This window comes from Ornithodoros turicata, chromosome 2, assembly GCF_037126465.1.
Source record: "Ornithodoros turicata isolate Travis chromosome 2, ASM3712646v1, whole genome shotgun sequence".
Classification (NCBI taxonomy): Eukaryota; Metazoa; Arthropoda; class Arachnida; order Ixodida; family Argasidae; genus Ornithodoros; species Ornithodoros turicata.
The window spans coordinates 50388393-50532571 of record NC_088202.1 but is presented as its reverse complement, the minus strand read 5'-3'; the positions used below and the strand labels follow the sequence as shown (position 1 = coordinate 50532571).

Below are 144179 nucleotides of genomic sequence, written 5' to 3'. Positions count from 1 at the left end.
AAGTCAGCCTAAGAGTTCCTCTCTATCCCCGAACGAAGACACATTGGTATCATCACGCGCCTATATCATGGATTTCAGAAATTTTCACCTAGCAGTCAGACGACGACGTACGAGTAAGTATACTTTCAGCATCTTTTTAACGTGTTGAAGCGCAGTTGTCGTCGTGAGCGCCGCGGCTAGCGCCCCACGCACGCGGTGCGGCATCTATACTCTTCAGAGACGAGGTGCCACGCGGACGAATGAAACAGGAATGGAGTAGGCCAGTTATGTAGCTCTACAGGACGAATATGTGATCAAATAAGCGCCCAAGATTTCCCTTTACACGTGAGCAGTGAAAATTAAACAAGTGAGAAACATGAGAAGTGGAGAAGGAGCGTACGCAGAACGGTGCCTGTTTGATTGGTCGTGGTTTGAAAAGTAAATCTGGTCCTGCTTATTGGTAGTGCAGTTGTGTCGTGACACATTGCCTTTGTGTTGTGGACTAACTAGCACACTGCTGTGAGCTCGGACAGAGTAAGGCTGGCAGGCTTATTTTTGACATGCTTCAGTATATGGTTTCAGATCGATCCACGCTGCGAAGGCAGTGTGCCGGCAAGTACTGTCGTCTATGTTACGCTGTCCATCTTATTAGGCTTCCTTTAAGTGTATCTTGCTGGCACTGTGCGGAACAGAAAGTAGCAGGACTTCACCGCTTCATCAGCGTGGACTCTATTTGCAATAAGTGTTCATCCATTTCTCATTTCTCTCGCTAAAGGGCTACCTCATTGCTAATGCAAACAATGTGTCAATGCAGACAACAGCAGTAAGCTATTAGCCACGCATTTCCTGATAAAAGCAGTTTTATGGAACATATAAAACGGAAGCGTTGAACCGGTTCGCGAACCGGTTCAATTTTTGGCGTGGCCGAACCGGAACTGAACCGGATCGAAATCAAAGCAACGCGAACCCGAACCGAACCCGTATTTTTTGCGGTTCGACACCCTGCTCCTAAGGGCAAGGGCCACAGCTAAGAACTCGCTGTGAAAGGGTGGGGTAAAGTCAGGGAGGCGAACCGGAAATTGGAAATCAAGTTGTGGGAAGAACAAGCCAGCTCCAGCGCGCTCCGCAGAAACCGACGCGTCCGTTGCAACGATCAAGTACTGCGCGTAGCGATTTATGTGGTCCGTTAATGTCCTCTGTAGAGTGATGAGTGGAAGACGCTTGGCATCCGCATGAAATATCTCGGAGACCTGAATCAAGGGGGCATCCCGGTGAGGACCAAGTACACACACATCCTCCAAAGAGATCCTCAGTGGCGCGAGGAGCTGTTCAGCGAAAAGCAGCTGTGGTGTGTTCCTATACCGTGCCAACGACGTGTTAGCCAAAGCCGACAGTCTCTCATCGACTCATTATTCCACAACGCAACTCGGGTGTTGCCTTTGCGAGAGGTAGCAACAGATAGCTCGCAAAACTCTGACGCTCTTGCCGTTACTCTCATAACTCTCTCTACTATATATATATATATATATATATATATATATTAGAAGCTTAGGAGGGCGGTTGACCACGAGAATGAAATAAGCAGGAAAAATCAGAAGACGACAAAGAGCTTACAGGAAAACACAAAGGGGAGTTTATTAACACATATAGGGATAGGGGTCGACGTTTCGGCAGTCAGCGCTGCCTTCGACGGGACTGGGGTTTGGTGACAAGAACAAGCTTTATATATGGGAGAGGGTTATGTACAAGGGAAAGAGAGCAGCGCATGCGCTTTTGTCATGACTAACATAGGTTGGTGACTAAGTGAAAGGGGAATGACCGGGTCTGTGCAGCAGGACCTTGAGGAAATACCCGTGAGCCTGAAAAAGAGACAAAAGAGTGTATGTATTGTGCTGGATTAGGAATGCAGGTTGCGAATAGTAGAAAGGATTCCTGGATCTTCGTTTATCTGACACTGGAATTTATGAATGAGATAAGACTCGCGCTGTTCCCTGCACACCGCTTCTGTTCCCGCACACCTGAGCCGCTGGGAAAGAAAGCCTGACTGCAGGATGAAAATAGATATATTGGTGATTGAGTGTCCTGGTTTACTGAAATGGCGCGACACTGGCAGATTAGGTTTCTTCGCGACGTCAGATTTGTGGTTATTGAATCGCGTTCTAAATGAAGTAGCTGTCTGTCCGATATATTGGGCGTTGCATTCATTACATTGAAGAAGATAGACAACATTGGAAGAATTACAGTTAAATTCGCCATTAATGTTGACCCGATAATTAGAATTGGTACTATCTGCAGAGTTAGCGGCTTGCATTGATTTACAAATTTGGCATCTAGTTGCATTACAAGGGTGGCAACCAATGTTATTTTCTGGAAGTTTGTTAATTTTGGCATTTACTAGTCTGTCTTGGATGTTCCGCGCCCGGCGATAACTTACGCGCGGTGGCTGTGAGAATATTTCCTTCATCCGATCAGATTGTGAAAGAATTGTGTAGTGGCGGTTGAGTATACTCAACCGCCACTACACAATTCTTCATTTAGAACGCGATTCAATAACCACAAATCTGACGTCGCGAAGAAACCTAATCTGCCAGTGTCGCGCCATTTCAGTAAACCAGGACACTCAATCACCAATATATCTATTTTCATCCTGCAGTCAGGCTTTCTTTCCCAGCGGCTCAGGGAACAGCGCGAGTCTTATCTCATTCATAAATTCCAGTGTCAGATAAACGAAGATCCAGGAATCCTTTCTACTATTCGCAACCTGCATTCCTAATCCAGCACAATACATACACTCTTTTGTCTCTTTTTCAGGCTCACGGGTATTTCCTCAAGGTCCTGCTGCACAGACCCGGTCATTCCCCTTTCACTTAGTCACCAACCTATGTTAGTCATGACAAAAGCGCATGCGCTGCTCTCTTTCCCTTGTACATAACCCTCTCCCATATATAAAGCTTGTTCTTGTCACCAAACCCCAGTCCCGTCGAAGGCAGCGCTGACTGCCGAAACGTCGACCCCTATCCCTATATGTGTTAATAAACTCCCCTTTGTGTTTTCCTGTAAGCTCTTTGTCGTCTTCTGATTTTTCCTGCTTATATATATATATATATATATATAGAAAATACATGATTATAATAGTAATAATAAAAAAAAAAACTAAGCAGATCGCGGATCGAACCACGGTCCTCGAAAGCTATAACCAAAATCGCCACCAGTGGGCCAACACCGCCCGTTGCTGTCACCTTCAGGAATGAACATACAGACGCTTCGCAGGCCACACTGAGCTTGTCAACACTTCTATTGTCGTGGGAACAACATTGGAGCGGCCCACAGTTGCGCACAAAGTTGCAAAGCGTAAGAGACAGCTTCACCTTTCATGTCCGACATGGGCATTTTCTGCAGAACCCATTGTTTTGGCCAAGTACGAGAAAAATAGCACACCAATGCATTCTGCCACGAAGCCAACACGGCGAAAATAAGTCCTCCAGGAACAAAACTGTGACGTTCTTGCGCTTCCATTCCACTTGTAGGCCATCGAAGGGCCTCTCACAACAACACCCATGTGTGGGCATTTCTTTCTAAAGCTCAGGGTCAACAGATATTCTAACAAAACCAGATGGGATGCATTGCTTCAATGGAGGGCAGCGAGTACGCCGGTCAAGCCAACTTTAAGAAGCTGTGTCCAGCACTTCTGGGAATGCTTTGGGAAGTTATTATCAGTGTGTGCAATATAATTACGTGAACATGCACTGTTGTGTTGTCAGATGTTCTTAAAAGCGAACGGCAATTGGCGATAAAGAAAAAGTATACTGCTAAAATTTTCTCATATACGTTAACACAAACAAATTCATCGAACAGCGACATCTTAATAATTAATATAACAGGAGATAACGCTTTAAAATTCGTGTCCCACCCGCGGGCGCATAATGTACCAACCATGCTCTCAAAATTATGTCTAACTCAAGAAATGAGGTCAAAAGCAGTTACTAAATCTAAATAAGCAGAGAAAAGTTTAACTGATGCGTAAAGGTAACTTCCCTGCTACACACCGCTGCAACGCGAAGAAGCCACTTTGACTGTTTCCGAATTTTGGCATCCGGGCCAAGTTTGCCGTGCAAGGGAAGCGCAGACGATTGAGTGACTCTGACACTTCTTCTAAATGTTGAATCTAGAGGAACCCTACAACGCATATCCACGGGAATATTACAGTGTATCATACATTACCAGAGAAATCGTTTCCTGCGTGAAAATCCCCATACCTCCCATGTATTCATGGTCCGAAAAGCGGGATGTCTGGGGAACCAAAGGTATTTCATGTATAACGATATTTTTCGTTTGTATAAGCTTAGAATAGATGTCTGAACGTGTGTCCTCGGGAATATTACGATACCTTGGATAGAACAGCTGCTACAGCACTTTTCTATTGTCTTGGCGGCAAGTTTCACTCAATGGCCGCGAGAGGGCGCGAGGCGTCGCTGTCCACGAAAGCTGGGAATGTTCTTTTTTAATAATTAGGGCTCACTCTCTCGTGTAACACCCTGTATATAAATGCATATGCGGCATATCAAAACGGCGTACACATTTGTGATTGGGAAAACACTTGTTTTATGCCCCAGTTCATTAAAATGATTGCTGCCATAGCGTCAAACAGGACTGTCCATCGTGTAACTCGTGTAGCGCGAGTTACGTGGACACTATCACGGTTGAATGAGGGCGATTTACAGTACATATTGTCATCTGAAAGGAGGCCAGTTGCTGACAAAGTAAACATTGTGAGCATACGCACGTTCAGAGACAATAAGGCATTCATCTCGTGTTGGCATGGAAGTGGAATGTTTCTGTGCTATGAATTGTAAAGTGCCAACGAGGAAGACGAGAGGGCGGGGCCACGAGCAAGAAAGAAGATGGGACAGTCTTAGTGTTGGGTACCTTCGGGAAGGAACATTGCATGAATCATACATGAGACTTAGTCTGAGGGCATAATTTTTTAATCGGAAGCAAGTTGTGGTGTCCCCATAAATGTCCCCTTCATAACTCATCAACCAACTATTTTGTATCTGTTGTCTCCTTCCTTGCTGCTTGAACCCAAAATGTGAAAGGATAAGATGCTGGTTAGAGGTTCCTTCCGCACTTTGTCTCTTAAGAAGGGGAAGGAAGTGTAAAACGCAGACTTGCTTTGCTTACAGACGTTACTGAGAAATTGGACAAAAAAAGCCAATTTGCTGCAGCTTTGTTTTTCGTAAGCTATTCTTGCAGGACGCGCGCTGAAATCTCAGGATACTGAGTCCGTATTTTACATCCCTCGTGGCCCGCCCTGATTCCTGAATAATCCGTATACTCCCTCGCCCCCAAATTGGCGGCATATTTGACTGGGTTTGAAACCGAAGCGGCGGGGCCAGCCCACTTCCAACAAACAGAAAATCCTGTTATTCCTCGAAGTGTGTATTATAGGAACATTAAAGTACAAAGATGTCTCCTCGCGGAATGAAAAATGTCGTTACCTTGGCACAAACGTGTAGCACAAAACGTGTGGCACACGTTTTGTGCCACACACAACAACAACAACAACAAATAAGTTAATGACAATGAATGGGGAAATTCGCCACTTGAGGTGCGGCCCACTACCCCAAGGCACAATGGGGCAGGATGTGATGTGTCCTGATGATGAGGTGATGAACGATGCTAAATAGGGATAGTCACTGGAGTCAGTATGACATCAGAACGGTAGGCAAAACCACAACACACAAAAATACTGCACACACAGCACACAGGTACGCAGGCAGATCATAGGGTAGACAGGAGACCAGTGTCCCGCAGAAAAATCTTGAAATACTCAAGAACTTGACGATGGTCAGTCTGGTTAGACCCAGGGCCGAGAATGGTTGCCAATGTGAGTGGTGCGGCCGTGATCGACTGCAGGCGACACTGTAGAGCTGCTCTTTGGGAGGTGTATAGATGGCAGTCGAGGAGCACATGCTTGGTGTCCGCCAAAACAGCACAACGAGAGCAGAGCATCGAGTCAGAGCGGCCGATCAGATGCTTGAAATGGGGGGTGAATGCAACCCCAAGACGAAGCCTGTGTATCAGCGACGCAAAATGGCGAGGCACACGAGAAGGCATGGTGAAGCCAAAGTCAGGGTCCACTTCACGCATCAGAACTCTTGATGGAGAAACAAGATGCATCGGTTGTGTTGTTCGTTATATATCAGCGCAATTTTACGCAAAGCTCTGCTTCCCACGAAGTGCAACAATGCGGAGAGACCTCGAATTGGTTCTGCACAGACGATCTCCCTCGATGACTAGATAAATCCATTGAGGAGACCAATGAAAGCCAGGTCCACATGCCAGGTTGGCCTTCTCGAGGAGGAGAGGAAGAGGGAGAGCGTTGACTGCGGTTTCGCCCTTTTCTTTCCTTCCTTCGTTTTGCGTGCATGGCAGCATAACTGCGTCTCTCAGCCCACGAGGAGAAATTTTTGCACTTTCATGTCCCTTGAAGGTCAGAGTTTTTGCCCAGCATGGAACATTACATTCTTAGAAAGGGGAGTTATTACGTCATTTTCAGGTGTAACTAAGTTGCTGCGCCTCGTGACGTGCACAACACCTTCTGGGGTCGCACGGTTACAGTATTCGTAGCCGTGGCCTTACCCCACCCAACACGGCTTGGGCATCTCTTAGTAGCCTCTATTGGCATACTGGATGGAACATATACTAAAATACCAATAGTTTCGGGATGTTTGTTAAGGGTTATGGGGGGGGGGGATATGTTTATTAAGAAAAAAAGAAAGGAAAGGTTAGCCAGGCAAAGAGCCGGCTTGCTATTCTGAAAAGAAAAGGGGGAAGGGGCAAACGAAAAAGAAAAGGAAGGAAAAAGAAAAAGGGGGATCGAAACAGAGGAAAGAAAGAAAAACAAAAAGCAACAGAAAGAAAGGAAAGGGAAAGAAAACAAGAAACAGAACGAAAGGGAAGGAAAAGAAAAGAAACAAAAAGAAAGGAAAGGGAAAGAAAACAAGAAACAAAAAGAAAGGAAAGGAAAAGAAAGGAAGGAAAGGAAAGGAAGGTTATGGGGGCCGGAAACGTATGTAACGGTGACGAAGATGTGTTTCTGCAATTAACATGTACGTCTGCAATGAATCAAACTGCCTGCTAACATTACTGATATTCTTTCCTGACAAATATTGCGTTTGTAATTCAGGCTACTGTCTATGATGAGGTTACTTACTGAGTGGAGCTGTCAAACTGACATGTTTCCTGTGTTGGTGGAAGAGTGCTACGTAGATACTTTGCAGAGAGCAGCACGCGAGCAAATAGAAAAACTTGCTTTACTTAAACAACGAGATTTCGCCGAGGCAGACCACACTTAGGGACGACACAGACTGACTTGTGGGCCTACCGATGCGCGTGTGGACTCACTACGAAGGCGGCTGTGGGATGTGCCAAGCAACTGCGACGGTGAGGGGCTAGCACATGAGGTCCTCGTGGGTTTAAGTGGTGGCCATCCAAGGCGAGAAATTGTCAAGGAGATGCCTCGATGCGCCTTTGACGAACGAAAGCAAGGCCTTTGCACATCATGGACAGATACCACAAGTGATGGTTCAGCAGTTTTATCGCAGTGTTAGTGCGTTGTAGAAAGTTCCACTGGTCACAAGTACTGTATCGAACCCTTAGAGGAACACTTGAAAAAATGACGAGTGCATTTGCCCGAGCGAGCGGAGAGCATACAAGAATAGTGCAATTCTTTCAACACAGGTACTTATCGGCGATTCCGTCACATCGATGGATCCGACCTGTACAATTCTCACAGACACATCTTTGGGCAGGTCGTCGACAATTTCGATCAAGTCCAAAATACGGGGTTCAATGCCGGGTAAAGCTGTCACGTTAGAGGAATTCAGGAACCTGGGTACTCACTTGATTAATGCGTCTCCAGTGATCACGGTGCGGTGCTCCAGATTAACGCAGCTGGACATGGTGGAAGCTGAGATGAAGAGGGTACACAGTCCAGCTTTGTTGAAATATCGTCAAGAAAAATAATAACGAGAGAATGAAGCACGAAGTCAGAGTAACTATTTAATCGGTGAGCTTTCGGGCAGAGCCTGCCCTTCTTGAGACAAACGTAGTAGTCGAAACGTTGCTTATATAAGGAGTGGGATCGGTGAGAGAAGGGACCAAAGCATAAGAGTGGTGCAACGCAAGGATGAAATCATAAAGAACAAAACAGAAGGCTGATCATTGTGCAGATATCTGACGCCAATACCGTTGGAAGAAACGTACACCTCTTTTGCCCTTTGAATTTCTGCCGGCCGCGCTTGTCCGTTGAAAAAAAAAAAGAAAAATGTTAAATATAGGTTGCTTACAGCTAATGTGAATGGCGTAAAGAGATTACTTGTGCATTCAAATGTTTGACAGTGACATGTTATGAAACATTGCAGGCGATGGCGGTAGGGATTGGACAGCTTTTTTTTTTTTTCACTTATACAATGCTAAGGTATAGGGGAAGCATACTGCATTATTGTGCATCAATCAGTCACCTAATCAAATTAAATAACCAAATGACAAACATTACCACAGCATTATTGACTGTTGGAACAGGTGGCCCTCATGGAAACTCCTCTCCAACGAGTCGATCAACGCAAGTTCGACTTAGCCAAAATTCTCGGGCCATCGACGGACCCCTCATATCTGATGCAAGGGCCACGAGCTGTTGCTGAGTTCGTCTCCAGCACTGGAGTAATGAACGGACTCTAATAGGACACCCATCATGATCCTCACTTTCTCATTCTTTCCACAAGCACAATGAATGGGGCAGTGTACCGCCATAACGCCGGAGAATGACCCACCATACCACCATCCCATTTTTGTGTGTGTGTGTATGTATGCAACAGGTGACGAAATGTTCATGTTCCCTTTCATCAGATGCTAAAGCGGGTCGCTATGTATGTTTATACAATGGGGAACAGTGCTGTGAAACTTCGCAATTGAAAAAGATTCTCTATTCTTACACTTATAATCGTTAGTGAAGCCGGATTCTAAAATTACAATCTTTAAATATGTCTACAAGGAGGAGACACAGAACGATAAAGATGTGGATTTTAGTGATTAAACGGGACAGTGCCCTCCAGAAATAACAAGTCCCACAATGTTTGACGTCGTCTGGCAGTCTCTTTGGCCAATTTTCTCTCCCAAAAACGTTTCAAGAGTAAAAGAAACCAGTTTGTTTTTAAATCAGGTTGTCTGCTTCGCCTACAAGGCTGTATGCAGTACGCTCACCGACCAAGCGATCAAGGTTGCGAAGATTGTTCCCTCATTGGTTCATTTTGGTGTGTTCTCATCTTTCCAGGGAGACTTCCACCATGCTCTCAACACCCGGCGTCTGCTCTTGCAGTGCATTATATCCAATTGCACAAAGGCTATGCCATTAATTCGTGTGGAATTTTCAGTATTATCGTCAGCGATTAAGCAAGGAATAAAAGGTTGCTTCTGTTTTGGAATCTATGGTTATGCACGGTTATGAACGTGACCGTCCCTTTAGGAACTTGCACCATAGAGTGGTCTGACTCAGCGTGCAGACCACAGAACGCACAATGTTATCGGTCCTGGAAGTAGGAAGGCAGAGATGTAGGTACAACTCCTGTAGTGAAATCGTCAGTAGCCGCTGGAGATATTCCCTCTGGAACAATGGCTCCCTTCTTAAAAGTAAATTGACCCTTTCAACCCTGAAAACTGGGCGAACATGTCCGAGTACGACAGGGACCACATATGGCGAGGCGATGATTTTTCATGAACGACGTGCTTTGGAATAGGGACTGGAGGGTTGGTGTAGTATCTTGACGTCTTCACTCCAGACAGACCAGTGATATCCAAAAGGTTAACGTAGCTTTATTTCTGCCCAAGTCGAAACATGCGGCTACAGCAAAACAGGGCTGCTGCCCAGAACGAAGATAGATGACGAAGTGTTCACGCGATGCACGCGCAACTGACCAGCTCGGCGAAGCGCCAACAAAACAAACACCACATTTCCTTCCCCTTAACAACGAAGTACAACCCGTACATAATAGGAGAAAATACTATAAGTGGGCACCTCGCACTTTCAGTCTAAATATTGTTATGACATGCACAAAAAATGAGTTATTTCTAAACCACCAAAACACTAAAGCTTTCACTGGTAGCACACTTCTCTTTTTTTTTCTCTTTTTTCTTTTACCACACAACACTTCTATGTACTTTGGAAACGTTCTGGTGGATGTCGCACACGTGTAGGGTACCTTCGAACCTGAGCCCCATTGATGACTGCAGGTGACCCAACAGGCTCCTCTGTCAGTGCCGCTGCTGCCCTGGCAGGTGATGTGCTGACCAGTGGCTGATGCGACGAAGTACATTCCTGTGCGTCATTCTCCGATGTCAAAAGCTCCGGGACTGATGACACTGACACACCCCCGCTGACCGTCAAAGTTCTGCGTCGCAGGTGATCCTGGTGTCTCTTCCAGACGAATGGTCCCCTATCTGTACTGATGTGTACGCGGTATGTAACAGGTCCTGTCTTCTCCAGCACAGTTGCTGGTAACCAACGTGGTCCATTTCGGAAATTCCTTACATACACATGCTCTCCAGTTGCAAAGAAACGTTCCTGTGAACGTCTTCCCAGCATTTGCGTGAATTGCTTTCGTCGGACGACGTCTTCAGTTGACGGTTTGAGGCAATCTAGCCGCGTTCGAAGATTTCTGTTCAACAAAAGCTGCGCAGGTGACTGCTGCGTCGTGGCGTGTGCGGTGTTCCTGTAGCTTAGTAGGAAACTAGCCAGTCGAATGTCGGCCGGTCGATGCATGTCTTTGCGCAACACTTCCTTTACAGTGCGCACAAACCTCTCCGCCAAACCGTTGCTCGACGGATGATAAGGAGCACACCTGACGTGCTTCACCCCATTCATTTTGAGGAATGCCTCAAACTCTCGGGAGCAAAACTGGGGGCCATTATCCGTGACTATCGTTTCTGGCATCCCGAATCTTGCGAACAGTTCACGCACGTTTCGTATTGTCGCCTCTGAAGTTGTGGACTTCATCTCCAACACTTCGGGCCACTTCGAATGGGCATCTACCGCAACCAGGTAGTTAGTTCTTTGAAATGGCCCCAGAAAATCTAGGTGGATGCGTTGCCACGGCTTCGTCGGCCAAGCCCAGGGGTGCAGTGGCGCGACGGTGCTGACGCTCCGTTGTTGTTGGCAGTCTTCACAAGAAGATACCAAGTCTTCGATATCGCAGTCTACCGATGGCCACCATACATAACTTCGTGCTGTCTCTTTCATTCGAACTACGCCAGGATGCCCTTCGTGTTTTTCCTGGAGTACTTCCTTCTTCAGTTTGTGACGAACCACTACTCGTATCCCCCACATAAGACAACCCCTGAAGTATGTCAGCTCCAGCTTCCTCACGTAGTATGGTTTGAGGTCATCATCAGTGGCCTTGCGTGGCCAACCTTTCAGGACGTGGTGTGTAACCCGTGCTAACACGTCGTCACGAGCTGTCTCTCGAGCTATATCTGAGCTCTGTACGGGAAAAGTATCCAAGCGAATGGAATAAAATTCGCTCACAACATCCGTCACCTTGCTTCCATCATTCTTCACTGGAAGGCGGGACAGACAGTCTGCTTCGTAGTTCTGCTCTCCTGCTCGGTAGCTGAGCGTGTAAGTGTAGGCAGATAACGTTATTGCCCACCTCTGTAGACGCGCCGCTGCAATGGGCGGAATCCCTGTCTTTGGACCAAAGATCGTCACTAGTGGTTTATGGTCCGTGACCAGATAAAAGCTTCTCCCGTAAATGTAGCAGTGAAAACGCTTCACTGCAAAGACTAAAGCCAACGCTTCGCGCTCAATTTGGCTATAGTTCTTCTCGCTTTCTGTCAGAGTTCTTGAAGCATACGCTATTGGCTTCGCAGTCCCATCACTATCCACGTGCGCTAATACTGCTCCAACGCCGTACGGTGAGGCGTCAGCAGACACTTGAAGCGGCAAACTAGGATCGTAGTGCTGAAGCACCGGCGCAGATGCCATAGCCTTCTTGAGGGCCTCGAATGCGCGTTGAGATTCTGATGACCACGTCCACTTTACTTTCTCGCTGAGAAGTCGATTTAATGGGTACGCAATCGAAGATAGCTTAGACAGGAACTTGGCATAGTAGGTGACCATGCCCAAAAATGAGCGAAGTTGCTTCCTGTCACTGGGAGCTGGCGCTTCAAGAATCGCTTGCACCTTCTCTGGTGCCGTGGAAATGCCATTCATCCCGATTACATGTCCTAGGAACTGCAGTTCTGACTTCAAAAATTCGCACTTCTCTTTCTTGACCCGCACTCCTCTTGAGCTCAAACATTTCAACACGCTTTCTAAATTCGCCATGTGTTCGGCTTCTGTCCGTCCGGTTACCAGAATATCATCTAGGTAGCAAACCACTCCATCTAAGCCTTTCAACATGGTGTCCATGATGCGTTGAAATAACGCCGGGGCCGAAGCAACTCCGAACGGCAGGCGATTGACTTCAAACAGTCCTTTGTGCGTATTCACGGTTAAATACTTCCTGGACGCAGCGCTCATGAGTACCTGTAGGTACGCTCGGCTTAAGTCAATCTTAGAAAACAGTTTTCCTCCAGCCAGAGCACTGAGCATTTCGTCTACCTTTGGTAACGGGTAGTTTTCCACACTCAGGTATGGATTCAACGTGACTTTGTAGTCGCCACACAGGCGTACTGATCCGTCTTTTTTTACAACAGGAACAATGGGAGTGGCGTACTCACTATTGGTAACTGGTGTCCATACACCCATTTCTACCAGCTTGCCAATTTCTTGTTCAACTGCTGGCCTTAATGCCAACGGAAGGCTACGTGCTTTGACGAAACGTGGGGTTGCTCCCTCCTTGAGGACCAGTGTAGCCTCTACGTCCGAAATTTGGCCCAGTGCCTCCGAAAAAACGTCTTCAAACTTGTCCAGTAAATGAACGACGCTTTCTTTCCCACCAACACGGACGGTGTTCAAACTTTGCCAGTCCAGCAGAATAGCTGAATACTCAGCTGACTTCAGTCCAGCTGAATACTTCGCAACCATTCTCTTCCGATGACAGGAGTACCATTTTGTTTCAATACGTACAAAGAAAGGTCTTCACAACCATTGTGACTAACTTTAACTTTCACGACTCCGCAAGGCTTTACCGCTTCTCCTGTGTACGTCCTTAAGAGTCAGTGACGTAGGCAGTAATGCCTTACTTGAAAATAATGACCTATAGTCAGTCAACGAGATTACCGACACGGCTGCTCCCGTATCTAGTTCCATGCGTAATGGAATGTTTTCGACTACCATAGTGAAAATGATGGGACGTTCACCAACTCGAGTACCGAGCGTTTTCAACACCTCACTCGAGTGTTGTTCTGACGCCATGCGTTGCAACGTACGCCTCGCTCGCCCTTTCAGTCTCGAGTTCATGTCCGACTTCCTGCCCGACTGGCAAACCGAAGCTATGTGCCCTGTCCTTTTGCACTTGAAGCAAGTCGCGCTCTGGAAAGGACATTTCTTGGAGGGGTGCTTATCGGACCCGCACCGATGACATTTCGCTTCAAAAACTTTCTTCTCAACACTGATGTTCTGAAGGGTGCTATCAGGTTGATACTTCACATCACATTTCTTTGAGTGACATTCTGCCGCATTCCTTGTAGCTCTTTCCAACGACATCGCCTTCTCAACCGCCTTTTTAAACGAAATCGTTTCAGGTTCCGTGAACAACGACTTCTGAATGTCGAGTCGTAAAAGGCCTGTTACAAATCTGTCTCTCAGCATCTCATCGAGAACAGTTCCGAAATTACATGTCTCTGCCAATCTCTTGAGTTCGGCTACGAAGTCCGCAATGGGCTCGCTGTCATGCTGAGCTCTGCTGTGAAACTTTGCACGTTCTGCAATTACGGATGGTGTCGGCGAAAGATGATCGCGAAGCAACCTTAACAGGTCGTCTAGCGACTTTGTTGCAGGCAATTCAGGAGACGCCAAATTTTTCAAAAGCTTGAATGTCTTGCCTCCTAGTATGCTCAGAAAAGCATCGACGCGATCGCTCTCTGGGATGCGATTAACGCGCAAAAACGACTTCAGTCGCTCTTCATAGGAAGGCCAATCTGACGCAGACTCATCAAAGGGTTCTACTTGCCCAATTAGAGCCATGCTTCTTTGCTGGACGCTGCTGTCTGTCGCCTCCGTAGATGTCGCCGCTGCCCTCTCGTCGCCGGCACTCATCCCGTCCTCGTCGCCAACATGTAGTATCTTGACGTCTTCACTCCAGACAGACCAGCGATATCCAAAAGGTTAACGTAGCTTTATTTCTGCCCAAGTCGAAACATGCGGCTACAGCAAAACAGGGCTGCTGCCCAGAACGAAGATAGATGACGAAGTGTTCACGCGATGCACGCGCAACTGACCAGCTCGGCGAAGCGCCAACAAAACAAACACCACAGTTGGTCTTGCTTATCTTACGTTTCATTCAACATGAACACCTTGTCCAAGCTTGTGATACTTATACTGGATGTTCAATTTTGCTGTTAATCTTTGTACGCCATCTGCACGTGAATAAAAGCAAATCACACTATTGATACCAGCAGTTTAAGTCATGCACTTTATTGAATCGGGCGATTAAACGGTATCGTAGATGAAGACCCAGGAGCTAAATAGTAGCTGGGTGGCTGCATTATCTTCAAACTAGCAAGTTTCAGCCGCTAGAAAAAAACATCTGCAATCCCTTTACTGAAAGAGCTAATTGTGTACCAGCTATGCGTTATGTCACTTACGGCATCTTGTAAGCCTGTGAAGGAGGCCATCCTTCACGTCTGGGGCCTGTTTGAAGAGCAGTCCTGAGCCACCTGCCAGTAGTCTGTAAACCTCGCTGTAAACTTGACAGAGAAGGGCGTTGACGGCATCCCCAGGTTGCTGTGCTGGCAAGTTCTTCACGACACACTATTAAATCGCATCAGTTATTAGTTTTGGTTGTACCTCTTTTCTACTAGAAATAGTATACATGGTCTTATGGAAGAAGTGCTTTTGCGCGGTCTCGTAGCACTGTGGTTTATGGGCGTATGGCTATGCTTATCAGTATTGTGAACTACATATAACGTGTGAGTTGCGATGTATACGTACTGTCAGTCCATCCACAACTCCGCTCAGGAGTTTACGCTGAAAAAGTGTGAAATAATGAAACCTGGAACACTCTTAAAGGAGGGAGCTGATACAGTGAGAGGACTATTAAGGAACAGTACCTGATTATAGCAAAGATCGTGTGTCGTCCCCAGGCACTTTGTGGTAGAGAAAAGCATGTCATTAAACCACTTTAAGTGAATGCACTTCTTTAAATAAACTTGTAGTGAGCAACAAACAATCGCGAAATTTGTTACGCATGACAACATTGTATTCTGAGGTCTCATGCGTAAAAGTGGAGGCATCATCGGCAGAGTACAGTTTTTTTCTGGGTAGCAGTCACATGCGATTAAGGGTCCTACATAAGCAGCCGCAGTAAATGAAACACGCGCACAATTACCTCTATCTCGTACAGGGATTGCGTTCAGCACTGCTCGTTCAGAGACATTCTATAGCCACACGCGATCAGTTACATTTCGATCCTAACACCGGACTAAGGTTACGAGGGATCACCAGCACTGAACGACGGTTTGGACTGTGCACTTTACTTCACAGCGAAAAAGAAGTTAAGGTGGTGGTGGTGGTGATGGTGAAAGGGCTTGCCGTTGTCGGCCTCACGTATGTGGGCAACGTCACGACTGACGCCCTGGGAGAATGTGCGTCCTGGGCCGACTTCTAAGGGAGAAGCGAAAAGAAGTTAAAAGCGGCGACGTCCTGAGCTCACGGGCAGTTGTGTGGCATTCTTAGTTTGAATGTGGTAACAGGCACTTTGAAATATAAGAGAAGTACTGGTACATAACACGATGGACAACGATTTATTTTGGTGTTGATAATTTCATCTGTTGACTTGACGTGGAGAACAGCCATTCACTGACTGTTTTACGAACTGCGTGCACATGCATGGGAAGGAGTGTGTGATAGAGTGGAAAATTGGTCTAGTTGGTAACTTGACATGACTAATGGACAGTGAGACACAAACACAAACACCGAGTCGGTTCGGGTCGTAGTTGTGTGTGTTTCTTCGTGTCTCGCTTTACCTTTGTCATTTCGCTTTATCTTTGTCATGTCATGTGTAGGATGTGTATGATGTAGCATTCAGCATGTGTTTTAGCTCATTTTTGTGGGCGCTGATACAAAATACGCACTCACCTCAACAGCCTTGAGGGCACTTGGGAGACTTATGTATACACCGGGCTCCAGACACGTGATTTTGAAGGGAGTACGAAGACCCCTGCAAAAGTCAGGGTGGAGGGGCAGCTCCTCCCTGTCTGCGCGGCCAATCAAGCCATTGAACAAGTTTCCAATCAAACCACCATCAGGGCGACGGAGCGCATTGTTGACGACTCCCGTGAGCAAGTTTCCAATCAAACCACCATTAGGGCGACGAGGCGCATTGTTGACGACTCCCGTGCCTTCACAGAGACCGCTCAGCGCCTCCGAGAGAAGGTCGTCAACTGCAACGGGAATGAATACCGTGTTTTTAACCACATCCGAAATATGGGCTTTGGGGAACTAGGTGTTGTGTCATTACGTGGTACATTCTGTCGTGACCACCTGGCAGCCTGACATGTTTTACAATTACCGCAGTTCTTAATGTGAGCTCCATGCGCTCCGATCGTTATTATAGCACAGAATGGAGCGCAGGGAATATAATCAAGACAATGTGTAAACAAGACAACTACACGAAAAAAAGAAAGAAAGAAAAGAAACACAAGCGCGACGAGCAAGGGAGCTGTAGTTGCGCTGGAGATCAACAGGTAGAAGGACATGTTTATGAAAAGAAAGAGGGAGAGACATGAAGAGGAGATGGGACAGATCAAAAGGGATCGTAGGATTCCGGTTGTTGAAAAAGTAGGAAAAGATGGGATTTTGCATTTGGAATGGGAACTCAAACCTTACTTCGCAGGCGCTGAAATCGTTTTTTTAAATACTCATTTTGCCATGAATTTTAGAGGTATGACATGAATGCCTTCGTTAGCTGGCATGGTTTTTCTTAATTTATAATACAGTGTGATAAAAATTATTAATCTTACTCTTGAAGAAGTCGAAATACCTGTGCTGTTTCTTATGTCGAATGAATCTTTTCAGTCAATAAGCATGAGACTAAAGACGTTCTGGTGCATACCTCCCAATTTTTGAAGCAGTGCTCTAACGAGCTTGAATACCGAGGATGCGACGTCAGCGACGGATAGTTCCCCGATCTCCAACTGGTAGAGTAGCCCTTGTAGCACGCACTGAAGAAGCACGCAAGAACAAGTAACGAACAATTTACTCGTGTCCTATACTGCCTTGGTATAGTTTCATTAGCTTCTGTTCCTTACGTACAGGGTGTCCGGTGAGAAAGTATCATTAAAAAAAATACGCTTGGTAAAAATTTGAGACTTGTTGTATGACACTCCTGAAAGTTTTTGCTACCTAAACAGCGGTTTGCATGAGTGTACTTCACTAATTAATATAATTATGTTAATTGAACTCAACATTTTGCAAAGGAAAAGTAACTTTTTTGCGTTAATTAAAAGGTCAGTGGTCATAACATGATATCCCAATCGTAATTTAAAGTTCTTCAACTATTCCCCAAACATTTGACACCAGAAATCTTGCCATCTCTGCAAGCCCGTTTGCGGATTTCATTAGTGGCTGCACTATCGGCAAGGCCCGAAGACACTCCCACTGCACATGAAAACAGCATGATAAGAACACGGAAAAAATGAGGGTGGGGACAGGGTGCAATCTCGCATTTTGCCTGCTCACGCTTCTCTGTTCGCAGCCATCAGTTACTGATACTCACTGACATCGGATGTTCTGTGCTGCTTTCTGTGTTTTCCTTTCGTCCTCCCCATACTTTAGGCGGGGGATCTTGACCGAGAGCGCGCCGTGAAGAGTGATGGTTTTTCTGGCAGTTGTTACGTCATCGGGTGTCATCTGGCGTCATCGGGTGTCATCGGGTGTCAAATTTTTGTGGAAACATTGCGAGTGATCCTGTATTTATGACTGAAATGGTCTGTTGTGGCCATGTGCTTTCTAACTTACGCAAAAACGTTACCTGTCCTTGTCAAAGTTTTGAGGTCAGTTAAGCTAATTAGACTAATTAATGAGGTACACTCAGAAAACACCCGTTTGGGTGGCAAAATTACAAGTGTCGTGCAAAAGACTTCCAGTTTTTATCTCACGTAAATTTTTGTAATAATTAGGTGTCACTCACTCGTGAAACACCTATATACTCGTCAGCTTCATGCGCAGTAATAATGTGTGGAGATTACCTACCTTCACGAGCAGAAGAACTTGGTTGAGAATGGTATCCTGCAATAAGTGTCAGTTCAACATTAGTTCAACAGAAACACGCCACTTTCTCAATAGGCGATTTCAACCGACCAATCAATAAACGCCTGGGTGAAAGCAACCACGTCAAGCGTATATACACGAGGTATATCCGCTCAAGTGGAACTCTAGTATGAACTCTCATCTCCTAGCCGTCTGCTACTCTACATCGCTGACAGCAACAGCCATCAGTTTCACATCGCGGCGAACTCAACCGTTAAGACAACAACAATAGCGAATTGTCTCTCTTAGTCCGGATCAGAGGCGTGATCTAATTTAAAGATAGTCCCTGTCCTGGCTAGTGACATCGCGAACTCGTCAAAGTTGTAGTTCTAAAACCTTCGCGTGATTCGAATTCGTATTCGGAAAATTCCGAAAAGTTTGCCCGGGTTCGACTTTATTGCGCATGTGCGTTCGTCTCATTTCAGGAAACCGATGCGTGTGCTTTGCGACATGAGATGCCGTCACGTATTGGTATTTGTATCATGATGTTGTGAGCCTCTCTGTTTGTTGCATGTGCATTAGAGCTGTCATGCAGCTGGGAACCTTAGAGAATGCTAAAGTTGCATTAGAAAACACCTATCATGGAGGTCACGTAGCGAGCTCTTCTGTTGCGCTGGAATGACTAGGTTGCACAACAAGACATCGCCTTTAATTTATTCGTGTATATGAATAGAATTTAACTCGCTACTTTAAATTATGAAAACTATATAAAGAACAGTATTTTGCACACTGAAGCACGCTGAGGCTTGTGTTTGTGTTCCTCTGTCTGTGTGTTTCAGCCTCAGAACGCTTGTTTTCCATAATACTTTGAACTTTTCGTTAAAAATGTCAATTTGGGAATCTTTGCGAACGTGGGCGAATATGACAGCAAATTCGAAAGTTCCTCGAACTAACAGTTTGAGGTTGTGAATAGTTTGCGACATCACTAGTGATTGCGATTGCTTTGATGAACCAGAAAATAGTGTTCATGAAAGCGAGCATACCGTCAAACATTAATGTCATGTGGGGCTCGGTTTCTGCTGTTTGTCGCCATAAAATATATGTGAAAACAAGCCGCTTCTACGACCGGTGCCCGCCTTCGTTGTGGCGTTGAAGCTGTGCTGTACCCATTTACTCGCTGCAGGTCTTGGTGTCCACCATCCATAGATATCGAAATGCGTTCGTAAAGCAGATATTGATGCTCTTTTTGTGACCGCGAGAGGAAGACTACGCACACATCACATTGCACAGCATAACGACATTAGTCTTATCTATTGATGTTCACTAGCAGAGATCCGTGCAAAAACTGAGCTGCAAATGTTGAAGCGCTCTCGGCTTTTGGTGCAGGCGACATCGCCTCCTGCTCAAGTTTTGGAATTGAAATTTGAAAGTGTGGATGCAATGGCGCCATACCTTCTTCGGTTCACAAGTTTGCGCGTTGCAAAGGACAAACATCACAACTGGCATGTTTGAGACGTAAACATTGTGTGTGGAACAATTATGGCGAAAACTGGCCTTCCATAGCAAGGGACGAACTATGTTGTCGTTCCAATGCATCTCTGTTAAGCCTTGGCTCCTGCGTAAGTCGCAGACTTCTTGGCACCGTGGCGTCAGAGGATGCAATTCACGTTCCACCACCACACGACCCTTGCAGCCACTGAATAGTTTAGGTATGGTTGGGTTGAATACTTTTGGACGACTGCATAGGTATCAGGCACTGACTTACCGGAGCGCTGACGCACGTCTTGAGCTTGCCAGCAAGGCACTGCAGAAAGAGGTGACATATTGCAACATCTTCGAATGGAGTTATGGCGCAAAGAAGACAAAACTGCTGAACTGTGAAAACTGGGTGTGTAAAAGAAGTAAAAAAAGAAAGAAAAAACGATCGTAAATGAGAAGGGCCTCTCGCGAGCGCTATTAGATTTGGCTGTGGCGCTCAACTCAAGACACGTCAAGTCTGTTGCGAAACGTCAGGACGGTGAGGGTACATCGTAATTATAGGGTTATTTGTGTCATTGCTAAGCATCATTGCCGACAAATGACATTCGTGCTGGTTGAGCCCGGGCTCTGAGGGTGCCTCTCTGACTGCTCATATTACTGTGGAATATTTCGCGCCTTCCCAAACGAGGACCACTGAGAAGGCCATTGATGTTGCGCGTGCATAAGGCAGGTCAGTTTTTGCCAGCATTTCTTTATGTGCAGGTTTTCAGCTTTCCAGCGTCTTCACAAAACGTCCTCATTCAAACCTTTATCACTCATACCTTTTTTTCACTGTTTAGCATCAGAGTCGTGAAGCTAGCTCTAAACTACGTTTTGAAAGTAGAGGGGGAGAAACGTGTGGTGCAGCGGAGAACCATGCCTTCTTTATTAACAAAGAATGGTGCTTGGTGAAAGTATTGTAGTATTGACTCATCATCATAAAATGAAGTTGTTGTTGATTCAATCGAAGTATGCGACAGGATGTGTGAGGCTTGAAGGAACGTTCGCTCTTGACGAATCAAATCGTATACTTCTCTTGGAAACGGTGGTGCATTTGCTGTTTCACCGAGTTTCTGCTTTTGCTTTACGTGAAGTTTACAGTATAATTTACTATCGGCATCGCAAAGCAGTGGAATCCACGCGATTTCGAATTCCCCGAAATACTCCGTCATGGGATGACAATGCTACACCGCAAGGGCGTTCCCACACGACACCCACGGTATACGCCATGCAACGTCACGCGAGCAAGATCAATTGCTCTCCAGTTTCCTCCTCTCTGTTGACCTGTCCACGTTGCGGACAATCGCGGGAATGTACAAATAATTTTGAAAATAGAAGTGTTTCCAAGCGAGAGGTCTCGCAGGAGAGTTGTTTAGAGCCGAAAACTCCCGCAAAAGGGCATTTATTTCAATTACATTAGAAGGTTGAAATATCCCTTTAACTACTGTTCGTAGTTGTGTTTCATTGCTCCAGCTAATAATAAGCCACTCTGATTGAACTGCGTCGTTTAATTGTATATGTAAGCAAAGGAGTGGTTCCCAAAGATTTTTGTCGTTTGTCGCAGCGTTAGGCGTATGTCGATCGCCTTTTCCCATCAATCATACAATTGTACAGCGCATCGGTGGAGAGCTGTCGTGGTACAGTGTTAGTTGACAGGTGTGCGCACATACTGGGTGTTTCACAAAGTTCCCCCGGCTGATTCGTAAACATGTGGCACTATCGAACAGCTTTCTTTTGAGTGAGCATCCCTGTGACATCGGTCAAGAAGTGAGCAGTGAGCGGCTGATTTGCTCATTAATTCAGTCAAGCTTGTAACCTTTACATGTTACCTACTGCGCTTTCGGAACCTCTGTTTCTCCAGCAGGAGGCTTTAGCTAAAACTGTTTAAGAAGAAGCAAAAAAAGAAAGAGGAAGAAGAAAAACGAGTCACAATTAGTGATTTACAGAGGAAATAACTGATTTCGGTTTACATATCTGTTGCGCCCGAGAAGCGTACCAATGCGCCCTCTCGATGAGCTATCCAGCTGCCAACTACCTATTCATCCGCTTGGTGCGCACACGGGGATGGCTGTAAGAATCACAGGGGGTCGACGCCTTCCTTCTTAGTTTTCTTTTATTTTATGTGTTGTTGTTGTTTTTTTTTACGGAAACGTTTTCCGGAGCAGGTTCCGGTCGGAAACGCCCTTGGTTTCCAGAGCGTCCCGGAGTAAAATTTAAAGGTTAGGAGTTTTATTTAGGTAATGAGCGTTTGCAGAGAGCCGCACACTGCTCAGTTCCTGGTCAATGTCTCATGGATGCTTGCTGTGAAAACTACGAATTATCATATACCATATTTCGAACGAACGCACAAATAACGGCGGAATGCTTTAAATGCTGGTTTCGATCAGCGTTCATACTTATTTTATAACAGCATTCAGTCGTTTCGCTAAGCCATCAAACTTATCATTCCGTGCAATTCACATTAGAGACTTCCACTCAAACGCTTAAAAAAAAAAGAAAAAAGAACATAGAGAAGAAGTGCAAGTAATAGTATACAACTTACCGATCCTAGTTCTAAAACGTTTGGAAGCGTAACAGGAATACAGGTCGCTGTAATGAAAACGTGCACTCGTAAATCTCTATGGTCACTGAATACTGAAATAAATAAATTAATCAATAGACGGAAGAAGACCATGGGCGTGCCGAGAGAAAGCAAGGGGGGGGGGGGGGGCGTGGCCCCCTTCGGATCTCTAAGGACGCTTGTGAAAATAGTGCGCTCCTTAGTTATAGCTCGTAATGATTATTCTCAGATGTTACCAGATCTTTACGAAGCGCTTCGTTTCTTCTCACTGCTTTGTCAGTATGTTCGTCGGACTGGGGCTCCTCGTCAACGGCGTACAGGCAACTCATGTACTCTCCCACAGTTTGGATGAGCCTGACGGAACTGGGAGACCATTGGGTAAACGTAAAGTGATGCTCTGCGGACACTGTGTGTTCGAGTCCTACAGCTGGCTAACATTTTCAGTGACTTTCATCGTTCATCGTTAACTACAACAAGCTCACGCAGTGTGGTCATTGATTTCTCCGTCAGCAGGAGACCTGTAGCAAAGAAGAGGGTGAAGGTCGCGTGCTCGTGGATGGGGCGCGCAAGACCGCAGCCTCGTGGACCCTGCCTGACAAAAAAAAATCGTTGCGCGTCTCTCAGGTAAAAATAAAAGATTGTGTCACTTGGCGTCTAAAGTAGGGACATGACGCCACCTTTTCAAAAATAATCAAGGAAATCGAAGATGGCATTTTTGAGAAAATTGAGATGCAACATTGCAATTTTCGCCTATCATGTGCGATTCTCAAGCTAATAACACAGAAACCACTGGGCTGAGAAAAATGAACTCTATACAGTACGAAAGTTCTTTCAACGTCCTATCGAATGGCACTAAGCTCGATGTCCTCAGAGGTTCTGTCATGAAGCAAATTGGTAACAAAGTTTGGCCTTTTTGAACGTTTACGCCAAGTTTGGCATTCTTTAACAGAAAATCTGTGGCCTTCAGAGTTCTGTGGGTGGCTGTCGACAGTGTCTATGGCGCAGCCTATAATCACAAAAAACCTCCAGTTTCTAGGCATAAAATCAGCGGTACTAGATCCCGTCAAAGTCGGTCCAGAAGAAAGCGCGCTCAAGCAGCCTCAGACTTTCCTCCTCTCCCACGCGGAAACTACTCCACGCACGAGCATCGCACGTGGTGCGATTTATATTTGCGAACATATATTTTTTCTGGCCGAATTAAAAAATACGACTTTCACCCGTTGTTCGATTTAAAATGAAACTACCCAACCTCGATGTCTCTGACGGGATCGTGAACGGAGCCACCGCGATCGAAAAGCACAGCGACTTTGACGAAAAGGGTTTCGATGACACCGAAATAAAAATAAATCGTTGAAAATAAATCATGTAAAAATCCACTTTTCAAAATAACCTCTCAAAAATAAGCTCTGTTAATATTTACGGTGGCCAATTCCGCTCGTAGATAAACACTTGACGAAATGCACTGTTTAAGATATATCTTTCAAAGGGTTGCAATCTTTGAAATACAAAAAGGGGTAGAGTATCACCCCTGGCGACGAAACACCCCATTCATCATCTCAAAGTAAAGTTGTTGTTTCAAAACAAATCCTATCTGAGTGGTGGTCGGCCGAAGTTCCCTACGTCCGACTCGGAAAATAGTAGGCTGTCGCTCTTGGTGTGGGCCTTGTGGGAATTCGCCTAAGAATGAGACTATTTTGCTGTACCGATTGTGGTCGCCCATTACCTTGCATGAGAAGCCACCGGAAGTACGTCTTCTGGTTTAGCCTCGTTCACGGCTCAACACGGCTCAAAGGTGCATGTATACCGTGGATCACAGGGGTGACACAAACCCGCCATTTTTGTAACTACCCTCAAGGGGGTGCTTTTGGCAAAACTGTTATATTGTCCTTGTCGCACGTCATAGAAAACGTCATTTTGAGGTCATGTGACTTTGTTTACATGTTGTTTTGCCGCTTACCGACATATACGACCGTCATAACGAGAAGAAAGTATTTTGCCAGCGTAAGCTATGCGGTACCTTCTACCGCCAACATGGTAGCCCATTTCCCGTAAGTTTAAGTACATCGCATCGGGCCGCAGTGAGTCTTAACGCGCGGTCGTCATCACATCTTTGGAAGTCGTCAACAGTACAAGATCTTATGTGCAAAACTGCGCGTTTTACTGCGAGATTATCGGATAAAAATAATTGCCGTGACCGAAAAACATCCAAAACGTCGCGCAGAAACAACAACCGCATTGCTTTCAAACGGTTTGACTGCGGATCACGGGCGCCGCCATCTTTAATGTCACTGTGCCTCGACGGTTGCTGTGACGTGCGACCAGGACCTGTCCAGGGTGCATTGGGTTCGCCCAGCACGCTTTCGTTTACAGAGCAATACATTGGATGCCACTCCTGTGCCGTGGATGCTTGTTAGTCCTGTATACATACGCGAATCGTCTTCTGCACTTTTAAACTGGATATTTCCACTCTTCCAGGTCTTATCAGAAGACACAGAATTAATAATGGTAGAAATATTCATTAAAAAAAGTTCGGAATGTGTGTTGCGGTTAGAATAACATTGTGTTGCCCTTAAATTAACGAACGGCACATTCCTTCTCTAAGCCTTGCTAAGATTTATTTTAACAGTGTTTATCTTGAGAGCGTGGATTTTTCAGCTGGTCATTTCCGAAAGTGTGTTTTCACGGGCGTATTATTCAGGGTGGACTTTTCGACGTTTTATTTTTAATAATTTATTTCGGCGTACGCCCACGGAGTTTGCCGATGCGCGTGTGGCTTCACGTCGAAGGAGGCGACGAGCACTTCAAAACAGCTCTGTCGCTGTCGTTAAATTGATGCTACTGTAAGTTGCATCATATCTGCCAATTTTATTCAATTACGTTTACTCACTGATTTCTCTCGAGCAAAAACTCGGTCAAACTTGAACGACACCAGCACATTTCAAAATTGCAATACTGCTTATCGCACTAGAACACCGCTCCTGTATAGCTGGATGCGTCAATAGACCTAGCAGCTAGGTATGTAAGAAAGGAAGCTGTGTATTCGTGGATAAAAATATATAAAACTGCTTCTACTTGGTTTAGACATTTAGTTTGCGTCATATCAGTGGAGTTTGCGTTGTATCTTCAGTGACTATTCTCCGCACAGCCGTGTTTCCCTCATGAAAAAAAAGGCTGAGCTTGCTTTGCTGTCTGAGCGTCGCAAGATCGCGTCTATTTTTTACAAGATTTTCCACAACAAGGCATTACACACAGATATGCTACAGTGTGCATATTACAGTTCTTCGCGCCTTGACCATCCTAATAAAATACTGAGGCCATTTTCCAAGCACGACTTTTGCCAGGAATCTTTCTTGCCTCGTTCAATACGACACTGGAATGATCTTGACCATGATATTGCAACCATTACTAATCCTGTTTCATTCAAAAAGAGAATTGTTGATTTAATGGGTGATTTGAGCGTTTAGTGTCCACAACGCTTTTTAAGTTATACTGTATAATGTCCATTGTTTGTTTGTTTGTTACTGTTAATATAAGTGTGTTTGCCTATAACTTATGTTTTGTACGTTGCTACTATGCAACTCATGACTCCGTCATGTTATGCCTACGTGCCTTTGAGCGTATAATAAATAAATAAATAAATAAATATATCTTACGTCGTAACAGAAAAGTTACTTACTGTCATTCGCCACACGAGGATCGCAGCATTCGCTGTACGGCAATGCGTACAGCGCTGCGATGAGGCTCAGTACGAAGCAGGTAGGACTCATAGCGAGTTGAATGGCTCGAACTTGGACGACTTCTTCGCTCTGCTTCAGTATAGGTGTTTGACCACATAAGATTTCACCCTTAGATATACAGATACCAGACGGGAAAAGGTAAGGGCAATCGCATGTACATCCGTTCAGGTGCGACGGTGACTTATTGGAGCAATATTTCTTGCAACACCAAGGAATAGCTGCGTGTGACAACTTAGTAGATTAAATACGCGTGAATTATCTTCTTCTATGGCATTACGTGCTAACTTGATTCCAGCGGACAGCGGCCTCAGTGAAGATACGCAGCCTTCTCCTGTACAACGTGAGATTCATCTTCATTAATTGTATTGTTGCTGGAAATAATGTGTCCGGAATGGAACGCATTGTGTCTGCACTCGGTGCTGCATTGTTGTTTTAAATTAATATCCCTCTGGGGAGGAGATGTCAGAGAACCATGCAGGCAATTCACCTCAATTCAATTTACCTGCGTGCCCATGATGGTCTGTCACGTAGCAGGCGTGTTACTTCCGTAATCTTTTTTTCACTTGCGTGCTCTTAAATTGTTCAATGGCTACATGTTCAAGTGCCTTGACGGCGATCATCAACCAAAAAGACCACGTCAGTCTTAACACAAAGGTAGCTTCCGGCGTGATGAGACACCTTACACGGGAGTGTATTTCATAACGTAATAGGAACAGGATTATACGATTACTAGGCATCATGAGATTTCTGGCCATAATGAAATGCTCGTTTTGTTTCTCCTAATGGCGTCGCTAGTGTTCAACATGAAGGACAGGGTTGCCGACAAAAAGTTGAAAACACTTTTATGCGGAACTGTCAACGGTATCGCTACCACATCATCGTTATTGCGTGCCGTTGCGACAAGTTACCAATGGGCATAAAATGATTATGCAAGGGATCTAGTGAAAATTTGACGTGGGCAACACATCCCTGAGTTTGAGGTAACCGCAACAGGACGAGGAAAACAAGCGTACAACACAGGACAAGATTACGAATGAATGAATGATATTTTATTTTCACTTCAATTTGTGGTGGGAGCCGTGAAAAAAAGTCGCAGTAGCGACTGCTGAAGCCAATTTCGCAATGAAGCTCATTTCGAATGAAGCGTCCGAAACAGTTGCTATTCCCTTGTGTCATAAGAACCTAAGAAGGAAGATGTTTTGTTCAAACACGAGTTGGTACAAGGCCTAGCGGAGTTGGTTTTTCTTGTTACGATGGTCACAATCGTCACCAGGGCGTATTAGAAGCTCGCACACCAATATGTTGAGCAATGACCATATGCTTTCTCTATCACACTTAGAAATGGATCTTCTATCGCGTCTTCTAGAGACACCAGAAAAACGGTAATTTTGGGGTTTCTACGTAGAGACCACGCGAAAGCGCGGTGAATGACGTCGCATCACGTGGTTTCCCTCGTAGAAGCCACAAAAGTGGCGTCTGTTTTATGCTTCGCAGTTTCCTCCTTTCCCGGTCGTTTCCCCCTCCCCGCATGCTCCTGCTTCCCCTCTCGCCCGTCGCAGGCTTGGAAGGGAGGCTTGCAGCCAACAGAATTTGTTTCAAAGGGGATTGAAGACTTTATTTCGGCAATGTTGTAAAACTGTGGCAGTGATACAGTGAATAATGACTAGACTTGCAAACTATGCAAAATACCCTGTTCAGAGACTCAGACAAAATAGAAATGCATAAGAACCACACATAGTCAAAATATCACAGATTGCACAAAACGGCGCGGCTCGACGCCGCTGCTGCGAACCTATTTGCAAGCTTGAAACTCGCTACGAAACAAGTTTCGCTGGGATGCAGACCTGTTTGTTGCTCGGGGCATATGATCACCACATTTCAGCGGCTCTACATCCCTTTGTGGGGGCTGTTGATATGGCAGTTGTCACTCGTTGTGCAGAGTTTCCTCCATGCTTCCCATCCTGGCCTCGATTCGGAATTCTGTTTCAAGGCATAACTGTGACAAAGTAAACGACGACAAAGACGCATTATAAAGTGGATAGGAACAACATTAAGTGTAATAAAAGTCGCTATCGACAACAGTGAAAGGGTACGAACTATAGCTTATACTAAAATGATGATAGGTGAGGCAGCGAGGAGAGAAAAATGGTACATTGGTACCACAGCAGTACCAAGTATGTAGGAGGAGAGGTCAAAGAGGTATCTTACTGAATGCGCTGAGACCAACATGCCAGTCAGGCCGAGCTTTCCATGACGAACGAATAACTGAAATCAACTCGTCTCGCATCGCATGCAAGGCGAACAACGCGGCCACTTGTATTACAAGCTTGCACATGTTTGACAGGTGAGTGTCAGCATTGGACGCATGTTCCTGGTAACACTTGTGCCGTGCACCGGCTAATATCTGTCAGTCTTCGGTATGAATCGCACGGACATTTCCTCCAGGCGGCACGCTGAACACCAGTGAAGTCTTCGTTGGTGACGTCCACACCCACTGCGGCCAGCTGAGACAGATAATGGCTACTCAAACCACGGTCGAAACGAGCCCCCGAAAGACAAAAACATCCTGTGCCATACACAAACGTTAGCGCTCGTAAGGTTTACGCTTAGAGGCAATTCTAACAGAGCTCTCACACTTCCATTCTCTCTCCTGATCACATTTTTTTCCCTTTTCTCCAGGATCAAGGAACTCCAAGAGAGCAAAAATGGTTAGAACTCGGAAGGCCTGCGTAGAACTGAACGTCCTCATCATATCCTTTGAATTTTTCGATTCCACATGGGGTTAACTGCTCAAGGTCCTGTACATTTCGCTGTGCTTATGCGCCGCAGAAACATACTACACCGCTAAGATTACAACATCGACAGAGTGTAGTAAAAATGACAGCGGGACTGCTCGGCTCCCACGTATAATCACGAATAAACCAGTTCGTACAGCAACCTTAGAGTCACTGAACACTCTCCTTCTCTTCATTCTTCAGTTTTGTATACTGTTCTGTACCTTATCCGACGGCCTAGCCTATTTGTTTCTTCTATACATGGTGTATCGATGAGCTGTAGGCTTCCTTCCACACCTTCGTTTTGTGCTCTGGATTCCATCCCTGCAGCAGTCACATAATGACAGCACCATACATGCATACAAAACAGTAAAAAAGAAAGAAAGAGTGAGACAATGCGTTATGAAAACATGTTAGTTGAGGCATTTCTGAAATTCTTGAGCAGATTCAGTGGAGATGTTTTCTTTTGGGGGAGGTATTTCAGTCTTGCAGAACAGAGGAGTTGAGCTACAAACCGGGTACAGCTGATAACACATTAGCGTCTCTCAAATACCTTCACTACTCAGCTTCTCAAGCATCACCACATAACTTTCGTTGACGTTCTGTCACGACCGCCATGACACTTCCATTCGCTCCTGCACCTTCCAAATGCTCGTTAGAAGCGTGGGGAAGTAACAGGTAGCCACTACAATAGTAGTGCTGCTAGCATAGTTATAGCAATAAAATTTGGTAAACGGAGGTGTCTTACCTGTCAAAGAATCCCAGAATCAGCAAAGCGGGGAAACGCTGGCGGCAAGGCATCGAAGAAGAGGTGTGACCAGTGTCGCGCCACCAACATATCTGGCCCCGTCGCATAGTTCACGTGACTCCGGTCCTCGACGCCGGTCAGGTGATCACTCCGAGCGCATAGAAACCACGGCAAAAATTTAGACAACACGAAATAGACGTTACGACGTCCGATTCCTGGTCACGTGATAAACGTGTCTTCTACACGGCGTACGCGCCAAAAAAATATTTAATAATAAATAAATATTTTTATTTTAAATATAAATGAATAAATATTTATTTATTTTAGATATAAATGAATAAATATTTATTTATTTTAAAAAAAGCAAGACAATTTTTTATGATATTTTCTTTTCTCCCGGGTCACGTGGGCATCTGTCGTCTAAAACTTCGGCCTTGAGCGTGAATCTAGAAGACACGGCAGCTCTTGACGGCACGATAGAAGACCTATTTCTAAGAGTGACATGCGCGTTGGTAAAATGAGGTATCAAACAATTTCACACAAACTGTGCTGTTGTGACTGTTGTGTGATGTTCTTCAGAGCTGCGCTTCTCCCTCATATGTGTGAGAAAGTAAGCGACGAAGGTAAGCATAAAGTTTTTAATGAAAAAGTTTTAAGTTTTAAGGAAAAATATACTGTAGATTTCTTCATGAAGAGACAGCCCGCATATAGGGATCATCTGATACCCTCGGAACACAAAGCTTATAACGATCGCAACTCGTGTCCCTCGCGCGGTTCTGGCCTTTGTTTATTCAACAATATTTGAAACATATTTGCTCTCAAGTTGTGTTCCAGATAAGCTTGCACAATTTCCACGCTCAAGGAGTAGTTTGAGTGTCACGCCGAGACGCATACTGATGTTGTTGAATGTATTCCACTGTATGTGGTTTTTCAGGGTTCACTCACTGCTTTGTAATGTACTTTGCCTGTACTACGTAACCTAAATAAAACAGTGCCTTTTCAAAATTGTCTTATTATTCTTCTTTTGTTTATTATTCTAAAGATTAGTTTCTCAAATGCGGCTTTCGTCGCACAATCGATTAATGTTGTAGGAAATCGAGCGAACAGGTAAGGAAGTATGAAGGCAAGTGCCTCAGGACGAGAGCCTCGGACATTGCGAACAGAGACTGTTCTTCTTCTGGGAACCGTCCTCGTTATTGGCCTGACATTTATAGGGTTAAGGATGACGTGCTAAAGGTTCCGTCGTCAAAGGTCATCCCTGCATGAACCTTGTCATGCCTAACCCTTTAAATCAGGGTGTCGAACCGAACCCGAACCGAAAACCGTACTCGAACCGTTATTTTTGCCGGAACCGAACCCGAACCCGAACCGAAATTTCCATGACACCGTTGAACCGGAACCGGAGCAGAACCGTAAAAAATAATACCGGTAAGCGGTTCGCACCAAAACAGTTAGGACATAAAAGAAGTCAGCATAAGAGTTCCTCTCTATCCACGAACGAAGTCACATTGGTATCATCATCACGCGCCTATATCATGGATTTCAGAAATTTTCACCTAGCAGTCAGACGACGACGTGTAGTAAGTATACTTTCAGCGTCTTTTTACCATGTTGAAGCGCAGTAGTCCTTGTGAGCGCCGCGGCTAGCGCCCCACGCACTCGGTGCGGCGTCTACTCTTCAGAGACGGGGTGCCACGCGGACGAATGAAACAGGAATATAGTAGGCCAGTTACGTAGCTCTACAGGACGAATATGTGATCAAATAAGCGCCCAAGATTTCCCTGTACACGTGAGCAGTACAAATTAAACAAGTCAGAAACATGAGAAGTGGAGAAGGAGCGTACGCAGAACGGTGCCTGTTTGATTGGTCGTGGTTTGAAAAGTAAATGTGGTTCTGCTTATTGGTAGTGCAGTTGTGTCATGAGACATTGCCTTTGTGTTTTGGCTTAACTAGTACACTGCTGTGAGCTGGGACAGAGTAAGGCTGGCAGGCTTATTTTCGACATGCTTCAGTACGGTTTCAGATCGATTCACGCTGCGAAGGCAGTGTGCCGGCAAGTACTGTCGCCTACGTTACGCTGTCCATCTTATTAGGCTTCCTTTAAGTGTATCTTGTTCGCACTGTGCGTGTGAAAAAAGAGATTTGGGGAACAAAAAGTAGCAGGACTACACCGCTTGTACAGCGTGGACTCTATTTGCAATAAGTGTTCATCCATTTCTCATTTCTCTCGCTAGAGGGCTATCTCACCGCTAGAGACGTCAATGCAGACAACAGCAGTAAGCTATTAGCCACGCATTTCCTGATAAAAGCAGTTTTATGGAACGTATAAAACGGAAGCGTTGAACCGGTCCGTGAACCGGTTGGGGCTGCGAACCGGTTAGCGAACCGGTTCGATTTTCGGCGTGGCCAAACCGGAACTGAACCGGAACGAAATCAAAAGACAACGCGAACCCGAACCGAACCCGTATTTTTTGCGGTTTGACACCCTGCTTTAAATACCATGTCAATTACGAGGGCTGTGCCCAGAAGAACACTGTATGTTCGAAATATCCGCGACACTCATCCTGAGGCACTTCCCTTCATATAACCAATTAGTTTAGCGCTTAACGCGAACTCTAAGCTATATATTCAAACTGGGTACGCTCACCCGGGAAGCCAAGCCGTGAATAGTGATAGCCAAGTTCACAATGCATTGTACCTGCCGATATTTATGCAGGATTGGCGGCAACCTCTTATTTTGCCGCAGGTGATGGAGAAAGAATATACTGTCATGAGAACGGCATGCAGTCTCGGGGTTTAAAAAAAAATATGTGGTTACGTATAGCTCGCCATTCAGGAGAGATGTGTTTTCCATCTGGAACGGAAACGAGAAGAGATGCATTCTTGTTTCGCTTCTGTGAAGATTCACGTTGTGAATGGAGTGTAGTGCGGTGGAAATTAAAGAAATCGTGAGTGCAGGAAATATAGTGCAAGTAGAATCTCGCTCAAAAACGAAGCGTATTACTACTCCACAATACTAGACACGGTATCCCGTCATCGCGTTAATATAATGACGAGTAGCTGACTTACGTCAACAGCGTCTCGTACGTGACATTGTAATATCGCTTTGTAACACAGCGACGAACGAGCACGTGTGAGCCGGTCAGTTTGCCTCTGGAGACACGAAGCACGAGAAAAGAAGTATCAACACACCTCGCAAATACCGGCAGTGGCCTTGCAGCGAATGAAGAGAAAGGAAGGAAATCATCAAGAAAGGCTGCAAGCGCGCCAGCTGCAACAGCAGGTAGAAGCGTCATTTGAGTTCGTTGCCAAGGGTTCCATTCGATGGCTCTACAGAGAACTCAAGCGCCTGAATACACGTAATGGACTTTGGATTTGTCTCAAGAGACCGCAGGGATATAAATTACGAGCTTTCTGTGATGCATGGCACTAGTACTCGTCTTGAAAATACACAAACAAGCAAGGAAAGAAGTAAATTCAGGTTGCTTGAACTAGTGGGCTCGTGAGACGATTGGAGTTACGTCATTAAAAAAATTCACGGGCGGGCTATCAGTATAAGTAGAGCTCCGAGCTTTCGTATTTAGCCGAAAAAAAAAAAACGAAAAGCGTACGCCAGTAAAACTTTGAAGCCATATATGCTTTTGTCCTCTTCAAAGTCGGCAAAGCAGCATGGATGAAATTCAAATCATCTGCTTGAAAGTACAGTGTGACAGTAAAGGCTGGTTCACACTGACATGTTTACGCTTGCGGTTACGGGTTACGGGCGCTTACGGTGGGGGTTGCCATGACGACGAAGAGACGGCGCCCGCAAGATCGTTTCCGCAAGGAGTTGAGGCAACTTCAACTTTTCTCCCGCAAGCTCCGTAACCGTAAGCGCGCTGGCCAATAGGATAGCAGAAAAGTTCGGATGCCGCGCAAGCGTTTTGTCTCGCGCGTCTCCTTGCAAAGATGGCGGAAACATTGGATGTCTTAGAAGCTCTTATTCTCCAAATTGAGAAGTTTCCACGAAAAAAGAAAACTCACGGATGACAATTTGCATAGCAGTTGGTCTGTCAGGTGATATCTTCACTCAATGAATCTGTCCGAAGTAGCGAGTTGTACGTTGCACTGTCGACGATGGCGTTAAGTTAAGAACATAAACAGTTAACAGTTAAGAACATCGTCAAGGAATGTCTGTTTGTCTTCCAAAGCAGCCGGCACCGGAGTGCTTGACGCTCGACGCCATGCTACTCTGTGGCTCTATTTCACTTTTCTTCGGAAGGATGGCGCTCTAGGAGGCCGCTCCTCATTGGAGGAACGGAGCGCCGAAACGTAGTAATATGAACGATGGAGGAACGCAGCCGGCAACGAGATGGGTATTACGTAAGCGCAACCCGTAGCCCGTAAGCGTGAACGTGGCAGTGTGAACCAGCCTAAAGACCGCAAGCGATCGCTGCCCTGCGGCCGTATCAAGGGATATTCAGATAGCGAGATATTCACGTCGCCAGGTTATCTTGATACAGATGCCGTTTCCTGAAAAGTACGTCACGTAAGTGTAACGTTGCAGTGCAGTTCCTCATTATTTGTGTGAGTTTCGTTTTAAGGACATCGCTTCATCGCCGAAATCACTGAGCATAGCATCTAATTCTTGAGAAACAATAAAACCTCAACTGAAACACACTCCAAATATATGCCGTAAAATAAACTCCACAAACCTAGCCATAATGTACAGAAACAGGCGGGAAATAGTGATGATTCCTGGACTAGCGTTATAACTAGCGCAGACTCAGCGGTCGAAGTGTGGAATACCTGCGGTTGTTTAACGTGCGCAGAAATTTCAGCACACCGACGTACCGTATTTAACGCCCCGGCAGGGACCGTACCCGCAACCTTTGCGGTCACGCTAACAATCAACTGACCCACAGAAGCCGCTCAGGCGGGAAATAGTTCAGAACATGAAATAAAAGAAAATCCTACGTAGAATAGGTCACTAAAAACACCATATATATATATATATATATATATATATATATATAAGTGAAGAAAATTAGCAGAGGCTCTTTGGCTGCACGTTGAACATATGTTTATAAGTCCCAAACGTCGCCACACCAGCACTGGACAGCTGTTTCGGCCTTATTGGGCCTTCATCAGCAATGCGTAGGTGGGCGACGTTTCAGCGAGTGGCGTCGGAAGGTCACGTGGAACGTGATGTCCTGCCGTCAGGGGGAGAAACTCATCTCTCAAAGCCCAGGTAGGACATGACGTTCCACGTGACCTTCCGACGCCACTCGCTTAAACGTCGCCCACCTACGCATTGTTGATGAAGGCCCAATAAGGCCGAAACAGCTGCCCAGTGCTGGTGTGGTGACGTTTGGGACTTATAAACATATGTTCAACGTGCAGCAAAAGAGCCTCTGCTAATTTTCTTCACTTAATACTTTACTGGCTTCGCACTGGGCTTTCAGAGGGGTGAGTTTCTCACCCTGACGGCAGGACATCATGTTCCACGTGACCTTCCGACGCCACTCGCTCAAACGTCGCCCACCTACGCATTGCGGATGAAGGCCCAATAAGGCCGAAACAGCTGTCCAGTGCTGGTGTGGCGACGTTTGGGACTTATAAACATATGTTCAACGTGCAGCCAAAGAGCATCTGCTAATTTTCTTCACTTAATACTTTACTGGCTTCGCACTGCGCTTTCAGAGGTGAGTTTCTCCCCCTGACGGCAGGACATCACGTTCCACGTGACCTTCCGACGCCACTCGCTCAAACGTCGCCCACCTACGCATTGCTGATGAAGGCCCAATAAGGCCGAAACAGCTGTGCAGTACTGGTGTGGCGACGTTTGGGACTTATAAACATATGTTCAACGTGCAGCCAAAGAGCCTCTGCTAATTTTCTTCACTTAATACTATACTGGCTTCGCACTGGACTTTCAGAGATGAGTTTCTCCCCCTGATGGCAGGACATCACGTTCCACGTGACCTTCCGACGCCACTCGCTCAAACGTCGCCCACCTACGCATTGCTGATGAAGGCCCAATAAGGCCGAAACAGCTGTCCAGTGCTGGTGTGGCGACGTTTGGGACTTATAAACATATGTTCAACGTGCAGCCAAAGAGCATCTGCTAATTTTCTTCACTTAATACTTTACTGGCTTCGCACAGGGCTTTCAGAGGTGAGTTTCTCCCCCTGACGGCAGGACATCACGTTCCACGTGACCTTCCGACGCCACTCGCTCAAACGTCGCCCACCTACGCATTGCTGATGAAGGCCCAATAAGGGCGAAACAGCTGTGCAGTGCTGGTGTGGCGACGTTTGGGACTTATAAACATATGTTCAACGTGCAGCCAAAGAGCCTCTGCTAATTTTCTTCACTTAATACTATACTGGCTTCGCACTGGACTTTCAGAGGTGAGTTTCTCCCCCTGATGGCAGGACATCACGTTCCACGTGACCTTCCGACGCCACTCGCTCAAACGTCGCCCACCTACGCATTGCTGATGAAGGCCCAATAAGGCCGAAACAGCTGTCCAGTGCTGGTGTGGCGACGTTTGGGACTTATAAACATATGTTCAACGTGCAGCCAAAGAGCATCTGCTAATTTTCTTCACTTAATACTTTACTGGCTTCGCACTGGGCTTTCAGAGGTGAGTTTCTCCCCCTGACGGCAGGGCATCACGTTCCACGTGACCTTCCGACGCCACTCGCTCAAACGTCGCCCACCTACGCATTGCTGATGAAGGCCCAATAAGGCCGAAACAGCTGTGCAGTGCTGGTGTGGCGACGTTTGGGACTTATCAACATATGTTCAACGTGCAGCCAAAGAGCCTCTGCTAATTTTCTTCACTTAATACTATACTGGCTTCGCACTGGACTTTCAGAGGTGAGTTTCTCCCCCTGATGGCAGGACATCACGTTCCACGTGACCTTCCGACGCCACTCGCTCAAACGTCGCCCACCTACGCATTGCTGATGAAGGCCCAATAAGGCCGAAACAGCTGTCCAGTGCTGTTGTGGTGACGTTTGGGACTTATAAACATATGTTCAACGTGCAGCCAAAGAGCCTCTGCTAATTTTCTTCACTTAATACTTTACTGGCTTCGCACTGGGCTTTCAGAGGTGATTTTATCCCCCTGACGGCAGGACATCACGTTCCACGTGACCTTCCGATGCCACTCGCCCAAACGTCGCCCACCTACGCATTGCTGATGAAGGCCCAATAAGGCCGAAACAGCTGTCCAGTGCTGGTGTGGCGACGTTTGGGACCTATAAACATATGTTCAAAGTGCAGCCAAAGAGCCTCTGGAATTTTCTTCACTTAATACTTTACTGGCTTCGCACTGGGCTTTCAGAGGTGAGTTTCTCCCCCTGACCGCAGGACATCACGTTCCACGTGACCTTCCGACGCCACTCGCTCAAACGTCGCCCACCTACGCATTGCTGATGAAGGCCCAATAAGGCCGAAACAGCTGTCCAGTGCTGGTGTGGCGACGTTTGGGACCTATAAACATATGTTCAAAGTGCAGCCAAAGAGCCTCTGGAATTTTCTTCACTTAATACTATACTGGCTTCGCACTGGACTTTCAGAGGTGAGTTTCTCCCCGTGATGGCAGGACATCACGTTCCACGTGACCTTCCGACGCCACTCGCTCAAACGTCGCCCACCTACGCATTGCTGATGAAGGCCCAATAAGGCCGAAACAGCTGTCCAGTGCTGGTGTGGCGACGTTTGGGACTTATAAACATATGTTCAACGTGCAGCCAAAGAGCATCTGCTAATTTTCTTCACTTAATACTATACTGGCTTCGCACTGGACTTTCAGAGGTGAGTTTCTCCCCCTGATGGCAGGACATCACGTTTCACGTGACCTTCCGATGCCACTCGCTCAAACGTCGCCCACCTACGCATTGCTGATGAAGGCCCAATAAGGCCGAAACAGCTGTCCAGTGCTGGTGTGGCGACGTTTGGGACCTATAAACATATGTTCAAAGTGCAGCCAAAGAGCCTCTGGAATTTTCTTCACTTAATACTTTACTGGCTTCGCACTGGGCTTTCAGAGGTGAGTTTCTCCCCCTGACCGCAGGACATCACGTTCCACGCGACCTTCCGAGCCACTCGCTCAAACGTCGCCCACCTTAGTTCCACTACCATCATAGTTTGGGTTTAATTTTTCGTTTCATTTCGATACAGGGTGTGTTTTTTAGGCCATATAATTTTTTCATGAAAAAAACTATAAGGGTTATAGACATGCTGTTTTCACTTCTATCATCTCTGGGTCGGTGGACGTTCTTCGCCATATGTTGCTCGACGGTCAAATGACTAATTACTTAAAAATTGTTAATTAACTTTTTAATTATAAAAGCTACGAAGTTGTTCCAATCAGCACATCTGTTCCTTCCGGTGACCTGATATCGTAGGCGTTTTCGGAACAAAAATCCGTTCGGTAGATCGTCCGCGAGAAATTCGTGAGGGAACACCTTTTTTTTTTCTTTATTTCGTTCATGGCGCATATTCGGAGACGCGTCTTTCCTTCGCCCCCAGTGCGAAATGGTGAAGGAGCCTCATGCGTCGACGATGCTGCCACGGTGCTGCCACATGCGTCGAGGATGAGCTTTAACTTGCGGAAACTGAACAAAAACACATGTATCGGGTGACGCTATCGGAACCGCCCTTACCTTGGGTTGCATTTTCTGTTTTCTTTTAATCTTTTCCCAGGACGCAAGAGGCGACAGTGTGCTCTTTCACCCCCTGATATTGGAGGTGAAGGAAAGACGGGACTCTGAAGATGCGCAATGAACAAAATAAAGAAAAAAATGGTGTTCGTTCACAAATGTTTCGGGGACAATATTTGTTCCGTAAACGGCTACGATATCAGGTCACCGAAAGGAACAGATGTTCTCATTGGGACAACTTCGTAGCTTTTATAATTAAAAAGCTAATTAACGATTTTTAGGTAATTAGTAGTTTGACGGTCGAGCAACATATGGCCAAGAAGGTCCGCCGGCCCAGAGATGATAGAAGTGAAAACAGTATGTCGCTAGCCCTTATAGTTTTTTTTTAATGAAAAATCTGTATCGAAACAAAAAAGGACCCCCTCTATATACAGGGAGCTTGCTCTAACGTATCCAGAAATTATATTTAAAAGAAAAGCAAGTGGTACTTTTCTGCTACTTGAGTAAAAAACTGCTGAGTAAGAAAACTTAAACAAGTAAACTTGAGTAAGAAAAGGTACTGCTTCACTAGTAGCAACTGTTTCTTAGTCAAGTAGCTGAAAAGTAGCGCTGTTTCTCTTCTACCGCTCACTTTAAATAAAACTTCTGGACACGTTAGAGCAAACACTCTCTATATTACCGTATGATATGTACATACTAGTATACCTTCGGGAGCTGTCACGCAAAATATTTCTGCTGTGAAGCGCGTTTTTCCCCAGAAAATCATTAGTTGGTTTACAAGGCGCGTGCTAGCGAGGGAAGCCGCTTTTCTGATCCGCAAGACTGAAAGTTCTCTTGCGCTCCTTGTGCGCTGCACTCGTACTTTTTGTAAGAATGTGTATACCAGGCATGTGTAATTCTAATCTCTGTTCCTCCTGACATATTCTTGATCGAGCCCCATCTCGCGCCAGACACAGTGTTTTTTTCCCCTTCTTTTTCTCTCTCTGTACATTCCCCCAGTATTTCGGTTTCCATTGCAAACAAGACGCGGCAAATTTGAAGTACAGGGAAGACAAATCATAAAGACAGGAGGCCGGACGACAACGGGAAAGGTGTGTGAAGGCGGACGACAGGCAGAATTGCATTTTCGTTCTTCGTTTTTTTCCTGCTGTGCATGTGTTCCCGACGACCTCCTCCTGACCATGTAGCAGATCATATTTTTGTGAGACTATACTAACCACACTTGAAGACTTTCATCTGTGTGAGTTTGCCACCTTTCTTCTCTCCCCCCCCCCTTTCCTCTCTATCCTTTCTTCTCACTCCTTCTTGTTTATATCTAATAGCGCAATGCCATTCAGTGCTGTTCTTTAAGCGGTGTGGATTGGCCAGCATCTACGTACAGGGAGCCAATTTCTCCATATTATTCTTATTTTCACTCATTTATTCATCTGTTTGAGTTCCATAATTTTTACTAATCATATTCCTGAGCAGCTCCTGTTCAGCTTGATACACGAACTGAGCGTGTTCTTCTGTACCTTGTGGACGAACATACCTTATTCTTCTTGTCTCCTCCGCCGTATGAGGATTTTCGAAGGTATGCACTTCTGAACACCTAGCATCTTCTTTCTTCAGGTGGCGTTTCGAAGCGAAAAAGAAGGTCTACGAGAATATTCTTCGCCAGTGGAGCTAACATCCAGGGACGTTCCAGAGAGACTTTCCCAGTGAATATACCGGCGGGATGTGCAAGAAATTACTTTGTTACGTATAGAGGTACGTATGGTTGCAGTTGTATTGGCGGATTCGCGCAAATATCCGCACGACATCTTGTTTTGGAGATGGAAATCGAAGGTTTTGAAATCCGCACGGATAAAATGCGGATACGACCGCACGTGGATATTGTCCACAAGTTAGCATTATTGTCTCTGCCGACGTTCAATAAATGCATCCGCAATTTAGGCTACTTAGTGAACCCAAGGTGTATCGTACGTTGCGTTGCCGCGAAATTAACCGCTATATGATTGGACAACTGTGGAATACGTGTTCCCACACAGTTTCCATGCTCAACAGTAAAAGCGTCTGTCGCGTAACGTTTTCGGCAAGCAGATTCTTTTCCTGAGAAAATGCAATGCCCTCCGGATGTGCGGACATATTCAATATCCGCGCGGATGCGGATATTGGCAATGTTATCCGCCCCCACATTCAGTTACACGTGACATACACTACTCCCATAACAAAACATTAATAAAGTGCTTGGTTGGTTGGTGGTGGATTATTGCCGAGCGCGCTGCCGACGTAAACTCTTTGCGTACGCAACGAACGAACGAAGACTTTATCACGACTGAAATCCCCATTTTTTTTCTTTTTCTGTCACATCACATCACGCAACGATATGACTGGTGCGCACTCAGCGTGCGCCGAACGTGACCTCGAGCATCAGACATCAGCAGGCTATTTCGTCGCGCACGCTACAACTGAAACTCTGAAATCAAACAACTCACAAAAATGGTGCTGACACCATGGGCTCAAACTTAGGCCGTCCTGATTTCCGGTCAGGGATGGCTACGTGTTTTTTGCGATCCATGCTTGTGACCTGCCTCGACTAGTTCCCATTGTTTACGTTAAACTGAAACTCTCCACTGTTCTACAACGCTTCGCTATGCCAGTTTTGCGAACCACTTTCAGTTTTTCTAGCACAACGAAACGTCCTAACCATCATCATCATCATTAAAGTGACCCGCTGTTGCTCTTGCGTATAACCTAGTTCCCATAGTACTGCGCGCCTCGGTGGGCTTCCTTCGCCTTTAGTTGTCCTTCATATCACGCTATAATCCATTTATCGGCGTTCAGTCGTGGCCTGACCTTGTAAACGGTAGCTCTACGAAAAACGGCTGGCTCAGCAGAGAACGTGGCTCGATATAACGCGATGATGTAACTGACAGGGCTCGTCTCCTAGGTCGGCTAAGGTAGCATACCGACTCCAGGCACTTACTGACAGAGCGGAGCTGAGGGCGTCGCCAAGTGTCGCGAGGCAGTTCTCGAAAAGATGTTTAATTTGGTAATCGCTAATAAGGGCCCGTAAATACGTAGTCTGAGACCTCGTGATGATGGCGTACGGGCTCGACCATATGCAGGACTTGCAAGCTGGCTTCATCCCGCACAGCATGCCCCTTTTTTACTGTACAAGTACAATACAGTACCTTTGCATAAAAGGCAGAAGGGCAAGGGCGCATGCGAGCTGGTACATAATCAACAGTGACACTCGAGACACGGAAGAAAAACAGGAGACGACACAACGACTGTCGTCTTTGTTTTGCTTGGTCGATTGTTTGAAGCAAAACTCGAAGCGCAGAACCACCATGCTGTCCCTTATGTACGCAAAGGCGGTAGCGTACGATGCAGTGGAAGAAAAAGCACCAGCAGTGGGATTCGAACCCACATCCTCGACAGCCTTCCACCTTTAATTGCCTCATCTTCAATAAAGAGAGAAGAAGAGACGCGCACTGAATGTGAGTGTGTTTCACTGTCTTCGTCTTTCGTCATTTTTCCAGTCCTGGCACCGGGTGCGTTGCTTTTCTCCACAGGGTGTCCCAGAAGAACGTGTCATTGAATTTTAATATAAAAAATTGCACCCCGAAGGACCATACGGTCAACGGCATTTGCCCATACAAGGCTTTTGCCACCTTCTGGTGTGAATGTCATGTAACGTAAGTTTACTTATGTAAATTTTTGCGAACTGCACTCAGAAATTTGCAAAGTAAACGTCGTTTTTTACCCCACGAGCTTGAAGGGCGAATTTACTCAAATTAATGATAATTCACAGAGATATTGAGCAGCTACCCCATCAGAAAAAATAGCCGAACATCATGCTGAACGGAGATCCCAGAGGATTGCGCGAGTCGAATTTTTTCAGGGCAATCCTTGTCAGTCCGACGAAAGGATGTTAGAAATCCAGCCCACACTTGCATCGTAGAAAGAGGCTTACCGCGTCCGGCTTCCGCTGGGATCATGATCTCCCTCTTCCTATCTCAGGAAGTCATTTTTTCTACTATCACTCCGTGGGCTGGGTTTGCCACCTCCTTTTTTCGATCTGACAGAGACTGCGGTCAAAAAGTCGCCGCGCGTTATGCTGGGGTGCTCCGAAAACAATGATGTTCGGCTATTTTTGCCGATGGGATAGCTCCTGAATATCACTTGTCAATTAAAAGGAATTCGAGTAAATTCTCTTCATATTGGTGTGGTAAAAATGTGGCTTTACTTGGTAAATTTTCGAGTTCAGTTAACAAAAGTTTACGTAATTAAACTCATATTATATGCCATTTACATCAGGAGGTGGTAAAAATCCGCTTCATTCTTTGTGGCGTAATTTTTGCTCCATAATTCAATGACACGTTTTCCAGGACACCTTGTATACAGGGTGTTTGCTCTAACGTATCCAAAAAATATATTTAAAGCGAGCGTTAAAAGAAAAGCAAGTGGTACTTTTCTGCTACTTGAGTAAGAAACAGGTACTGCTTCACTAGTAGCACCTGTTTCGTAGTCAAGTAGCTGAAAAGTAGCGCTCGTTTCTCTTTTATCGCTCGCTTTAAATAAAATTAAAAAAAGGAATTTTTATCTACACTAAATAGAACAAATCATGTTTGATAGTGGTCATTCAAAACAAACTTTATTCTTGAAGAGGTACTCCGGCAAATTGAGAAAATATAGACAGTTAACTCTTGTAACTGGGCCTAGCCCGGCCAACATGTTACAACCAGTGGGGGAGTATGATACCAATAGCATGCAACGAATTATTTGATGCAAAGTAAACTTCGAACGTGTAGCAGGGTTCCAGGCGTCGGCAGGCAGAAGAGCATAGTGGGCTAGACAAGACGTGGACGATGTCGTTCCCATTTAGCAGTACCATATTAGGAACGTCGGGATCGACAACAGAATTCGGTCTTTTCTTGCCCTGCCTCAGGAAACTAACTTCGTATGCTCCCGCGGCATTCTCTCCCGTCGGAAACACGACTTTATGCGGAGGCCGTACTACTTACCAACCTGGACTAAACTGCTTCAGTGTGCCCCATGTGCTCCCGTAATACCGTACCAGCGCGTATTAGAACGTGTCTGGGCGCGAGCAAACAGCATGCCATCTTTTGAGTGATTCCACTTTCATCTACTCGAGTCATAACGCGTAAGATTCAAGTCATATTGTTGTACACCACAAATAAATGTCATCAAATTACGTTTTTCTTCGGCGAAATGGGCTCACCAATACGATTTGCCTACCGATTGCCGATTGCTTGTGGATTTGCTTGACCTGATGACTTTGTTGCACTGTTTGACGGACACAGTCACAGTTTCGCTTTTCTAGAGTTCCCGAATGGGGCTGATATCGGCAATGTAATGCCCTTTCCCATGCCTCACTGTGCTTCACGTTTCCCTACACTACGCCTCCTTCTCCACTCGATGTCTTGTCGTCAAGAGCCGTCCTTGAGATCATTGCTTGGGCGCTGGTGAGTCTTAACTGCCGTCTTCTGTTGAGTCTGTCTCTGTATTTTACGTTTAGGTTACGTTTGCACAAGGGTATACATCCTGGAAGGGTGAGTAGTGCCACTGCTCTGAAATGGTATTTAAAGAGACATGGAGAGACTCGAGAACGAATCTGTCGGGATGAATAGAAATTGGGGTTACAAGCGCTGACATACATTCGCACAACAGCTGCGAGTGTAACGCGTAATACTGGGGTGCAAGAATGCTTTCGATCTCGAGGGTTAGAAAACCTGTTCCCCTCGGCTGCCAGTCTGCAACGTCATGTACCTCGCTAATATAATATACTGAGGCGAGCACCTCATTCTCTTTCTTTCTTTTTCTGCAGCGCCGCCCGTCCCGTGTCTCGACTGGTCGCTGTCGCCAGCAGATGAATCTCAATGTCCAATGATGATCTGCGTGGCGCTCTGCTACCTGACGTCACGAGAAGCGAGGAGCCGCTGGACGAGGTCATCGTCGCTGCGCTCTCTCTTGCAAATCAATTTCCTTAGTAAAGTCGCACTTCTCAATTGAAATATTTTGCGTGACGGTTCCTGAAGGTGATATGCTCATATAAAAGCAGTAAAAAGGTATATGTTCCAAGTGCCTTCTATGCTCCTTTAACTATCGTGAAGAGATCATGTAACCATCTTTAAAGGATATCAGAATGTCATAGACGATACCGCGGTATGCCTCCTTGAAGGCTGCATGCAGAGCTACGGCGCTACACCTAGTTGGTGGGAGGAACCTTATGAGCGTACTGTTGTGGGCACATCGACGTTGCACATGACGCATACTTCAGTGCATTAGACATTAAGAAAGTTTTAGAAAATACGTAGCAAGCAGACAGCAAATACTAGACGAGATGCATTTACAGGGAAATAACGCGCCTAATTTGCGTCGCTTACTTTAGGAGCACAAAGAATGTCTCGCCCAGCACTTCTGATTTCATCGAATAAACATGCTATACCGGCATTCTAGCCACTTCTCAGACGCGATGTGATGTAGCGAAGCAAATATAGCGTGTGCTCTCACATTTACATTTGAAGAATCCCCACTATGACTGAAATGCACGTGACTTTATTACATGACAATTGCGCTTATGAAGTAATCCGAAACGTGGAGAACTAATATTTATTGATGATATGCCCACGTAGATGACATATTGCTTCGACACCAGACGCTGGAATAGGTCACTCAGCTTCACGAATTCTCTTGAGCTGCAATGAAAATGTGGAAATGAATGGAAAACGCATAAAAAAGATTAGTACTTTATTTCGCTAGGAAAAGAGTGATTAGGTCCTTCGCCAGACAGAACGTTTATTTCGTTGTCGTAAATGACGAGCTTTAGCAGACGTGTATCCCCTCAAAACTCAAGGATTCACGTTGATAGATATGTAGCTGTGATTCGGATATGTAGCTAGACTTCGGAACGATCTTTGAAAAAAAAATAAATAAAGGTACGTTTTTGGTACATATTGGCCCCCAAATACCGGCTTTGGGCGTGTTTCCCCTTTTACGCGATGTATTCTGTGGAAATATGAGTTAATCTAAGCCGAAACCACAGTCGGGGAAGGAGGAGGCCAAAATTTCCCTTTCCCAAAGCGCCCGAACGAAGGGTATGCAGAATCAACAGAAGTACGCGTGTGTTTTGCAGAAGTTTTGTTTTCTCGGAGTAGCAGAACTTGTCAGGTGACAAGTTCAACCTCTCCGCATTATTTTTAGGCCGTCCAACTCAAACGCGTGTGTCGCGGCCGGTCATCGCAGTTTAGATGCACTGTTCCGTCGGGTTCAGGCCATTACGACCCTGTATCCTTTTCGTCTGACTCGGAGGGGTAGAACGAGGTTTCTTCAGAGTCACAGGTGCAGCAAACAGCAACCTCTATGTTGCACGGGTGTTCGCCGCGTATGACGAGTCTCCCCTCAGAGGAAGTGCTTCGGAGGAATTCTCCCTTCTTTCTACAATGTATGTATTTTTAGTTCTATCAGACTTCTGTCGATTAGCAAAGGAGATAATATCAGCACCACCTGTATATTGTATTCCTCATTGAGTCTGTTATTTGCATACGCGCCCTGTTGAGTTTTCATAGGAACATCCGGAAAGAGCGTAAGAACAGCGTGGCTCGGCAACACTTTTCGTTGTTGGAAGACTCCTAGCTCGAGCACCGGACGTGCTCTGGTGTCGAACATCTCAGATTCGAAATGGTAAGAATAACGCTCTGTGTCGAATAATTCAAATCATTCCAGTTTTCGGAGCGCTGGCTCCCACTCATGGAGGAGCTTTTGACCATTCGGGAAGCGAAGATAAGCAAGACTCGACGTAGAAGTCAATTTGTTTAGACCTACCACCTCCCAACACCTCTCATATCACTCATTGTTACATGGACAACGAGAAAACTATACAGGGCATTGAATGAACACAAGCACAGATGAAGCGGACGCATACCCAGTGATGCCGGACGGCCGCCCGGTGTTGCTTCCAACACATTCTTCCAGCGGCAGCTCAGAGCGACCGCTCGTTACATTACCAAAATTATTTTGTGACATCTGCGCCGTTTTCAGCCGAGAAACAAGAACAACTTTATTTTAAGATGATGAATGGAGAGTTTTATCGCCATAGGCGATAGCCTACAATATTGCTCGTGGTGATGTGGGGAATAATTAGTCTCTTGACAATAAGGATGGAAGTTATATTCAGCCAAGATTTTCCGTAACTGCGTTCGAAATATGTCAACAATCATAATAGTAACGAAGCTTGCAACCGATTTTCTTTCGAAATCTCCCTTTAAGGAACAACGAAGCGGCATTGAACATTGCTCCAAACTATAATATGACTATGACAGCCGTGAAGCAGGCTATCACGAACCGCAACTTTTCGTGACGTGGCAACTCTAGATGACGTCGACTTCCCTAGTTACACTGTACGCTCTTTGAAGAACGTGAGGATATCTAGACAGTGCAGCATCTCTCTAGAGAGGCCTCCCGCACGCTATACAAGTCACCTTCGCCCGTCGTTCCTCTGTAAGAGCTCATGACATTTATTGCGCAACACACTGCAGCCATCAACAAAACATTAATATCATTTTACCGTTCCTTTAGGTATTGAATACAAGTTCCGTTTTCAATGTGTCGTATATATAGTAGCCTTCCCTAACTTGCAGGAAATCGTTTTCCACACTCAGGAGTACCACCATGGAAATGCGAATTAGTAAAGCTTTTTCTTCGAGCTTTATTCACAGCACCTCTCTTTATTCACACAGCGAGCGTTCCAGAAAGCTCCAAATTCCTGCCTTGTAACCAGAGTTCGAGGTAACTCGTTACAAGTAACTCGTTACTGTAACTAAGTTCCTTTTGTTGAACGAGTTCCTTTTGTTGGTAACTTCTAACTTAACTAGGTGCTTTTGCGCCGTGGTAACTTTCAGAGGAACTCGTTCCTTTTTTAGGTAACTTTGCCAAAGTAACTTAAGTTAAGTTCCAAGTTACTTTTAACTCGATTTTCACTCATGTCGACATATTTTCTTGCTTTCTCTCCGGTTCCTTCATGGCATTTTTTGCCATAAAACGTGATATTCAATCAATTACAGTATTTTATTCAGGAAGTAAGAACCGCTGCCATTGAAATGAAGCTGAACCATTGTGCGCCAACAGGGAGTAAGATGCAAAGCGTTCGAATAGATCTCTACCAGAGACACGTCATCATGACATAGACAGACTGAAACTGAAACAAATCGGAAGGAGAGGGCTGGGTTCCACGAACGGCACTTCTTCGCTGCCTCCCATTGAACGAAAAGTAGGACCGAGGGTCGCTCCCTTTAAGGGATCATATCGTAATCCCCTCAAGACCATGGCTCTTGGGCGCGACCTTGTTCACCTCTAGCTTCGAGCGTAGTTCAATTCTACCAAATTTTGGCGCTGTCGAACACTATGACGTCATTTGTTTACAAACAGGGAGAAGTATATTGTTGGACATAAACGAAAACGATCTAAACGTGTTGCATTCCTCCACAGGCAACTCAAGGTCTAACTCAACTGCTCACGCGCGTTGCACCTGCGTAATGGTATTTTGTGATTTTGTGTCCGAAGTAACTTGGAAGTAACTCGTTCTTTTTTTAAGTAACTCAGTAACTGCGCGTTACATTTCAGGCTGAAGAACTTCGTTATTAAGTTAGTTACATTTTGTACACGGTAACTTAACTAGTAACGAGTTCTTTTCGACGGGTAACTTCTCAATCTATGCTTGTAACATGGAGATTGTATCGCAGCTATGCGTTTATCGAACCAGTCATGTGCGTACCTCCATAACCAACAGGGCATGGACAGGCAAATGGACGCACGAGAGGTATGGACCAACTAAACAGTGCCTTCAACATCATTCGCGAGTTTAAAGAAGCAGTGAAACGTCTCTAATTATTCGTGGATGGCTGGGGCGTCCTGTGAAACAATTGCTAGGGAGCTATGCGAATTGTTTCCGCTTGTACGAGAGACCGTTTCGAGTGTCACGCATGCACATTGCGAATAGGTGATGGAGTCATGTGGCGCGCGGTTCAGTACGAACGACCCAAACGCGCAGAGCCGTTTCGTATTCGGCTAGCACGACAGTTGCCATTGCGAAGCAAGATGGTGGATGTTTGAAGGAGGGCTGTTGCAGTTCGACTGCCGTATGTTTACTGTTGCCGACTATGTCTACCCTCTGTGGTAAGTTGTGGCATTTCGCACGCATCAGCGTCCAGTCGTGGCGCCATAACATACGCTCCATGTAAAGAGGTTAATTTTTCAGTACATGTGAGGCGTATTAAAGCTACGTAAAGTGCTCATAGCTGTTGTTCTAACTATCGAGTGAGGTTCGCACACGGATGATTAACCTTTTTCGAAGCGGAAGCGAAGCTGCCTCTTACATTAATACTTATTCATCAACGTGAGATCGACTGTGCCGGCATCTACTTGCCCAAACGTTAACAGCACGGCGACCACCGTAGTTCGTCTCAACTGCAGTTTTCTGCAAAGGGAATGTTTGAAAGTACACTTCGATATTCATATTTACTACAACAGAACATGTCAATGGTACACCACGATCCAGTTGATGCTGAAATCCAACTGCAATACATTTGTGGGTGAACAATTCTTCCGATTTGTTAAAAGTATCTGTAGTTCGCTTCCTATAAGGTTTTCGAATAGGCAGAATCGGTCCTTTGGTTCGGGTACAAGGGACTCACTAAACCTCCCAAATGCGATTTTCAACGGTACAACGACGCGCGCACCTGGCCTGCAGCACGCAAGAGAGACCTCTGATGCACACACACTCATGTAATCCCCCAGATACTCGAAAGAGCGTGTAAGTGAACGAAGGAGGTTAACGACACCGTTGTTCTCGCCCTGTTCGCTGTCCCGACAGGGAGGAAGATTATTGCAAGGAGAATCGATCAGGCGACTAGTGACGTAACTTGGCGGGGTCGAAGCGTCAGGCTTTGTCTGTAGCTTCTGGACTCCACGGCAGTGGCGGACGAATTTTCGGTGGCCGACGAGAGGTAACGGCTGCTCCCCACGCACACCTACTGACGTTACGCGAGAGTACCGGGACGGCCGGATGGCTGGTTGGTTCTACGTTATTGTAAATTTCGTTGCGCAGTGATAGTACACAATGGATCAGCCATGACTAGTTCTAGACAAAATGATTATGCAAGAAGACTAGCGTGTAGGGACCACGCGCCCTGGAGTACCTGTCATATAACCCCTCGATCACTCCCCTGCCCCGCGACGGCAACCTGCAACCCATGAATCATCCAGCGACGAGTGCTGTCATTTTCCTACATGTAATGAATTGACATGCACAGATCTTGTGCTTGTTAAATCATCTGAAGCACTGCTACTCTCCCAATTGAATTATAGCAGCCCAGGATGTTATCTACCTGTCACAGATTCTCGAGACGTGCAACAACAATCCTTAGCCAGTTTGAACAATTAAAAGCGAGCAACAATTAATTTTCTTGAGTTGATCCACAAATCACAATCCATATATATATTTTTTTTCCACTAAAGCTAACAACACTGTTCATATGAAAGCATAATACCTACAAGCCAATTACCAAAACTGAACTATAAATTTTATGCCATATAGTGTGACTACCATAATCGTTTCTAGAAAAATACCTATAGCCTTCGCATCAAATCATAACACTCACATGCCAATTTCTCTAATAGAACTGTAATGACGAAACATCACCGTGACGTATGTCACTCGTGTGGCAACAATTTATTCCTCGTCTGCGTCTTAGCCATCTCGCGAGCCTATACAGAGCGCTCATCGTCGTTAACACCATTACAACGTAAACATGACGTCGGTAGGCATAGCGAAACCAAAAATTCACAGGCAGAGAACTCCGCCATTTCACAAAGCAGTATTCCCTCATGAAGGTCACGGGTGCCTTCTTTGTATTAGTGGTACGTACAAATGAGGTCACGTTTTTAGTTGCTTTCATGTCTTCATTCTGGTTCCCAGTCTACCGTGGAAAGCAAACAAGGCTGCTTCACAAGAGTTGCATCATCCGAAAGTCAATGTCGTAATCGTGTGTGGAATGTGGTTTGTTATTACGACTTATTTCGCACTTGCTTTGACACCATGTGCATTCCGAGAGAAACAGACACCCTTCAGGCTCCAGAAGATGGAAGAGCCCGGTAGCCATCCATAGAAGGGCTTCGAAAAGATGGGGCTACTGGTAGAATTGACCAGAACAAGGCCATGCAACTAGTAATATGTAAGGAATTACAAAAAAATCTACAATATGAGAGGGGCATTCTTTGTCTTACTGATTTTTTGCAATAGTAGTTCCAGTCCACCATAGTTGGCGGCGCTGTCGTACTATCTGACGTCATTTGTTTGCAAACAGGGAGTGTCATGATGACTTGATACCCAGTGCATCATGTTCATATCAATCGAAACTTCATGAAATCATAACATAGACGGACAGAATCAAATCATGCCATAATAATTCTACCTGAGACGTATATCTGCTATCATAATCGTTTCTTGCTTGTAGTTACCGATAGTCTTCATATAGAATTATACACTTGCGAGCCAGTTCTTTGAGTTGCTACTACAGATTTTGTGGGGCATTGCGGAGGAATTACTTGCCAGGCCTAATCGTATCCATTGATATCCAACATCACACAGATATACAAAGAACAATCGTTCAGGAAGCAACGACATTACAGATACCGCACGACAATGTTCTATCGTTAAAGCAATGTCCAACGAACTCAGGAACCTGATGAATTATGTAGGAATTAGAGTCGAAGGTGCTTGGCAGGCTGGTTGCAATGGCCAATTTGAAACGGTAGAAAATGGTATTGTTGCGTCTCGTCGTAGCAACACACCCAGATGTATTGCCGGATTTTCGGCATGTGTTCACGAAGGACACCCCTACACTTCCGCCAGCAGTACAGACAGCAAAAGACGTAAGCTTGCAGGGAGTAATGTGTCCATTCTTCCCGCTGGTCATCCAGTCGACAAGCGAGCTTCTGGGCCAGACTCTCTGGATCCCCATTGCCATCCGAAGAGCTAAGCCGATCCGGCTGTCTGGGAAAGGGACATTGAAGGTGAAGACAGACGCCGTGCGTCAAGGACACACCACCGTGCGCAGCCAATGTGTTCTATTGTAAACGGTGTGACGTGTTGAAGCTAGACTGTATATAAAAGCAGGGAACTTCATGGCCTCCTCTGTCTGTTCACTTCGAGTCTTTCGAACACGTAAATAAACCACGTTGTGTTTCTCTTAATGGACCCCTGCCTGACTACCTCCGGCACCAGACCGCCCGGACCGGAAACCGCAACAACTGGTTCGCAGCACTGGGATGAATCTCATTGGCCGTAACCTGTCGCATGGGTGAGTGCTTACTGTTCCTTTATCAGATTGTAACCAGATCGTGTCTAGAGTCTAGAACGATAGGCAAAATCTGTTAACTCTTTTGGTGTAGGAGGCACTAAGATTTAGCTCAATTCGAAAGGCTAGGCCACGGGAAATTTGCGCCCGAAGGAGAACCATGGACATGACGAAGTTGCGGGTACCAGATTTGTTGCATTTCCTTGAAGAAGTTGGTGGTAGCGCGGGGCAGGTAAAGCAGAAACCTCAGATCATTGAGCTCATTAAGAGTATTGGAGCAGATGTTTAGGAAATTGAGGAATGCTGGGAAGAGATCCTCGAAAGAAAACAAGACGAGGGAGTAATCAAACGCGAACGCGGGTAGAGTAAGGAAAGGCAAAAAGGGAGGAATGGCAGGCTAAACAGGCGAGAGAGCATGAACTTACCTTGAAGAAATTAGAGCACCTCCGACTTGAATCTGAGAGCTCTGCTAGGACGACTGTTAGAATGGGGGGGGGGGGGGTGATGATGAAAAGTTGAGGATAGAGGATCTCCTACAGCCATTCAAAATCGAGGAGAACATTGGTCTGTTTCTCGTGAACTTTGATCGAACCTGCGAGAGGGTAGGCTTTGACCGAGAGGCATGCCCACAAAAACTTCTCACTCTACTTCCTTGCGAAGCTACAGACGTTATTGCGAGGCTAAGAATGACGCAGGGGACTACGACACTGCAAAAACCGCTCTACTGAAAAAGTACCGACTGAGGCTTTTTGACAGCGCTTCCGTTTGTCAGAGAAAAAGGAGCACGAGTCTTAACTGGAATTCGCCTACAGTTTATAGAAAAACTTGATAGAGTGGCTCAAAAGCACTGAAGTTTTTGGAGGCTACCACAACGTCGTAGAGTGCGTGGCTGTCGAACAGTTTTATCGAGGCCTTCCTGACCCTATTATGTTTCGGTTACAAGACAGAATTAGTGAAGTCAGTACAGACTACCGCCGAGTTTGCGGAAGAGTATGTTACATGTAGAAAGGCGCAAAGTAGGGCCTCCGTTTCCTCTACAGCAACGAAGGAAACTATAGGGAACAGTCAGCACAAGGGAAACGCCAGCATAGAATGAGGTTTCATCCTAAACGAGTTAAGAAAAACGGGACAATGAAAGCGAGAACGGGAACGAGACCCGGCTGACATATTCCGAGGCAGAAAACAAAGCAAAGCCAAACAAGCAAACACCAAATGTGTTTGAGTCTAGGAGACGTTATGTGTGCAACAAACCAGGGCACTACGCTGCAAACTGTCTCAACAAGGTGGTGTTACCTTTTGTTAGTGACGGTGCCGGGAACGCTAAATTGTTGGAACCATACGTGCGATATATGACCGTGAATTGAATGTCGTGTATGGTTTTGCGCGATTCGGCAGGTAGAATGGATGTAGTGCACATGTCGTAGGTGGCAAAAGATGACTACGCCGACGAATCTGCTTGGATACAGCGGGTCGTGGAAGAGCACAGTGTGTGCTGTCCGACAACACGGGTTACAATTGAATGGCCGTTCGGAACTGTCGCGAATGCGGCAGCAGTATCGGCCAACCTTCCACGGGAGCATCCATATTTGCTTTTGAAGAAATCTGATCGACTAGTCAGGAACCGAGGACGATGTTTTTCAGACCAACTTGTAGCGGCTTTGACACGCTCTAAAGCAAGAGAGGTCGCTACAAAAATAGAGTATGACGTAGACGTAAAGGCGCCCCAGGCTTAGTCAGCGCAGAAGGATGAGCAGTATTCGGACAAGGTAAATTCAGGAATCTGGGGGGATATTGTAAAGGCGCGGAATTGTTCGCTTGAGAAAAGTGCACATGACACACGGGCGTTTGTCGACCGCCAGTTGCGAGTGCCAGTTTCACGGAACTTTGAAAACCTTGCTAAGGTAAATCGAGTAACCTTTGCACAGATATGCGACCCCTCGTTGATGGAGCTGTAGAATCCTATGAGGGATGGTGTAGCGAAGAAAAACATCACGTTTTATCGGATGGTCTATTATACCGAAAGTACCAAGACCGAAATGGCAGGATATTTGAGCAGTTAGCAGTTCCTGAGAAGTACAGTAATGATCTCCTACACTTATCCCACTCAGCACCCTGGGCTGGACATTGGGTATTCGTAAACGAAACGAGAGATGTAGAATCATTTGTAAGGTCGTGTGATACAGCTTGGGACAAAAGTTTACGGAACACGGCACTGGCGTATTTCTTCATGGGAGCGTCCCCCTGCTACATATCAAGACGCTATCGAATAAGAAACGGGTGCTCGGCTGTTCTGTCCATCTCTCAATGTGTGCATCCACCTCTGTTTGCTGCTAGGGTGTCGCACAAATGGAGAAATGTGACAACCCCGTGTTCCGTAAACTTTTGTCCCAAGCTGTACATGCCAACGGGTATGGAGGTCAGGGAACAGAAAGAAAGCGCTCAAGCAGCTGGTCCCGGTTATCACTGATACGTTCAAGACACTTGTGCGACTTCTCCCTCCAACAAAGTCATAACGCCGCTAGATTCTGACGGCGCGGCCCTCACTGAACTCAATTCTACAGCGGTTGTGGACGCCCTACTTTCCATTATTTCGCGCGTCCGCATCCCTGCCGAAATACAATGCGACAATGGGAGCGCCTTTACCAGTTGTCTCACGACGACGTTCTTTGAGAAAAGTGGGATAAAGATGATCCACAGCTTCATCTATCACCCGCAGTCGAACAGCGTGGAACGGTTCACTTGCCATTGAAACGCGTGCTCAGGGCCGGTACTTTGAAAATAAAAGGGATTGGGAAGCGTGCCTCCCCGCGACCATTCTCGCGCTCCGTTCCGCCCCTCACGAGACCACGGGCTTCAGGTCAGCAGAACTGGTTTACGGGAAGAGCCTCAGATCCCCCTTGCGTATGTTGGGGGAATCGTGTGAACGTTTGGGAGAAAACCCAGCAGTTGTGGAATATGTACTTAATTTGCTGCACCGGCTTAGCTATGCAAAAGAAATTGTAGAAGCGAACATGAAGGCAGCACAGAGAAACGCAAAAAACATATTACTAGAAATCAGCCAGAAAGTGTGTGTCCACTGTGGGAGACAAGGTAGTGCTGCTCTAACACGCGAAGCAAAACCATGTCGAAGTGCAGTGGGAAAGCCCGGCGAGGGTGGCTGAAAACATTTCAGAGACGAACTACGTTGGCGAATTTGGAGGTCGCCGGAAGTCGATAAAGCTATATCACAGCAATCTCATGAAACCCTACCGTGAACGAGAGGAAACTGTGAATCTAACTTTGAATATTCCCGAGGAAGCGATATGGGAAATTTCCAGTATGTGTGATAGCCAACGAGTAACGGCCGAGGAGATAATGTCCTGCTCACGTCTATGGAGAAGGGCTCGAACCGGCACAGATCGCCGATATTGAGCAGATTGTGCTGGATTTTCAGGGCACTTTTCAGAAGAACCTGGCAGAAGCTGCACTGTAGCTCATGATATCGAACTCACATGTGACCAACCGTTTCGCTCCAAGCCATATAGAATGTCGCAAGGGCAGAACGAGATCATGGAGGCCGAGGTCTAGCACATGTTAGAACTTGGGGTGACCGAACGGGCGGAAAGTGACTACACTTCACAGATGAGACTGGTTGAAGTCCCGGGGAAAGATCCCCGACCTTGCATAGAATATCGACGCCTCAACATGATAACACCCGATGAAACCTGTCCAATCCCAAACATCGAAGAGAGAGAGTACAAACCGTGAGCACGGCCAAATATATTTCAACGTTAGGTTTAGTAAGGGGTATTGCCAAGTTCCCCTGACTCAGAAAGCTAGCCGGTATGCCACTTCTTTGTCCCCATTAGGAATGTTTCGGCCTACGGCACTAGCATTTGGTCTCAAAAACGCTCCGTTTTGCTTCTCTAAGAAAATTGATGAAATACTGGACGTAGTTTTGCTCCGTCCTACATGGACGATGTTCTCATATTCTCCAACAGTTTGGAGGAGCACGTTGAACATATACGGGTGGTTTTGGACACTCTTCAACGCCTGCCTGACTACATGCGGCACCAAAGCGTTCGGACCGAAACCACAACAGTATGTGCCACTTGTCATTTTGCAGATATATGCATCATATATGATATCATGGCTCTACTAATTGCTACCCCACTGAACGCCGAAGAGCTGCTAGCAAAGCTTGTTTTTTTTTTTTAGAAATGAAGGCTGCAAGCATAACTCAGTCGAATGAGACCATCCAAGCTCTCGTGGATGAGGATTTGTTGGAGAGTGAATGCGAGACTTGAGACCAGTACCTGGAATCCTACACCACCATCATGGTCCAAGCCCGAGTAGCGCGAGACTCTTCGGTGACTCCTACAAGAGACGAAGGCGGTGTCGCTTACTAGCCTCCATCTTCTCTTCTCTCCTCTTCTCTAGCCTCTTACTGACGGAATCAGTCTGCTGAGGATGAAAGTTGACCGGTTTCCTTGTGAGCTTTCCCGGGTTCAAGGGTTCAAAAATAAATTTCATGCGAGCATTCGGCGACGACCCAAATCATCAGCATTCACGAACGTCAGCAAAATGAAATATTAACGTAATCTTGTCATGGGATCGGAGGCTTGCGCTATTGACAGACGTCATTGATGACATACATGACAGCAGTGGACATGCTCGCGATATGATTTGGCAGTAACGAAGTTCTGATTAGTGAACATTTGGACTCTAATCAACTCTTGTTGACTTGGCTCCCGCGAAATGTATCGAGAATGTCGGAAGCTTGAGACCGCTTCATGAATCAGTCGCTGTCCGTGCCAGAAATGTGGAGATTCTAGGCGTACCACAGACTCACTACTTCATCACTGTGCATCAAGCAGTCATTTGGAAGATACCTTCAGTGCTAGAATATTATCGAGTGAATAGCACTGCTGCCACCGCTGGAAACCTGACCACTCTTTTGCAGTTCCTGGAGATGGAAATTGAATGTTGGGAATGGATTCGTATACCGAGCATTCCGATTGGTAATGGTGAGGATCGTAGTTCTCCCAAGGACATGGCGCTTTGTACTTCTGCATTCACTTTGAGCACCAGCGCTACGAAGACAACTTGTATTCTCTGCAAATCGGAGCAGCTCTCCTTGGAAACCTGTACTGCATCCCTAAACCCCAACGAGAAGCAGAACCAGTTGCGCCGTAATAGACGTTGTTTCCTCTGCGGGAAACAATCGCACTCGTCCAAGGAATGCACCACTATGCTACAGGTTCTGCTTCCAGAAGTGTAACAGGCGCCATCTAACACAGTTGTGTATAGAATATCCTTGTTGTTCCCCGTTGACGACTACAGGCTCAGCGACCTCTGTTACTAAGGCACTGATGTGGCAGCTTTTCCTACTCCAACTCCTCTTACAGACAGCCAAGACATGAATTCAAGGGTTGAGTGAACAACGACAATCCGTACGCCTTCTGCGTGACGGGGGAAATCAGCGCAGCTCCATTCGCAAGGATATCTAAGCAAAGACTGGACGGAGACCGCTACATACAGACTGCTTGCTCATTCACAGTCTTGGAACTTTCGTTTCAAGACTCACCGCTTACCGCTGCGTACAAGTGTTACAGCACAGTCAGTTCCCTTCCTACAGTGTCAAACTCGAGGCAATTTAATGTGACCATACAAACGCTCTAATAACGTTCCCTCACTGAACGCTGACACGTTTAACCATTTGAACGAATTGTGTCTCGATGTCACCGACAAATACACTCAGAAGTACAGTGCCTTGGGCCAATTGGTTATGGTTTAATGGCGCCAATGCGGGAAATTAGACGAGGACGAGAAACACACAAGAACCGCCGCTGCCAGCTAGCTTTATCCACACACCTATACACACTAAAAAATAGCTAATAGTCAGTTTTCGTGCATCATACCTTATGGCCTTTGTGAACGTAAGTGACAGCGTTGGTGGTTCTGCGCATGCGCAAAACGTAACCAGAGCTTCGCGCATTGCGCAGAACCACCACATTATCCCTTACGTTGCCTTCGAGCTTCAGGCACTTTGTGAACAAAAGAGTGGTCATGTACAGCAAGCCGAGAATTTTTATAATAAAAATTGTGATTTTATAGCGCAGCTCTTAGGCTCCCGTTCCTGCGTTGAGCGGCATCGGCGCTGCAGAGCGAATAAGGAGCAAAGCGAAGGATGAAAGTTTGGGAGAGCGTGAGGATGTGCAGCAAGAGTGAACAGGGCGCGAGGGGGGCAGCGAAGAAGGAGGGCACACTTGGGAAGCAGGGATGCATCTGGCTGCAGTTCAGTGAGCTTGGCTCTAAACTTGCGCCTGGAACCGTGGCGGCCGCAAAATCGCGGCAGTACCCAGTCAACACTGACTGTTGGTGGAACGTAGAATGTACGTTGTCTAATGTTGACTAATGTTGAACAATGTTGAATGTAGAATGATAACGCTGAACCAACGCTGTTTCAATGGTGAATTGTGAACGTAAAGAAAAACGTAGATTTTTCATGAAGGAATCTACTGTAGTTATACGTAGCAAATAGTTGCGTTTGTTCTACATTGTACCTTCAACATATTGTCAACCTTTATCACGAATGGAAACCCGTTGCTTCTTCAGTGCGCACCCAATTGTTTCGCACTGTGTTTTATTTTTACGTTCCACTGTGCCGTTCGCGTGTTGAGTAAGGCCTGTATGACGTGGTATTTATGTCACTCATGCTGCCATTACTAATCATATTTATTTCTTTTATACCCTCATAGCATTACACTTTTTTACCCATATTTGTAAACGACTCATCACTAATCGCACGTATTCAGTAAACAAATAAAAAAAAAACATTTTACCTTTTCCACACCATTATAATTATCGGTCACGGGAGGTTGAGGGACATAACAAGAAATCAATTTCCCAACAAGTGGGAGCCGTGCGGAACTACGTCTGCCTCATCGCCATCGACATTCTCCAACCGCCGTTTCAAATACTCGAAGCTGGCGAGTGGCGAGGCGCGTCGTCGTGGCAGTTCGGTAGAGTGGACATTCATTTTGTCACAGGGAAAGGTCTGGGGAACATCAGCATCGTGCGTATTTTGTACTGCAATCTCTGGAGCATCGAGGCAGTACTGGCCAATGCGGTGAACAACTATGTTGAGCGTAGCACCGAATGCCGCACTGTGCAAGAGGCAGTGGTTCTTTGTTCTCCGCCCTTCAAGTTTCACAGGTGAGTTTTCTTTCTTCATTTTGCCTCACTTAAGATATGTGCGTCATTGTTTTCTCAACGAGCACATGTGGTAGAAGTGTGGTGCATAACAGTTTAGTATCCGAAGTAAACAACTTTGTGTCGTTTTCTGTACCTGCAGAATGTGGTTGCGTATCACTGACAAGTTTATGCGAACTGTGGGACTGTGTGTGGTGTGCGTGTGTGATATGTAGTTTGGTGTATTCGAATATTTATTTAATATGTTCTGATGATATCCTACTGGGGTAAGGTTTAATGCTGTCTGGTTTATGGCTGCTGTAAATGCCTTCCGAGTATCGACATCAGTTTGCAACGGAGCTTTACTCCATTGTTGAAGTCGCACGTTCAAACAGTACATAGCGCAGTTATTTCAGATGTCACAAGTTGCAAAATGCAGATATCTTTGTTCACATCTCTTCGAATCATGCACTATTTTATAGGTGCTCGTGATAACTTGAACTGGGAGTGGTGAAAGCAGCGGTGGCCTATTCTATGAGCAGTCTGATAGTACAGATAAGATTGGCTGCAAAAGAAATGAGTTAGCTTTCCACATCTGACTGCGCTGTTCTCCAAGGTTCCTTGTTTTATTTGTGTGTGTGTAACAGCTAATCTGGTTGTTGAGTGAGCTAGTGTCGCTGTTTGTAGTTTTGTATGAACTAATAGCTTCTGTTCAGTTGTCAGAGAGCTTGAACTGCATGTGATTTCGTCACATCGATAGACAGCGTCACGCATGTGTAAAATGTGGACCTGGTGTCTCTCTACAACAATGGGGAGCAGGGCATAAACCAGAAGACAAAGACTTCGCTTGGACATGCCAGTGATTAGGCTGCTTCCCGTCACACCATCTATACTCCGAAAGATGCTGCGGTAGGGGTCATGTATGTGTTCCCAGTGGTTGTAGAGTGTCCGGTTTTGACGTCTATTCATGGTAGTGTTTGAGCTGCTATCCCACTAGATGGAGTGACCTATGTTGTTGGTTACCTTTCATAGATGACCGTTGCGAAGAGGCGTAGCGACCATCCATGTGATTATTATTATCATGATCATTATCACTGATTATCTTTTTTGTATTTGTTTGATTACTTGATTTAAGATTTTAATAAACAAGCACATAAACGGTCACGCCCTTCATTGTCTTATTGAATAGTCATTATTACACATTTGTACTATTGTACTTGGACACAGTTAGGTTTGGGGATACCTGCGCTTTTGCCCCAGCAGAAGTGGAGCAGCATAGTAGGAAGAGGTAGCAGTGGACAACGTATCATAAACAGTAATTCACAACATTTGGTGAACGTTCTATCAACGTAGAAAAAACAACAGTCAACGTAGAAATAGCGTTATAAAATTATAGTGGATTCTACGTGTTTTTGACCTGACGTTTTCTACGTAGAATCTACGCTGCACGCTATCGCAGATTCTACGATGGTGTTATAGATTTGCAATGTTATTTCAACGTAGATTCTACATTTCGTGGTTGACTGGGTAACTTCACGAACTGGTATAGGGGTGCTACCTGAAGAACATACTATGCGTGGAAAATAAAGTCACTGGTGTATAACCTAACCTCAACAGCTGCGTTCAAGTTTCGCATTACAGACTATCGTCACTGTCCAGAGACTCTTTAATTACGTGTAAGATTCCCCTGGTGCAATCTAATTATTTTAGTAGGAAAGTCAGTCACAAAGGAGGCTAGCTATTCCTTGGTAAATAATCAGTCCCTGTTTTGTGTGGATACCTTCACATTGTGTCAAGGGCCATCCAGTCGGATTCAAGACCCGTGCTGCAGTGTGTGGCTGTCTTGGGGATACGTGGGTCCCTCAGTCCTGTTGTTTCTTACATGCTACGAGTTTACAAGAAGGCGGCAGCTACGTGCAACACTGTCACATAACAATGAATCCCTGGGCATATTGGCATCAACAATAATTTAGAAGCGAACAGTGCTGCCTTGAGCGCCCATAAGCACGCAGCTCTTTTTCCTGTAACTTTGTCTCCTAGCGACCGTAGGTACTTCAATTCGACCCTGATGCAGGCCCATGGACAACACGACATAGCCCACTCTCTTCAATCTGGTTAGACCCCGCGCATTCTCTTAAACTTTTCCGCGGCTACCATGCCCTTTTGCAGCGCTCTTCCACCGCATGATTCAGGAGGCTGAATGTTTCCTTTGCACCAGCTCTGAAACATTGCCTCGGTTGCATCTTGTGTTCCATCTGCCCTGCCTGTGGAGTGCACAGCGACCTCCTCCACATTATCCAGCCTATGGGCAGCATCGCCACTGCTGTAGGCTACGCTCATGGAAATTGGTCTGCAACATATTGACCAACTGCTGTTCGACATCGTCAAAATTATCTGATGCTGCCACCAGATGCAAGGCCTTTGTGTTCTAGCGAAGTTCTTGTGCTCGACTGGTCTGGGAACATATAAGAGTACCCTTTCCGCCATCATGCTCTTATTCATTCCCAAAAATAGAGATGGGACAAATCCAGAATTTTCCGAATCCGAATCCAAGCAAGGTTCTATGTATTCACGAATCTCGAATCTTTCGAATCCTTTCTTGAAAAGGAGATTTAAAAGCCAGGAAAAACACTTAAACTGCAAAGTGTTTTGAAGCACAATTTTGTATATTTGTTTAATGAAAACTAAATTAAATAATCGTTCAGTTTCAGGAGAAAACATACCCATACACTTATTGTTGTTATACACTAACATGTTGTTCATCGACTAAAGACATACATAAAGTCTCGAGTCTGAATTCTTTTCATAAAATTCAGGAAGAATAAAACGCAACACCATGTGACTTTTAAACTTGTAGTATAGGAGCTTTATGCTCTTATGCTGCAATTTTTGCGCTCCCCAGGGCAGCCGGCCAATCAGGTTTTCGGCAGAATCTGGAGGCGCCAATTGTACAACGATACAAACAAACGTGGTTGGTGGATTCAAAATATTCTATTCGCCATTCTGGACACTGGAATTCGGACTCCTGAATCTAGAATCCCTGCCTAGAATTCGAGGTTTCCTGGATTCGGTTGGCCCATCCCCCGGAAAAAACCATAGATTGAGAAGTTACCCGCCAAAAAGAACTCTTTACAAGTTCAGTTACCGTGTGAAAAATGTAACTAAGTTAATAACGAAGTTCTTCAGCCAGAAATCGAACTTGCAGTTACTGAATTACTTTAAAAAAAAGAACTAGTTACTTCCAAGTTACTTCGGACACAAAATGGCATTACGCAGGTGCAGCGCAAGTGAGTAGTTGAGATAGACGTTGAGTTGCCTGCAGAGGACTGCAACACGCTTAGATCGTTTTCGTTTATGTCCAACTATAGACCTCTCCATGTTTGTAAACAAATGGCATCATAGTGTTCGACAGCGCCTGAAATTTGATAGAACTGAACTACGCTCGAAGCTAGAGGTGAACAAGGTCGCGCCAGAAAGCCACGGTCTTGCGGGGATGACGATATGGTCCCTTACAGGGACGCGACCCTCGGTCCTGCTTTTCTTTCGGTGGGAGGCAGCCAACAAGTTCCCGTTCGTGGAACCCAGTCCTCTCCTTCGGATTTGTTCGGTTTCGGTCTGTCTACCAATGTCATGATGACGTTTCTCTGATAGAGGTCTATTCGAACTTTGCACCTTACTCCCTGTGCACAGTAAATCATTTTACACCTTTATTCGCTCAAAACAGGCGTATTCTTATAAAGACTCCCTTTTTTATCCCACAAACTGTAGCAAATGGTGTAAAAAGAGCATTACTAAAGGTGCAATATCGACATACACCACGTGTCGATCACACGTGTCGATCATTAAGGGCGTAAAGTGAGCTGTTGAAAGAGGTGTTTACGTCTATACACCTTTTTTACACCCTATTTGAACTGAGAATATGGTGTTGAAAATTGTGTTTTAGTTCGTGAAAGGAAAATTATACTGGTCTCACAGCTCCACTCAGCAGTTCATCACATTAAAAACGATAACTTGAGTTAAAAACACAGTATTTGACAGGGAAGGATGTCAGCAATTTCGATTGTATCCTTGACTCGTTGGCGGCGGGCGTTTAATTAGAAAGACCAATTACCGTCACCGTTACAGACGTTTTTCTACACTTAACGTACATGCCTCCAACAAATTGTATTTCTGTATATGATCCAACCGATACGCCAGTATAGGCTACCGAGGGTGACCTGGTTTCTTCAAGCTTCGGCAGTCACGCCTATGGTACCTAACGAGGGGTGCCTATGACGCATTGCGCTCCCGGTTAGGTTGTTCGATGGAACCACGGCTGGATGTTCAGGGATGTCACGGCTGCCGTGTTCAGGGTGGTGCTTGCCACAGCCTCAAGAACGTTTAACTGTATATCTCTGTATGCTGCCGCGGGATCTTTTGTTACACTTTGAGAGGGAGTGTTTGCCACTAAACAACTCCATCCTGAAAGGTGTTTTCAAAAGAATACTCCTCTTTATACGGTGTTTTTGTTTTCAAACGCCCATCATAATAGTGTATTGTGAGAAATACACCTAATTAAAGTGCGCTTTAGGTAACACCCTTGATTCTGGTGTAAAGGCAACACCAAAAAGGTGTGCGCCACACCACAAGTCATTTACACACACACACAAAAAAAAAAAGATGGAAAGAAGTTTATTGTGTGGGCGCACAATGGTTCAGCTTCATTTCACTGGCGCGGTTCTTACTTCCTGAATAAAATACTGTCAATGATCGAACGTCACGTTTTATGTCACAAGATGCCATGAAGGAACCAGAGAGAAAACAAGAAAATATGTGGACGTGAATGGAAAGCGAGTTAAAACTAACTTGGAACTTAACCTAAGTTACTTTGGCAAAGCTACCTGACAAAGGAACGAGTTCCATAGAAAGTTACCACGGCGCAAAAGGACCGAGTTAATTTACAAGTTACCAAAACAGAAACTTAGTCGCAGTAACGAGTTACTTGTAACCAGTTACCTCGAACTCTGAAAAAAAAAAAAAACAATAGGACCGTGCAGCAGCACAACAGCGGTGAATCACCTACCTCATCATCATCATCTAATGTTATGTCTTCTTGCTAAGGGCAGTATAATGTTGTGGTATAGGCGATGTTAACTGCGCCTGGACAAGGGTTGCATACATTTTTGTGTGGCGTTGGGTGACAATATTTGGATTTTCAAAAACCCAACAAATGCATCCCCAATATGTCCAAGAGACAAAACAAAGAACAGTTAAGCACGTATGCAACTAATGCACAACGCAACTAACGAATGATTTCAGTTTACAAGACAATAGTTCAAATATTCATACAACAAAAATGCCTCATGCCCTCACTGCACTGCCCTGTCCCTAGAACAGTGTCGAGAAAACACATACTTCTGAGAGTGTTGGGAGGGTCATATCATTCCAAAAATTGCACAGCAACGTGTATGGCCAGTGCTCAGTGACACAACGGCTAGCGCTGAGCAGGTTTTTTTTTGGTCATCCAGGTGGGCCAGCGATGATTCTAAGATATAGTGGTCTTTGTGTTTAGTGCAATTTTGAATGACCTGTGTGGCAGTCTCCATGGCTCATTCGCTCCAATTTGGGTGTGTGAACGTTCTCAACTTTAAGTAGGAGACTGGTGCTGCATTGACGTGCAGTCTATAGATGATACTAATGGGACCGAGTAAACCTCTGAGATACTGCTGGTCCTCCATGAACCTAATGAAATTTGTAGTGACAATTTAAATGTTTGTATTGTGAGTGTAATGATTTGGTATGAACGCAATCAGTAGCTTTAAGAACATATTCTGGTTCACAGAGCACGGTCTTGAAGAAATGGATGCCCCGGCTGTGCAGGCATTTGCACAGTGCCTTTCTCCTTTGACTGCGACCCTGTTGCTCCTCCTGATAAGAAGTGACGTCAGAGCGCTGGGGCCTCCGCAGATGCGGAAGAAGCACAGGTTTTTCGTCTATTTCATATCTTAGCACTTTTGGAACAAAAAAAGTTAGTCAAGTAGGTAAGGTAGGTAGGTAAGGTATCTGTTTTGTAGATGGGTTTTCAGATGCGACCTACACCTAAAGAAACGGTTATGATAGCAACAATGACGTGAATATAGTATAAAATTTGGAGTGACAATTACGGCAATTTGCTTGCGAATGTTATGACTCGATATGAAGACTATTGTTCACTTTAACGATTAAATGATTATGATAGGCTTTGACATCTATATCTGTGAGTTGTGTCTGAACTCAAGTATAATCACTAGTGCTCTCTTTGAATTCTTCGAGCCTGTTAGGAAACGCTGTCGCGCATCTCGAGAATCGGTGATGGATGGATAAAGACACTGAGGTTGTTGAATTCAATTAGGACAATTAAAAATATTTTAGTGGATCACATTGCCATTGCAATATTAAAGCCTGCTCACAACATGATCTGCTCGAACCACCGATGAAGCAATAAAGTAATATCAGCGTGTGCTATAGAACTAAATATTTCACCTCGCCAAAAGAGCGACGGTGACGTTGATATTTCCGCCCTCACTTAAAGGGAGACTTCGCACCAAAACCGTGTTGGGGTCACAGTGAGACATCAATCTGTACCGTATGATATTTCAGTGAATACAATTTCTCATCCCTAAGTGGCACACATAATTAGAAAAGGGATATATCCCGCTGAGTGATTAGGCGCTCCTCCATGGAAAAGCAGTCCAGCAGCAGTGGGCTGCACCTCACCGGTATCCCCCGTGTGCCTCGTGTACGGCTTTCTGTATACGCTTTGCTTTTACCACTGGCGAATATCGAAACGAAACGAAATCGAGGAAGCAGATGACTGGTCATCCACGTGGCACGAAGAAGTTACAAAGCACGTGCTGAAAGACAGTCAGTGACCTACACGAGACTACCGGTGACGTCACGCATGGTACAGGAGCAAGAGGGAACCTTCAGGAGTTTCGGTTTCGGTTTGAACTTCCCAGCTCTTTTAGCAGCTAAGTCCCCAACTGTCAAACGGACTGGATTTCTCATTTCGAGGGAACGTATCGAACTTATTTACACAGCCATTATAATAGCTTCATTTCGTCCCGGAGTCTCCCTTTACCGTCAGAGGCAAAAAGTCGTACGCGATGTTGGCAAACCCATATCGCGATATGTTTCACGATCCTTTTTTTGTTTTTCTGCTTCCTTCCTTTCGTTTCTTCATGTGTTCGTACTCTCTTGCCGTATCAGTTACTTCATCCTGTCGGACCCAGCTCGTGCCCTTCCCCGGTAGCATAAGCGTTGATATGTAGTGGTCACGCGCAAAGCTCTTTGTCAGCAAGCGTCCCCCATAATAGGAGGAACCGGCTTGCACATCCTAAGCTCTCCATGGTGACTTGACTGGTAACAGACTACTTAGAACACAGACTTTTCTTGTTGCGTGAGCAGGAGTTCTTGCTACAGTGATCCTGCCGCCATGTTGTTCTTCACAACGGAAATGTACGCCTAGCGGGCCTCATGTACACGTAGTCTAATCCTCTTAGGTAGGTAGCCACAAGTTAATGCACTTATAGCGCGTAGCTCTTATTTTTTGTATACTGGGACCGGAGAAGTTAAATGACATCGTTTTATTTCTAAGAGACGGCGGTCGTGTGGCACACAAGTCCGAGGTTTTTCAGCGATGTGTGAAGCTGTCACGGGCCCATGGATATGGTTCGTGTTTGGTCTGGTTTGGTCATATTGTAAACATTTGAAATAACAAGTGAAACAAATATTTTATTCATAAAGAAAAGCAAAACAAAACAAATATCGTCAGACGTTACGTTTTTTTTTTGTTACGCTAAGTGAGGGCGGAGATGTCGACGTCACCGTCGTTCTTTTGCCGACCACTTGAGGTGCGCAACAGACGGCAGAGCTGAAACAATGAGGTCTGTGGCGCGCACTGCGATTACTTTCGTGCTTCGTCAGTGGTTAGACCGCATCATGTGAAGATCAAACTTTAATATGACAATTGTAATGTGCTCCCTAAAATCAATAATTAAAAAGTTGATCAAAATATCTGTGTTAATTAGTCCCCTAATTGAGAATAAATACGGCTTCCTAGTAGTAGCCCCTTGCAGTAATCCTATGGCGAAAGTAAGGGCGTCCTAAGGTATCTCCCCTTTTTATGAAAATTTGTTGTAGCTAAAAAGAAACACCCTGTATATCACAGTAGACTAGTCATATCTTCAGAAGTTTTGCACTGCTTTGTGTAGGACACACTTTATGGAGACACATGTACCTGTACGTATGCGTACACTAGGCAGAGTACATACTTTTCAGTGTAGTTGAGAACCAATTTTTGCACTTACGGCATTTTGGGAAGTGGCTTTTGATTGGATACAGCGATTGGATCATTCGCACGCAGAAGTAATCTCCATAGGTGAGGAGTCGGTCAACGCCGGCGAAGATCTCGCACAGAACGGAGGGGACGAGATCCTCCTTTGGCAGACTGTTTACAATGCACTGGAAATAGTATTGTACCTTTGTGAGAACGCCGTGTGTCTTGTGAAAGGCTCCGAACGCGTGCAGAATAAGTAGCCCTACATCAAATTGCGAATAAGAAGCAATTTCGATTTCAGAGTATCATTTGGAAGAGAAAAGAGAAAGAGGGGCAGTGAAACGTGAGCCTTTTGTGCCTTCGTGTTTGTGTTTGTTTACGTGTCTTGCCCATCGCTCAGGCTTGCCTATCATGGAATTTATCCACCAGCTAGCCTGCATTTACGCCATTTTATCAGTGAAACGTGCCTCTCGACGACGTGAAGGAGTTATGAAACAATGGAAACTGCGCGTCACTTAGGGTAACTGTTGTTGTTCGTAAATAGGGGATTGCGGTAACGCCATCCTGTGCTTTCATCAGCAATTGGCAAAAATAAAGGTCACACTTCCATTACGGATAGGCGGGAGATTACTATAGGGATGCCTGTGACAACATCTCTGCGGTTTGGACGAAAGGGCAGGCTTGTGAATCAAGAAACTCAAATAAGCAAAGTTTCCCTGAGCGTTGATGAGATAGTCGAACATATTAAGCGGTGCATTTCTTCACATCAACTGCAGAACGGGCAAAGTATTAGTCAGAGAGAGAATCCAATAGTAAAATAACACGCGAAATGGGGGACGGAACTCTACTGCTACCGCCACTGCTATGGGTGAAGTCGTGTCTCTTGTGAATTCTTGACTCCATCGAAAACGGCAGGTGCTTGCGCGGTGTTGCATGACTAGAATGCCACTGTGCTGATATACTAGAGCTCGTGCACTGCACTTAAGCCTACCAGAAGGATGGGAGACATTGGCGAATTGTGGTGAGGCTGGGTCACATAAAGAATGACATAAAATTTTAGAAGTGCTTTGTGTCGAACCTGCAGCTGATGTCACATAGTGTGGATAAATGTGCGTAATGCAGTGATTTGAGATCTTGCAGTTGACTACAGAACGTAGATTGCAACCGGTCCTGGAAGCCTTAGCTGTAGCAAGATGCTTGTGGCTGAAGCGTTAATAGCCGCTGTATCCTTTTTCATTTATTTTTTTGTTACATAAACATATCACCCCGAATTCCCTGTAGAGCAGACTATAGCTCTATAGAGAGTCTATAGTGCTCGTTGACTAGACTGTAGCGTGGCAGGAAGACACTCAACTGGTTATCGCGGAAGGTGGGGAGGCCCCTCTGGACACTCTCCCATTTCAAATGAGCCATTGAAAATACCAGTGAACACGGTTGCGCTACTGCTACAAGTAGCGCTGCTATGTACGACACTGCACTAATGACCCAAACATGCGGTCTTTAATAAAAGCCATTACCTCTCGCGATGTTGACCCCTTTTTTCGCCCCGAAAACTACAGGGAACGGATGCTGTCATCGCACTGGGATGCTGCCTTTTTAAATTAAAACCCATTGGTCAAAATTAATTAGAACAACGCTCCATTTGGTTGCCACTGCGACTGTAAACACTGTGACTCTCTTGTTCTAGTATATGTCGCTATTATAAGTAAAAATAGATGTTTGCTTATGCTGTAAAATTGAGTCCATATAGTTACCATGGATACCGTGTATGGCGTTGTACTCACCAAGATTGTGTCCATAAAACCTTTCAGAAGTTGAGGCTGCAAAGGAAAGATAACTAAGTGTAAAATAACCAAACAGATGGAAGACAAGCACAACACAAAGTGCAGAGCTTCTGTGTTAACCTAAATCTCAACAGGTAGGTCTCTTATTGCTTGGATTTTCAGTATTGTGCAAGTCCCAAGTGCAATTTATTTGTCATTCGTACCTGACTGCTACAGAAGTGGCCAGAGTCCTCTAGGCACTGCAAGAGGTAATTACACAATCTTGACATATCACAATGTGAAGTTCAATGTTCACAAATTGATGTCTTGCAATTAATCTTATCTGTTGAACAACAGCTTTTGTTTACGTATTCAGAATGTTGACGTAAACCCCTATCATGACTCTGTACATCACAGAAACACGCTGTTCTTCCCCATTTTTTTCTTCAATAAACATATTCCCCCCACGCTGTTCTTTCATGTCAGAATGGACCACAAACACACACGGGACCTTTGGGTACCCACCAGAAGAGAAGGCACCATGAGAGCACCAGAGACACGTTTTAGGTGTCAAAACCAGACAGAGAAACTGATAAAATAGGTACACCCTCTCAAAACATATGGGGGAGGGTTCAGAAGTTTCGGTTCGGTTCCGGTTCCGCACCGGAGCGCAAAGAATAACGGTTCGGACCCGTTCGAACCCGTTCCATACGGGTTCATAACGGTTCAGCTAGTGTATAGTGAGGGAAGCATCCGCACTCTCCCCCCCAAAAAAGCTAAAGTGTAGGGAACGTGACAAGAAATCTTCTGCAAAAACACCACTATATCGTGTGCATCGAATGGGGGACCTGCGAAGGACACGAACACGACAAAAGAAGAAATGGAAAAACATTAGTCACTGCCATCACGCAGTATATACTGTCGCGCGTCACAGCGTCTGCTTTGCAACCCTATACCTGAGGCTGGTCTTATAGAACGAAATAGTATACTGCTGTACAAACAGAAGCACAAGTACGGTTATCTTGATTTTGTGGTGATCGTGAATCCTGCCTTCGACGCCCGAACGAATACAACACAACTTGTTCTTAAAAGAGATTGCAACATACTTGTTTCTGACGAGCTGTAACGTACAATCAAAGAATGACCGCAGCAGCGATGATTGCTTCGCACGGCCTTTACAGGCGAGTATTTTAATAGCTCAGGAACCCACATAATGCCTTTCGTGTTTGTTCCGTCAGCGCGCTTCTTTCCGTTTGTTCGTTGCCCCGGCATCTACTAGCCTAAACGATGTTCAACAAGGATGCTCATCGGTAGTGCCTTCAGCGGTGTCTGCACAAAACTCACCTGAGACCGCCATGTTACCCTATTATAATGCACGGAAGCCGACGTTTTCGCACTCTCTTAATTTTTAGTCGCTGAGTATGGCTTTCAGGATTTTTTGTAGCTTTCGCACGCATAAATACGCCATCGTGCGCCACCGGAAGTTCCTTAGGTAAGGAGACATCGAGTTACACGTGCAAATGCAGGTTAGGTTTATCTGCATGCACCCTGTATATGGTTATTCGTGATATTGTAGACATAATATGCTAGTCCGCTAAATAAGTGATTCATCGTATTTATGGTCAATATTTAGCGACGCGCGTAATGCTTACGCGATATCACGCTTCGACACCCCGCTTTAGAGGACATTGGAAGACGACGACGAGTAACAGCGTTTAGTACTTCGTGCACGTCCCTAACTGTGTGATTTGCTACGTCATTTTTGTTGTTATTGCTAAACATCACGGCACCATTACCATTATTATTGCTAAATTGTCTAGGTGAGGAAACCACTACAGAGGAAGCGCAAGTAAAACACTGCGAACCAGGACAACTCTTGAGGGTTACTAAGCTGTAGATGTTTAGCAGAATTTCGAGAAAGTAAGTGTGAACTTGCACTGGCGACATTCCTCGCTAAGTGGAGCTGATATGAAATCTGCAAAGCAGTGCCGACTCATCGTGCTGTTGTCAAGCGCGCGATGCGTGTGCGCTCAGGTAGAGCAGAGGCCATTCGCGTCCAAAGGGGAAACAGAAGAGCCCGGAGTCGTTTCTCGAACCGGTTGGGAACACTATTTTGCTTTACGTTCCGGATCAGTTCCGGACTGGTGAAAATATAGCCGTTCAGTTTCGGTTCGGGTTCGTGAAAAAATTCCGGTTCAGCTCCGGTTTTCGGTTCCGTTCCGTTCCGGTTCGACACCCTGATGCCAATATCTAACGGTTTTAGAATTCTCCGAACGGACTCTGACAAACCCCGAACATAAGGAATGCATGTAAAATTCTTAGGACTGGGAACTTCGTCACGACTGGGGGCATAAGTGATACTGTGTTTTTAATGAATCAGGGAGGGTAAGGGCTCTTCATGAGGATATTACTTATCTGCTGGCATTCGGTTTCTTTGGCTTCATCCGTGCAAGGGACTGCAGCTAGGCGGTTGTACAGGGACTTTATCACTGCATGTTTGTGCTCAGGAGCATGACACGAATAAGAATTCAAGACAGGACCATTGTCACAGGGCTTACGGAAAACGGAGGTGTCGATACTTCCCGAGTCGGTTCGAGCTACTAAAACATCAAGGAAGGGAACCTCACAGTTGTTCTCTTTTTCTACAGTGAACTGTATGTTGGGATGTATACTATTCAGCAAAGCGTGGAAAGAGGAGATATCATCATGTTTCAAAATCACAAAAGTGTTGTTCACGTACCGTTTATTTTTTGATACGTGAAAACCTCGAACCTGGTTTTCAATCTATTCCATCACTAGGTTCACTGCGGGAACTGAAACAGAGCTTCCCATCGGGCGGCTCTATTTGTTTGTACACTGGGCCGTCAAATTTAACGTACGTTTCCCCGAGGCAAAACGGAAGCAACTATCAAAGGGAGGAAGAGGGGGAGTTGGTGGTAGTTCATGTCGCTTCAATGCATCACTGAGACGGGACGAAGGGCGGTTAAGACAAGGAGACAAACGTATCTGCAAACTCACAACTGACAGGAATTTATTTGCGCAGACAAATTTAAACAATCACGAAGGAAAATAGGTGGCGCACTAGCTACACAAAATGCTATGCCCCTAGTGTGGTCCACGTGGGCCCGCAAGGTCAACCCCACACTCCACGTTTAGAAACTCTTTTTCTAGGTCAGCCAACGCAAGGGACGGGGCACTGATACAATGTGTCCCTTTTTTGTGAATACAGAAGGCTTCAATTATCTCGCGTACAGTCTTATCAGAGTTCTTGCACAAAACAGATGTTTTATCGAAGCATGGTATGCACTCGCAGTCCCTACAGTGCAGGCCAAGGTGGCCTGATGGGGTGCGGCGTATAGTCGATGCATGTTCCATAAGTCGGACGTTCAAGCACCGCCCCGACTGACCAATATAACACGCACCACAATCTAGAGGAATATAATATATGGTACCTAAGTCGCAGGCAACAAAAGGCTTTTTGTGGCGAATGCCACACCCCCGAACATTACGCTCTTTATTAATGTGTGAGGAAAGACTTTGCAACTTGCGTGGAGCAGAGAATATAACCGGAATATCAAACCTGCCCGCAATTCTTTTTATATTGTGAGATACCCTATGTACATAGGGTATGACCACTGGCCTGGCAAGGGGCATGACAAATGTCCTTTTCGGAGTAGATCCACTAAGCTGCTTTAATAAAACCTCAGCCACATCTACTAGCACATTCTCAGGAAATCCTGCACATCTCAGTCTGGTTATTTGGGTCTCGAAGCTACTGTTCAACATGTGCTGGCACGATTTTACCAGAGCTGCACGCATTACTGATTTTGCCAAACCCCTCTTTACTAACTTGGAGTGAGCCGAAGCATATGGCAGGAGGCCTTTTTTGGACCTAGGGTTGTACTTATAACAGATATGCTGTTGGGTCTTGTGGATACAAAGGTCCAAAAACTGTAACGTGTCGTTCTCGGGTTGTTCTAAGGTGAGTTCCAAACCCCCCATGCACTTCCTGAATATCTCAATGAAAGCGAACAGATCTTTTTCATAGAACAGTAGAAAGTCATCTACATATCTACACACATGGTGGCGAGGCATACCTTTTAGTGTCTCCTCCATTAACTTGTCACACTTGCCCAGGAAAATTTCACAGAGAAGTGGGGAAACACATGAACCTATGGGTGTCCCTGATTTTTGGATATAATACTTGCTTCCACTGTTGATCACCGTGGCCTTTAGGTAGCTGGCTAGAAGTTCCATGAACGATGCAACACTGATTCCAACACTATTTTGGAACGAAACTGGCGAGGTCCCTTCGATGAGATCCTGGACAGCCAGAAGAAGCCCAGATAAAGGTATAGAATAAGAAAGGTCAACCACGTCTAAAGAAACAAAACACAAGCCCAGAGTTTGCTGCTGTTGCAGAAACTGAATGACCTCCTCGGAGTTCTTGACGAGATAGGGATCAGGTATGTAGAGCCCTTGTAGGTGACGTTGCAGAAACCGCGAAACACTTCTTTGCCATGACTTACGCTCAATGATAATTGTCCGAAAGGGCATGTCAGGCTTGTGCGTCTTCGCCGTAAAAAAGGCTGAAAGGTATGGATCCTTCTGATCTGTAACCGCCTTGGCCAGTTTGTCGAGATTTGTCGAGCTTCACAAGAGCTCGAGCTCTTGCCTTTGCGCTGGACCGCAACATTGTCCCGCAAGAACTTCGGACATCGTTTGGCTTCATCACACCTACGCCCCAACATGTAAGGAGGATAGCCAAAATCTTGAGAGGTGAGTGCTGGAAGCACTATAGACTACAACAGGACCAACTGAGAACGTTGTGTTATGTTGAAGGTGAATCGGCAGAAGACTATGCAGGTAGATATAGTTGGTATCGAAACCTGAGTGAACAACTCAAGGAGGTGTTTTGGAATCGCAGACTCCGACAACTGTTGTATAAAAATAAGACCATCAAGCGACATACAACTCCACAAAGGGTTGTTTGTGTGGGAGATGCGCAGGTCCCAAAAGACATCAGCGATGCTTTGGAACTCGGCCCGAAATTTTGTGTGCAACCAAAGCTGAAGAGACCCGAGCTTTTAGGTCTTATTAGAAGAGTGGCGATCGGCGTTCCAGATGAAGCAAAATCCAACTGCATCGACCAAATGTTAGGAGCTGTCAAAGATTTCTCGCTTCGTTGTACCACTCCTATAAGGATGAAAAAGATTGTTGACTATTTTAAAGAGTCACATTATAATCTGGTGACTTCCGATAAAGAAGGGGGTTTTGTGATCCTCCCCAGACAAGAATATGATCAAAAGGCGTCAAATGCGTTGAAAAAGAACTTCATTTCCATTGGAGCTGAAGAGGCCGTGAATGCTCGCACTTCCATTATCAAATTGTGCAAAATGACTAATCTCGACAAACTGGCCAAGGCGGTTACAGATCAGAAGGATCCATACCTTTCAGCCTTTTTTACGGCGAAGACGCACAAGCCTGACATGCCCTTTCCGACAATTATCACTGAGCGTAAGTCATGGCAAAGAAGTGTTTCGCGGTTTCTCCAACGTCACCTACAAGGGCTCTACATACCTGATCCCTATCTCGTCAAGAACTCCGAGGAGGTCATTCAGTTTCAGTTCAGGTCGATGCAGTTGGATTTTGCTTCATCTGGAACGCCGATCGCCACTCTTCTAATAAGACCTAAAAGCTCGGGTCTCTTCAGCTTTGGTTGCACACAAAATTTCGGGCCGAGTTCCAAAGCATCGCTGATGTCTTTTGGGACCTGCGCATCTCCCACACAAACAACCCTTTGTGGAGTTGTATGTCGCTTGATGGTCTTATTTTTATACAACAGTTGTCGGAGTCTGCGATTCCAAAACACCTCCTTGAGTTGTTCACTCAGGTTTCGATACCAACTATATCTACCTGCATAGTCTTCTGCCGATTCACCTTCAACATAACACAACGTTCTCAGTTGGTCCTGTTGTAGTCTATAGTGCTTCCAGCACTCACCTCTCAAGATTTTGGCTATCCTCCTTACATGTTGGGGCGTAGGTGTGATGAAGCCAAACGATGTCCGAAGTTCTTGCGGGACAATGTTGCGGTCCAGCGCAAAGGCAAGAGCTCGAGCTCTTGTGAAGCTCGACAAATCTCGACAAACTGGCCAAGGCGGTTACAGATCAGAAGGATCCATACCTTTCAGCCTTTTTTACGGCGAAGACGCACAAGCCTGACATGCCCTTTCGGACAATTATCATTGAGCGTAAGTCATGGCAAAGAAGTGTTTCGCGGTTTCTGCAACGTCACCTACAAGGGCTCTACATACCTGATCCCTATCTCGTCAAGAACTCCGAGGAGGTCATTCAGTTTCTGCAACAGCAGCAAACTCTGGGCTTGTGTTTTGTTTCTTTAGACGTGGTTGACCTTTCTTATTCTATACCTTTATCTGGGCTTCTTCTGGCTGTCCAGGATCTCATCGAAGGGACCTCGCCAGTTTCGTTCCAAAATAGTGTTGGAATCAGTGTTGCATCGTTCATGGAACTTCTAGCCAGCTACCTAAAGGCCACGGTGATCAACAGTGGAAGCAAGTATTATATCCAAAAATCAGGGACACCCATAGGTTCATGTGTTTCCCCACTTCTCTGTGAAATTTTCCTGGGCAAGTGTGACAAGTTAATGGAGGAGACACTAAAAGGTATGCCTCGCCACCATGTGTGTAGATATGTAGATGACTTTCTACTGTTCTATGAAAAAGATCTGTTCGCTTTCATTGAGATATTCAGGAAGTGCATGGGGGGTTTGGAACTCACCTTAGAACAATCCGAGAACGACACGTTACAGTTTTTGGACCTTCGTATCCACAAGACCCAACAGCATATCTGTTATAAGTACAACCCTAGGTCCAAAAAAGGCCTCCTGCCATATGCTTCGGCTCACTCCAAGTTAGTAAAGAGGGGTTTGGCAAAATCAGTAATGCGTGCAGCTCTGGTAAAATCGTGCCAGCACATGTTGAACAGTAGCTTCGAGACCCAAATAACCAGACTGAGATGTGCAGGATTTCCTGAGAATGTGCTAGTAGATGTGGCCGAGATTTTACTAAAGCAGCTTAGGGGATCTACTCCGAAAAGGACATTTGTCATGCCCCTTGCCAGGCCAGTGGTCATACCCTATGTACATAGGGTATCTCACAATATAAAAAGAATTGCGGGCAGGTTTGATATTCCGGTTATATTCTCTGCTGCACGCAAGTTGCAAAGTCTTTGCTCACACATTAATAAAGAGCGTAATGTTCGGGGGTGTGGCATTCGCCACAAAAAGCCTTTTGTTGCCTGCGACTTAGGCACCATATATTCTATTCCTCTAGATTGTGGTGCGTGTTATATTCTTCAGTCGGGGCGGTGCTTGAACGTCCGACTTATGGAACATGCATCGACTATACGCCGCACCCCATCAGGCCACCTTGGCCTGCACTGTAGGGACTGCGAGTGCATACCGTGCTTCGATAAAACATCTGTTTTGTGCAAGAACTCTGATAAGACTGTACGCGAGATAATTGAAGCCTTCTGTATTCACAAAAAAGGGACACATTGTATCAGTGCCCCGTCCCTTGCGTTGACTGACCTAGAAAAAGAGTTTCTAAACGTGGAGTGTGGGGTTGACCTTGCGGGCCCACGTGGACCACACTATGGGCATAGAATTTTGTGTAGCTAGTGCGCCACCTATTTTCCTTCGTGATTGTTTAAATTTGTCTGCGCAAATAAATTCCTGTCAGTTGTGAGTTTGCAGATACGTTTGTCTCCTTGTCTTAACCGCCCTTCGTCCCGTCTCAGTGTTGCATTGAAGCGACATGGACGGAAGCAACGACACAATTTCCTTGACAGAAAGCGCGGTGCGGTCAAGGAGGGTGCTGTCCTTACGCAAGTAATCTTTTGCTACATCGATGGCGAGAGTGATAGGTACATTCGTGAACAGGGAAACAACGTCAAAAGACACCATCGCTTCATCAGGGTTGATAACAACATCAAGCACTGCTGAACAAAATTCAGTGGAGTTTTTGACGGAATGCCCATTTTGGTAGAGTATGGGGTTCAGAAGTTCCACCAGGAACTTGGTACGTCGGTGCTCCGACGAAAGACACTATCGGTCGAAGAGGAACGTTTGGTTTATGCACCTTTGGTAATCCATGAGCCTTCGGTATTTCTCCGTCAGACGAGAAAAGGCGCTTGTATGTCGCGTCGGTGATGCTCTTGATGTCTCTTAGTTTGCGCAGGTGTTGAACAAGGGTTCGCTCTGACTTTGCTGTAGGGTCATCAGCGAGTCTCTCGAAACGTGACTCATCCCGGAGAATGTCTTTCATTTTGTTGTTGTATGTCGTTGTATGTCTGTATGTCGTCTAGGACGACAGTACGTTTTCCCTTGTCCGCTGGAAGGATTACAATTGCAAAATCCGTCTTCAGCTCCCGCAGCGATTGTCTTTCGTCGGTGCTCAGGTTCTCAGGAACAGCTTCCCATCGTTGGGAAATCACACCCATGAGGCGATTCCTTGCGTCGCTGACAGCATTCTTGTCTTTCACAAACCGGAGCTTGTCTTCGACTTCAACTATAATCTCTTTACGTGGTACCTTCTTGATGGTCAAGAATGATGGTCCAAATGTTCCTCCTCGACCGATAGTGTCTTTCGTCGGAGTACCGATGTACCAACTGTCCAAATTCCTCGGGGAACTTCTGAACCCCATCCTCTACAAAAATGGACATTCAGTCAAAAACTCCTCTGAATTTTGTTCAGCAGTGCGTGGTGTTGTGGTCAACCTTGATGAAGCGATGGTGTCTTTTGACGCTGTCCCTGTTCACAAATGTACGTATCACCCTCGCCATCGATGTAGCAAAACATTACTTGCGTAAGACAGCACCCTACTTGACCGTACAGCGCTTTCTGTCGATGAAATTGTGTCGTTGCTCATGTTTTACCTCAGGGAAACGTACTTTAAATTTCACGGCCAAGTGTACAAACAAATAGAAGGCTGCCCGATGGGAAGCCCTGTTTCAGTTCCCGCAATTAACCTGGTGATCGGACTTGAATTCCGGGGACGTTACCGTTAGGTTGTATAAACGGTACGTGGACGACACTTTTGTGATTTTGAAACATGATGATGTCTCCTCTTTCCACGCATTGCTCAATAGTATACATCCCAACATACAGTTCACTGTAGAAAAAGAGAACAACTGTCAGCTTCCCTTACTTGATGTTCTAGTAACTCGAGCCGACTCGTGAAGTATCTACACCGCCGTTTTCCGTAAGCCCTGTGACAATGATTCTGTCTTGAATTTTTATTCGTGTCATGCTCCTGAGCACAAGCGGGCAGTGATAGAGTCCCTGTACAACCGCCTTAGTCGCAGTCTCCAGCACGGATGAAGCCAAAGAAACCGAACGCCAACAGGTAACAGATAAATAATATCCTCATGAAGAGCCGTTATCCTCCCTCGTTCATTGATTGTGGTGGTGGGGGTGGTGGTAAAAGGTCTCGCCGTTGTCGGCCTCACAGAGGTGGGCAACGTTACGACTGGCGCCCTGGGGGAATGTGCGTCCTGGGCCGACTTCTAAAGGAACTGTGCCGATATATATATGTCTGAAAGCGTCTGAAGAAAACCCAGGAAAAACCCCAGAGAGCACAGCTGGCACCGGGATTCGAACCCGGGTACCTCCCAGTCTCGACGTGGGTATCACACTATCACGTATGTCGCCCACTCATGACGACGTTCCCCCTCCTAAGAATTTTGCATGTATTCCTTATGTTCGGGGTTTGTCAGAATCCGTTCGGAGAATTCTAAAACCGTTAGATATTGGCACAACCTTCAAACCGAGACAAACCCTCCGCGACATACTTTCGCGTCTCAAAGACTGTGTGCCCCCTATGCAACAGTCAGGTGTTGTTTACAAAATGCAATGCAGTGTCTGTGAGGTGTGCTATATCGGAGAAACAGGAAGAAAGAAAGGAACCAGACTTAAAGAACACATGGCACAGAAAACCGCCGCACCGAGCTCATTGAAGAACTGATCAAGACGGGCCACGCTTTCGACCTCGACAACGTGGAGACCTTGGCCCATGAACAAAGATGGGGGTCAGGAGGTTCTTGGAATCCTGGCACATCCACGACGAAAAGAATGCCTGCAACAACCACAAAGGACCACTGCCCGACTGTTACAAGGGCTTAGAAGACTTTCCCTTTTAGTCTGTCTGGACATTTCGCGTGTGTTCCCAAGCTGATGAGGACGTCCGTATAGGCGACGAAACGTCTTGTATCTTTTTTTACTGTTGTATAACCTAGTGTAATATACCCCTGTTTCCAACATGCTTCCTGGCTTTTGGTCTATTTTCATAAAATAGATCGCTGAAAATCCCTGTATTCCTCACATTAAAAGGGGAACAAAAAGCGGAAAGAGAAAGATATTGGGACTGACAGTTAGTTCGTGTGTTATGCTGTGAACTATCGTTTTAAGTGCGGTACTATTCTTTACCGCTTTTAAGCCTTTTTAAGCCGTTTTGAGGCCCGTCTCTCCTCACGACGCAACCTCTACTCCTCGTAATCACGCCACCTCAGCTGAGAACAAACAGACGCCAGGCGCGCTCGCTGAGCTCAGTGGGATCAGTGCTTGAACCAGTCTGCACAGCGTGTCTCGCGTGATGTCGCCCACGTGGCAGAGTTGCAGCGTAGGCGTTGTGCTGCGGAACATACGCGCAAGCATAGAGCTCGCAGATGTGCCGCTATTGCTCCGGGAGATGCAGACGTGATAACTGAAAACGACCAGCGTAGCAAAGCCTGGCGTCATTACACTCGGCAACATGTTTAGAAATTCGCACCTAATAATACGGGGACTTTAAGCGGAAGTGAACGCGTTTGCCGGAGACACCTCTGTTCCTACAGGAGGCCCATCGCAACCAGTGGTCGGGTTGCCGTTGCGCGCGCGCAAAGCATGCACAGTCACAGCGCAGGCCCCGTCCTTCGTCAGATGCAATGGTATCGCATTGCGTACGCGTTTGGTAGTGCGCCAAAGAGTAGAGTGCATTCTTAATTGGTACCCAGATACCGACCCCCGCCCGCCACCGCGCTGGGGGGGGGGGGGGAGCTACACTCTAAATGTAGATGCCCCTAAATAAGAATAAAACGTGTGCCGGTTTTTTACCTGTATTTTAGCAGCTACCGTGTAACCCATCGGGCTGGGTTACAGTGTTGACTGGTTGACTGGTAACCCTGAAATACAGGTTACTCGCGATGCTATATAGGCCGTGAAGGTTACAAAACCTAGGGATGGCGCCGCCGATGTTCAAGCAGGGACTGCTTCCGAATTGTTTACCTTCTTGATCATAGGCAATGCACTTTAGGGCTTGTGATGACGTGTTGATAGGTTTCCCAAATTTTAGCAAGCCCAGCTTTTTTTCATGAACAAAATGATGAAGTAAACTTCTAAGCATGTCACCACGAACCTTTCAATGCACTATACCTATGATCACGACGGCAAACTTTGAGGGAGCAGCGGCTGCTCGGAATATCGATGGCACCATTCATGAGGTTTTGTACGGAACGGAACGCAACGGAACTTCTTCAAGGCAGGCAAAAAACCTGAATGCTTTTGAATCTCTATAGTCAGCTGCTGCGTTTTGCATAGTTTATTTTCTTTTTTGTCTCTACACCTTCTGCACCAGCTAAATCGCGGGAAACAACGAGCGACGTATATAAGGTGTTCAAAATTAAGCTTTTAGTAGCACTTTATAAATAGGCGAACAAAAGCAAACTGGTGCTACTTTTTCTGTTCCTTGAGTAAGAAACAGGTGCAACATAACTAGCAGCACCTGTTTCGTACACAAGTAGCGTAATGTTATCATCCGGTTTCCTGTCATCGCTGCGTTTGCGTAGCGCTCGTGCCAGCTTAATTTTGAGCACCCTGTATATGACTGCAATTACGATGGTGAGCAGTTTATGATTTGATATGTATGCACGTTTATCTGAATGTGTAGATCTACTCCCTGTTAATACTGTTATTTAAAATAGCGTGAGTGCAGTCTAGCTAGTGAGGGAGCTCTAAGAGCTCCTGCTCAGGCTTGTGACTGACTTTGTTATGTGTCTTTTCTTATAGCTGGCAGTTCGTCATAAAAATGCAGGACTCTTGCAAGATACTATGAATCGTGCGCAATAAGGGCCAACGTGACTGAAAGTGAGGTATGCTGCGTGAGTGTTGCAGGAAAAAATTTACAATTTTGTGCATGGCAATTCGAGTACATTTGCAACATGTTTTTCTACGTTTTTTTTTTTCAATGAAACCGAATTCCCATTTCATTCACAATCGGGTATGGACAGCAGCACTTTTTACTGGCTATCAGGCGTGTACAATGTTGTGAAGTGCACAAAATAGGACTGCAGATTAGTAGGAATGTGGAGAACTTGGCGTTGACTATTCATCTCAAAGCAGCAACACAGGACACGGACGACAAGTGAAAAAGCAGCAGTTCTATTCACTCATCGTTTCTGTCTTGTGTTGCAGCTTTAGGATGGACAGGATTGCTGATGGTTGATGAGTCTAAGTAATCTTGAGGTGAAGTAGCATTGATGTCTATTAGTACCAATTCGTGTCTTAAAGTGGTATATGACTTGATGTGACATGCATTTTTCTGAGATGCCAAAAAATCTGTTCAGTTCAATCTACAAAATGCAAAAAAGAACGCCGCCGAAGCCCATGGGGCACCCAGAACTGGTGTAAATCCGCCCATATTTTATCTGCTCACGGTATATTTACGTTTATTCATTTTGCATCTAGGTGGGAAGAAAAAGACACCGCGACAGGGAAGACTTCGCCGAGTCGGAGGTTTCGGACTCTGAATGTATTTTGTCAGCTGCTGAAATAAAGAAGGCTAATGAAGAGGACACATACTGGCAGCAGCTTTGTCAAAAGAAAGAGGAGGAAATATCACATCTTCCTTCATGCCTTCTGTACATATTCCAGTCGAGCAGCACAGGCTGGCTCTACTGCACAGCCACAACAGCTGTTCAGAATAGAAACTGGTGCTGAAACCTGGCTCGGCTTCAATCAACTACTTGCAGGTGGGTTCCGAAGGAACCTCGGAATCGACTCCTAGCTCGGAAACGATTCCTGGTTCCACAACCGCCTTGCAAGTGGATTCACTTGAAAATGGAAACGTGTTTCTAATTGGAAAGCAATTCCTAGCTGGAAATGCATTCCAAGCTAGCAATCAATTCCTGGGTCCATATCCGACTCGCAAACGGATCCACTTTTTTCACCTGGGAAATCTGGCGTAACCTCTACGGTCAACGACGAGTAACCCTTATTCTGGAAGTTACGCCGGTTTAAATGTTACGTCTAGAGTTACTGGATTTATAGTGTGCGTGAACATTTCTCAGTACCCTCTATAGGCGTACCGGATGAAGCATATACTAAAATACCAATAGTTTGGGTACGTTCGTTAATCTGCTTGGATATCTGAAGTTCGGCCATAACTCCTGCTTCAGAAACAAAACTTCCGTGCATCATTTGTTTGCCCATGCACCTTGCTGGTTCATGTACCGTTGTCATTTGTTGCACATGTAAATGTCGCCTACACTGCAGGCCATTCCTGGACTTACCTTATCAGCTTGGAGATCACTCCGCAATCTTAGAGTCATGTTTTTCCTGCACGTCATATCCGAAGGCGTTGGCAGATCCTTACACACGTTAGGGCTTACGAGGGAGCGGACGACAGGAACGATACCAAGAACGGCCATAACCTTCAAACGCCCGAAGAATCCTAGACAATTGACAATTGTATTAAACTACTTTAGAGTGCTACTCAGGAGCAGTAGAAGACATAAAACCAAAATCTGACGTCATCTGTCACTGGTAGAAGTGCGAGGGTGCAGGCGAGCTGGTACATTGTAAAGCGACGATGAAACCTGAGACAAAGAACAGAAAATAACAACACGACACGTTCTCAATGACGTGTCATGTTGTTATTTTCTGTTCCTTGTCTCAGGTTTTTATCGTGGTCATGAAACATGTCAACGAAACATGCTAGTGCAAGCGAGAACGAACGTGATGTGAAGGCCACTGGCTATCTACTCTGCATAGTTCGGCCTTAAGTTCGTCATGCAGTTAGATGACGCAATACTAAAGAAGAAACACCATGGCGTTTCGATTTTCGAGACGTATTCACACCAGAAGCATCCTTTTTTACCAGTAAGTAATCAAAATCAAAATATCAAAATCGAATAAGACGTTGTAGCAGGTAAGATGACATATACGCGAGCTAGCTGGTGGACGAACTCCATCATATTTGAAGCTCGAGTGTGGGCAAGACAAATAACCACACATGAGGGACGTGTGTGTGTGTGTGCTTTTTACAGCGACAGCGATTGAGGGCTCAGTTTCGTGAAGATCCTCTCTTGCACGTCGCACAGACCTCGGCAGTTTTGACTTTCGCTTACTCACGTTCACTCACCACCCACTCAGTTCTCGGCTCGCTCACTCACGCTCACTCACTGTCTGCTCAGCTCTCGGTTCACTCATTCACTGTCACTCACCGTCCGCTCAGCTCTCGGCTAGCTCAGTCAAGTTCACTCACCACCCGCCCTGTTCTCAGCTCGCTCACTCATGCTCACTGACCGTCCGCTCAGCTCTCGGCTTGCGTATTCACGCTCACTCGACGCCCGATAAGAGTCTTGCGGTGTTAGTCTTACGGCTGTTCCTTATCTTCCATCACCCCCCGTGTGTTAACCTAGCGGATGAACACGACGTTGACAGCCGGATAGCTGGTCCAAAGAGCTCATTTCTGCACTGATCCGCGCAAGAAATATGTAAACGGAAACCAATTAATTACTCGGAAAAATCAGTAAGTGTCGACGCGGTTTTTTCTTGCAGTATTTTTCGCTGACGACCGCGATGCGCAAACCGGAGGTTCCGTAAGCGTTGAAGTAAAATTTAAAAGTTTAAAATTTTAATTAGTGAACGCGTGCAAATGGGCCGCTCACTACTCAGTTCATACCCGCACTGGCCACTCAGCACCACATTCGCGCACTCATGCTCAGTCACTGGCCGCTCAACTCTCGAATCGCGCGCTGACGTTCACTCAGTGCGGACTCACTCACTGCCCGCTCAGCTCTTGGTTCGCTCATTCACGCTGAGTCACTACCAATTCACTTCTCGGTCCGCTCACTCACGCTCACTCACCGCTCGTTCAATTCACGGCTCGCTCACTCGGGTTCAATCATGGTCTGCTCAGCTCTCGACTCGCTCACTCAGACTCACTCTCCGCCTACTCTGCTCTAGGATCGCTCACTCACGATCAGTTCATTAGCCGAATTGAACGTGAGTGAGCATGAGTGGGCGCGCTCATGAGTGAGTTTTGCCGAGGTCGTCGTCGCATCGCCGGAAACCCAGCAAGACGAAGCGAAGAAACGATATAAGAGTAATGACGAGATATTTTACAGCAGCAGCCCTTATTGTTTTTCTCGTTGATGACTTACAGCCACGATGTCTCTGACGGCATCGTAAACGAAGCCATCGCCATCATAAAGCACACATACTTTGACTGTTGGGTCGACCGATGCGAGTGTGGCATCACTTCAAAGAAGACGGGCACGGGCACATAAACAGCTTTGTCGCTGTCGTTGATTTGCTGCTACAGTAACTTGTATCATACCTGCCAGTGTCTTTTTTTTTTGTTGCTGTTTTTGTTTTTCTTAGACTCAAGCTTCAAGTATGAAGAAGACGCTGTAAAAGGGAATGATTGAATGATGAAAAAAGCACTTGAATCATGCTGCGGGAGAACAGAGACGACAGAACTGATCGTTCTGCATATCTCACATTCGTAACAGACTTGTGTCATTGCATTCTCCACTTTTCACCGTTGGATAACACAAAAGTTGCACTATAATTCATACGACTTGGAACGCACTTATACAAACCAAACTTTGCCGTCCATCCCTGACGTCAGAGGAGCAAAACTTCCCTATTGGTTCTCGCAAGCACGTTAAGTCCCCGCGACCGCTCTAGGGGCGGGTATGTAGGCCACGATATCTCAGCCGCATGAGTTATTTTATGCAGATTCTAGGCACTTTCTTCACCTCTGCTCGTCTTTCACATCTATGCAACAGAACTTCGGGCGTCGGGTCACAGCTGCTTTAAGCACGTGAACATACATGCCGCATTGGAAAGGCATTCGACTGCCAAGCGAGAGATGCGTGGCTCCATTCCTGCCGCTGTCTCGCTTTTTTGACGACTGCCAAATTTCAGTTCACGAAAATATTATGCATTCAGCACGCATCCTCGCTTTCATTGCACGTGGTAAGTTGATGCGTCCTCTGCCCTCGGACCGGGATCATGGTACACCTCTTTGTCGACCACAGTGGCTTCACAGTATTAATACCCCTAAGATTTTTCATGAAAGCTTCTAATGAGTTCTCCTAGTTACTGACCTGGTGTAGGCGCGACGGTGCCAACAACATCGCTGCGAGGAATACCAGCGTCTTTGCTGCTGTCGCAGATGAAGGACTTGAGCACATACGTAAACTCAACAGCTGAGGAAGGATAAAGAATGAATGTTTGAAGCCTATCGTTGTGCTTCTCATAAAAGAGCACAATGACGCTATGGATGCAATGATGCTTCTAGCACCTTATATTACCTATGTATTGTACTGAGATATGAAGGAGCAGCTGTTCTCTTACGAAAAGATTGGATGCAATATCGATGAACGTACACCAGCGCAGAAGTCAGTACATTTTTTTTCTGATCTACATTTAGCCACTTTGAAGCAGTTTCCAGGTTTCATAGCCAGCTCATAGTATACCCCTAGCCCCACCCTTACCTCGCATTGGCTGTTCTCTCTCCTTTCCACAATTTCTAGGTAACTTCTGGACGACTAGGCCTACCGTTCTGACTCATGGGCTGTTCTAACCACACACTACACATATTGGCTCGGCATTCGGGCAATAACGTTCATTTTGTTCCGTTGCTGTGACAGCGCAGGCATGCTTTTCTGTTGTGTGGTTTCATTAATAAACCTTCTCAGCTGCAAACCAGCACTTGTCCTTTGTGCCTTTCTCCGCATTGGTCGGCATTCTTCGAAATAACCATTCAGCACCACGTCATGTCTGGCCTAGCTCACTACCGATCACAACACATCACCATCCCATCCCATCGCACCATAAGCCATCATTCGACATCACCATCACAGCCCATCACATCATTACCCATCATTCAGCATCACCATCACAGCTCATCACATCACTACCCATCATTCTACATCAACCTCACAACCCATTGCATCATTACCCATCATTCAACATCACCATCACAGCTCATCACATCTTAACCCATCATTCAATATCACAGCTCATCACATCATTACCCATCATTCAACATCAACCTCAGAACTCATTATATCATTACCCATCATTCAACATCATAGCCCATCGTTCGACATCACACCCCATCACATCATTACTTATCATTCGACATCACAGCCCATCATATCAAAGGTCAGAATTCAACTTCAGAACTCGTTGAGTATGATGGACTTGGGATCTGAACTCCAGGGACCGGTTATGAGACTGAGGGCTTTGTATAGTGAGCATGCTTGCTCTTCGGCTTCGGGGCTTCGTGGTGACACGTGGCTTCGGAGACCGTGCGCCCCGGGTCCTGGGCATATGTCACCTTTGGGTGGCGGCTGTTTACAGTGACGTTGGTAAGTTAAACAGGTGTTATGATGTTTGTGGCGTCGCGATGGTGTATGTGTGGGAGGGCTTGGCGGTGCGCCCCGAGTGAGCCTTGGCGGGGCGGGGTACCGATGGGGTTCTATTGAAGCGTGAATGCAAATACCAGGTGCGCAGGGTAAGGATTGGCGAGCTGCGTGGCGGCTGGTATGCCGCTGCCCTCCTAGTATGCGGGTTGTTGCGCAACGCGCCGATCGACTGCTGATATCGTTACACTAAAAAAGGCATGGCAGGTCTTGGCCCTGGCATCCGGTGGCTTTATGGTATCAACTTTCTTGACGCCGCACGGCTGCTCATAGAGCTGACATATTTCCATCTTCTGCTACGTATGTGGTAGGTGGCGGTTTGTGGAGGGAGGTGGGAGGGGTGATGAAAATACTCGCCGGTGCTCGATAGTCGGTTATGGTGCACCGGGGAATGACCAGGATCCCATGATGGGAAGGAGGTATGTGCCAATAGCGGGTGCCGGGGAGAATCGTTACGTCGCCCCTGTTTTTCTGCGTACGTTGAGATTTCTTTTTTTTTTTCTTCTTTTCCCAGTCGAGAGGTTTCGATGTGCTGCTGTTTGAACTGGGTTCCGAGCTTCTTTGCTCGCTGTCATTGGAGGTGCAGCCTCAGGCAATGAAAAGGCATAGAAATGGCAAAGGACATAGAAAGGGAAAGAACATAAAAAAGGTTGTGTCTCTGCATTACATAAGCACGTTGGATGTTTCAGGGTCTCGCTTATTATTTTTATTCTATATATTATAGAAAGCAAGGGCACCGTTTTTCATAATAAGTATAATTTTACTGCTGTTGCGTTTTTAATGATTGAATAAAGTAAGCAATATTTTGTTAAGTCTATGTAGTCATTCGGTAAGTAGTTGGGATAAAACGCTTAATTGGTTTGGGCAGTTTTTCTAGGCTTTCATGCATGGTGTTCTCTATAAAAAGTGAATGACATTTATAGCTACAAAAAATACAGTCGCATGTTCTATGGGCTGCAATAAAAGTGGCTAAGGGGCTTTTCTGTAATAGTTTTTTCTGAACTGTAATGCAAAAGTTCATATCATTGTTATTAGGATAAAAGAAATAGCCTTGTGATCGTGATTTAATGAATAATAGGATGGTCTCTATAAGCTCCTTGCCACTGTCTAGTGCATATCTATACATCCTTGAACCATGCCTGTGCAGCCTCAGACACGATGTGATGACCTCATGCAGTGGCAGCATACTGCTCCATTTTTTCAGGTGGAGCTGTCCATAGCAGTTGTGTTGACCATTGACCATTAGAAGAAAAAAACAGTGTAGCCATAAGGTAATGGGTGACATGGTGACCAATCAGTGCGGCCAGCAAGAGGGCGCAGGATTGAGTTTATTCTTTGCCTTCCACGGGTATGGACATCAGTCACCACTGGTGCATGGCATGCACAGATTCTGTCCGTAGCAGTTCAGTTGACCGTTAGTGGAAGAAAAGTGAGCCTCTGCAGGATCATGTCACAACCAATTTAGGGAGACCAGCAAAAGAGCACCAGGATTCAGCTCTTTGTTTGTCTCGCATGGAGCATCAACATGCGGATCCTTCCTGGTGAATGGTGTGCATTGATTCTGGAGGATTCTGTGTCGAGCAGACTTACAATGAGGACTGTTTTTGATCAAGTGCTGTGCACGTGGAAATACTTTGATACTGGTCTTTTCTACTTTGTTAATGTGCATTTTCTTGGGGTTTACTGTACTTACCGGTACTTATTCTCTGCTTGCTTCCCTTTGTTGTCTAGCAGTTGTGTGAGGCTGTATTTTCCTCATGTGGCAGTACTTGTTGAGCAATGTCTGGACCTGTCCTATCCCGTTGTGTCTTATGATGCAAGCTTGCCTTTGTTGACACATCGTGCTGGTCATTGTGTATTTTTTGTTTTTGACACCAAAGATTCTTATTGAAGCAGTATCATTCTTTTCTTGAAACGACGATAGTGCTGACACACCCTTGCTCCGGATGGCTAGCATTGGCATTATTCTTAATAATTTAGTAACAGCATTATTTAGCAACCAAATTAGTTCACAAAGTAACCACTAGGGAGGCAGACGCATGACTTTTTAATGAAGAAAAAGCATCATGATTCAGTTCTGTATCTGGCTCTTGGATGGAACGGATGTGCAGCGCTTCTTGTGATACCTTTGTCCCCACATCGTTTGAGATTAGCAGTGACGTGACCGTGCATGTCACACGTTATTGTTGCAGTTCTTGTCAGTGCATACCCATTATTTTCTCTCTTCTATGGAAGCTGCCTTGGCCTCAGGCACGAGATTAGCGCTGGCATGATTCTTCATAATTTTGCAATAAAATTAGTATGGAAAGCAACCACTACAGGGTAGATGTGCGACTCTATGCAGAAAAAAAAGCAACAGGTTTTGCTTCTCTGCCTGGCTCTTGGATGGAAGAAACGTGCCGCACTGCACTCTTCACTGCATCATTCTTCGTCCCCTCTTTGTTTGCAATTAGCAGTGACATGCCCATGTGTGTGGGACATTCTTGTTGCAATTCTTGGCTGTGCATGTCCACCATCTCCTGCCTTCGATGAAAGCTGCCTTGACCTCAGGAACGAGAGTAGCGCTGTCGTGGTTCCTAATAATTTTGCAATTACATTAGTTCATAAAGTAACCACTAGAGGGGCGATTCAGGGGCATTCAGGGGAGAAAAGCTTCATGATTCAGTTCTCTGCCTGGCTCTTGAGTGAAATGGACACGTCATTCTGTGCTCCTCGTGACTCTTGCTGTGGTGTAAAGCGGGCTGATTTATTGCGTACAGTGTCTTTGTTGTTGTTGTTGTTAGCAGGGTGTCGAACCGAAACGTTTTTCGTTCCGGTTTTCGTTCCGGTTCTATCATAAACGGTCCGGTACCGGTTCTGCTCCGGAGCAAAAAATAACGGTTCATACCGGTTTTAACCGGTTCAGCTTCTGATGGGCATATTCATTCCCAGAAAAAAAACTCAATGTTGCAAAATGTAAACCCGTTTATTCCCTTTCTCCCTTTCTGTTTTTTTCCTTTTCTTTCTTTTCTTTTTACAAGGAATAGCAAGTCGACTTCTGCCTGGCTGACCTTTCCTTTTTACCTGCCTATTTTTTTCTTTCGCAATAAACATATCCCTCCCCGTTTATTCCGCATACATGGTATTTAACATTAATAGGCAGTTGAGAAATTGATATGCTCCTGGTTCCTGTAGGTAACTGTCTGTTCAAATAGGCGTTCTTCTCCCTTGAAGCGCATGATACAGACGGGCTTGTTTGTCGTGATGCCGTACGTAAAGTACTTTCTTGCTGGATTGGTGCGATCGTGTTCCATCCGAATGCCTGTTGCTGCTTCCTCGCCAGCAAGCACTAGCGCACGAGTACGACGCAAATCGAGGAACTCCTTCACTCACAAACGCGCTCGACGGCTTCGTTTTCTTTACTTCGTGTCCTGTCCACAAAAGAGGCGCCACTTCGCACGAGATTGCCTCGCGGATACGTAAATGTATTCAATTTCGCTGCTCTCAAACAAGGGACACTTTGCACAACATTACCGATAGAGAAGCCGTTTCGCAGCCGCCTTGGGTCGCTGTTTAGTTGAGGAGAGTTTGGGCAGATGAAATTAAAACGAACGCTACGGCACTTCGGTAGAGAGTCACAACTGGTCACATGTACCTCTAAGTCTATGTGCGCGAACGATAAAACGTTACAGCCTAAGAGCCTAAGGGTCATAGTATACTGACATACATTGCACCGTAACCGTAACCCACGTAAAGTATCCATGACATGACTTCAGAACACACGACGACAGTTTCATTCGCTAAACCGGCGACGTTTTTGCTTGGACCGAAAACCGTTCAATAAATTTTTCGGTTTCACTCCTGAGCGAAAAAAACGTATACGGTTTCGATTCGGTTCCGGTTCGCACCAAAATAGCGTTTTTTTTTGGTTTTCGGTTCCGGTTTTCGATTCGCTCCGACACCCTGGTTGTTAGTTATTGATGGTGCCCCTTGTTAGCATATCTGGTTCTGTCTTCCGCAAAGGTTTGCGTTCCTATGTCTTCTTGCTTGTTCAGAGCTCTTCAAACCTGCCCAGCCCTGCCATGATGACGTCACACCTGGCATCTCAGGATGTCCAAAGCTGGTGATCAAAAGAAGAACGATGGCACCAGCTGGTGTGATGCTTTGTAACTATGTAGTCACATGTCCCTGCAATTATGGACCCCGTGATGGTCAGCGGCCATTCCGGGCAACTTTCTTCGAGATGGTGTCGTTCATTTTAAATTACATCATCTCCCTCCACTCTCTTTCTATGTATTTTTTATGATCACAACTTGCAGGCAACAGGCAGAGCACTCTGAACATGTGTTAGATGCTCCCCAATTAGTGTATTGACTCATGGATGTTCCCAATTGCTGTGGGGGGTCTATTAAATAGCTGCTAGAAGGCTTTGTTTGTTTTCCTCTAGTTTTGGTCAGTGCTTACTACTAATGAATACCCCACTGCTCGTTACCTCATTAAATGTGCAAGCGGTTAAGCCCTCTGCTCTTCGGTTATAGCACCAGTTGAGACTGAGACCAACTAGAAACTAGTTGGGCCAACTGGTACCAGCTGATCGAACCGATTCCTGTTCGATAACAGATTTCGCCCAGTCACAGCTGAACTGGTTCAGATGCAACTGGGACTGGGTGAACTGTTTTATAGAACAGGGACCAGATTGATCGACTGGTACAAGTTGGCCGAACTGGTTTCTAGCCAGTCACCTGGGGCTGGTTGCAAACCTTATTTTTGAGCTGAGACCAGTTGAAGTGGCTCCACTTGGAGTGGTCCCTGTTCGGACATAGATTGGTTGACTAGACCCTTGTTCGACTTCTATGTGGACATCTTGAATCGTCCAACAGAGTATTTGAGGTGTTTTACTTTGAGCCCCAGCAGAGTAAGGTTTCTGGAGGGCTGAAAAGGCACAAGTAAATATGCATTCAATTGCAACATGCAATTGTGGTGTGTGCTTGGACAGTCACTTAATTTGAGCAGCCGTGACCACAGAAACCACACGAATTTCTCAATATTTTTGTTCTACAGCACCTGTCCACCCAGTCCCAGCTGAACTGGTCCAGACGCAACTGGGACTGGGTGAATGGTGTTATTGCGGCTGCATTTGTTGTCTGCTGGGCGTGGCCAGTGGGCACTAGTGTCATTAGGAAGGACACGTGACATATTGTTCATGATATATGACGCACGTGCGCTTTCTGACGAGTTCTGTGTCCCTCGTTAAACGTAAGTAATTAAGCCCCCTTGGTCTAAGGGTAAGATATGATCTGGCCTTGAAGCTGAGCAGTCGCGTTCCGTCCGCATAATATACTACTGACGTGGAAAATCACTTGTGCTTCAGAACTCAAATGTACAACGTGTGGAATCGGCATCAAGTCTACGAACAAATATGCACAACACGAATCTGTGTAGAGAAATAATGTCCTTCCGCGTCATTCAAGCGCCAGAAATTATTTACTGCTATCATTTGAGCAATTCGTGTACGAGAAATATCACATTCTCAAAACTCTCAACGTGGCAAAGACGCTCTTCGTCAAAACCGTACTCTTGATTTTACGGTCCTCTAGAGGCCTCCTTTTTAAAAAAGCTACACTTCGTTGACAGATGCTTTTCAACTTTGTTTGTTCTTGCTGGCATAGGAATATAAAATATTATGACTCAAGAATAGAGGGCGAAAAATGCTTCACAAGACAGCCTTAAGCATGCCGCAAGCGCGAGTACACATGACTGATGCGTGCACCATGCGCTACCCATACATGGTCACATGCTACTCCCCATCCAGTACTGAGAGTTGTCGAATGATGCGTCCCTCTCAGTTTTTCTGATTCAAAAAGGTGTAGTTCCACATACATCCTGTCTTTGATAGCACAGCAAGGAGCAATTTCATGACGATATTTACTAGGTGTCCAGGTTGTAATTCTCCGTAGTCGAGGAGGTCAAAGAGCCCTTTCAGGACACACTGCAACACCATAAGGAAAGCAGGCATGTGAATAAAAGCATTACGGGTCGAAGCATTTATTTCTGAAGACTTACTTTTACTAGGCTGGAGGGCTGGGACACACTTCCACTCTGTGAGAGGATAAAGTCGGGGACTCATTAGTTTTCTGAGTTACCAGCGACTCATTCATGACAGAATTCATGAGTATTAACAAGTATTAGTAGTACTACTGCAATATTAGTGTCCTGCCAAAACTACCCACACATAAACGCACGTCCCACATCCCACGTACCACATGGTGGAATAATAGACGTCTAACCCAGGGATAAGTTGAGACTTCAGGGCTAGGTCTAAAAGTAGACTAGGTCTACGTCTAGGTCTAAACTAGGTCTAGTAGTAGAAAAGTAGTAAGTAGTAGTAGTCTACTAGACCTCTACGCGATTAGATGTTTAGTGAATGTCTGCATCTAGATGTCTGCTAGACCTCCAGAGTTTTAGATGTGATTTAGGCATGTACTACAAATCGCTCACGAGACACCACCGACCCGTTCTAGGCTAAAAATCTCCCTTTCGCATCGTAATAGCAGCTCGTGTGAATTGTGGACCATACTTAAAAACTCCCAATGTCGTGTCTTTTTTTCACTGCACGAAACATAACCAGCAAACACAAGGTGTCCAACTACATGTGAACAGATTTTGTTTAAATAAATATATATATATATAGTGAAAAAAATAGAATAGGCTCTTTGGCTGCACGTTGAACATATGTTTATAAGTCTCAAACGTCGCCACACCAGCATTGGACAGCTGTTTCGGCCTTATTGGGCCTTCGTCAGCAATGCGTAGGTGCCCGACGTTTGAGCGAGCGGCGTCGGAAGGTCACGTGGAACGTGATGTCCTCCAGTCAGGGTGAGAAACTCACCTCTGAAAGTCCAGTGCGAAGCCAGTAAAGTACTAAGTGAAAAAAAAATAGCATAGGCTCTTTGGCTGCACGTTGAACATACGTTTATAAGTCCCAAACGTCGCCACACCAGCATTGCACAGCTGTTTCGGCCTTATTGGGCCTTCATCAGCAATGGGTAGGTGCGCGACGTTTGAGCGAGCGGCGTCGGAAGGTCACGTGGAACGTGATGTCCTCCCGTCATATATATATATTACTTTTCGAGGTGAAGTCAGTTGCAATACAGCATATGTTGAAGGGCACTCCTTAAGAGGGGATACCACCTCCGGCGGCCCCATGTATTTTCTATGGGACAAACTTTGCAGTCTCTTTCGGTAAATAATGAACCGATTTTCACAAGACTGGTCTTGTTGGATAGTATTCGGAAATGCGCTTTGTCGCTTCAGGACAAAATATTGCTTTTCTCAAGACATTTTTCGAAACGCGTTACTGAAGTACAAAAAATTACCAAAATTGGATACTCACTTTGACACGCTCTGATAAAAAAACTAAGAGACCTATGCGGAAATTTTCCTGGAGCGGCAAAGCAAAAATCTTTCTAGAGCATTTTAACACGAGGATCATCCACATCCGATTATCTGTTCTCTCGATATATGATAAAATGTGAAGGTTGGTAACGCGCTGCATTTTGCGCCTTCCTGTGGCGCCATATCGCGGGCTAAAGGGGTACAAAGAATCCCTCCGCCATACAGCAGCGTAAATCCAACACCCTATCCTAGATTTCCTTTCCTGAAAGGTTCCATTCTCTCTGGTGAAGTCTTTGAAACAGCTCTTTATGGGAGATTAGGTAAGGGAATGACAAAAGCGTCTGCTGTTTGGGATTGTTGGAGATAGTATGTGTGTCGCAATCTCCCAGTCTGTTCCCTGCCTAGGGTTTTTCCGACCTGATCGGTATGGCAATGCAAGTTTTCCGGCAGGCAAGTCTGCAGCTATGTCGATCACCCTTGTTTGTTTTCTGTGCACAGTGGCCGCCAATTTTTCGGTGAAAGGACCATGTATCCTACTTTTATATGGTGCTGTCTTTGAAAGCATACAAGTGTTTAATTGCACTGAGTATGAAAATCGGCACTGCTTTTGTTATTAGTTGCTCCGGTGCAGGGTTTTAGGAAAAAATGCCCCCACCCCCCAAATAATCAAAATGCCACTGAAAAAATTATCAGCTGGAAGAAATGTGCACACAAAAAATGTCCCCTGAGGGACATCCAATATTGATGCGCGTGGGATTGTTCACTTTGGACGTCGGCTTTTTGCTACAGTGTTAATAAACACGGGGGGGGATATGAAGATGAATTAAAGAAAAAGGAAAAAAGGAAAGGTCAACCGGAAGCGAGTGGGATCCGGACAAAATGTCCCCGGACGAAATGTCCCCAGATGCCGTCCGGTTGCACAGCCGTTGGTACCTCAAATGTGACAAATGTTTTTCATACTATCATGTGCAGGGTTGATTGATTTAAATCAGCCAGATTTAAATCACCAATTTTAATCGCGATTTGGGTCATGAATATTAATCAATATTTAAATCACCTCCCTTATGTTATGTTTGAATTCGAATAGTAACATAAAACTGGAGACGCTGGGGAAGATGAGACTGAGCCTGGAAATATATTATACTTCAGTGACTTTTAGCGCAAACAGCGTCACGTGACCCCTTCCGTGGTTCTCCTGCACACTGGCAAACATTTGGTTACACATGGCGGGTGGTCATTCCACGAGCGTAGAACTTTTCCAGTTATTTGTTTTTCCTATTACTATTCGGTGTAATTCATAATATATAGTTTTCAAATAGATCTCCATTTGCATTAGCTAGTAACTGTTAGCCGCACTGTCAGAAGTCTAGACGCCCTTCTTTGTATGTGCTCAAAAAGTGATTTCGCTACTAAGAGGTGGCACACGGAAGCCATGAGGTGAAGATCTGTCTTAGAAGACAAAAATCAACTCAGTGATTTAATCAATCATATTTAAATGAAAAAATCTGAATAATTTGATTTTTTAATCACGATTTTTTACAACCCTGATTATGTGGAGGTTGCGCATCCTATAGGCCGTCAGAGCAATTTGACTTCTTATTTACGACGTACTGCTCTACGTGCGGTTGGGCCCCGTCGGAGTGTCTTGTGGGTATACCCGCATTACCCGCACGCCATTAATGCCAGTAATTTTTCGCACTCAGTAAAGAAAAAAATTTCGAAAAGTAAATAGTTGGTAGCTATTTTTCAGAACTTTTGCGATGCAAGCTATGATCAGCCGGTCCCCGACGTTGCATTGCATGAAATATGTCGAATATGGTGCTCACGTTACTTTTTAAAATACTTGCGGGTAAATGCGTGTTGCGGACGCGGGTGGCACATGCGCGGGTCGCGGGAGGGTGCGGGTCAGGATTTCGGTACCCACGCACACTTATAGACCAAAACGCATATTTTTGCGTTTATATATATATAACTATACTGTTTATACATTTATAATTGCAATTTATTTAAGCAACAGCTCCTACTTCCATAATTGTCCCACTCTGCGGCACGCTGCCCGTCAGATAATTGGGCGTAGCTCTTAATTGGGTCGTAGTTGCAGTGATCCGAGAAGTTGGCCCAGGACACAGTGTCTCCACGGGGCATTATGCCGCCGAACAAGAACGCATTTGAGGACTGGCAGACGGCTGAGTGACGGCAGCTGGGGACATTTTGTCCGAGGCCTTTTCGGGGGACATTTTGTCTTACACCCGAAGCGAGTAGTCGTATATTCTGTTTGAATTCCGAATCAAACATGCAATTCAACGTTCGAATTCCTAATCGCATCGATGTTTCTTCCAAACCGAACACATTTCAATAATTGATTGATTGGTTATTTAAAAGAAAACCAGGGAGAAACATTTCAATAATGTCGAAGCGGCACACGTTAGACTAGAGGGCATAAAATAATGTGAGCGCTGCTCCAGCATGGAAAGCAATGGAGGACACGAAACGTCTAGGTAAATTGTAGCAAGATAAGCTAAGTTGATAAGGAAATTTAGAGATTACGTCCGTTTCATGCTGAATAATGATTTCGCATGTGGTGGATACCATGCGTACGGGTGTAGAAAAAAATGGTCTTGTGCCCGTTACTCGACAAAAGTAATTGATTACCGTTACCGTTACTTCTACGCAAAAGCTAATTGATTACCGTTACCAATTACTCGACTCCAAATGTGATTGAGTAACGAGTAGAAAAGTAACGCGTTACTCCGGTCGTTACTCTACATTCACGCAAATTATACCCGTCCTTGTGTGCCTCAAGAAAAAGAAGAAAAGAAAGAAAGAAAAGGAAAAGAAAAAGCTGTTCAACAGCGGAACAGCTGAAGAACAGCAAAAAACGCAAACGCGTAGAAGAGGTAGATCTGTACGGCTACTGTATTTATGGCCCCGGAAGCCATTGACCCGATTGTAGGAGAACATTGCGTGGAACTTCCCCATGACTCACTAAACCCCAAAAAGCTTCATGTACCACACCTCTGGTGTAGGAAGGGATTTGGGAGGGCGACAATGAGATTCCAGAACGTTATTACAATGACCTCCGCTGGCTATAGTAGAACTAGAGTCACTAAAAAAGAAGAACCCAACTAAGGCTGAATGAACGTCGAATGAACGTTTCATCAAACGCAGATTCACCGAATCCGAAAATCGAAAAAGACTGCAGATGCATACTATAAACAACGTTGAACTAAGGTTTTATATGGCTGTTAATTCATTATTTTTCGTTGTACCATGGCGAAATTATCTTCGTAGCACCCGCAGATTTCGGGTAGCTTAGCGCACATATCGCTATCCCATTTCAGATCTTTCCCTACCAATGAAAAAGGTGCCCAGAAAATGTAGAGGTTGCTCCCAGCTTGGGGTAATTTTTTTTTTTTTTTCAATATGTGTCCTACTGGTATGCGTGATTGTTCCGCACTGTTCTATTCCGCTGTGCTGTTCGTGAATGACAAATATATGAAAATAACCAGTGGTCTCCCCTCTTCAGCTGAAAAACCAAACAAACAAACAAAAAATAAGAAAAATTTCGCATATTCGTTTTGAATACAGCTATTTACAATTCGTTTCGCATGTAGTGCCGCTGCGAATTAATTTCTATCGGAATGAAGTTCACCAGGGCGCCGACAATCGCTCATCGGACAAAAGCTCACCCAACGATATCGCTCACATTTTTACCGACTGCGACTCTTTTACTGCCATGGCCTTTTCTTTTTCTTCTGTGGGTTCAAATGTCCCCGGACGAAATGTCCCCCGAAAAGGCCTCGGACAAAATGTCCCCAGCTGCCGTCACTCAGCCGTCTGCCAGTCCTCAACTGCGTTCTTGTTCGGCGGATTAAAAAATCAAATTATTCAGATTTTTTTCATTTAAATATGATGAATATTGACTAAATCACTGGGTTGATTTTTGTCTTCTAAGACAGATCTTCACCTCATGGCTTCCGTGTGCCACCTCGTAGTAGCGAAATCACTTTTTGAGCACATACAAAGAAGGGCGTCTAGACTTCTAACAGTGCGGCTAACAGTTACTAGCTAATACAAATGGAGATCTATTTGAAAACTATATATTATGAATTACACTGAATAGTAATAGGAAAAAGAAATAACTGGAAAAGTTCTACGCTCGTGGAATGACCACCCGCCATGTGTAACCAAATTGTTTGCCAGTGTGCCGGAGAGCCACTGAAGGGGCCACGTGACGCTGTTTGTGCTAAAAGTCACTGAAGTATAATATATTTCAGGCTGTGGTTCATTCCCAGGCTCAGTCTCATCTTCCCCAGCGTCTCCAGTTTTATGTTACTATTCGAATTCAAACATAACATAAGGGAGGTGATTTAAATCTTGATTAATATTCATGACTTAAATCGCGATTAAAATCGGTGATTTAAATCTGGCTGATTTAAATCAATCAACCCTGCACATGATAGCATGAAAAACATTTGTCACATATGAGGTACCAACGGCTGTGCAACCGGACGGCATCTGGGGACATTTTGTCCGGGGACATTTTCGGGGACGTTTTGTCCGGGGACATTTTGTCCGGATCCCGAGACTCGTAAACATCAAGCATAGACATGAAAGAACTAAGATGTGGGTTCGAGTCCTACAGCTGGCTAACCTTTTCAGCGACTTTCTCCTTTCATCGTTAATCAAGCATAGGTTCGCTTGCGTGTGTGTTTTGCAGATTGGAGAAATTCTATATGGTAATGTAATCAATCAATCAATCAATGCACCACATTTTTTCTGTGAATACACAGCACTTGGCTTTACGAAAGCCTAGCTTCTATCTGCGAAATGTTTTGCAACTCCCAGCCAAAGAAACATCAGCAGGTCAATATAATTTTAAAGAAATAAGCGCAGCGAACGAAACGTAACACTTCGACTTTGCGTGCTGGTGTCGAAGAACTCAGACATGGAATAATAATAATAATAATCAGAATATCAACCCCAGAAGTCAGGAGACGCTGTCCACAAAGGGGCAATGAAGAAGAATTCGCCTTGGTCGGACCTGTCTTTTTTCCTTTAGCTCAGTTGACCTTGGCAACCCACACAAGACGGGAGATCCCTGCACCTCAATAGTCAAGGAGGTCACACGTGTTTATGGAACTACACAATCCCGCGGAGGAGAAACTCGTAACAGGGGTATTCATTAGAGCTTTCACCTTGATGAGACCCGGATGTTTGTGTGGTGCCATCTACATGCGACAAAGTCGTGAATCGGAGATGGCTCCTCGGTGATATCCCCTCTTAAAGGGACGGTCTCGTACAGATCGAGCGATTCCGAAACTTAGCTGAAATTATATAAAAGAGTACTACAGAAACACAGTTGCGAAGTTTCAACCAGAACAACGAAGTGGTTTTCGAGAAATTTGAAGGAATATGCCGTGACAGCAGACGACGGAAGTCGCAGCTGATTCAACTCCCTCTCATGCAACGTCACATGTGACGTGGTTATGGTATTTATGGTGGCAGGTCGCCCATTGGGCGACCGAAGCGCAATGCACAATACAGTCGGAGGTGTATGCGCTTTGCGCTTGGAAGCTGTCACGCGCGATAATGTCTGATAGCAAATTTAGTGATAGTGACGGGTCCCTGTCACTAAGCGGTGAAGATGAGCTCATCGGCACCGATCGATTGAAGAACCGGGGACGTCGATGAACCTTTAGCTACTGACCCTTTGCCACAACAACGTGGTTAGCCAGTGAAAGTAGTAGATGATCCGGAATCGATTGACGGGTAAGACTCATCCATAAAAGCGCACTTTTTTGCGTATATATGTTCCGCCTGATCGTGACACCATTCTAAATTGTACAAACATTGCAGGTGTGTGTGTAGCCACTGCTCGCCAATACCAGCATGTGTTGTGCGCGCAATCCGGAAGCTGTTTCGATCCGTCACGTACACATGGTGTTGTATTCTCCTGAAAGGTGTTGTAAGGTTTGTTTTAGTTGCGCAGCTTTTTATTTGCATATAAAAATGTGTGTTTCATGGTACGTTATGCAAAATTTTAGATTTGGGCATTTCGTCATATGTATCAGAACTTGGATAGACTGCTGAAGAAAGCTGCTCTCTCTATCCATTCCCGCAAGCGGCAGGAGGTTGTCAACGTGATAAGTGAAGGCTTTCCATTCATGTCATTACACCTGGAGCAAATGACAAAATCAAGGATAAGCTGATCTACGTCAACGTCTTCAATTACCCCTGGCCTATGAAAAAAAGCCCTTTTCAGGACCATCCAACATATATGCATCAAAGACCATGCTTCTGCATCGAATAAGCCCTTATCATCATTGATGATTATAATATTTCATATCAAAAATACCTAGACGTGCATTACGAATGTGCAAGATGGAACAGCCGTATTTTTGCTAATGTTATGTCGGTGTGCTCATGAGCCCATACTAGCTCAGATTTTGATTGTGTCAGGGGTTGCACACTAAGATGTCCAGCACGTTGAATATAAAAGATTTGGAAATGTTTAAAAACTTTCAAAAATACCTAGACGACCATGACAAATTTGTAAGATGGAACAGCGGTTTGCAACATGTTTACATGTCGTCTGGCTTATTGTTACTCATGTTACACCGGTGTGTTCATGAGCCCATACTGGCTCACATTTTGATTGTGTCAGGGGTTGCACACTAAGATGTCCAGCACGTTGAATATAAAAGATTTGGAAATGTTTAAAAAATATCAAAAATACCTAGACGTCCATGACAAATTTGTAAGATGTAACAGCGGTTTGCAACATGTTTACATGTCGTCTGGCTTATTGTTGCTCATGTTACACCGGTGTGTTCATGAGCCCATACTGGCTCACATTTTGTTTCAATATCAGTGGTTGCAGACTAACATGTCCAGCACGTGGAATATAAAGGTTGCGGAAGTTGAGTGTTTATGTAGTCATCTTTTATTGTCCCTTATTGTAATGTACGTCCACAGCACTGACCAATTGTGTTAAAATTGGGTTGTTGGTATCAGGTAGTCATAATGATGTTCAAGCAGCAAGCTCTGAGCAACCTGTCGTCCTATCCTGTCAACAAGGTTGTCTTGTCTTTTGCTGCTTGAACATCATATAATCACAACACTGATTTGTGGATATAACTTACATATTTATATTATGCAATACTTTTCTCACATCAGCAATGTGCAGGGAAAAATTAAATAGAGCTGTGAAGCCTGCGAATTGGAGTTGTTATATTTGTGACCCATTAATAGGTGTTGATTCTAGCACAGGAAGGAGTGCCACTCGCATCAGTTAGTGTCAGCTACTGAAGGGGTACAAGACAACATTATTGAGCATAGTTTGACGATATACTGCTCCGGTAGGGATAATACCTTAGAGAGGCTATATGCAAAACAAACTGATGTAGCCTGCTGGATCAAACACTTCCTTCTCGCAGTACTATACCGAGGTACGCGGGACTGCCGTTTCGTGCGGTGCCGACAATTTCTGTACACATCACTTTTGGCTATTATCAACAAAGTAATACCCACATTTCAATACTGCGCGTATCCAGTTCTTTGGACACCGTTGCCGCTAACAGTTGACTGCGTGACGGTCGACATCTTTTAGTTTGAGCTGCGTCCGGTGCCGTCCCATACATATCGTGCTCGCAGAACGTCTCTTACCTCATATGGATCGTGAACGGAACGTGCGGAGTACACGCACGCGTGTGACAATCAGACCTTTTGTTGAAGATGCTTCGAGTGTGTGACTCCCAACAGGTGCTTTTCTATATCCACGTTCGTCACATTGTCGTCGACAAAAGAGTTGTTATACACCCGGGTTACGTTTCCACCACTTCCATACGGAATATTCTTTTCGCAGGTAAGACGAACTAGAAGTGCTCAAAATACCGAACGATACGAGACAAGTTAGTAAATAAGCGTCAACTGCCTTTATTAGGTGGATTCATCCACCTAAACTCCCGCTCGAAATGAAGATGCGAGACGTATTGACATTGTTGTTCGGCCACATTTGGGTAGTTTCATTTTAAATCGAACAACGTGTGAAAGTCGTATTTTTTAATTCGTCCTGAAAAAATATATGTTAGAGGACAGTTCAAACGACGCAAATCGCGCCACGTGCGACGCTCGTGCGTGGAGTAGTCTCCGCGTAGGAGAGGGGGAAAGTCGGAGGCTGCTTGGGCGCGCTTTCTTCTGGACCGACTTTGACGGGATCTAGCACCGCTGACTTTATGTCTAGGAACTGGAGGATTTTTGTGATTATAGGCTGCACCATAGACACTGTCGACAGCCACCCACAGAACTCTGAGCACCAGAGATTTTCTGTTAAAAAATGCCAAAATTGGCGTAAACGTTCAAGAAGACCAAACTTTGTTACCAATTTTCTTCTTGACGGAACGTCTGAGAACATCGAACTTAGTGCCATTCGATAGGACGTTAAAAGAGCTTTCGTGCTGTATAAAATTCATTTTCTCATCCCAGTTGTTTCTGTGTTATTAACTTGAGAATCACACATGGTAGGCGAAAATTGCCAATGTTGCATCTCAATTTTCTCAAAAATGCCATCTTCGATTTCCTTGATTATTTTTCAAAAGGTGGCGTCATGTCTCTACTTTAGACGTCAAGTGAGACAATCTTTATTTTTGCCTGAGAGACGCGCAGCGATTTTTTTTTTGTCAGGCAGGGTGCACGAGGCTGCGGCCTTGCGCGACCCACCCACGAGCACGCAACTTTCAACCTCTTCTTTGCTACAGGTGTCCCGCTGACGGAGAAATCAATGACCACACTGCGTGAGCTTGTTGTAGTGTCCCCAGAGCATCACTTTACGTTTACCCAATGGCCTCCCAGTTCCGTCAGGCTCATTCAAACCGTGGGAGAGTACATGAGTTGCCTGTGCGCCCTTGACGAGAAGCCCCAGTTCGACGAACATACCGACAAAGCAGTGAGAAGAAACGAAGCGCTTCGTAGAGATCTTTATTCACTGGTAACATTAGCTTTTGTTTCAGGTTGCCGACAGTCCCTCAGGCAGTGTGAAAGGCGCATCCTTTTCATTGGTAAAAGAACGAAAACCGAAAGTTTCGAAAAACGTAAAATGTGCCCATTGCGAGACCCCTGCAGGTGGTGGCTGCTACCATTGGATTAGCATCATCCGATAGCTTTAGACATGACCTTTCACATGATATAAAGTGACTGGGTTCAAGCGCATTCTTTGTCCGCCTAGTATCGCAAAACCACGAGTGGTACGCGAAAATTTTGCATCTTCGATCTTAATTATTTCTAAAAAGCCGGTATATTTTTCACGATTTACACCACAGGGGCAGAATTGTACCGGTACTTTGCGCTGCTGGTAAAGTAGCTTTTCTCTTTTTGATTGAGACGTAGGGCTACCTTTCCGCGGAGCGATTTTTCCACACAAAGGCGCTCTTCGTATGTTTACGAGCGCGTTTTGCTTCGTAGTCTTTGCTTTGTAATTTAATGCCCAGATGTTGCATTATGTACTTATTTTGCACTTATGGTACGTATGTTTATTTTTTCCTTTGAAGACGCAGGACAATACTTTCGTGGGCGACTTGAACTTGCTATTACGCACTTTCATGGGAGTCGCACGCACGATGTGTGCGTATACGCACGTGTGCATATTCACTATTCTCCCGCACATGTGCTTGAGGCAATGCACATACGCACGCTATGAGGCTGTCGTGCGAGGTAATATTAAGAAGGCAGAACTACGGCCACAGGGGACAGAAAGTTACAACACCTGAGAATACAAATTTGTGGTCGCGTGGTTGCAGTCGCCTTTTAACTTGGGCGCAATAAGTGATAGTTCCGAAGGTGTGCATGCTCTCTTTAATTAGTTTTATGCTCCGTAGCGTTATTTCGGAACCACGACGAGTGGTGCAAAACCCGTTAGACCGCTGTGATGACAGCTGCTGCTCTCAAGTATAACACGTTCGCCCTCACCGAGATGTGTCAGTGTCACCGTGGGAATCTTAATTTCCGACAGAACAACGCACAACTAAAATCCCTCGTTTCCCGTAGCCGTAGGTACCTTAAACCCTCGGTGTGGTCTTCAGTAGTCCTTCTGGCATCCATGCGCTTGAACCCATTCACTTTATATCATGTGAAAGGACATGTGTAAAGCTATCGGATGTTGCTAGTCCAATGGTGGCAGCCACCACCTGCAGGGATCTCGCAATGGGCACATTTTACGTTGTTCGAAACTTCCGTTCTTCGTTCTTTTACCAATGAAAAGGATGTGACTTTCACACTTGCTGGGGGACCGGTGGCAACCTGAAACAAAAGCTAAGATGTTACCAGTGGATAAAGACCTCTACGAAGCGCTTCGTTTCTTCTCACTGCTTTGTCGGTATGTTCGTCGAACTGGGGCTTCTCGTCAAGGGCGCACAGGCAACTCATGTACTCTCCCACGGTTTGAATGAGCATGACGGAACTGGGAGGCCATTGGGTAAACGTAAAGTGATGCTCTGGGGACACTACAACAAGCTCACGCAGTGTGGTCATTGATTTCTCCGTCAGCGGGACACCTGTAGCAAAAGAAGAGGTTGAAAGTCGCGTGCTCGTGGGTGGGGCGCGCAAGGCCGCAGCCTCGTGCACACTGCCTGACAAAAAAAATCGCTGCGTGTCTCTCAGGCAAAAATAAAATATTGTCTCACTTGGCGTCTAAAGTACAGACATGACGCCACCTTTTGAAAAATAATCAAGGAAATCGAAGATGGCATTTTTGAGAAAACTGAGATGCAACATTGGCAATTTTCGCCTACTATGTGTGATTCTCAAGCTAATAACACAGAAATAACTGGGCTGAGAAAAATGAGCTCTATACAGCACGAAAGGTATTTCAATGTCCTATCGAATGGCACTAAGCACGATGTTCTCAGAGGTTCCGTCATGAAGCAAATTGGTAACAAAGTTTGGCCTTTTTGAACGTTTACGCCAAGTTTGGCATTTTTTAACAGAAAATCTGTGGCTCTCAGGGTTCTGTGGGTGACTGTCGACAGTGTCTATGGTGCAGCCTATAATCACAAAAAACCTCCAGTTCCTATAGACATAAAATTAGCGGTGCTAGATCCCGTCAAAGTCGGTCCAGAAGAAAGCCTGCTCAAGCAGCGTCAGACTTTCCCCCTCTCCTACGCGGAAACTACTACACGCACGAGCGTGGCACGTGGCGCGATTTGCGTCGTTCGAGCTGTCCTCTAACATATATTTTTTTCTGGGCGCATTAAAAAATACGACTTTCACACGTTGTTCGATTTAAAATGAAACTACCCATTTTACAATACGCGTCTTACGTTTGACCAGACCCCATACAGCAAATTTATTGCCGTCGCCGTGATCCTCGAGCACCTTTTGGAAGTGGTCTGCTCTCACCGCTGCAAAAAGGCGCGAGAGCAGACGATTTGTTCATCCAATAAGCGGTCTGCCATAGTAGCGGATATCGCTGTTGCCAACAGAAATCGCAATGTGCTGGCGCTGTTCTTATCAACTCAATTCGTTTATTTAATAACCGTGACGATTCTGGACGAGCGAATTCACAGTATTACGTTTTCAGCAATGAGGAATCGAGTGGTACGCTTTGTGGATGGGCCAGGGTGTACGAGACCGTCCCTTTAAGAGGGCAGCAGCAAACAGCTACGGCCATCTCCCAGTTGACATTGAATAATTAACTTTTTAATCATAAAAGCTACAAAATTGTCCGAACGAGAACGTCTGGTCTCTGTGGTCACCCGATACCGTAACCGTTTTCAGAACAAAAATCCGTCTGATAGGTCGTCCGCAAAAAGCCCTTGAAAGAACACTTTCTTTCTTTATTTTGTTCGTTGCGCATCCCCAGAGAAGCGTCTTTCCTTCACTCCCAATGTGAGACCGTGTAGGAGCACAGTGCCGCCTCATACGTCGAAGATGAGCTAGAACTTACGGAAACAAAAAAAAAAAGAAAGAAAAAGTACCGGGTGACGCTTTAGGAACTTCCCGTATCTTGGGTTGAATTTTCTGTTTACTTTTAATCCTTTTCCAGGACGCGAGACGATAGTGTGCTCTTTCACCCTCTCACATTTCGGGTGAAGGAAAGACGCGTCTCCGAAGCTGCGCAAATGAAAAAAAAAAAAAATTCTGTTCCTTCACGAGTTTTAGTGGACAATCTTTCGAATGGATTTTTGTTCACATAGCGACAACGGCATCAGGTGAGCGAAGGAACCAGATGCTCTCATTGGGACAACTTCGTAGCTTTTATAATTCATTATTGAAAATAATTAGCACATCGCCTTAGGAGTTTGTTGGTGCTTTGGAGGCGAGCGAATAAAGAAGACATTTTAGAATCTAAGAAGGCAAAGCAGGGATTCATTGCCAAGAAGAGAGTCTTAATCTGCAAGCGACACCATGTTTGTGTTTCTCCTCCGACAGTCCCGTAGTATTTACATGTGAGTGTTCGAAGGGAACAACAGCTCCGTTGGAAGTGTAGTGTCACTAGAAAATCATGGTGACAGAGTTGATCAGGAAAGTCGTGCGATGCGTCGACATATGGTACTTTCGTTCCATTCTTCTTGATTAGGAAACTGTCAAAGAAAAGCATGGGGTATTCCCAACAGTCTGACAAGAAATTAGTAGCGCAAATTCCTCTTTTCGATGTCGATGCTCTTCTTCTTGCCGGCATTCTGTCCATAAGCAAGAGAAACGTGTACCGCCATACCGCTTCCCTGTTCGGACGCGCACTCGCACCACCAGTCGCAGCTTTTCAAAATCAACGCCAGGTGGGCACGGCTTGGCTGGAATCGTGAATAGCTGGTGGACCGTTACGTCGCTTCTTCGCTTTCTCTATAACATTAGGAAGACGAGTGGCATGCGAATTTCAACTACTGCCGGCCTTGGTAGCTCAGTCCTTAACGTGTTGGCTTGCTTAGCACAAGATCCCGGCCTCAATCCCGGCCGAGAACGGTAGCGAGGGAGGTAGACATTGCTTCCACCTCGTGTGTCAAAGATTGTTTGGTGCATGTAGAGAAGACCTCAGGTGGTCGAAATTATCCGCAGTCCTACCCTGCGGCACGTGCATCATTTCATTTCACCAAACAAATACTCCCGACTATATTTTTGTTCAAGCTGCGCCGTGGTGTAGTGCCAAAATTGCCAAAATTTTGGTTTGTGGTGTGTTGTAAATAGAGGAGGAAGGCATGCAAACGGTTGCTTCCCAACCAGGGAGAGGTTTTAGGTTCCGCGCAGCGTCTGTACTTGCTAGAGGCTCACAATGACGAAGGTATCACAGGCCTGTCCGGGAGCATGTTGTAAATAGAGGAGGAAGCGGGTGCCAACAGTTGCACGGGAGAGGGAACAGAGACACGAGGAAGTCTATTGACATTGACATTAAACGATTGCAGATGTTGGTAACGGGTCTGCGAGTGTTCCTTCCATGCGTAACATGGTGTATGCCTTCTTTGATGCATGCTTATGAACGGCGACTTTAATATTTTATCGCGTGATCCGTAATTTTTGACAACCACCACAGTAGTGTATAGATTAACTCTACAGCCAGAAAATGACGTCAAACAGGAAATGACGTCATCAAGGACGTATGACGTCACTCCAGGCCGCAGCCGCTCCGCCCTCATATCAGTGAGGTCAGTGGATAAGATAGTGTATCCACCGATTAACTATCAGTGACATCACATAGTTAATCTTAGTGATATGATATCAATGATAAGATTAAACAATAATGACGTCATGGTGAAACAAACTAGGAATCGAACTTGGGTCCTTTAGGTTGTCAGACGAGCAGCTCCAGCCACTCGACCATGGGCTCTACATGTTTACTTGCGTCGCTAATCAGGATAGAATTGTGTGGGGTGGAGACGTCGTTTGATTTCTTTTACGCCAGGTGGCGTCATGGGGAGTTGAGTTCGTTCATCTAGAGATGGCAGCACTTCCAGCAAATTTACCGCCGTTCAACAGATGGCGCTACCGATAGATATAGCACTTGGCAACAATGGGCCGCTCAGGTTACATGCGACACGCACACGCACGATAAGATAGCTCAGAAAACAATGAAAATCATGTATCGATAGTGTGAACAATGGGTTCCCAGGTTTCAATAACATGCGCCGCCAGGATAAGGTAACGGTTAACTCAGGTAAACAATGGGAACTCACGTGTCGATAGTGTTTGATAGGCACCTGGATGCACATTTAATGACACTTAATAACATGCAATGACGGTTAATAACAAGCAATGACATGTAATAACACGCAAATGACATGTAATAACACGCAAATGACATTTAATAACACGCAATAACATCCGATGACATTTAATAGCATTTTCCGATCGGGTTGACGTCCCGATCAGTCCGTCACCTAGGTTGGTTGCCGCGTCAGAGCGCCAGGTAGGTTTCCGACCATGTGTAGTTTTGGTTTCGGTTTGAAATTACCACCAAGCGCCCTCTAGTTTTCAAGCTTTGGCCGTCTGTAGTTTCAGTTTCGGTTTGAAAAAACAAATGGAAGTCGGGGTCCGCCACCTAGGTTGGTTGCCGCGCTAGAGCGCCAGCTAGGTTGGTGTCTGACCATGTGTAGTTTTGGTTTCGGTTTGAAATTCCCACCAAGCGCCCTCTAATTTTCAAGCTTTGGCCGTCTGTAGTTTCGGTTTTAACAAAATGGATGTCGGGACCCGACGCCAAGGTTGGTTCCCGTATAGTTTATGACCATGTGTAGTTTTGGTTTCGGTTTGGAATTCCTAGGTTTTGAATGGTTGCAGAAGCCACCTTGTTTCAAGCTTTTGACCGTCTGAAGTTTCGGTTTCGGTTTGAAAAATGCATGGCGCGTGACAGCATGATTTTTTTTCCCATGCCACTGTGATAAGTACACCCAAATAATGATGTATGTCGGAGACCAGACAACAGTGTATATATTCCTTTTTTTATTTGAGCACATTATTTTTCTACTCTTTTATTTAACTACCGAAGGATATGTTACAAATTACCAGATTCTTGCTTGGCATCATCCTTGTACAAAAGCAATCTGGAAAACAAAGGAAAACGAAACATCCTGTGAATGCTTTTCTCAATCAGAACAAAGTCTGGGACGGCTAAGATCTTGATCGGGTGCCACGCAACAACAACAAGCAGCATTATCAAAGAGTCGGCTAACGTTTCCACTTTCCGATATGTCTCTCATACTGTGTCGTGCATTTGCGTTGGAGTACGGCCTTTGGACATGCCACACGCTAAAGTAAATAACCCGCTGACAATACCCTCAACAATCACTATAAAGTAGAGGTGTTCTATAGACATGCATTTCCAAACTTGTGTTGCTCATTGTGACAACAGCAAACAACGAATCGAGAAACAGCGCATGACCGCGTATTGTGGTTACCAGCTGTGACGGTTTCGAAATAAAAATAACCAAAATGGCATAAGGGCGAGGGTATACTCACATCTTGCATGACGAACTAGCACTGGGAACGGGACAGAGAGAAGAGGGTCGTCCATGGAGGTTCGTTCACAATCACCGGACTCAGTCTTCGACAGCTAGCTTATAAGACCCGTGATTTTTGTTTTATTTCAAGGGAAGGAGGGATCACGTGAATGCATCGTGGACAGCTTCTCCTTTCGCAGGAGCAGCATGTGAAATGCGATACCTCTTGCCGACACGCTCTTCTTTCTTCTTCTTTTTGTATGATAACACAAGCCGCGAAACACTGTGTCGGAGACACCCGTCTGGCTTTTTCCAAGCGCTCTTTGGGAACGCCAACCACACAAAAACATTATCGTCCTCGCAAGATGTATTTTCGACTGCCGCACAAAGTAAATAGAGTTATATATGTGACAGTTGAATGAAATCCGTGCTTGATAGTGTACGTCAATAAGACGCTGTCGCTTTGTAGCAAGTTGCATGATCTCGAAGCGAGTGGAATACTCAAACGGTTTCACTCATTCTTACGTGACCGTTAGATTAGTAAAACGAAGGATGTACCTTGAAACGAAAGAAAAAAAAAGGAATCGACTGTATGGAGCGCGGAATACATTTCCTTTGGAGATTCCCAGATGACTTGATTTCGACGATTATTCGCTAATCGCTAGAACTTCAAACAGCACAATATTCGTCTCAACTTGAAATGGTTCCATAAAATGGAACTCTTGACTGCTGTTAAACTAATTTTAATAGGTCCTTTCAAGCAAGGTATGCTTTCTGATTAGGCGGAGGTATCCAGTTTGGCTCTCACGTTTAACCATGACTTCTTCATTTTAATATCGAACACTTTTTCCTTGAAGTGCATGTAGCTTCTCGTAAGGAGAGCAAAATGGTATCAGCCGAAAATTGTCTAATGGTTCACGGCGCTTGATATGGTCATCGAGTTCAATGAATGTGGATACATGAGATGCTGAAACTCTCACAAATGAATTTCTGCTCTTCAATCATCGTTGATCCAAACGATGCATATCCTACCAGATATGAACACAAGGTGTCAAATAGAACTCTGTTAGCGTCCCGATATGTATGCGGCTGACATATGGGTGATAGTGAGTATAATAGGGAAAAAATGCTTAAACATATAACCAGACCGCGATCTGTAAATATATGATAGTCTACATTTCAGTAGGTTAGGTTTAGTAGGTTCTCCCCTCATCTCTATGTTGTCGATCTATAAGAAAGCATTCAATTAGGTCCAAATTACGATCTTTCAATTGATAGATTCGAAATGATAGCTTTCCAACTCAATGTCGAATAATTATGGATGATATAACATGAGGTATTGGTTGGCGTGCTTTATCCATCCTGGGGTGTGCTAGCTGTTCACTTCATCGATTTCTAATAGCATAGAATAATTGATTCCTTACACATACCTGCTTGCGAATCGTTCACATGTTGCTACATGTTGGTACATATAGCTACATTTGATTATCACGAATATGGAATACTTAATTCTCTTGTGAGTGTCTGTACAGCTTGAAATGGGATAGTATCTATTCCTTACATGTGTTGTTTAGAATGTCTTATAGAAATGGTTTGCCCGCGTGTGGACATTGAGTCTATCCACCATGTCGCCCTGTTAAAATATGATTTCTATCGTTTCTTGCGTTAACTATTTACAATTATTGCTAAGATTGGTTGCAGGTGGATCTATCCCTGTCTCTCGAGAAAGGGATGGAGGTTACATATTTGAGTATCAGATGTCCTATAATTAAAAAAATGAATTTGATTTGACTGTCATCGTATGGATTGAAAACATCTTATTGAAGCTAAAAAGCCGTGTCCCTGATGTAACATAATTATCGCTAGCTTTGATTTCATTCTTCAGATAGAAACATAGTGGTGGTGGTTTGTCGTTTTCATAGACTGCTTGAGTCTCACTCCTCTGCCTCTGTCGATTTCTTGGTGACTGCCTAATATGTTGTGATAGACTTGTTCTGGGTGGTCGGTTTCTATCATAAAGAATAGTTATTTCTAGCATTGATTTTTTATTTTTTTTAGATATTAAGTTGTGGTATAGAAAATTCAGTGATTAATTTGCTGGACCTCTGGGGATTGATTCCTCTGTCGTAGAATAATTACAGTTAGCTCTGATTTTATTCCCTAGATGTGACAAAAAAAGTGTGGTGTAGATAACAAAATATTTTTACTCGTGTTTTACTTGTGCTTACCGTCATGTCATACGATGCCAAATAAAGTTTAACTTGATACATTCGAATTGGTAACTGAGTCTTAATAGTTAGCCTGGACGACCTGATACAACATCGAATCGACATTGTAAGGAATGGGAGTATGCAACGTACATAACTCTACGATTTCTATAATATCTAGGGAATATAATCAGAACTAACAACAATTGTTCTATATCAACCCTCCCAGCAATAGGCCATCCATCCAAACGCTCACTTTTCTATGTCACAACTATTTTTAATATCTGAGAAGGAAAATCAATGCTAGCACCAAGTATTCTTTATCATAGTAGCCGACCAGCTACAATCAATCTCTTGTAGCATATTATTTCAGTCATCAAGGAATCGACAGAGGTGAGACTCAAGCGGTCTATCAAACGAAGAACAACCACCACTATGTTACTATCTGAGGAATAAAATCACAGCAAGGGATAATTAAGTCTCTGTATGCAATACGGGGATAAGTCGAAAATCCCAAACCGAGAAAACTGCGAGTGAATATTTGGTAAAGTAGTTGCAGATAAGTTCCCTCGAATAACGCAAATGCAAAATGTGTAACATATATGCGTGTGTCTACTCTACATGCATGTCCCGTTAGCGTCCTTTGAGTGTGTGTTTTAGCAGAGATTGAACAAAATTCAGGAGCATGACATATCCCCTTTTTCTATATAACAAGCACGCACAGGGCTTTCGTGCAGGAAAAAAACACTTTTCATGGGTCGGACTTTCATAGTGACGGCAGGATGTCCGAAGTAACCTTTGTGCAGTGGAGCAGCCTAGATCGTGATTATCGTGCTGCTAAACGAGCATAATCTTGAAAATAATGTTCTGTATGACCAGCAAAACATGACTTATTAGTATAGTGAGCACGTTTTCCGATTAAAACGCTCAGTAGCACTGCTGACACTGTTACGTAAGGTAGGAAGAACATGTTTTTCGACTGGAAGTCCAAGTTGATTTCTGCACCCAAGCAAAATTTAAGCTTTAATATAAAGGGATATTAAGCTTATAATAGGGAAAATTTAACAAAAACACTAAAAGGGGATAATTTGACTTATCCCCTTATTGCACATAGAGGTTCAATCATTTTATGTGAAAAGCACAACCTTTAATTCCGAGAAGCGATTCTCAATCAACATGCTGGCAATTAACTATTATAGTATGTTGCTAATATTATCCGAAACGATCGACTGCACAACACAACACAGGATGGATAAACCAGCATAAACAACATGCTGCATAATGTAAAACCCCGAGACTAGGGAACACGAAAGGACAGACACAACACGAAGTCGTTTCGTGTTCCCTAGTCTCGGGGTTTTACATTATGCACCATCTTCACCAGCTCGCTTGTTTCCTAGCCATTTTTTTCACTGTCATAAACAACATGTTATATATTTTCATCGCGGTTAATTACGACTGTATGAAGCGCGGAATACATTTCCTTTGGAGTTTCCCAGATGACCTGATTTCGACCATTATTCGCTAAAACTTCAAAGAGCGCAATATTCGTCTCAACTTAAAAATGGTTCCACTCCTGACTGGTGTTCAGCTAATTTTGATAGGTCCTTTCCAGCAAGGTATGCTTTCTGATTAGATGGAGGTGTCCAGTTTGACTCTGACTTTTAACCATAACTTCTTTATTTTGATATCGAACACTTTTTCCTTGAAGTGATCTTCCAACTTACGAATCCTTCGTTTGCCGTCCTTGTCCTGAGTAGTGATGAATTGAGAGTGTACCAAATAGTGGTTCTTTATGATAAATCGATTGAATACAGCATTCATCAGTACAGTCAGATGTCTTAGCCGTGTACCATAGCGTTTTAGGAATAAGCATTTGACTGCCACAAACTTGCACAATCTCATGTAGCTTCTCGTAAGGAGAGCAAAATGGTATCAATCGAAAACTGTCTAATGGTTCACCACACTTGATATGGTCATCGAGTTTCAATTAATGTGAATACATGATATGCTGAAACTCTCACAAATGAATTTCTGCTCTTGAATCATCGTTGATCCTAACGGTGATGTCAACTGCGAGCCGCAAATAATTGCATGGATTTGATAGAGCGGGCACATCATGTGATATGACTTAAAAAATACTTTCCCTATCAATATACAGATGGAATGGCAAGAAAATCTGTAATGATTCATTCGATATACACTGCTTGGATATGGTTATTCGATATGACCGATTTCTTTATGAAAGGCAATCCATCAGCGAGGATTCCTATCACATCCGAGGCTGAGTATTTCAGTGTTCCCAGCCCCATGTCATGCTTTCGAAATCAATGTTCACTATCCAAATTATAGAAGCGCTATCCTGAAGACGGTTTGCAATTAAAAATTCGTACACATAATTAACGATTGAACAAAGTAACTGAACAAAGCAAACAAAAATGATGAACAAAGTACCTTAATCAAAGTGATACATGTAAAACGTTTGTGCCTCTGTCACCTAGTGAACGATATGAAGTAAGAAAAAAAATATTAGTCATGAAAGAAATGCTAGTGAAAGAAAAGCAAATAAAGATTATGTTTTGCTTGATGGGATAAGTTCTTTGAAGTTTGGATGATCATTTCGCACTTAACAGATGCACACTGCTTACTTATGCTCAAATTTGACCGTGGTTTTGTAAACATTATTTAGTGTCCTTTTCAGATGTTCTTGCTTTCACTCGATTGACACTGACACTTCCTGATCCTTCAGATTGTCTTCTTTAATTAAACTTGCGTCACCCACTCGTGCCATGCCTTCTAAATAAATGTTATCTGTTTTTTCTCATCGTGATGTGTAGCATAGTAATGCTTATAACATAGGATGCGCAGACGACAATTACAACATTTGTCTATTTTGAGGCTGTTGTCATTGAAGTTGTTTTCAAATCCTACCAGATACGAACACAAGGTGTCAAATGTTACTCTGTTAGCATCCCGATATGTATGCGGATAACATATGGTGACAGCGAGTATAATTGGGAAAAATGTTTAAACATATAACGAGACCGCGTACTGTAAATCTATGATAGTGTACATTTCAGTAGGTTAGTAGGTTAGGTTAGGTAGGTTCTCCCATCATCTTTATGATGTCGATCTCAAATCCAAATCTTATCCAAAGATCCAAATTACGGTCTTTCAATTGATAGATTCGAAATGATAGCTTTCCAATAATATCAGTATGTAATAATTTTCTTGAATCATATAATATATGGTGTTGGTTGGTATGCTTTATCCATCCTGGATGTGCTGTTCGCTTCATCGATTTCTAATAGCATATAATAATTAATTCCTTACACATACCTGCTTGCGAATCGTTCACATGTTGCTACATGTTGGTACATATAGCTACATTTGATTATCACGAATATGGAACACTTAATTCTCTTGTGAGTGTCTGTATAGCTTGAAATGGGATAGAATCTATTCTTTACATGTGTTGTCTAGAATGTCTTATAGAAATGGTTTGCCCGCGTGTGGACATTGAATCTATCCACCATGTTCGCCTGTCAATGTATGATTTCTATCGTTTCTAGTGTTAACTATTTACAATTATTGATAAGGTTGGTTGCAGGTGGGTCTATCCCTGTCTCTCCAGAAAAGGATGGAGGTTACATGTTTGAGTATCAGATGTCCTATAATGAAAAAAAAGAATTTGATTTGGTTGTCATCGTATGGCTTGAACCACTTATTGAAGCTAAAAGCCGTGTCCCTGATGTAAAATAATTATCGCTAGCTTTGATTTCATTCTTCAGATAGAAACATAGTGGTGGTGGTTTGTCGTTTTCATAGACTGCTTGAGTCTCACTCCTCTGTCTCTGTCGATTTCTTGATGACTGCCTAATATGCTGTGATTGACTTGTTGTGGGTGGCCGGTTTTTTATCATAAATAATAATTATTGCTAGCATTGATTTTTTGTATTTTTGAGATTTAAAAAATACTTGGGGTACAGAAAATTGAGTGATTGGTTGGCTGGACACATCTCTGGGAATTGATTCCTCTGTCGTAGAATAATTGCAGTTAGCTCTGATATTATTCCCTAGATGTGATAAGCTGGAAAGGACCTATCAAAATTAGCTGAACACCAGTCAGGAGTGGAACTATTTTTAAGTTGAGACGAATATTGCGCTCTTTGAAGTTTTAGCGAATAATGGTGCACCACACGCATATATGTTACACATTTTGCATTTGCGTTATTCGAGGGAACTTATCTGCAACTACTTTACCAAATATTCACTCGCAGTTTTCTCGGTTTGGGATTTTCGACTTATCCCCGTATTGCATACAGAGACTCAATTATCCCTTGCTGTGATTTGATGCCTCAGATAGTAACATAGTGGTGGTTGTTCTTGGTTTGATAGACCGCTTGAGTCTCACCTCTGTCGATTCCTTGATGACTGAAATAATATGCTACAAGAGATTGATTGTAGCTGGTCGGCTACTATGATAAAGAATACTTGGTGCTAGCATTGATTTTCCTTCTCAGATATTAAAAATAGTTGTGACATAGAAAAGTGAGCGTTTGGATGGATGGCCTATTGCTGGGAGGGTTGATATAGAACAATTGTTGTTAGTTCTGATTACATTCCCTAGATATTATAGAAATCGTAGAGTTATGTACGTTGCATACTCCCATTCCTTACAATGTCGATTCGATGTTGTATCAGGTCATCCAGGCTAACTATTAAGACTCAGTTACCAATTCGAATGTATCAAGCTAAACTTTATTTGGCATCGTATGACATGACGGTAAGCAGAAGTAAAACACGAGTAAAAATATTTTGTTATCTACACCACACTTTTTTTTGTCACATCTAGGGAATAAAATCAGAACTAACTGTAATTATTCTACGACAGAGGAATCAATCCCCAGAGGTCCAGCAAATTAATCACTGAATTTTCTATACCACAACTTAATATATAAAAAAAATAAAAAATCAATGCTAGTAATAACTATTCTTTATGATAGAAACCGACAACCCAGAACAAGTCTATCACAACATATTAGGCAGTCACCAAGAAATCGACAGAGGCAGAGGAGTGAGACTCAAGCAGTCTATGAAAACGACAAACCACCACCACTATGTTTCTATCTGAAGAATGAAATCAAAGCTAGCGATAATTATGTTACATCAGGGACACGGCTTTTTAGCTTCAATAAGATGTTTTCAATCCATACGATGACAATCAAATCAAATTCATTTTTTTAATTACAGGACATCTGATACTCAAATATGTAACCTCCATCCCTTTCTCGAGAGACAGGGATAGATCCACCTGCAACCAATCTTAGCAATAATTGTAAATAGTTGACGCAAGAAACGATAGAAATCATACATTAACAGGGCGACATGGTGGATAGACTCAATGTCCACACGCGGGCAAACCATTTCTATAAGACATTCTAAACAACACATGTAAATAATAGATACTATCCCATTTCAAGCTGTACAGACACTCACAAGAGAATTAAGTGTTCCATATTCGTGATAATCAAATGTAGCTATATGTACCAACATGTAGCAACATGTGAACGATTCGCAAGCAGGTATGTGTAAGGAATCAATTAGTCTATGCTATTAGAAATCGATGAAGTGAACAGCTAGCACACCCCAGGATGGATAAAGCACGCCAACCAATACCTTATGTTATATCATCCATAATTATTCGACATTGAGTTGGAAAGCTATCATTTCGAATCTATCAATTGAAAGATCGTAATTTGGACCTAATTGAATGCTTTCTTATAGATCGACAACATAGAGATGAGGGGAGAACCTACTAAACCTAACCTACTGAAATGTAGACTATCATATATTTACAGATCGCGGTCTGGTTATATGTTTAAGCATTTTTTCCCTATTATACTCACTATCACCCATATGTCAGCCGCATACATATCGGGACGCTAACAGAGTTCTATTTGACACCTTGTGTTCATATCTGGTAGGATATGCATCGTTTGGATCAACGATGATTGAAGAGCAGAAATTCATTTGTGAGAGTTTCAGCATCTCATGTATCCACATTCATTGAACTCGATGACCATATCAAGCGCCGTGAACCATTAGACAATTTTCGGCTGATACCATTTTGCTCTCCTTACGAGAAGCTACATGCACTTCAAGGAAAAAGTGTTCGATATTAAAATGAAGAAGTCATGGTTAAACGTGAGAGCCAAACTGGATACCTCCGCCTAATCAGAAAGCATACCTTGCTCGAAAGGACCTATTAAAATTAGTTTAACAGCAGTCAAGAGCAGGGTGTCGAACCGAACCCGAACCCGAACCGAAAACCGTACCCGAACCGTTATTTTTGCCGGAACCGAACCCGAACCCGAACCGAAATTTTCATGACACTGTTGAACCCGAACCGGAGCAGAACCGTAAAAAATAATAGCGGTAACCGGTTCGCAACAAAACGGTTCGGACATAAAAGAAGTCAGCATAAGAGTTTTTCTCTATCCCCGAACGAAGACACATTGGTATCATCATCACGCGCCTATATCATGGATTTCAGAAATTTTCACCTAACAGTGAGACGACGACGTATAGTAAGTATACTTTCAGCGTCTTTTTAACATGTTGAAGCGCAGTTGTCCTTGTGAGCGCCGCCGCTAGCGCCCCACGCACGCGGTGCGGCATCTACTCTTCAGAGACCAGGTGCCACGCGGACGAATGAAACAGGAATGGAGTAGGCCAGTTATGTAGCTCTACAAGCCGAATATGCGATCAAATAAGCGCCCAAGATTTCCCGTTACACGTGAGCAGTACAAATTAAACAAGTCAGAAACATGAGAAGTGGAGAAGGAGCGTACGCAGAACGGTGCCTGTTTGATTGGTCGTGGCTTGAAAAGTAAATGTGGTTCTGCTTATTAGCAGTGCAGTTGTGTCGTGACATATTGCCTTTGTGTTGTGGATTAACTAGTACACTGCTGTGAGCTCGGACAGAGTAATGCTGGCAGGCTTATTTTCGACATGCTTCAGTACGGTTTCAGAACGATTCACGTTGCGAAGGCAGTGTGCCGGCTAGTACTGTCGTCTATGTTACGCTGTCCATCTTATTAGGCTTCCTTTAAGTGTATCTTGCTGGCACTGTGCGTGTGAAAAAAGAGATTTTGGGAACAGAAAGTAGCAGGACTACACCGCTTCAACAGCGTGGACTCTATTTGCAATAAGTGTTCATCCATTCCTCATTTCTCTCGCTAAAGGGCCACCTTACCGCTAGAGACGTCAATGCAGACAACAGCAGTAAGCTATTAGCCACGCATTTCCTGATAAAAGCTGTTTTATGGAACATATAAAACGGAAGCGTTGAACCGGTTCGCGAACCGGTTCGGGGCTGCGAACCGGTTTGCGAACCGGTTCGATTCTTGGCGTGGCCGAACCGGAACCGAACCGGAACGAAATCAAAACAACGTGAACCCGAACCCGAACCGAACCCGTATTTTTTGCGGTTCGACACCCTGGTCAAGAGTTCCATTTTATGGAACCATTTCAAGTTGAGACGAATATTGTGCTGTTTGAAGTTCTAGCGATTAGCGAATAATCGTCGAAATCAAGTCATCTGGGAATCTCCAAAGGAAATGTATTCCGCGCTCCACACAGTCGATTCCTTTTTTTTTCTTTCGTTTCAAGGTACATCCTTCGTTTTACTAATCTAACGGTCACGTAAGAATGAGTGAAACCGTTTGAGTATTCCACTCGCTTCGAGATCATGCAACTTGCTACAAAGCGACAGCATCTTATTGACGTACACTATCAAGCACGGATTTCATTCAACTGTCACATATATAACTCTATTTACTTTGTGCGGCAGTCGAAAATACATCTTGCGAGGACGATAATGTTTTTGTGTGGTTGGCGTTCCCAAAGAGCGCTTGGAAAAAGCCAGACGGGTGTCTCCGACACAGTGTTTCGCGGCTTGTGTTATCATACAAAAAGAAGAAGAAAGAAGAGCGTGTCGGCAAGAGGTATCGCATTTCACATGCTGCTCCTGCGAAAGGAGAAGCTGTCCACGATGCATTCACGTGATCCCTCCTTCCCTTGAAATAAAACAAAAATCACGGGTCTTATAAGCTAGCTGTCGAAGACTGAGTCCGGTGATTGTGAACGAACCTCCATGGACGACCCTCTTCTCTCTGTCCCGTTCCCAGTGCTAGTTCGTCATGCAAGATGTGAGTATACCCTCGCCCTTATGCCATTTTGGTTATTTTTATTTCGAAACCGTCACAGCTGGTAACCACAATACGCGGTCATGCGCTGTTTCTCGATTCGTTGTTTGCTGTTGTCACAATGAGCAACACAAGTTTGGAAATGCATGTCTATAGAGCACCTCTACTTTATAGTGATTGTTGAGGGTATTGTCAGCGGGTTATTTACTTTAGCGTGTGGCATGTCCAAAGGCCGTACTCCAACGCAAATGCACGACACAGTATGAGAGACATATCGGAAAGTGGAAACGTTAGCCGACTCTTTGATAATGCTGCTTGTTGTTGTTACGTGGCACCCGATCAAGATCTTAGCCGTCCCAGACTTTGTTCTGATTGAGAAAAGCATTCACAGGATGTTTCGTTTTCCTTTGTTTTCCAGATTGCTTTTGTACAAGGATGATGCCAAGCAAGAATCTGGTAATTTGTAACATATCCTTCGGTAGTTAAATAAAAGAGTAGAAAAATAATGTGCTCAAATAAAAAAAGGAATATATACACTGTTGTCTGGTCTCCGACATACATCATTATTTGGGTGTACTTATCACAGTGGCATGGGGAAAAAAATCATGCTGTCACGCGCCATGCATTTTTCAAACCGAAACCGAAACTTCAGACGGTCAAAAGCTTGAAACAAGGTGGCTTCTGCAACCATTCAAAACCTAGGAATTCCAAACCGAAACCAAAACTACACATGGTCATAAACTACCGGGAACCAACCTTGGCGTCGGGTCCCGACATCCATTTTGTTAAAACCGAAACTACAGACGGCCAAAGCTTGAAAATTAGAGGGCGCTTGGCGGGAATTTCAAACCGAAACCAAAACTACACATGGTCAGAAACCAACCTAGCTGGCGCTCTAGCGCGGCAACCAACCTAGGTGGCGGGCCCCGACGTCCATTTGTTTTTTCAAACCGAAACTGAAACTACAGACGGCCAAAGCTTGAAAACTAGAGGGTGCTTGGTGGGAATTTCAAACCGAAACCAAAACTACACATGGTCGGAAACCTACCTGGCGCTCTGACGCGGCAACCAACCTAGGTGACGGACTGATCGGGACGGCAACCCGATCGGAAAATGCTATTAAATGTCATCGGATGTTATTGCGTGTTATTAAATGTCATTTGCGTGTTATTACATGTCATTTGCGTGTTATTACATGTCATTGCTTGTTATTAACCGTCATTGCGTGTTATTAAGTGTCATTAAATGTGCATCCAGGTGCCTATCAAACACTATCGATACGTGAGTTCCCGTTGTTTACCTGAGTTAACCGTTACCTTATCCTGGCGGCGCATGTTGTTGAAACCTGGGAACCCATTGTTCACACTATCGATACATGATTTCCATTGTTTACTGAGCTATCTTATCGTGCGTGTGCGTGTCGCATGTAACCTGAGCGGCCCATTGTTACCAAGTGCTACATCTATCGGTAGCGCCATCTGTTGAACGGCGGTAAATTTGCTGGAAGTGCTGCCATCTCTAGATGAACGAACTCAGCTCCCCATGACGCCACCTGGCGTAAAAGAAATCAAACGACGTCTCCACCCCACACAATTCTATCCTGATTAGCGACGCAAGTAAACATGTAGAGCCCATGGTCCAGTGGCTTGAGCTGCTCGTCTGACAACCTAAAGGACCCAAGTTCGATTCCTAGTTTGTTTCACCATGACGTCATTATTGTTTAATCTTATCATTGATATCATATCACTAAGATTAACTATGTGATGTCACTGATAGTTAATCGGTGGATACACTATCTTATCCACTGACCTCACCGATATGAGGGCGGAGCGGCTGCGGCCTGGAGTGACGTCATACGTCCTTGATGACGTCATTTCCTGTTTGACGTCATTTCCTGGCTGTAGAGTTAATCTATACACTACTCACCACCAACAACGGTGAAAATCAATACTCATGCTTACACTTTGTAATGAATATTTCTATATGCATATTCAGCGCATATTTTTGGTGCATGTAGGTATGTTTCTGTGCTAGCAGTACTGAAAAGAAAAACGAGCGCCAGAAGACTCTCTGATATACATAAACGATATAAGAGCCCGAATGTGCCGCTTCTTTATGCGCTGGAGCCCTCATCCACACCACATCTGTACCGAAGCGATGTAAAACTAATAGCGCGGGAGCGCCAAGCTCAGCCCTCATCTCCTATCCTTTACAGATGCCATCCAAGTGCAGCGCCACCGAGTAAGCGACTCAAAATACAAAGCTGAATGGCAAACCATTCCCCTCCCTTCCCATACATATGATATGTCCTATATAACAACCCAAACGCGACGCGTCTTTACCTTGGAGCCAATGGCACACCAAGGTGATCACACCTGCGATGCAAAACTATATTGCGTGAGAGCACCAATGTCATACCTCCTCAGTTTCTCCTTAAGGATGCCATCCATCCAAGTGCAGCGGCGCCCCAGGCAAGCAGAGCCCGACTCCACAAAAAACTCAACATCACATCACCTCATTGCTCGTCACTCAACATTAAACTCAACATCACATCAGATCATCGCCCATCAAACTCAACATCACATCATTGCCCATCATTCAACATCACATTCATTTTGAGTGATGTCATGGTGAATGATATCGATGATAGCCATAATGAGTGAATTCGCCGACCTATGTACGCGGGTGGCCGTACAACCCGAAGGAGTGGTGATGACAGTTTTGTGAATGCTGGAAGGGTCATGGGGGTCTGATGGTTTGCCTTAATGACGCATGGTTTTTAAACATAGTGGCTCCGTGCAAACCAGCAGAGACAACAGCCTTTCTGCTTGTTCCACAAGTGACGCCAAGTGAACCGTGCCTCCATGCATGGGCAGGCAGACCTCACTTCGCCCCCCTCTACGTCTCACCACCACCACCACCACCACAGATGACGCCGGCGAAGACGCGCAATGGCTGCCGCGCGCCACTTCACCTTCCAGCCAGTTCTACCGGCACCATCCTAGCGTGAGACCAAACACATCTGGGGCCGGATTCACAAAAGCATCTTACGATAAAAATTCTCGCAAGCCTGTCGTAAGGAAAAGTTACAACAAATAGCGGATTCACGAAGCGCGCGCGTCGTAAACTTCTTGCAAGTTACAACGAAATCCTAAGAGAGCCACCGAGCAGTCTTACGAGCAAAGATGGCGGCGTACCTAGCAGCCGTGGAGATTGAGTCAAGGAGGACTTTGAACCGTGAACGCGTTTTCAAGACAAGGACAGTGCTGGAAAGCATACCGGATAGCCATCTCCTACGATACTATCGTCTCCCACGCGCTTCAGTACAAAGCCTGTGCGACATACTGGCTCCAGCCTTACGGCGTCCAACAGCACGGTGCCATGCGATACCAGTAGATGTGCAAGTGCTTGCGGCGCTTCGCTTCTACGCCAGCGGGAGTTTCCAGTCAGTCGTCGGGGATGTGGCGTCTGTCAGCCAGAGCAGCACATCCCGTATAGTTAATGGGGTGACGAAAGCGATCGTCGAACTGGCCAACGAGCAAATAAGGTTCCCACGAACATCGCCTGAAGTCCTCAAAACAACTTTAGGTAATTTTCGAAACTCTTGTTCAGTAACGACATGCTTGATATGCACAGCTACACGACATGTGCACTTCATTTTTGCGACGGATGTAAATTATTGCAAAAAAGTTGTGTCTCTCTAATATGTTTGAACGACCCACAAGCATCACAGCACACGCATGATCGTACAGAAATATATTACTTCTAACATCACCTTCGCCCATTTCTAATGTGACCTTCTATTGATGTCCCCAGGGTTCCTCGACATTGCCGGGTTTCCAAAGGTTCTTGGGTGCATCGATTGTACACACGTGTGCGTCAAACCTCCTAAGCGTGAGCTCCGTGCAGCCTATCGCAACAGGAAGGGCCTCTATTCAGTGAATGTGCAAGCAGTATGCAATGCAGATTGCGAAATTACACAACTCACTGCTAGGTGGCCAGGAAGCACCCACGACAGCTTTATTTGGTCTATGTGCAACTTGCACGACGAGTTTAAGGAAGGCAGAATGCCTGAAGGATGGCTTCTAGGTAAGCGCATTTCAGTAGGTATCACATTAAATGATTATGCTTATCCTTACTACTAGGTGACTCAGGTTACCCTGCACAGCCATGGCTGCTGACACCTTTCCAGGCACCGTCAACTACCGCAGAAGAGAAGTACAATAAGGCTCATCGCACAACCCGACAAGTTATTGAGCGTACCTTTGGCGTGCTGAAAAGCAGGTTTCGCTGTCTTGACAAGTCGGGAGGGTGCCTTCTATACCCTCTGAAGTCATGCTGCAGCATCACTGTGGCCTGCAGTGTCCTGCATAACTACTGCATCCGCCACAATATTACCTTGATTGACCCTGTTGGTAAGTTTTAACATACAACGTAACTTTTGTGCAAGCAACACAGTGCTGATGCTTTGATCCCTTCACAGAAGCAGCATCCTTTGGCTGTGTGTGTAAAAGTGTAGCATAATGATACCTTTACATACAGCACTTCGTGTGCCATACTTCTTCCAGAGATACAAGAAGAAGAGCCACAGGAGTCAGGAATGCGAGACATGCCTTCCGGGGTTTCAGTACGAGACTGCCTGGTGGCACGGGTCTTCACATAGCTCAAGAAATGTTCAACAGCTGCCAGAGTGTCCCATCGTACAGTGAACTCTATTTTTGCAGCATTCCCACCCCACTGGCTGGAGGTATTTCCAGGATGTGGCACAGCAGAGAAAGACTTTGAAACCTTTCCGTCGATTATAAATGGAGCCTGAAGTTTTGAGAATTTAACCCGTTTCTTCCTTGAATTGAACATTGCCTTTCTAGGGTGCAACTTGGTCGTTACCCAGCAAATTGCCCTTACTAAACTGTCTGTAGGAATGCACACTAGCTAGTTTAGCAACAAATGCAATCATATCACCATTTGTACCAAGCCAGTACAGTTCATGTGAGTAGTAGGGTCTCATTTCTCCTCGAATTTAGCATACTGGAAGTTCTTCCACCTCAATTCACATGAAGTTAGAGTACATGTTCATTTCCCCAATTTTTGTCCTCCAAAATTGAAAAAAAAAATTTCCTGAAAACTTCAGGCTCTAGTTATAAATGATATGAAGTCTCTCGTGCACTAATTCCTGTGGACATTCTTCTCACCAACTGACATCATCTCACCTAATGAGATGTTGCTAGACTAACTTATTCACCCTCCCTTTGCAGTGCTGTCCCCTCTTGGTTTGTGCAGTCACGCGATTATACACATGCTAAAAGAAGTGACTTCAAGTAAATGGATGGTAGCTTTATACATGGCTGGACTGTACAGAATATATACAGCTTGTACAAAGTACTACTCCGAATGTTGCAGCAACAGTTTCAAGCTGCAGGGCAGCAGTGGGTCTCACTAGTGGGGGCACCCTGGACAGGCACTGGCTGACAGTGTCGGTCATTGCACTCTTAGCAGATGGCATCCCGGCATGTAGGAGGGAAAGATGCATAGGGAGCAGGGGAGGTATGTTTCTTTGCTTGTGGCATTTGGTAATCGATGTGTGCCTTATTCAATCTCACATGGAGGATATCTTTGAATCAGAAGTTGATAAAAGACCAGTAACAAATATAGCTTTCAATTTTATGTAGCAATATTACCTACCACTTTAATCCCATGTTAGGATCAATTACATACTTGCAAAGATCGGTTACCGAAAGCCACAAGCAAAGAAACTTGCTGGTCTCTATGTGTTTTTCCTTCCTCCATGCTGAGATACCATCTGCCAAGAGTGGAATACCCAACACTCCCGGCCATTACTTGTCCTAAGTGCCCCCACTGGGGCGGCCCTACTCCTGTTCTGCTACTAAAACTGTGTTTGTCTTTGCTGTGTGAGTAGTAGTACATTTACAATGTAACATTTTCATCTATGTTTCTGTTGTTTACTTGGGCAGCTCCTGCAGGAAGCGTCTTTACACCATATTTGTACTCTTGGATGGCTAAAATCCTGCCCAATATGTCGACTAGTGCTGCAAGGTGTCCCTCAATCTTTCGCTGGGTTTGTGCAATGTCCTCTGCGCTGCTGACCCTCGACGTGGAACGGGAAGCACCTGAATAAAAAAAAAATGAAAATCCTATATAATGCAATAAGAGAAGATATGGATCATGTTGGTGCGAAAAAATTCAGTATGCCGAGCTTCCACCTTCGAATATCACAGTTCGGTTAATGATGATGTTGGCATCCTATGTATAATCATTTTTGTTAGAATGGCATTTTCGTAAGCATCTGTGATATGTGTGCGAAATAAATTCCGTTCCTGCTATTGGTCTCCTCCCTGCCTCGGCATCGAATACATCTCAGTATTACACCTACCAGACAGTGTGACGTGCAGGCATACTATGTAATTATGCTAACCTCTGTGATGTGCAGTCAAAGGCGTAGCAGTGTCTGTTTGGTGCACCCTTGCCTCTTCCTCAGGTGCTGCATATACAGACATCACACAAATGGATGGTGGGTACAGTGCACACTTTAGATTACATACCTTCAACGGGATCAGACAAAACTGATCCAGTAGTAGAAGAGGTGGAGCCTGCAAAAAGGACACGTGAGGTGTAGAGAATGTACGACGAATGCGTGTATGAGCGGTCACTCACAAGCCGCATAGGCACGTCACTTACCCCTGCGCTGCGTGTCGTCGTAGTCGAGTACGACGTTAGCTAAAACACACAGTACAGAAAAACCATGTTAGGTGGTGAAACGTCCATCTAACAAAAGCAACTTACGTCCTCCTACCCCAATGTCGAAGCTGCCGTCGATGCCGGCAACTGTGCTCGCGTCCAAAGTGCCAACCACTCGTTCCTCAAGTGGTGTAAGGGGCGGCACGTCGGCGGCACCACCTCCAGTCCTTCCGAGACTGCGAATAACGCTTGCTCCTGTTTAACAAAGCACGAGTTGTAAACCGAAACTATTGAATATTCAAAAGCATGCCTCACCGACGTACCTCCGCAAGCTGTACACATCACTGTCGCTATACGTATATACGGTCAACGAATGAATCCTTACCTTTTTTCTTGTTGGCGCTTTTGTAGTCCGTCCACTTTTTTTTAACCTCTGCCGTCGTCCGTTTGATTCCTGACGCAGCGAAGACGCTCTCGGTTATCCCTTCCCATGCCTTGCTCTTCGCAAGGGATCCTTGTGGGCCATCACCAGTGGCATCGATGATTGTTTTCTTCGCTTGATACCCCGCTACCAGGGCTTCAATTTCCCGTTCAGTAAAATTCGGCAGCCGAGCGCGTTTCGCAGGAGGTCCCGCTGTCCCCGTACTACTACCATTACCGCCATTACCGGCACTGTCCATCATGACAACTAACGTAAGTTAGCTTTACAACAAAGCACGTGAGGGAGACGGGCTCTCATTGGTAGAATAAGTCAAGTTGCTATAGCAATAGCATACTCTCGGACACCGCCGTTCTTGTGTCGCTGTTGAATGTGACCGGAAACCACCCACTCGCCTACTTGCGTGATTGAATGCTTCTCTCTCCACAACGATCGCGCTGTGAATCCACTTTACGACTTTCTCTTACGCGCTTCGTAAACAGCGACATCGTACCGAATCTTACGCTCGTCTTTGTGAATCCGGCCCCTGCTTACTGGGACATTCCATTATCGGCGGTCGGGAATGATGTAGGGGAATACCATCTCATCTACACTATCATTTCATTTCAGGTGAATTTGTAATCTGTGCACCCTGTCATGTGTTTGCCCGGCCAGATTTTCCACACACAGCGTATATTGGCTTGCTTTAGGAGGGCCACATTAGTTTGAAGTATCAACTAAAACCAGGGAACCTTCGTGCAATGTTCCCAAGCAGCACACAATATTGGGCACATATTGGCTGGTCATTGGCGATACGGGTCCAATATCGGGCCCGTTTCGCCAATATTGAGAAAGTCCTGGCAATATGGGGCTCATATTGCCAAGTTTGAGCCAATATTGGGAAAATCCTGAGAATATGGGCCCCATATTGGCCCATGTACACCCCATATTGACATACACCCCATATGACCCGTGTTGCACAAATGCCCAAGCAGCACGGCAAGATTGGAGGTTGAAGCCTGTGAAATGCAAAATTCAGTACATCGTTACATCCAACAACTTCCCGCAGATGGTACACATTGTTCAAAACAGTCAAGATACGAGGCAATCTCATTGTAACGTTCACTAGAACTCGACAACTCAACTTTCCACGTTCTAGAAGCAGCCGCCATCTTGCTTCGCGATACCAATGCCAATAGCTCGAGCCGACTGAGAGCGAGTGTGGTCGTTTGAGCGAAATCACGCGTCGTACAACTAATGCGCATGCGCGACAGTTGGATCGGACGTTTCATACGGGCTAAAATGTCGCTGGTTCCTGTAATGATAACGCAATTGCGACAGGTCAAGTAAAAAACACAATGTTTGATAGCAAGGAATGGCTCTTCTGTAAAGTTAGGTGCTTTTAAGTTGCTGCAAGCAGTGTGAGTTACTGTGGCGTACGTCCGTCACCGTCACGAAAGTGTTTCGCTCCTTTGTACTCCCGGAACGAGTTGGAAATTTTTAGTTCATACTAGCGGTGTGCGCTGCGCCGTCATGCCGCCGCCGGTTAACTGATCGGCGCGCCGCCGTTGGTGAACGAAACTTAGGTTTTTTCCTGCGGATTTTACGAGACAACACAGTGAAAACACAAGTTTCTGGGAATAATATTGTGGCTATCCCATAGATCGTGCAGTTATTATGGAGAACTGGAGGTTCAGGTATCAGCGGCAATGAAACAGCAATGGTATTGGCACCGCCAGCAAAAGATGATAGCAGCTTCGAGGAGTGCATCGGGGGAAAGATTGGGAGAAAGAAGACAAACATGCTAGTGTGAAGTAGAACACAGCACGTGCCTAATTTTCAGGCCCAGGCCCGGCTGCTACGGCCCGCATCAGGCCCGGGCCCGACATCTTCTATAGATTTTCAGCCCAGCCCCGGTCCGAACCGACCCCGCCGGTCCAGACCCAGCCCGTACCCGACTGTTTCCATGCTCAGGCCCGGTTCCAGCCCGCCTCTGCTCTATACACTCTTACACCCGTACCTTTTATTGTAACTTTTAGAAACATGCAACGTCTATATAGACGTAGATTTCGAGATTTATTATAGGTTACACCACTGTACCGTATATTTAGAGGCTAAAATCTACCGAAATCATGTCTTTAGAGCAGCAACAGAAAAAACAAAAACAGCTTGTTGTAACCTATAAATGTACCCTTTACTCCGACACTGTAACTTCTAAGCAAAATTTCCAACGACTATTTCTTTGTTAGATTCTTGTCGTTTGTTTTTCTTCTGTTTTGCAGCATAATGCCGCGTTCCAGCCTCCCATTCGAGACGACAGTTGCGAATCTACGTGCACGCTTTTATTTTATATCTGTTTCAGCGTCATCTGCGTCGACTGCATATTATCACTGCTGTATCAACACGGATTGTAAGTTTGCAGTCTGGTATACTGTTAGCATGTTTCTTTCTACAGGGTGGAAAACCATTCCAATGCCGCAACCACCAATATATCCGCATTTCCGACAGTCTATTTCGCTGCGTAGCCGAGCCTGGTCTAGCCACACTCAGAGCGGTTTCCTTGAAACTCCGAACGCTCAACATGCGTCCGTCCGTTGACAGGTGCAATCTGTTTTCATCAGTGATTTTGCTCGTCAATGTTCCTCGCGTTCATCATAGCGCAGTCAGGAACAACGGGAATGCGAGATGTCGTTACCAAACAAGGATATTTTCGGTGTTCTGAGGGGAAGGTGTAGTGAGTGCGAAGATTGCAAAGAATACATAACCGAAAAGGAACATCATCCACTGCAGCTCTGGTTCACACAGCTTCATACACTGGGTAAGTGTACATTTTGTGCTATGTACGTGCATTAGTTTGATAGCAAGAGCTGTTAGCGCATGTTTGTTGTGATTATCGCAAGCGTTCTGCGCGGTCATGCATATGAACGCCACTTACGCTTGCTACTTTTCGGCTCTTACTTGGTCGCCAAGTCAACACACCGGCGTGCATTTTGCGAGCTGCGGATATATTCCTCGATATCTATAATTCGCAGCTTACTACTTGTTATATTCTTACGATGTGCTAAGACTCAGTCGCGAAGCGAACGCCTTCCCGCATTTATGATGTTCTCTCAGCGTACCTTGTGCTTTCTACGGATGTAATTCAGCAAAACATTATTTCGTCCACGTTGCTTCTAAATGCGGATGGAAGCTCTGCATTGTTCCAAATAGAGTTATACAACGCAACAAGTTTTACCATATTGATGATGATAATTAGGGGTTTCATGGCGCAGCGACAACGAGTTTTATCTTATTGCTCCTCCGATTTCACGTATGTAACGGTCAGATCACATTTAGTACGTACTTGCTGCTAGGTGTCATGCTAGGTGTTCTACTTCCATTAAACTTCTACTAGTTGCGAGTCTGCAGGTCTTCTGTCGTCATTGTTTTAACCTACCTGTCCGCGTCTCTTGGACTCCAATTGGACCCATATGGGCTGCCAAGATTGCCAATATTGGTCCAATATGGGCTGTCAATATTGGACAAATATGGGGAGTGCAACCAGGCTCCATATTGGACTAATATTTGCTTGCTGCTTGGGTTGATACCAGTTAAATTGGTCTCTGAAAAAGCAAATCGATCTGATCCGCTTCAGAATAACCGTGGTCGAAAATAGAGGCTACGCAATCTAAGTTGTAGAGTGCGATATTTATTTATCTCCGCTGCTACCTATAGCATGTAGGACATTTTGACGCAAGACACTGTCTAGCATATAATTCACTTAATATTGCTTACCGGCTCCTTAGAGCACAAGTCAACACCACCAGCGAAACACTGCAAGAAAGAGAGTTCACTAAATCAAGCCTATGTATCAATCATTCTCTGACGGATCACGACCCTTTCATATCATATTCTCACATCCGTACTGTACTCTATAGACCTATATCATGGAACAGCAGTGTTTCAACGCAGAGAAAGTTCATTCAATTAAAAGAACAGTGAAATGACGTTTAATATTGTAGAGACGCGACACAGACAAGCGGTCTGTGTCAGCAGCAACCATGCATGCAAAACAGTACCGCTTAACGTTGCCTTACACCTACGCAAATTTACAAAGTCGTTCCGAAAATCACCCCTGTTCGAAGTGCCGTGGCGTTAGAGGCGCGGCACGATGTGCTGCAGTCACGTTAGCAGCACAGTGTGACGAAGGAGCAGAGTGAAAGGAGCCATCAGCGAGTTCCCCGATCGTCACTCCCATCGGGTTCGTCCGCCGTGCAGTAACGTATATCACTTACGAAAATGAGTTTCGAATTTCTATGAACATCTTGTTCACTCCTTTTTGAGCCACAATAGAATGTCAATGCGAATTGAGAGCGCTCAAAAAGAACCCAATAGAATATTTATTGCCCGATGCTCATCACAGACTCTACCCAGTTATGTTAGTTATGTTCAGGCTATGTTATTCAGTACAATGTATGTTGAGAGTACTCTTTCTCTGCTTCTCTCTTCTCTGCTTCTCTCTTTCTCTCTGAGAGTACTCTTTCTTTGCTTGTCTCTTGCGGCTTAACCTTCATCATCCATTATGATTGATTGATTGGCACATACAATCCATAATTTCTATTCTTCATTCATTCTCCGTTCTCTTATTCTTTATTCTCCATAAAGAACTCTAGGACACATGAACGGGAAAGAAAACTATTTTTTATGTCCCTTGTTCACCATCCATTCTCATGTGACTCGTGCCTGCGGCTTCAGTGTGACACAGTTTTGTGACGCACTCTGAGAGTTTTGTCAAAGCGTCAACTTATCAGCTAGGTTTTTCATGCACCGCAAAATTTGGAAAAGCAATAAAGTATTTACACGAGTAAAATGTTAATTTACAGGACGATTGCAATGGAAGGTCAAGCAACATAAAAGGTTGCAACGTATGCGGTTCGCAACATGTAAGTATTGCACTGCGTGTCAGGTCATTTATAACTTTTAGCACAGGGTTACGACCCCTTTAATATGTGACATAGACTCTACGAGCGCGGTGCGTAGCACGAAAGAATGTGTTATGTGAAGCCAACTTGTCGGCACGACTGTGCCACGGCAATGTCGATCGCCGCGAGCTCCTGCACGATGGCCAACACGCGCAATGTTTATTCGAAATCGTGCCTTACCAACACGGTTCTCACGTGCTGTCTTGTGAGGTTTGGAGCGCGGTCAACTTAAAAAGCAATGATGACACTTAATATGTGGTAACACATTATTGGGGCCGAAATCACTACGTTTTGACATCGCTGGCACTCTTTGAGAGACATACAATGCGTTTCAGGTATGGAGGTGTAAATGGTTACATACTGCACTGACCGAATTGAACAACACATAGGGTGAACTCCAGAAATCAGACATCAAGCTCAAACATATGTAACTTACAGTTTCAACACCGAGCACGTCCGGCAGAGAAACCTTCACACAGGAAGCTGCAACATGAGATGTTCAAGTGTCAAATATCCCGTGATTGTGCGAGTGAAAGGGGGGCTTATGGAAATCAATGACGATAAATCTAAATGCATGACAGTCACTTCTCTGACAGTCCCATATATGTACAGATACACAACTCCGCATTCTTCACTGCAAAGAACTTCTACGTATAAATATCTCGGCATCACTATAACAAGCGACCTCACCTGGTCCTCACACATCAACTCCATATTGACTCAAGCAAATAAATCATTAGGCTTTATTAAGCGTCAGCTGCACCTGGCCTCACCTGGCAGGAGTATGTCACGAAGTCTCTCGCCTACACAATCTTAGTCCGACCACAGCTGGAACATGCCTCTACAATATGGAACCCATCCCAACATCTCTTAATCGACAAAGTAGAATCTGTACAGATCAGAGCAGCGCGGTTTATTGTTCGTGATTATCACCCTTTTTCCAGAGTCTCAGCCATTAAAGCCCAACTCTTTCTTATTCCTTATATTACAGTCACCCTCTTTCCCACCGCATTTACTGTAAACCTCCTCACATGTTATTCCCACGACTTGATCACCCGTGCAAAGTACTTAATCCACCTACGCGAACAAAAAAAAAAAACATCCTCTGCTCTCCGCACCAGCTGATGGTATCAAACTGGAACGACCATCCTGCCCACATAGCATCAGAACAAAATATATCGTCATTTATTTCCAAGTGCTATGATCATTTTCACAACGAACGAAATTCTTTGTTTTCAGTGAACGAATTTTGTGTATTTTTGTGTACATCGTTTTTGGTATTTGTATTGTTAGAACCCCCCCCCCCCCTTTATGTAATCGCCTTCACAAGGGTCTTTAAAGTAAATAAATGAAATGAAAGCATCGAAATGGGAAAGAAAAGAACACTACGAGAGTTCCTTTTCTGCCGTTAACCTTCGTGACATATGACATGATAGAGCACATGTCTGCATCATGCTCCCTCTGCGAGTCTTCATAGTGAATTCTCTCGTTTGTATAAGAACATGGCCAGGTTGCATCAAGGCAGGGTGATGCCCGTCTGTCGCATTATTGCAGACAGGGCTGAAGCACATGGTAAGCGAAATGTGTTATGATATAGGGCAATCAGAGTGATCAGGTAATTGTCACATCAGTTTGTCACTTCTTACAAAAAAAAAGAAAAAGAAAGAAAAGCCTCGTGCAGAGTTTTCGAGCTTTCTTCGTTAATATGCTGACGCAACAACAAGACCTTTATCGGGAGATGATGAATGGGGAGTCTCATCGCCGGGGGCGGTACTCTACACCAGTGCTGGTGGTGATGCGGGGAATGAAGTAATGAGCCCCTTCACAATGCTGACGCAAATGTAAAATTACGTGGAAAATGTTACGTCATAATGCATTAAAAATAACTAAAAACAAAATACCATAACATGCCATTCATTGCACGATGTGATGTAAAACATCCTAACAATTCCGAATGCTTAATATCAGCATTCGGTGTAGTGTAGTATAGTATAGTGTAACGTTGTTTTTCACATTTGAGTCATGTCCAGACCTCCATAGGGAAGAGAAGAATGCTGCTTAGACTGGAGAAGGTATGTGTCATAGAAGCAGGACGCTCTCCCCGGCGTAAAGAAATTTTAGTGGACTTACTGTGCATAGGAAGTGGTCTTGTGGAGGAGCTTGCAGCGTGCGGTAATACGAACGTTAAGTACACGAGAACCAGGTAGATAATGTTAGGATTCATGGCAACAACTGGAGAAAAGACTATATGCGCTAGGTGTGTCTATTATTGCCAGTTACGCGGATATTAGATAGCTTGTGTTTATAAACCCACTTGCTCGTATGTGAACAATGTGTCATAAATGTTTCACCGCAGGACGTGGCAAGAGTAATAAACGGGGGTTGTCAGTAGAATTTTGTGACTGACATCTGTAATGCCTACTTCCTGCTTTTAAAGAGTACAGACAAATTCGCCACCTGCGCGAGTTTACGCAGATGTACGTAGATGTTGGACAATAAATTGAAGTAGGAGTATCCAACTAAAAAAAATATGAAGAGGAGAAACGGTGAATGAAGGTTGTCACCGTTGCCTCGCAGATATTGCCCCAAAGAAAAAGACAACAGGCGAACGAGGGGACCGTGTCGGTTAGTTGTAGATTGCTAAAAGTACAGAATGCCTGGTTAATGATCACTATGACACGAAGAGTTTTTTATGCAGGTAGAAGGGCTCTGCAATCTGCCAGTGACATTCCTCAACGCGAGGTGCCTCCCACAATATTCTGCCGATTGCCATCTTTACTTCAGTGGTCGACGTGGTCCAGAATAGACACCCAAGATCGATTCGGGTTCCTTCTGGTAGTGGTTTATGAATTGGCGCTCAGATTTATGTGTGCACCGCAAGTCCTCAAGCTGACCGCGAGCAATGGGACACATCCGAAATGGCTGGGTATGCCTAATGCTAACGTGGCATAACGTAGTTGTTATGCACGCAACTGAGACAGAGAGAGTGTGTGACGTAGTCTATTTGTTTAGCAGTACGACCGCGAGCCAGATCACCCAAGGTCGCCATTTTCCCATGTATTTGTTCCTATCCCGATGCGTGCAATGCCGGAGGCCGCCCTTAGATACCCCATTGTTACCAGACGTTGGCTTGCGTGGATTGTAGCGCGCTAAAGATCCAGTTGAAGCACAATCCAAGCCAGGCCAAGTCACCGAAGGAGAAATGGACGACTGCAGCGCCTGCGGCGCCTGGTACGACAGGTACGCTATGTGATGCACGCAGCCGTGCACTAGATCCTTCCGATCGCTCAACACGTTTAAAAACGGACCAAAAAGTTAAACACGACAGAGAAAGTTGTTATACGCATTTTATTTGGACATATAAAGACTAGATTCATTCGCAGAAACAACAAAAACATTTTGCCGCTAAACTTAGCGCACTGAAGTGATCCGGAACGGCAACAGTGGGGTATCTAGTGGCGGCCTTCTTCGTTGCACGCTTTTCCGAGGTGAGTTTGGGGGACCTGCCGCGAGCCTTCCAACTTCTTATGTGGCCCTCCACAAAAGTGCGGGAATACACCATACAAAGACAACACGTTTGGAGCTCACCAGAAATTACAAAAGGAAAGGACTTTTGCCACATAGGTCACCGCAAGGTATTTGATGCCATCATGCATGCAACATCCAATGATCTAGAAAAAAACAAAAAGGAACAAGCACAAGAGCACATTTTCTTGAAGATATACACGATGCTGGAGCACATCAAACATCACCAAACACACTGGACGACAGGCGAGGCAGTGTAGAGATACCAGAGATACACAAGGCCAGAAATGTATTCCTCCGCGAGCTGTGTGTGTACGAGCGCGAGCCGCTGTCCCACTGGCATCACCGCGGAGCTAGCCGACTTCCCGTGGTTCGGGGATTTTTAACTCGTCGGTGCGGGGTGCTACCCCTCCTCAGACCGGCGAGGGAGACGTCGAGACGGCTTTTTAGGGCACGCTATGCGAGTGACCGGCGGTCGACGATCACGAGCTAATGCCGGTGTGCCGGCTGCGTTTCCCGTCTGTGCGAGGTGCTGGCCGCCACCGCTCCTGCGGCTATGGGCGGCCGGGGGTCCCCAAAATCCACCATTAAGAATAAATGTTTAAGAGTAAAACATTCAAGAATTATTCGCTTAAAAAATACACGGTTAAAATATATTCCTAAAATAAACCGCTTACTATCACCGCTTAGAGATCACGGTTTAATAATCCACCATTAAAATAAACTGTTTCAAATCCCCTCCATGGAGGCGACTGATTGCAATTTGCGCCGGGTTAGATCATGATATGTTAGGTTTGTTTAGTTTGGATTTCTTTTAGTTTGGGGTGGTTTAGGCTAGTTTGGTCCTGTGAGGTTAGTTTAAGCCCGTTGCTCGCAGTTTACGTTGCCTGCTCCAGCCTGGAGCGCACAAGCATTTAAGCGTCGCGCTGAAATGTCTAGAAACAGCACGTGCGTTTGCCAGAGAGCAAGCGATGTGTCTGCAAGCTTCTTGCTTCTTCTTCAGCATGCGCCGGGATGAGATGTACAGTTTCGTGCCCGCCCTGGAAGTTTCGCGATGATGATTCGTGGGAATAAAAACGCTAAAGAATCCACGGTTAACAATATACCGTTAAAAATAAATCGTTTCAGAATTCCCCCTAATCCACCTTATAGTTGCTAGAGTCATGTGGCTTTGTCCACTTCTTCGTGTTTGTAATTATGCACGTTAGCACTAGGCATACCTAGCCATTTCGGAGGTGTCTTATTGCTCGCGGTCAGCTTGAGGGCTTGTGGTGCACACACAAATCTGAGCGCCTAGCGCTCCTTTGCACGGAATAAAGTTCTTTGGTTGGCAGTTAAGTGCAATGTCTTGTCTTCTTTATATACGTCGTATATACGTGTATATATCGATTTTAAATACGAATCCGAAGGCGTGCACTTCACGCGAGACAGCAGCAGTTAAACTTCAGCCAAACCAAAGCTAGACGAAAAACGTAAACGCGAAAAAATCTTTTTTTTTTTTTGTCGCATTAGCGGCACAGATGTATCGTACCCCAACGCTTCTCCAGCGGCGGAAGCAAGCTGACCAAGTCAGCCAAATTTGGCTGACCTCTCTCAACACTTCTCTCTCAACAACAACAACAACAACGTCTGAACTGTTGATTACGTGAGATTAAAAAGGACGGAACATGACGCTGTAATACTTCACGTGTATATTGGCAGAAATGGCAATTATCTTATTATTTATAACTTTTAAAATCGTAACGGTGGTTAGCACTACTTCATCGAGCGGACGGCGTCAATTGACGGCTCAGCGGCTCAGCTCTGAAGCCCAGTGGAGCACCTCTATATGAGCACTACACCACTGAGCGCATGGAGTAGTCAGCCAATCAGACAGGGTGAATTCTGAACGATTTATTTTGAGCCGTTTAATATTGTACGCAGTTTATTCTGAATGGTCTATTTTAAGCCGTTTGATATTGTACGGTTTATTCTGAACGATTAATTTTTACGCCCGGATATTCGGGTGTTTATTTTGAAGCGATTTATTCTAACGATTTATTTCGGTATACACCCCTCCATGTCGGATAGTTGACAGTGGGTTTCTCGTCGGTTCGTCGGTGTGGCTGGTGTGGTCCGGCGAGAGTGAGCTCTGAATCCTGGACGTCGAGGTGGCTTCTGGGTGGGGGGGTTTTGAAACTCGTCCGTGGCGGGAGAGCTGGCAGTGGTTTTCTTGCAGGTTGCGGGATTTTGAAAACCGTGGGAGTATTACTAGGATTTATTTTGACAGGATTTATTTCGGCACGATTTATTTTAACACGGTTTATTTCGAAACGGTTTATTTTATAACGATTTATTTCGGAACGATTTATAAGATTTAAGTCATATGAGCACGCTGTTGAATATACAGGTTTAAAAATAGTGTGCTAACCGGAACGTTTTTGCTTTTACGCAATATTATTACCTCCACCTCAAAGTCTGCTGTTGAGTTGCGCACTTCGTCTGCGGAGTGATGTGAAAGGAGTTGGAGAGCTCTCTAAAGCGTTAGTGCACCTGCTGCCGAGTATCACTAGCAGATGCTGTGGGACAGCGCACGAATGACACTAGCAGCAACTGTCACTCTGTTAAGGTGACACTAAATTAATCATGTGACAGGGGTATTTGAATGTAGTCGTCATGGTACGTAGTAAGATGTTGAGCATGTATGTCGTTGTATTGTTGACTGACTAGATGAGTCACAAAATTAGTGAGCCCATCTCCTTATCTTTTATCCTACCACTCCCTATATCCTTAATTTACTGATTTGCTTTGCGTTATGTAGACGTTGAGCATGTATGTCCTGTCGTGCACGACACGTGGTGCAATGCCGCTGCACAATTTCGAGTAACGAAACATTGGTAACATCACAAACACTCCACGCGATGGAAGCAAACTGGAGTTCTCGGGTGTGCAAGAGCAACGTGCGTTGGGCAGAAGTGGATGTTTCTGATAAAGAGAATACTGCATAAGCGGGCGAGCTGAAGGACGAAATTCATCAAAGAGAATGCTCGAGCTGGGTGACACGGACGACAGAGAGGGCAGAGGACAAAGACAGATTTATGGGTATTAGTTCCCTATCATGACCACTCGTTTTTAAAAATTAGTGAAAGCGTTTGTAAGGTAAATATTGCGTAGAACTGAGAGGATGGTCACATACTGAATCTAAACATGTAAGAATTATAAAATTCTTTCGAGTAGGACTTTTTATTTGCATTTCAACAACCCCTTCTGATGCACTTCTAGCGCAGGAGAAACACGGGAATGCTAAGCCTAAACGAATTCGAAACTTGCCATCTTGCAAAATGTAGGGTCGTTGAATTGAGCTCAATTACCTCACTTTATTGAGGTAGGTCAGTTTGGGTTTGGCAGATTGGGTCCCCACCTCCCCCCCCCCCCCCCACACACACACTAGGTGGTGTGATAATTTTTAAAGTATTGCTACGCAGGTACTCAAAATACTTTCCTTCCTCGTCAATACGTATCCCGCACACTTCCCCGCCCTATCCACTGCACACTGGAGCTTCCCTTTGTGTTTTGTTTTTTACCTTTTTTTTTTCAATTCACGCATCTGTCATTTATCCTCCTGTACAGTCGGCTGGTCCATGTTTGGCCTTGCTTGTGAATTTTCCACTGCTTCACCTAGGTGCATGTGGAAAAATGTTAAAACTTTGTTGGGCAAGACTGCTGAACGCAAATCTATTGACAGTGTCTTTGTCGGAAACAGGACTCTAACCGGACAGGAAATGGTGGAAAGTTTTAATAGATTTTTGACGAACCAATTCTTGTCCAATAATAAAACGACAGCAGCCTCTGCGTATCTATCTTGCAGCTTTCCTCACTCACTTTTTCTTAGGCCAACAGATGAACACGAGCTCTTGTATTCTTTCTCTTAAAAATACTAAAAGTACTGACGTATATGATATGCAGATTACACCGATCAAAATGGTAGCTAAAGCTTTTCACTTTAGCTCTCATGGCTATTCAACTCTTGTATTTCATCTGGGGTCTTTCCACGCAAAATGCAATTATGGTGATACGCACATAATCTCAAATTATCATCCCATATCTATCCTTCCACTTTTTCCGAAAGTTTTCGAAAAAGTTATATACACCAGAATGGTAGATTTCTTTGAGCGCTTCTATATGTTAACATCCGCAAAATTCGGTTTCCGCAAGTTTAAATCCACTGCAATGGTGCTTTTAAATATGAAGGACGCCATATTGCAGAAATTGAAAAAAAAAAAACTCCTTACACTAGGCATTTTCGCTGATTACTCCAAAGCATTTGACTCCCTGAATCACAGTATTTTAATACAAAAACTTTCGTGCTATGGTGTACGGGGTTCAGCACGGTCCTACTTCAATCTTACCTCAGTAACAGAGTTCAAACCGTAGTTATTGACAACCTTCGGTCATCACCACGCCCTATCACGTGTGGAGTTCCGCAAGGTGGTTTGCTGGGACCCCTCCTCTTTAATATCTATATTAATGATGTCGTTAATCTCTGCCCCCGGACAAATTTTGTGCTTTACACTGACGGCACCAGCAAGTTTCTCTCTGGAACGGTTATTAACGAATTAATCGTAAGAGCGAATTCGTTGATGCACACTTTGTTGACATGTCTGAAGCGAACATGCTCAAACTAAACCCCACCAAATAAAAGCAACTGTTTTCTGACCAAGAAATCAGAAGATTAATGTACAGAATTGCCTCTACTTAAATGGGAGAAAGGTTGACATAGTTGATACGGTCAAGGTCTGAGTGTGCACTTTTCAGCCACATTGTCTTGGGATACCCACATACAGTACGTTTGTTCCAGGATTTGCTCCATTTTGGGAATACTGCATCGATGCAAATATTTTCTCTCACGTCAGGCACTAAAATCAATATACTACGCGCACATCAACTCGCATCTTAGTTACTGTCTGTTAGTTTGGGGAACAACTTCCAGGCATTCAATTTCCAAACTACTGGTTCTCCAAAAGAAATTTTTACGTATTCTAGAAGATGTGAGCTACAACTATATGACAGCGGGGCTATTCAAGAAGTATCGCATACCCAGAATTCGCAACCTTTATTGCTATAGTCTCATTCTGGTGTACAGGAGGGCACTTAAGGAAAACTTGAGTGACCTTCTGGACGTGGCGAGCTTAGAAATTACCAATCCTGCTTACAATTACCGCCACCCTTTAACAGTTCCCTTAAACACCCTTAGAAACTTCCACAGTGCAGGACATTGTATGGGTTCCACAGGTTGCAATATAATTTAGTTGGATTACTCAATGATAATACACGCAATTTGCTGTCTTTACACAGAAATGATTTGCTAACATATTTTTGTAATTTGGAATAATCACTACTGTATATAAACATTACATTGCTGTAGCATCGGTAAGGTTCAAAGTTGATCTTTGTTTAATTCGCTATTGATGATTGAGTGACATTTCTGTACTCGTTTATCATTGTGCATAGTGTTGCATACATTGTGATTATTTAATGTGCTGCTGTAGGGAGTAGAGGCCTTGTAAATTCTCCTGTGACTTTTTAGCCTCTGCTCCTGATCACTTGTTCGATGAAATCAATAAATAAAAATAATGCCAGAACGATTCTTAATAATTTTGCGATTTTGTTCAGAAAGTAACCGCAAGAGGGACAGATGCGTGACTTTATAGAGGAGAAAAAAGCATTACGATTAAGGAGGAGAAAAAGCATTACGTATCGTTCTGCGCTCCTGTGACTGGTGTTGTGGTGGTGGTGGGCTGATTTGTTGTGTAACTATTTCTTTCGCCAACTTTGTCCCCGCTTTGTTTGCGGCTTTCATGCCGTGCATGTCGGGTGCTGGTTGCTTTTGTCCAGGCATCCCCGCTATTTTGCATTGGGAACGACAGTAGCGCTGGCGTGATTCTTAATAATTTTGTCATGAAATTAGTTGAGAAAGTAACCGCCAGGGGGTTGCAGATGCGCGACTTTGTAGAGGAGAAAAACTATTACGAGTCAGTTCCAAGGTATATCTAAACTGGTAGCGAAAACAAGCGAAAATACTAAATCAGATCCATCGGCAAGGCTACCATCATGAGGTGCGAGCGATCCTGGGTGTTGACAGTAGAGGTACGATCGTGTAACACAAAAACTTTAGAACGTGGCCATGGGTTGTGTGCGTACTAATAGGTTATTCATAATTTCAATGTAGAAAAAACTTTCTGTTGCCGCACTCGTGCACATATACGAAATCATCTACCACCCGAGTACGTTTCCGTATCCTGCTCCTTTGCGCATGTGTCACAGTGGGCGTGTTCATCGGTGCATCTGTGTATCCATGCCGTGTGTCCATGCATTGTAATGCGGAGTTCGTATACTTTTTGGGTTAAACAGGTAGCGACGTTGACATCTCGGATCTGTAGGCCAAGATTAAAACATGTGAACTGATGAATACAATGCATCCCCTGTTGCAGGCCCCGCGAAAAAAAAATTTCATGGGACGAGCGGCCATGATAGCGTGAGAGTTAGCAGGAATCAGCTGTGCACCAACGATGTCATGTTTTGTTCCAATGGCTACTCATTGAATAAATGCAAACGTCTAATCACTGCATGTGCATATTGCTCTAGGTAAGAAATGGAGCTTAAGTGACCCTTCCTCGTTTCTGTGTGATATCACGGTGCCCTTCTGTTTGGAGTTGTCAAGATATGCGATAACTATATGTATTTCGTATTGATATGTTTCATTAAACCTGATACGATTTATTTTTCTATGTTCTCGTCTGGTACTGTTGCACGGGTGAGGAAAAGGGAATACAACGCAAACGAAGTGCGCTAACGAGAACGTGCCATAGTCAATTATGCACTACTTATTAGTCATACTGCTGACGTCACTTGTGACGCCATTTATTTACAATCGTAGTAGTCCACGCAACGGATGGATGGCGTTGACCGTCTCTATCATGGCGTCATTCTGAAGGCACAGGGGCCTATGGGGGTTGTGGTACCTGCTTAGATATACCTCGTCAGTTCCCTGCCTGGCTGTCGGATGGAGCAATCGCATCATCTGCGCTCCCCGTGACTGCTGTTGTGATGGGCTGCTTTCCTTCTGTGCATGATTCTTTTTGTTGTTAGCTATTGATGGTTAGCATATTTAATCTTGCTTTCCAGCCTCCGTATTATGAGTGTTTTTCTCCTTGCATGTCCAGAGCTGCCCAGACATGCCATGATGACGTCACAGCTGACGTCACAGGATATCCAGATCTTGTGGTCATTGCTGGAGATGCTTTGCAACCTGCCTCTGTGCTCCGTCGTGCCCAATGATGCCCAGTCGCCCGCACCGGTCGCCCAGATAGCGTCTTTGATTTTTAAATAAATTATTTCTCTCTGTCTGCTCCATTTCTGTTTAGTTTTTTTTCTACAACCCGAGTTTTGCATAGAAAATCCACGACAAGTATTGCATTGAGTCAGATTATGCAAGATTTTAAAATTTAATTTTTGTAAAACTTAAAGTAATTTTAAAAATTGTAAAAATAAAAGTAATAATAAAAGCAATTTTAAGTAAAAAGTGCAATACTTGCCGTGGATTTTTCTGCAAAACGTGGGCTGAATACTTACTACTGTCGATATGCTTTTACAGCCATATAGCCTTTATATCACATACTTAATCCAATTCTAGGCCTTTGGAAGTGCTTTACTGCCATTCGATCTTTCATGTCATAACTAGTCATATCTGAACTTCCTGTGCAAAGCATAATGCTTATGCACAAGCATTTGTAGGCATATTAAGGTAGTTTCACAAACAAACGTGCCAAACATTGCTGAATACCACAACTCAATTCTGAGAATACCAGCACTACCTAGCGTTCCAGACCCCCGAGCAGAACGGGAGAAACACCAGAAGCAACACGCCCACACGCTGACAGACCACAAAGGAAACGTAACAAAACAAGTGCACCACCACACAAAACCAGCATATCACATAATAGAAGTTCAAGGTATAAAATTGGAACGACACGCCCTCACAAGAGTACAAAAAAGACAGGAAATAACATGTACGTGACAGTATTTTACACAAAAAACGTAAGGAACCCAATCATGAGGGATTTCTGCAGCGACCCGTGGCAAAATTTTAGCGAAGCAACAGGGGAAGCGCTCACAAACAAGAAAATATGTCACAGCTTACATGCATTCCTATGGGCTGTAATCGCTCTTTTGAGCACCGCAATATGGCGACCGGTTGGCGTACCCTTTGCCGCGATACTCTCACAAATTCGCTATCCAGACTTTTAAATAGAGTTCAGTGGCCGTGACATGATCGATGATATCAACAAAACACGATTCAGAATGACATGTAAACGTTATATAAAACGTTCTTAGAATCTGAACTTCCAGGGTGCTGTAGCACAGTCACGGTGCCCTATCTAACAGAACATGGTTCTTGCTTCGACCGGTGAAACGCCCTAGGTTAGAAGGCAATTTGTAACGCAACTTCAACAAAAAGTACATATGAAAGCCCTACTGTATCATAGAAAACTTGATCTTATGCACGGAAGTGTGGTATCGCAATTGGTGCGGTGAGGGACCCCATTCCATGGTCATTCATGTAGTAGTAGTTGTTG

The 144179-nt window shown here is 44.9% G+C and overlaps 2 protein-coding genes, 1 long non-coding RNA gene and 1 pseudogene across 3 annotated transcripts; 1 reads left to right on the top strand and 3 right to left on the bottom strand.

Moving 5' to 3' along the window:
- Positions 1 to 10189: 10189 nt before the first annotated feature.
- Positions 10190 to 13063, bottom strand: LOC135384628 (uncharacterized protein K02A2.6-like). The gene has a single exon (XM_064613824.1). The coding sequence runs from the start codon at positions 13061 to 13063 to the stop codon at positions 10190 to 10192; it is 2874 nt and encodes a 957-aa protein (XP_064469894.1).
- Positions 13064 to 44931: 31868 nt separating this feature from the next.
- LOC135383455 (uncharacterized) lies at positions 44932 to 134300 on the bottom strand. The gene is made up of 11 exons (XM_064612897.1): positions 134170 to 134300; positions 132476 to 132522; positions 130853 to 130891; positions 92794 to 92829; positions 92611 to 92719; positions 85429 to 85530; positions 82603 to 82763; positions 69201 to 69236; positions 68998 to 69033; positions 67245 to 67398; positions 44932 to 45087 (listed from the first exon to the last, which is right to left on the bottom strand). The coding sequence occupies exons 1-11, from the start codon at positions 134261 to 134263 to the stop codon at positions 45071 to 45073; spliced, it is 831 nt and encodes a 276-aa protein (XP_064468967.1). The 5' UTR covers positions 134264 to 134300; the 3' UTR covers positions 44932 to 45070.
- LOC135386416 (putative nuclease HARBI1) lies at positions 123150 to 124627 on the top strand (annotated as a pseudogene).
- Positions 125892 to 126554, bottom strand: LOC135383453 (uncharacterized). The gene is made up of 3 exons (XR_010419886.1): positions 126525 to 126554; positions 126398 to 126463; positions 125892 to 126092 (listed from the first exon to the last, which is right to left on the bottom strand). It is a non-coding gene; the product is annotated as an uncharacterized LOC135383453 (long non-coding RNA).
- Positions 134301 to 144179: the final 9879 nt, after the last annotated feature.

What these genes read in the sequence shown, in the direction of transcription:
- LOC135383455 (XM_064612897.1), bottom strand. Translation starts at nt 134,263, where the DNA reads ATGAATCCTAACATTATCTACCTGGTTCTCGTGTACTTAACGTTCGTA. An exon ending in TGTGCTATCAAAGACAGGAT is followed by an intron (nt 85,531 to 92,610) that starts GTATGTGGAACT and finishes ATCCTTCCTCAG; the next exon opens with CTGTTGAGTTTACGTATGTG. An exon ending in GTGATCTCCAAGCTGATAAG is followed by an intron (nt 69,237 to 82,602) that starts GTAAGTCCAGGA and finishes TACCTCTTGCAG; the next exon opens with TGCCTAGAGGACTCTGGCCA.
- LOC135384628 (XM_064613824.1), bottom strand. Translation starts at nt 13,063, where the DNA reads ATGGTTGCGAAGTATTCAGCTGGACTGAAGTCAGCTGAGTATTCAGCT.